Source organism: Marmota monax, unplaced genomic scaffold, assembly GCF_021218885.2.
Source record: "Marmota monax isolate L192 unplaced genomic scaffold, Marmota_monax_Labrador192_F-V1.1 WCK01_AAM20220418_F8-fsc00024, whole genome shotgun sequence".
Taxonomy (NCBI): Eukaryota; Metazoa; Chordata; class Mammalia; order Rodentia; family Sciuridae; genus Marmota; species Marmota monax.
The window spans coordinates 4,499,031-4,640,753 of NW_026695224.1; the positions used below are offsets into that span (position 1 = coordinate 4,499,031).

The window sequence follows — 141,723 nt, forward strand, 5'->3', positions numbered from 1 at the left end:
CAAAGATTAAATGGTAAACTGTTAAAGAAGAAAGTCTCAGTTCTGCTGTGATGGATATTGAAATGTTAATGATCAGATGGATTTATTCTTATCCATCTATTCTTAGTCTCCTGGCTAATGAAACTGTTTCAATAGGTAGAGAGCAACATCTACAGACAGTATTTTGTGAGTATTCTATAAAAGGCTCTGTTAAACTTAATAGAGTAGGAAAGTTATGTTTAATAGTTACTCTTTATAGTAATTTTCATCAGTGGTATAGTTCATCTAGTGAATTGTTTAATGTACTATTAAATTGGGATCAAAGATTTGTGTATGCAGTTCCTTGGAAGTTTTCATCTTGCCTCTTCTAAACCATGAGACTAGCTGCCTGCTATTTTGTCAAAACATTTACGGGTGGATTAAATGGTAAAGAGCACATTTAATATGCTCCTTGATCCTTCGCATAGTTCAGAAAAAAGCCAGATTTCACTGTGGAATTTTTTCGCCTGGCTTGAGAACTTGACATACTCCAACGCTTTTTTTCTTGACCCTCTCTTCTCATGGACTGTCTTGACCCCTCACATTAAGCAACTTGGTTTTTTGTTTAGTGTGGATCAAAAATAATTGAGCTAAATATATGTGCAAATTGTTGACAAAATTATTAGCCAGAAAAAATTGCTTTAGAAGCCTGCCGAGCTATAGTATTCAGGATTAAATATTTAAGGACAGTCTTGTTAACAAATAGTAGTTAACACTGTTTTACTGTATCTTGGGGGTGAGGGGATTGCTATTGTGCTTGGTCTTGACATTTTCTACTTAGTGTTTAACCTAACCCATGGTCTGCTAGCCTGAGAGATAACACTTAGAAAGAGGTGGAAGCAGACAGATGGAGATAGTGCATCCGCTTTAGTTATTTTAAGTTGGAGGCGTCTCCTGGGTTTCCTGAGCAGACATGTTGACCATATCAGTAAGAACAGACGATAACGTGGACATCAGATATTCACTCAGCTGGGTGTCTTGGTGGAAGTTTGTATTGGTATCTGCACATCATGTTTATTTTTACATTTTAACTTGAACCTTTGGAGTTTGGGGACCTTAACTGCCTTTCCCTGCCTAGACTTCTGTGAAGTTTGATAATGGGACGGGCTCTGCTAAGGACACAGTCTGGAGGATTTTTTTTTTTTTCCTTAGCGACTTTGTTTTATCTTAAAGATGGTATGGAAACAAAACACAAATAGTACCACTGAGAGGTGATGGAGTAAACCAAGCTGGTCTTGACCTGAGCGTTGGGACCAGCGGGTGAGGTCCAGGAGGACTTGAGGAAGCAGTCTCTAAAGCCAGTACTGGTGAAGGGTAACTTGCCTCCCAGGGTTTAGTCACCCATCTCTTTGAAGGAGAGCGGGATGACGGCTTGTCAGCCACATTCTTTGAGTTTCAGTTCATCTTCACCTTTCAATTTGGGATCCGTCCTATTCATAGTTGTTCCATAGGTCATTTCATTGGTACCTTTTATGTGTAATTATAGTTTATCATAATATTGTTTATCCCTAAACTTAATTTTGAGATTCTGATTTTTATATATTGAAATTTGCAGAGGATAATTTTTCTTTTAAAGCCCTGCTGTTATACAGATGTTCATACCTTACGGACTAGCAAACAGCACTGTCTTAAACCTAGGCATTAAGGTGAAAAGTGAGGTAGCTGCTGTAGTTTCTGGACATAAAGTGAGAAGGGCTATTGGCATAAACATTTTTTTTTAGTGGTACATACAATAGATAAGTGTATATAGAAAGTTTGGTGAAGTCAGTGTTTTTAATAACCTTTTATTTATTTCCTTCCTTGATTAGCATTGCCTTCTGTGTTAAGAAATTCGGATTCCTGTGAGGTGCTGGAGGTTTGAATCATCTCGAAACCTTACCAGTCTTGTCCAGTTACCGCTGCAGAGGCACTAAGGAGTTTACCAGAGAGAGAGATTTGATACAAATGATTTATGAAATCTCGACATTTCCTGAGGTCATATCACTGGGCACCAGTTCTGAAAACTATGAATGAATTGCACACCTGGAAGCTTTTTTGTATAAGCTAACTACAGTGTCTTCAAAGATGTCAATTGTTTGCCTTGAAATTTTTATAAATTGCATTTCTATGCACATCTGACCCCCACCCCCATGCTTACTATTGGGTTTATTATTCATAATCTGCAATTTAATAAAGGCTTTGTGCTTTCATTTATCTTCAGAACCTCTCGTATGAGCCTTTATATAAAACCCAAATGGCTTTTTTCTTTCTTTCTTTTTTTTTTGTAATTCAGCCCTTTCAGAAGTAGAGGTTTTCTAGTGTATATAGTATTTCTGTGGGTCCCCTAATGATTTCAAGCCTGGTTTTCATCCTCATGAAGTGAAGAGCTACTTCAGAATGCTGTTCTCCTGCTGCCTTGTCCTAGACTGAAACCACTTTGGTCTCCTCACAGCCATAGATGCTGACCCCACAGAATTTGGTTATTTGCAAATGCCAACCCATATATATATGTTCAGTTGTCGATGGACCTTTATTTATTTATATGCGATGCTGAGGATCGAACCCAGTGCCTCACACACGCTAGCAAGTGCTCAGCCACTGAGCCACAACCCAGCCCAGCAGCCCACTTTATCCTTGCTTTCATGCAAGGCTTTGTGCCTGCTGCGCCGGGAAACTGATCACTTTAACCTTGGGTTGTTGGAGCAACAAGCTGCACAGATTGCATAGCATAATAAAGACGGTTCTTTGCAACCAGAGAAGCGGGGTTAAGAGTGGGCCACTGAACGCATGTTTTCAGAATACCAAAGGGAGAAGAATCAGTAGTCCTCTGCCTGGGACTGGTTGGTGGTGCCCTGCTGGGACCCCTCAGAGTGGTGGAATACTGAATGGTTAGCCTCCAGGTTGTCCATTTAGGAGGAAGTAGCTCAGTAGCACACAGAGAACTGCCCACTCCAGGTCCTGTTTTCCTCTCTCTCGAACATCAAACTGGAAGTGCTCCCAGAATCCCTGAAATCATGCGCTCCCTCCTTTTCAGTAGCATCCCAGAAGTTCCTTGCATAGTAGGTGACAGGGACAGTTTTGTCCATCTGGTTAGATCTAGTGAATGTATGTTCCACTGAGAAGAAATGTAAATAATAGATAAATGTCTAAAAAGAATTCAGTTGCCTTAAACTTCCCAATTCTACTTAAGGCCCCAGAGTCAGGCATTTTTATATTTTGCGATGTATCCTAATTTTTTTGTGTGCATATATAAGTTTTTGGGGTGGGGTGCATTTTCTCTTCTGTCATGAAGTAGTAATTTGAAAATCCCAGGCCATAGATGTTAGTACACCACCCATCTGTTTCCTTTCTGTTACGATGACTTTTGTTTGCAGGTTGCTTTGGGAAATTTATATGTCAGATCCCCAAGATGAATAAACTAATGGCCAGTAGTTGTCGGTATACCTTAGATTGGGATTTTATAAAACATTGCCATAGGATGGAATTTCCTTCTGAATCAAGTTTACTAAGAAAAAAATTCCCCCTAGTTTTACATTCTTTTAGGTGAATATCATGAGTTGCTTTGAGAAGTGTTTCCTCTTTTAATTTTATTTGCTAGAAGTTCAGTGTTGCAATGTGCTCATCTGAGACAGTGCCCTGTTTTTCTATATTTCCACTTTTTGGAAAACTTTGCCCTTGGCAAAACTGATGAAAAAATATCCATTACTTTGACCGTTTTCCATCACCCACCCATTAAAAACTCAATCTTTTTTTATTTTAAAACCCTCCGGTAATTGCAGCAGCAACCTTTAAAACTCCTAAAACTTAAGTTCTCTGTCTTTAAGTGGAAGGGACCGCATGGTGAGTAGAGAGAGCTGGGGCTATGGGGGAGGGTCAGTTGCTTAGGGTAGAGAAGGCAGAAAAGGGCCTCCGGTTTTGTTGGGGAAATCTGATGGAAAAAGTTGTTAAGAGGATGAAAGCTAGCTGTGGGGAATCCAGACAGCCATCTCTCCAAGCCTTAGCACAGCAGTATTTTTTAAAGATGTTTTCCTTGGAATAACTTTGTTAGGTTCTCGTGTGATTATAGAATTTCTGCTGTAATTGGCATTTAGAAGTCTATTATGAAATGTTCTAGAGTTACCACTTTAGCTTAGGAATGCAACTTCTTTGACATTTTTTTTTTCTTTTTTGCAATACTAGGAATGGAACTCAGGGGTTCCGTATCACTGAGCTACATCCCCAGCCCTTTTTATTTTTTATTTTGAGACAGGGTCTTGCTACATTGCTGGGGCTGACCTTGCACTTGTGATCCTCCTGCCTCAGTCTCCCAAGTAACAGGGATGACAGGCACAGCCACTGTGCCAGGCTTCTTTGACTTGTAAGTTGGGAACATTTCACCTTTTTACATAAAACACTTAATATTTCTTTCTTGTCTAGGAAAACCATTTAAAAGTCTAAATAAACTAGCAATCTGAAATAATCCATTTGGGATGAAGCAAAAGTGGGCAGGGGGGGTTGGAAATTTGATTCAAAATATTTTTATTGTAAGTTGACTAATTGTACGTGTGTGGCTTTTTGTTTGTTTGTTTTGCGGTACCGGGGATTGAAGTCTGGGGCCTGCACATGTGAGGCAAGCATTCTACCCCTGAGCTACATCCTCAGCTCCTTTTAGTTTTCATTTTATGTATTATTTATTATAGTGGGGACTGAACCCAGGGCTTGCACTCGAGTGCTCTGCTACTGAGCTGCCTCCCCAGGCCACTGCTGCCTGTTTTGAAAATGTGGAATTAAAATTTTGCTCAATAGGATCCATCCAAAGCATACATACATGAATAGAGAGAAAGCTATTCATGTTTAAAGTCAACATTGAAACAAAGGGAGAGGCTTATTGAAAGTATAAATTGGACTGTTTACATGTCAGGTTTTTAAAGAGTTATTGCTCAATTTAGGTTGCAAACCATTTTGCATTTATATCACTCGGTGGGTAGCTTCATGCATATGGCTTTGCATGAGCATGCTCAAAGCAGTCTCAAGGTGCATAATACCATGAGTCTTTATTTTTCAAAACTTAATTCAAGCCTGTCAGGGTGGCTCACACCTGTAATCCCAAAGATTCAGAAGGCAGAGGCAGGAGAATCACAAGTTTGAAGACAGCCTTAGTAACTTAGCAAGACCCTGTCTCCAAAGATAAAAAAAAAAAAAAGGATGGGAATACAATTCAGTGGTAAATCCCCCCTCGGGTTCAATGCCCAATACCACCAGAATGGTGGCAAACACCTGTAATCCCAGCTACTTGGGATACTGAGGCTCAACAATTTAGCAAGACCCCGTCTCAGAAAGGTCTGGAAATGTGGTTTAGAGTGCCCTTGGGTTCAATCCTCAGTACTACAAAAAGAAGAAAAAAAAATTTTTTTTCCCCAAGAAAAATGTGCTGTCACAGACCAAGTTTACATACTCAAGCTATCTGCCCCGGAGGTGGGCAGAGATGAAAGGAGACACTGGACCAAGCCTGCCAGAGCCGGTGTGTTGGAGACACAAGCAGGCAGAGGTGCGCCTGGAGTTGGGCTGGGCCCAAGCAGGGTGAGTTTTCAGTTTTGTCCTAATTTAAAGCCAAATGGTTCTAAAAGCTTCCCCCCAACCCCCAGGCCCTTTCCGCACACTCTCCTCTTGAGACAGCCACTTTCATCTTTTGGTGGGATTTTTGTTTGGACGGTGTGTGTGTGTGTGTGTGTGTGTGTGTGTGTGTGTGTGGAGGGGGGAGTGTTTACCTCCACGTTTCTAAATAACATAACTTTATTGCACCTTTTGATTTTTAGTTCTGGAAATTACATGTTGACTTACCACCACCTCTGAACTCCTCCTTATCCCAGCCTCCCACCAGTTATTCTGAATTTTGTTTAGTACAAAATCCAGTGTTGACATTGTCATGCTGTGTGAATATCATTTTTGTCAAACTGTATGATAAAATTATTTTCTTTATTTTTGGCAGTGGTGAGTGAACCTGAGGCTTGATGCTTACAAAGCACATGATTTACCACTGTGCCACACCCCCAGCCTGATTTTTTTTTTTTTCTGAACAGGTTTTTTTGTTTTTCTTGGAGTTTGTGTTTGTTTTTGTTTTTCATGCAGTTTACTAATTCATCCCAAACTCTGCCAGTGTTTTAAGCCCTGCAAGTTCTCATCTGCATCAGATATTTGAGCACATTCATCTTGCCAGAGGTGTCTGTCCTATAGCTTCTGACCAGCTGTGCTTGGTGTGCCAGCATCATCCTGACCCCTCTCCACCTTCGCCAGGGGGGCTCCTTCATCCATCCATGTTGTGGCTCTTCTTCTCTGTGCCCTGTGTTTCCCTCTTTCTTGATAAACTCTCTCCTTTCACTGGTGCATGTCCCCTAGTAGCTTCTTGGAGAAGCCCAGGCTCTAAACATCTGAAAATGTGTTCTTCATTTAGGCTCAAGGATAGTTTAGCTGGATGTAGAATTCTGGGCTGGAAAACATTTTTCCTTCAGAATTTGAAAGTATGGCTTCATCCCTCCCAGGGCTGTTGGCAGAAGTCTAAAGCTGTCTGTGACCTTTCTTCCCTCTCTTAAAACTTTTATGATCTTCTCTTTGTTCCCAGTGTTCTGAAATGTTGTGGAAATCAGGTTTTCATTTATTATACTGGGTACTTGATGATATGGCTGCATTTGATCCTGTGACACATTCTTCAGTAACTGAGACATCTTGAACTCCTATTTACTTCCCTCCCTTCTGTTTTCTAAGGAACTCCACAGTTATTCAGACATTGGGTCTCTTGGACAGAATCTCTAGTTTTCTTATCTTCCCTATTTTTCACCTCTGACTTTCTGTTCAACTTTCCAACCCTCCTGTGAATTTTGCAGTTCTGCTAGTTTGTTCTTCCTTTCCAAGTTTTTTCCCACCCCCAGATGTCCCTCGTTTAAAAAAAAAAAAAATCCAGTGGCTTGTGCCTGTAATCCTAGCAACGTGGGAGGCTGAGGCAGGAGGATCACAAATCTGAGGCCAACCTCAGCAACTCAGTGAGACCCTGTCTCAAAAAATAAAAAGGGTTGGGGATGTAGTTCAGTGGTGAGACACCTCTAGATTCAACTCCAGGAACCAAAAGCCAAAAATATGGTTTCAGTATATTTTTGGAGTCTCTGAGGATGTGAATGATACCATTTTGTTATCAAAAGTCTTTTGCCTGTCTGCTGTCAGCTCTTTCATTGTTTTGAACTCTTTGGGGTTAGAGGCTTTCCTTGGATTTCTGGTTGCCTTTATTAAGAACCAGGGCAAGCTTCGTGAGGCAATGTGGCCCTTCATAGGGGTGAGCAGGTTGTGGGGATCCCCAGAGAATCTGTCCAGCCTCTGGGGTTTGGCTGCCAATATCCTGGGAGAAGGACTGCATTGGAGATGGGGTCTCAGCTTTCCATATAGAATTAGCTTTTCGGTGTCCCTGTTCTCAGTTGGGTAGCCCTGCCTGAAGCTAGGCTTGGTTTTCCTCCATTCAGAGATTCTTTATTTTACCTTTTCCCAGAGAAAACCTCTCCAGCCTTCTGCCAGGCGTGGGAGACACTGGTGCCCCTGTGGTTTAGATGTCCCACCTGTGACCATCGTTCCAGCTCCTCCCTACCCCTACTCCCCCCGCCTCCTGCCAGCCTCCTAATTCTGAGAATTTGGAGCTTGCCCAGGACAACTGGGTTGGATTCTTGTCCCAGCCACCAGCGTGGGCAGGACTGTTTGCTGAGGCACTGAGTCAGTAACCCCAAACCACCTGCCTCCCCCTTCCAAAGCTCTCTGATTTCTCCATTCTTTGGGCCTTGAAAAAAAAAAAATCCTCTTATTGCCATCTGACTGGTTTGGGGAGGCAGCAAGAATAGATCAGGGCTCAGTCTGCCATCTTCCTGGCCAGTTTTCCAACTAAGTATGGATTGGCTGGAGAGAGGAGTGGGACCGAGCATCTCCCAACCTTTAGAATCAGCGTCTCGGGGAGTGGCACAAAGGAGGGATGGGCGGAAATGGCTACTTCTTCTCTGGACTGTTTGCTTTTCTACGGTGAAGTACAGAATCCCCTTTCTGGTTAACAACGTGAGCCGTATTGCCTGCGCTCAGGTCCCCATGAGCCTCGATAATCACCAGGCGAGCACTTCTGGCGGGGGAGGGAAAGAGGAGACCCCTTCCTCCTCAGAGGTGGGCAGCAAGGGCCACTTGGCTGGGAAGGCCATCCCCAGGCCCCCCGAGTGACAAGAGACAAAGTGGAAGGATCTGGCAGGACACCAGGCTGTGTGCTCGCGTGCTGTCCACCTGGTTGTGATTTCCGTTGCCTGGTAAAGGGTAGGATTGAGTTGACTGAAGTGGTTTTCAGCTCCCACTGTGATTGGTGTGGTGGGCGAGTGGGCTTAAGACCCTCTCCCTGCACTGTGAGGCCAGGCCCCCAAACTGCTGCAAACCCCAGACACTGACCTGAGCATTCAAAGATCTTCAACTTTTTTTTTTTCCTTCTTTTTAAAGCATGGGTATGAGGTGGTTTCAGACAGTTTTTCCTCAAATGGTGGCCGACTCATTCAACAGAAACCATCCCTTGTTTGTCCTTCCGGTCTGAAGTGCCATCCTTAACTGAACTCACCTGGGTTTTGAAATAATGCCTGTTCCCTGGGAGCAGACTCTGGCAGTAGGATCCCAGCCCTGCTGGGAGACTGAGCTTCAGAGCCTGGCTCCCCCATTTCTGACCCGAGGCCCCGAAGTGGCAGAAGGCTTGCTCTCCCATCCCACATTTACTGAATCAGAAGTGGGGCCAGGCAGTGGGTTTCCATTAAACGTCTGGGAGACTGCTGGTGGCCAGTTTGAGCTGAGGAGCCCCAGCAGAGGCAGGAGGGGGATGTCTTACAGCTGACCGGGGGCTACCTCACTTTCTCCAGGTCTTTTTAACTAACTGTCTGCTGTCAGAGGAGTTGGTCATGGGTTTGTGGGAAGATGACTCAGAGGGCAGGGACGGAAGTCACAGCATTGCTCCTGGACGAGGACCAGGAGCACCTTGGGCACTTGCTGTTCTGGAGGACTTGGGCCAAACAGGTGGGTTCCCTGCTGCGTGGGTGCTGTTGGAGAGGGCTGCGGGTGCAGGATGGGCTGGTCAGAAGCTGCCCTGATGAGGGTCACCATCTGCCTACTGCCAGGGTCCCCTCCTGGGAGGCCTAGCTGCTCAGGAGAGTTCTTGGGAATGCTTTGGTGACCTGGCCAGGGCTGTCGGTGGTGGGGGTTGACAGTGGAGCGGCTTGAGCCCAGACAGCCAAATGTCTTACCTTGCCTGGCGCTCAGAGGAGGCCAGAGGAGGTGCCGTGGGGGAGCTGGGAGGATCTGCTAAGGACAGGGGTGTAAGCCTCAGGGAGGACATCTGGAGTGGAGGTTAGATAGATCTTCACTTTCCTGCACTCCACCATCTGATTCCTCAGCGTGGTTTCAAAGTGAGTGTCGCTGGGCTGGGTTCCAGGCCCGCTGGGGGTGACTGACTGTGATAACTTAGGGTGTTTGGCCTGTAGGGAGAGCTAGGGTGCCTGGTCCCAGTGTCCCACCAGAGAGTTCCAAGTAGTCCAGGCTTCCTTCAACCTGTGTGTCACAAGATCGCCTGGTACTAGCTGCCTGAGCAGCTAGGCCTCCATTTCCAAGGAATGCCCTGGGAATCCACCCGAAGTGAGGACCTCACTCAGGTATCGGGAGCTCTGGACAAGTTGGGCGGGAGGGACCTGGGGAGTCTCCAGTTAAACACACCCCTTAGGTTGATTACTCCTTCCTTTCATCTCCAGCCCTCCCAGCCTGACTCAGAGGTGCTCTCCCAGCCTGGGTGCCTCGGAGGAAACCCAACAGATTTTTTTTTCTCTTCTGCCAACTCTGGGCCCCACCCTGGTTATAGGGCTGGGTTATAGGGGTCACTATGCGGTTGCACACTGCTTTCTTAGGCAGCCTTTGTCCTGGTATCTGCGAGGGCCAGGTCTATAAAGCCGGTACTCACCAGGGCGGCGAGTGGGCGGCTCCCACCCCTGGACCCTCCCGGGAGGCCAGGGCCTGAGTCAGAGTTGGGGCCAAAGCTTCCTCACCTTGGCCGGAGCGCACCCCTGGAGCGCCTTCCAGAACGCGGCCTTAGTGGAGGGCGGGCCAGGTCTGGAGCGAGGGCTGAGAAGCGTTTGCTCCTGGGGTCCGGGCGGGGCACGGGGCGGGGGCGCCGGGAGCTCGCGAGCCAGAGCGGGAGTTACTCGGAGAAACAGTTCCGGGGCCGCAGTCCTGCCGGCCAGCTCGGGTGGGCGGCGGCGCGGAGCGGGATGGCGGTGCGCCCTCCACCTTTCCGGGGACGCGGAGCGGGGCGCGGCGGGAGGGGGCCGGCCACCCCGGGCTGCGTCGCCTGGGCAGGGCGGCCAGCGGGGGGCGCCTGCGGCCTCTCCGCCCCCGCCCGGAGCGCCGGGCCCGCCCGCGGCCACTCGGGCGGCCACTCGGGCGGAGGCGGCGGCGCGGAGCGGCGGCTGCAGGTGAGCGCGGGCGCGGGGCGAGGTGGCCGCGGGCGGGGGCTCCGGCCAGGCCCGGTGGGAGCGGGCGGGACCCGGGGACGCCCGAGTCGCGGTGGGAGGAGGCCCGCGGGCGCGGGCGCTGGCGCGGGCGGGCCCCTCCCGGGTGTCCTTCCCCAGCCTTGGGGTGCGGGACTGAGCGGGATGCCCGGCCACGGAGGCTTGGAGCCCTCAGGTGGGTCAGGGCTTCTCTGTCACCCCCTCCCTCTCAGACACTGCCCGGGAGGCTTCCCAGACGGTCCCCAGCGGCAGGGACTGGGGACGCTCCACCTTAGGATGACAAGACAGAGACCTGAGGGACAGCCGGGACTGCGCTCAGACCCTTCCCTCAGGATGGCACCGGCACCGAGGGGCCTGGAGACAGGGGCTAGGATGCAAGAGCTGCTGTCGGATGTGGGCGGGTGGCCCCCGGGGGACGAGCTTGTCCACCTTGCACCTTGGCTTAGCTGGGGGTGGGGGTCAGACCCAGTTCTATGAGAAGGTCCCGCAGGAGTGGCAGGCGGAGCTTGGGAAGAGCCACGGGCAGCGTCACCTTGGTGAATCGGGTCCCCATGTGTAGCCTCTAGCCCTAAAAGGTGTGCGGCCACCCCCAGGCAGTAGTAGATCCATGCGCCTGGACATTTGAGAGTGGGCACCCCTGGGCCTGTCATGGAGGAGTGGGCGCCCCTGGGCCTGTCATGGAGGGGCTGAGCTGTGGGACCTGCTGGGCCTCCCATGGAGGCTCTATTGCTTGTAAATTTTGCACATCCTTTGATCATAAGTTAGGAAGGGGGTGGGGGTGAGAGCACTTGCCCAGCAGGGTGAGATCCTGGGTTCAGTCCCCAGTACTGGAGAGAGAAAAAATGTCGGGACTGGAAGCCCTGTTTATGGGGGAAACCGGTCTCATAGCAAGTTAGTCCTTCACGCAGTTTGAGTCGAATACCCACAAGTGAGCCCAACTCACAGACCTGAAGGCTGAGTCCCAGATGGGCCTGTTAAGTTACCCACCAAGGGAGATGTGCATTGCTTCTGCCCGTCCACCTCTCCCATCTTCCTGTTCCTACCTATGACCTGGTGGCAGTTCGGACCTTTGCTTCCCATCCCCACCTCTTGGATCCTCTTCCTCTGCAGCTGAGCAGACAGAACTGCTGATGCTTATGTCAGGCCCTGGCTGAATGCAGCTGGGGGTCTTAAGTGGGCTGCCTGAGCCAGGTGGGGCCTGCCCTCTGAAGGCCACTGGCCTATGAGTAAGATAGAGTGCAGCCTGCAGGCCAATCTGTCTACTGTGAACCAGAGGAGAACAGGGAGGGGTCTGTTCAGGGGTATCTTTGGGGGGGTTGTTGACAGATCATCTTCTTACTTATTCATGCTTTTTGTATTTTCACCACATCAACAATAAGGAAGAAAAGCAATTATTCCTCTTGTGTTTGTTTTAGTAAGTTCTCAAAAGCACTGCTGTAGTGGCTACTTGGACTTGGGTTTGCAGGTGAGGTCTGGGGGCTGACGCGAGCTTCTGGTGGAGTCCCAAGGTTGTGAGGTGTTTCCTTACAAATCAGCTGTGAAACCTAACAGAAGGGCCTGGGACTCGGCAGCCCCCGTTGGTCAGTTGCAGAGCTTCTCATTGCAGGGTCGCCTCTTCTCCTCCGCTGTGTAGCTGGAGAGCCTCTTGATGGACACGGCCTGGAGACTGGCTAGATGGGGAGTGAGCGATGGCAGGTCCTCTCCTGGGGGGCACCAGGCCAGGGGCAGTGGCACTGAGGTCATTGACAGCTCCAGATTTGGGAACCAGTGTTGCCCAGCCTGGAATTGTGGGGTGGAGCTCTGGTCCCCAGGGGACTGGATGATTTCACCTCCCTGTGGCCTGGGCTTGGGTCAGGGACCTGCCGATCTTGCTGAGGAGGCTGAGTTTGCAGGATCCACCTGCAGGCCCCTCTCCTCTACCCAGGTGCTGCAGACTGTGTGTGACCCCCGTCCTCTCGCCCCTCCCTCCAGCGCAACCCTTTCTAGTGCCATGACGGACCTCAGTGGGCCCTGTCAGCCTGGGTGGTCTGTGGTGAGGGGCAGGACCTGGGGACTCTTAGGGCTTGAGGGCTTCAAGCCCCGTCTCCAGGGCGTTTACCACCTCTGCCTTTTGGACATTTGGACCCGGACTGTGACTTTAAGAGAGAAACAGGGCGGCTCTGCCCTACCCTCTCTGTCCCCCAGTTTGCTAGAGGCAGGTGGCTCCCTCCGCACCTGAGCACACTATTTGGAAATGGTTAAATGGGGCCCACGGGGTCGAGGCCAGGTGCAGGGAGCCAGCAGCGGGAGGCCCTGTCATTGTGTGGGGAGGGCCCTCTTTCAGCAGTGACCACCTGTTGCATGAGGTGGCTTCCACGTGAGCAGAAGGGGCCCCTGTTTTCAGTTATGAACACAAAGGCTGCTATCTGCCAGCTCCGGGGGCCTGGGGACGAGGAGGGAGTCCCCAGGCTCCACACTTCCTAGCTGTATGACATCGGGCAAGCGCTTCCACCTCTTTGCAAAATGGGAATGAGGAGGACGTCTATCTTTAAGGCCTAGGATCAGTTCCAGATGAAAGGAGGCCAAAAGTCATGGCAGTGAGATGCAGAATGTGAACTGCAGCTGGAGAAGACCCTGGAAAGCTCTTGTCGACACTGACGTTGGTGACCACAAAGTACTAACGTTGGTGTCTCATCACTGTTCATGTGGATCCACGTTCTTAGGAAATATGTGCAAACATATTTAGGGGTAAATGGACACAGCCTAAGTCATCTATGCTCAAATGTTAAAAAGAAGCCCGTAAGTAGCCATAAAATAAAGAAAATGAGGCAAAATAACATAAAGAGACAAATCTGGGTAGAATTCAGGAGCATTCTTTGTACTTAACTTTTCTGAAGTTTTTAAAATATTTCAAATTCAGGGCTGGGGTGGTGGCTCAGTGGTAGGGTGCTGGCCTAGCATATGTGAGGCACTGGGTTGAATTCTCACCACCGCATAAAAACAAATGAATAAAGATCCATCAACAGCTAAACTGGGGCTGGGATCTAGCTCAGTTGGTAGAGTGCTGGCCTCCCTGGATTCAATTCCCAACACCACAAAAAGAAAAAACAAAACAAAAAAAACCCTACTATTGTGTATAATATTTCAAGTTCAAAGTTGTGATCCCAGCAACTCTAGAGGCTGAGGCAGGAGGATCATAAGTTCCAACCTCAGAACAGGACTTAACAACAATTCATGTCACTTAGAATGGTGCTCAGCCCTCTGTGAATGTCAACGTGTTATTGCTGCTTTGTTACCATTAGCCTTGGCAGTTTAACTTGTCTCATTGTCACAATAAACCAGAGGCAGGTTTTGGTTTTCCCCCTTACAGATCACACTACTGAAATCCAGAGAGATTAAGTGGCTTGCTCAGGGCCACACAGCACTAATAGAAGTTCAGGCACTAACAGAAGGGCTGCAGAAGTACAGTGTATTTTGGATAAATGGCCAACATTTGAAAACCACAAGATTTTGCATAGAAAACCCAGATTTCTAGTTTCCTTTGCCAAACTCAGAAGGCCAGCACCTCCAGCCATGTGGCTGTGTGGCAGTTGCTGGCTCATGCTCAGCGACCTCTCCTCCTCACACAGGACCTGGTCAGTGTCCCCTATTGGCGTCCAGGGGTTCTGGGTTTGCCGTCATGGGGAAGGGACCCCAGGTTCTTCTCTCCCCCGCCTGCTCCTCCATCCAGCCGTGCTCCGTGGCCACGTGAGCACGCAGGGTATGGGTGCAGGGCTGGGGTGCCGTGGGGATTGGGGTGCTGTGGGGGCTGGGCAGGGGAGCTTGAGGCTACAGTCTGCCATGTCCCCTTGTGTTCCTGGTCCTCGCATCCTGCCCGCAGCCCTGTGTGCCTGGCTCTGAAGAAGGGGTACAGGGTGGATCCCCGTGAGGAGGGTACAGGAGGGGCTCCCAGAGGGGTCCCGTGGTGGCTTTTGCCATGGTCTGCTGTGTGAGCCTCTGGTTCCCTGAGCCCCGGGGTCTTTCCTTAAGGACTGGGCATCCTTGGGCCTCCCTGGAGGGTGGCAGGGTCCTCTCTGCATGTGAGGCTGGGATGGTGGCTTTCTTCAGTACTGGGCTCTGACACAGCGACTCCCACCAGCCTGGGTGAGGGTGAGCAAAGGCTGGACGTGGGCACCCCTGTGTGTGGGGTGGGCAGTGGCTGGGTGGCATTGTCTGGGTGCCCTTGCAGATGTGCCCTGCGGTCCCCATTTCACAGAGGCATGTCAGTGCAGGTGGCAGGAGGAGTGCAGTTTGGTGACAGGGGACACTGGGGTTCAGAGGCCACGTGACCCTCACAGCTCTCCCAGTCAGGCAGCCTGGTGCTGGGGCGGAAGCCAAGCTCTGCCCTGGCCATGGCTCTGAGCGCCCCTGTTGGGAGGAGGAGAAACGGTTCATTTCTTATTTCTAAATGACTTTAGTATGAATTACAGAAAGAATTCACATTTGGTTCTTGAAAAATCAGAAAATACAGCAGGTGGGGGGAAACCTTAGAATCTTTGCTGTTTAAATAACCCATTACATATTGACATATGTCCCTGCAGATGACTTTTTTTTCCTCAAACATATGATAAGAAAAAAAAATGTTGAGCCTCACAACCCACCTTATTGTCCTCTGAGGAGGGTTTTGTGTGTCCCAGGCTTTGTGGGGGTTGGGCTGGAGAAACCAAGGTTCTCAAGACAGACTTCAGGGTCAGCTCAGCACTCCACCCAGGAGGAGCCCCAGATGATTTCCTCTGTCCCCTATTGCTGGACATATAGGTTGTTTCCAGGATTCCTGATGCACGCGGCAGCCGGTAACTACTACGGTCTCCATCCACTGGGGATTCTTAGGGTGAATAAAAGCAGGTCCGTTTCCCAACTGTGGCGCCCACAGACTGGATGCAGGTTTGCGGTAGGCTGTGTCTGGCGGCCTGTCTGTCCCAGGCGCTGAGCTGGGAGCTTCCAGCTCCTGGGTAAGCTCTTCTGTGGTCAGAGGGTGAGCTGGGGAGGGGCTCCCAGGAGACAGCGCCACCAGGAGAGGTGTTAAGATGCCGCCCAGGCAGCTGCTCGCCGCCTCTAAGCCCCTGTGGGTGAGGTGGGAGGTCCTGGGGAGAGGAAGGTGGCTGGCAGGTGACCCGGAGGCTTCTAGGAGGCAGTGGGGAGGGCCTGTGTCTGTGTGTCTGTCTCTGACTCTACTCTGTCTCTCCCCGACTGTCTTCCTCCCTCCAGCCGGGGGCAGGGCTGACGGGGTTCTGTGCTGCTGGCTTGGAGTCCCCCAGTGAGTCACTTCCCTCTCAGGACCACACATTCCTCATCTGTAGAAAGGGGCCAAAAATGACCTCTTCCCTGTATGCCACTCGGATGAGACAACAGATGGGAGAGCTCTTGTGCTGGCAGGGTTTCCACATTTCCTGATGGAAAAATTAGACCTACAGAGAGGGAGGGGGAGAGTATGCTGACCCCACAGACTCCCCCGGCCTCAGGGTCTCCAACTCCTGACTCTGGCCAGCCAAGAGGCATCTCTGTGTCCCCCTCCAGATAGTGTATCACTGCATCTGTGAAAATTGGCCCTACGTTATGAAAAGATAAGGACGCTTAAAAAAATACAAAACTTGTGACCATCAAAAAACTGTTAGAACTGATAAACGAATACAGTAAAGTTGCATGATACACAATCAGCACACAAAATTCAATAGAGTTACAATACACTAAAAATAAAATATCCCAAAGAGAAAAATGTAAAGACCCTATTTATAGTAGCGTCAAAACCAATAAAAGTCCGGGGGACGGAGGCTGAGGCAGGAGGATCACGAGTTCAAAGCCAGCCTCAGCAATTTAGCAAGGCCCCAAGCAACTCAGTGAGACCCTGTCTCTAAATAAAATATATTTTTTAAAAAAGGCGGGGTGGGGGTGCTGGGGTTGTGGCTCAGTGGCAGAGCACTTGCCCAGCATGTGTGTGGCACTGGGTTCGATTCTCAGCACCACATATAAATAAATAAAAAAGGTCCATTGACAACTAAAAAAATATTTAAAAAAAAAAAAGGGCTGGGGATGTAATCCCAAAGACTCAGGAACCCAAGGAAGGCAGATTACAAGTTCAAGATCAACGCGGACAATTTATCAAGACCCTGTTTCAAAATAAAAAGGGCTGGAAATGTAACTCAGTGGTGGAGCCCTGGGGTTCACTCCCCAGCATGGGGAAACAGGTGGGGAGGAAGCCAACAGATTCATGACAAACGCTGAGTGTCGCTATTCATCAGGGAAATGCACATTAAAAGCACCATGGGATGTCACCTCACAACTGTCAGGATGCTGTTAACAAAAAATGAAAGACACGTGCCGGCGAGGATGTGGAGAGAAGGAGACCCTCGTGGGCTGCTGCAAGGTGCCGGTGGGAATATGATTCGGCCTGGCCATTGCCAAACAGCACGGAGGGGCATAGAGCGACTATGTGATCCAGCTGTATCCCCTCTGGAGACCTCCCCAAATGATTTGAAATCAGTATGTTGAGACATGGGCGCTTCCGCACTCACTAGCCAAGCCGTAGAATCAACCCAGTGTCCATCTAATAAAAGGTGATGTGGATTCATGGTGGAATACTATTTAGCCTTTAAAAAGAGGGAGATTCTGTGATTCACACCAACATAGATGAACCTGAAGGGCATTTTGCTAAGTGACATGAGGTGAGCTCAGAAGGAAAAATGTAGCATGATCTCCCATACATGTCCTCTGAAACGATCAAGCCCAGAAGCAGAGGTATGACCAGAGGCAGGCAGAAGCCAGAAAGGTGTTTGTGACAAGATGCAGTTTCAGTTAGACAAGGAGGAATTAGGTTCAAGAGTACCATGGCAGCTGGGTGCAGGGACTCACGCCAGTAATCCCAGCAGCTCCAGAGGCTGAGGCAGGAGGATCATGAGTTCAAAGCCAGCCTCAGCAATGGCGAGGCCCTAGGCAACTCGGTGAGACCCTGTCTCTAAATAAAATACAAAATAAGGCTGGGGACGGGGCTCAGTGGTTGAGCATCCCTGGGTTCAATTCCTGGTACCATTAAAAAAAAATAAAAAGCATCACAGCACAGCCCACAGTGTATATTTCCAAATTTTAAATGTTCTCACCACAAAAATATGGTAAACATCTGAAGTGAGGGATATGTTAATTAGCTTGACTTAATCATTCCACATTGTATAGAGAGAACTTTGTATTCCATAAACACAGTCAATTTGCAATAAAAATGTAACATTGTGTCCAAAAATTAGCAATAGTTTATAAGATCATAATGAGTCAGGGTTCCAATTGTTTCATAAATCTCAAAAAATGTACTTTTTTCGTTTTTTTTTTTTTTTTAATAAAATCAGGATCCAAATCCTAATGCACCTAATGAGGTGGTTCTCCATTCTGTCATCCGTGGAGGTTTGGTGGAAGCAGGTGTCTTTACTGCAGCAGCTTCCTGTCTGCATGGTCCTGCCTCCTGCATCCTGTAACTGGGTTGTAGCCATAGGCTCTGTCTAACTTGGAGATGGCATCACACACTTCTGGAAGATGGGCTTGTCTTGTGGAAGCCCCTTGTGTAGTCCGCCACTGATATTTGATGGCTTTAACATAATTTTTTTTTTGGGGGGGAACTCCAGGTTTTGCCTGGCCTTGGAGGGATGCCAAGTTTGGTGTTGGCTGGGGGACTCCTGATCTCGGTGCATTCTTTCCCCTTATTCCTGCTCTTTCTTCCTTGTAGTTGCTTTTCCTCCTGTTATCTTTTAACTGGTTGGTGTAGTTTTATTAGAGAAAATTTAAAAACAGACAAGCAAAGAGTGATGTGAGCCGGGCGCCGTGGCGCACACCTGTAATCCCAGTGACTCAGGAGGCTGAGGCCGGAGGATGGAGAGTTCAGAGCCAGCCTCAGCAAGGAGGCTCTAGGGAACTCAGTGAGACCCCATCTCTAATCTCTAAATAAAATACAAAATAGAGCCGGGGATGTGGCTCAGTGGTCAAGGGCTCCTGAGTTCAATCCTTGGTACCAAAAAAAAAAAAAAAAAAAAAAAGATGGAATTTAAACAAAAAACCCTTCTAAATTCTATCATTTAGTAATAATTCCCAAGATTTGGAATTTTTTTTTTGTGGGGTGCGGGGCCCATGCCCTGGCCCTGAGCTGCACCCCTAGCCCTATGTGCCGGGCCTGAGCCGCTTTCTTTCCTTGGCAGCATCCGTCCCCCCTTTCCCAGGACCTTCTGGGAGGACGCCATCTTCCTCCCTGCTCTTCTGGGGTCACACCGGGCTGGGTGCAGGGAAGGACAGGCGTCTGCCCAGCTGCAAAGTTTTCAAAGGACATGGGCCTCCTGGTTGGCAGGCTCTCGCTCTCACATCTGTTCTTTTCAGATTCTCTGTTACTCAACCCGCCGTGACCCCGGCTGCCCTGGCCCTCTCCACAGTCCTGTCCCCCACGCCTGGCAGACCCTGGGGCCCTGGGCTGTGGGGCCACCCTCGCTCCCCCAGGCCGCACCACCCACAGGGTGTGGGCTGCATCTTCCTTCTCCTGCTGGGCTGGAGCCAGGCCGTGGCCATTCGGAGTCCTACCTGGAGGGAGGGCTTCCAGGGAGCTCATTCTGATAGCAAAGGTGCGGGGCTCCCCAAGGACGGGGTCCCTGCTCATCCCCGAGCCCTCAGTGGGACAGAGGACAGAGGTCCCAGAGGACATGGGCGGATGCCCTGGAATGCCACCCAACCCCCGGTGCAAAATCGATCTGAAAGGACACCGAGTGACGGGACCACAAGGCTGGGCCTGACCCAGCGAGGTGTCCCAGTGTGGCGGGGCTGGGGACGCGAGCCAGGACTGGGCCTGCTCTGTCCTCTCGCCTGGGGGGTGAGCCTCGGGAGCCCTTGCTCCTGGCCGCAGAGCGGGCTCCGTGTTCTCACTGGAGAACCTGGGTACACAGTTCAGTCTGGCAGGAAGGTCCCCAGGGCTTCCTGAGCCCCGGGTGCTGGGGAGCTTCCTCGCCCTCTGCGAGCGGGTCAGGTGGGGGAGCCGGGCTACGTGAGAGAGCCCGATGAGACCAGCTTCTTTGAGCAGGAAGAGCCAAAACCCTCCTCTGGCCCAAGGGGGGGGGGTGAAAGGGGCCCTCGTGGCTGCTGTAATGAAGGTCTTGGGGAGCTGGTATAAGTGACCTGGGGCTCCCCGTCTCTCTGCTTCATTTTAAGGTGCCCATTGTCCACTGCTGCGTGACATTCTGCAGTTATCCACAACCTCTGTGGGTCAGCAACAAGGCTCGGCTGGGTGGCCGTGGCTTGGGTCCCTGCTGAGGTTGGCATCTGAAGGCTTGGCATGGGGCTTCCCGGGGGCTCAGTCTTGGGGGGGCGGAGGCCTTGGCTCCTCCAGCACCACTCTTGCCACAGGCCTGCTGAGCGGCCTCCTGCCGTGGCGCCTGGCTTCCTCTAGAGGGGACCATCTAAGACTAGGGTGCAAGCCGTGATGCCTTTCAGGACCTCAGAAGCCACCCGTGTGACGGGTCACAGGTAGTGTGGGGACTAAGACAGGAGGCTGACCACCAAGAGGGGCCCCGGGCTCCCGGCTTCCATCCTAACAGCCCCGTGAAAGGGCAGTGGCTTGGGCCTCAGTGGCCCTCCCTGAGTCCCACACCCGTCCCTCGGGTACCCTGGTCAGGAGCCCACCCTGGAGGGCTGAGAGCTACTTCCTGTAGGAATAGGAGCTGCTGACAGGAGTCAAAATGGCCGCCACAGAAAGGGTGACCATGAATGTCCTCCACAGGGGGGCCAAGGGGAGCTCTGTGGGACTGTGACCCGGTGATGGTGACGATAGGACCCTGGGGGACACTTTCTGGAAGAGTTGGCATTTCTGCCAGACCCTTTCAGGAGGTAGAAAGGCCTGAGAAAAGGCCCAAGGAGAGTCCGGCAGCTGGACAGTGGGTCACGGGACACAGGGTGGCAAGGCAAGTTGGGCTGGGTCTGGGGGCCTGAGCGGCCAGGACCTGACTCAGGAGGCATGGGCAAGCCGTGGAGATAGGCAGGAAGTAGAGCCCGAGTCTACAGAAGAGGTTTTGGCGGTCCTCCCTGGCCTGCTGGTGTTAACTGAGCACTTACTCTGTCCCCCCATGTGCTTCTCACTTGGCCCTTGAGCCCCCATGGAGCTGGACTGTGAGGTTGTGACTTCACAGATGGGCTCCCGGGGTCCTGTGCCTCAGCTGAGGTCATCCACGGAGGCTCCGACTGCAGGGTGCTCTTCATCGCCCCTGGGCCGGGGGCTGGGGTGGTGGCCAGTGGCCAGCCTGATTGCTCAGACCCCTGCTGGGGTGGGGGGAGCCTGCTCCCTGCCTGATGGCAGGAGAGAGGTGACTGGTGGGGACCCTTGTTTCCCTCCCACGCCCCTGCCCCCTGCAAGGCGCTGGGGGGCGATGGGCTTCCTCCCGCGGGGGAGGGGCTGGACATCTGGGTTTGTCGAAGGCGCCAAGCTGTTTGCTCAACGCTCAGCCTCATTTGGCCCTTGAGACTGGCAACTCTGTCCGCCTTGTTTTTGCTGCAGTTTTATTCCTCCTGCCCACTATTTCGCGGCCTGGTCTTGGCCCCCCCAGACCTTCCCCTGGCGGCTGAGGCCTCTCTCCTGTGTGTCAGACCCCATCACTTGCCTTTAGAGCTGCCCCTCTGCCCTCTCTGTGCCATGCTGTTGGTGAGACCCTCCCCCAGGCTGGGAACTTGCACAACAGGGTCTGTGCCCAAGTCACTTCTGTGTCCCTAGCACCAGGAACAGGGCAGGGGGCGAGGAGAGGGCTGGGCTATGCCGCAGGCCCTGGCCCCTTGAGCACACAGAACCTGACGCTTCCTGATGCTCTAAGGGCCGGAGGCCCCCCTTCTTGGGGGAGCTGGAGGAGAGGGGGCTGCTCTGTAGACTTGGGGTCACCACCTGTCAGGGCTTGGTGATCTTGTTGGAGGCAGTTAGTCCCCAAGGAAGCCTTTCCTTTCTCCCGGGAGGGTCAGCGATGAGAGTCTGAGAGCTCAGGCTGCGGAGTGGATGGGGTGAGACTGAGTCCCGACTGGGCTTCTGTCTGTGCACTTTGTCAGGTGGCCTCTCTGAGCCTCGGTTTCCTCTTCTGTGCAGGAGCGATGGTAGCAGGTCCCTCCTCGTGGGGTTGATGAGGGATCATGTGGGCCCATGTGTGTGAAGTCTTGGCGTGCCGCTGCTGACCACAGGGGCCCTGGCCTCTGCACACTGGGAGACCTCATGGTGGACACAAGGTGTGGTCTGTCAGGTGCAATCGGGGTCACTTGCTCCCCACCTGGCCATTCCCTGGAGAACCCCCAGCCCCCTGGGCTTTGCCTGCCTTGGAGGGGGACAGCTCACCCCTGCTGACCCCCAGCCTCCCTGCTCACTGCTGTCCCTGGTCAGCTTCCACACACCCTGCCCCCCCCCCAAGCCTCTGGGCCCAGCTCACCCTGGCTTTGGCTCTGCACCTGGCTCTGGCCAGACTCGAGTCAGGCCCGTGTTCCCGCAGCCTACAGCGAGCGCCACAGCCTCCAAAATAAACAAAGGGATCAGAGATTAGTCAATCCTGTTAAAAAGTGTGATTTACACACAGTCAAGAGTGCACACTGAGCGGCCGGAGCGGTGACTTTTCCTTCTCACACACCCACGTTCCCAGCACCAGCTTGAGACTGAGAACATCGTCAGCCCCAAGAAGGTCCCCTGTGTCCCTTCCCAGTCAGCATCCTCCTGGGGTGAGCCTGTCCCGCTCTGTCACATCGATGAGGTCGACTTTTCTGAAGTCTCATGTTAGTGGAAACAGGTAGGAATGAGCGGGTCCTCTGGCTCTGCCCATGGTGTTGGGGGTGACAACCTGCTCCTATCTGTGGCTGAGTGATTTTCCACTGTATACATCTGTGAAACGTGTTTCTCCGTTACCCGTCGCAGGGCATTTGGATTGTTTCCAGTTTACTATTATGATGGAGCTGAACCTTGGGAGGCAGGTCTTTTGTGGGCACATGTACCCACTTCTTTTGGGTAAATGTCTGAGCTGGATTGCTGAGTCACTAGGGAAGCCTATGGTTAGCCGAGTCCACACTGCAGGAGGATTTTCCAGTGTGGAGGCACCGTTCTACATTCTTACCAGGGTATGTGGGATTGGAGTTGCTCCACATTCTTGTCAACACTTGGTATTTTCCTTTTAATTTTAGTTATTCTAGTGGTGTAATGCATCCTTAGGTAGGGTCCCCCTGCCCTGGTCCTGGGAATCAAACCCAGGGACACTCTACCACTGAGCTACATCATTCCCAGCTCTTTTTATTTCATTTTTAAAGATTTTGAGACAGGATCTTGCTAAGTTGCTGAGGCTGGCCTTCAGTTTGCAATCCTCCTGCTTCAGCCTCCCAAATCATTGGGATTACAGGTGTGTGCTACCATGCCTGGCATGGTGCCTCCTCCTCTTCCTTTTCCTCCTCCTCTTCCTTCTTCTTTTTTAAATATTTTTTTTTAGTTATAGATGGTCACGATAACTTTATTTTATTTGCTTATTTTTTTATGTGTTGCCAAGGATCAAACCCAGGGCCTCCCACATGCTAGGCAAGCGCTCTTCTTCTTTTTTTTAAATATTTTTTTAGTAGTAGATGGACACAATATCTTTTATTTATTCACTTTCATGTGGTGTGGGGATCGAACCCGGTGCCTCATGCCACTCAGCCATGACCCCAGTCCCCCAACCTTCTTCTTGATTTGTGGGTGATCTTTATATATTTTGGAGAGGAATCTTTGGTCAGACATCGACTGTGAATCCCTTCTCCGGGTCCATGGCTGATCTTTCTCCTCTAGTGATGTCCATTCCTTTTCTGTTTTGGAATGCCCAGCCCTGGGAGATGGGTGTTAAAAGGAAGGAGAAGCCATGGCCAGGCTCCCTGTGAGGTCCTGCACCCCCTCCTTTGGCTTCTGGAATAGCCCAGAGCCCTGTGCGAATCCGATCCTTGTCTTTCCCCCAAGGTGACAGACCCTTAGGTCACCTGCTAGTTCCCAACACAGGGTCTGGCACTGAAAGAGCCTTGCTGTGTGCAGTCCCACTCTGTGTCCGACTAGGGCTGGGCGCCGGGGACAGAGGTGCTGGTGGTATAGCCACCTTCTGGGGGACAGAGCAACAGAGAGGCTGTGGTGGAGCAGGCAGGGGCGGGAGGCCCAGGAGTGTCTGACACCAGAGGTGGGATGTGGGGAGACCCAGGCGCATCTCAGCAGGGGTCCCTGAGGAGCAGCCGGAGCCCCCCAGCCCCCCTCTGTCTTGGAGGTCCCTGGTCCCTGCTCCCTGGTCCTTCCTGGTGTCTCACCACTGGGGGCCCCCCCATGACCCAGCGGGGAAGCGGAAGCCCAGCAGGATGGAAGGGGAGCTGGGCTGATCCCTGGCCTCATGGTGCCCGTCTGCGGGGCTCCCCAGGCTCCAGTGTTGGGAATGGAAACTCCAAGGCTGAGCTTGGCCTTCCCCACCCCCCGCCCGCCCTGGCCGCTGCAGCCAGGCCGATGTGAAGTGGGGGGGCAGCAGGCTGTCCTGGAAGACCGTGACCTCTCAGGCCATCTCCCGAGCACCCCACTGTGGCTGGGGAAACTGAGCCCAGGACACGGAGGGCGTGAGAGGCACGGCCAGGCGCAGGCCCCAGCCCAGCTGTCTGCCTCGGGCCGAGGAGGGTGGGCTTCCTGCCTAGAGCAGGCGTCCTGGGGCCCCAACAGAGGTCTTGGTTCTTTTTGTCCCTGTGGTGTCGGGGATCAACCCGGCCTCGCTCACCAGGCGGGCGCCTACCCGGGCTGCAGCTCCAGCCTCTTGGTTTTTGTTTTATTATTTTTTTTTTCAAAATTGTTCCAGCTTCGAGCTTCAAATTTCCGTGAAGTCACTGGAGCCTGGCCTGGGCTGGCAGCTGCCCCGCTCCCGTCGAGGGCCCGGCTGGCCAGGCGGGGAGAGGGGCCCACACAGCCCGCAGCGCAGGGCGCACAGCAGCCTTCCTGGGGCGCCGCCAGAGCAGGAAGTGGCGGGTCGATGTGACTCACTCCCTTTAGGTAGCGGTGGAGGGCCTCCACATGGTGACCCGGGAGCCCTCTGAGGACGTCCCTGCAGGCACAGAGCCTGGCCTGACCACTGAGGGGCACCCGGAGAACCAGGTAAAGCCGGGCGCGGGTGTGGGGACAGCGTGCCATCTGCCCTGCCGTCTGGCCAGGGGGACGGGCGGGACAGGCCCTGTGCCCTGGCGGGTGGCAGGAGCTGAGCGCAGCAGGCCTGGCTTGGATGGCTGGCGCTGGAGGGGGCTTCCCGGGGCTGGCCGGTGGCTCCTTCTCAACAGAGGACCGGAGACGACAGCCATCAGGCTCTGATCGTGGTGCTGCGCCTTGGGCCCCGGCCTCCTGGGTGCTGGGAACCTCGGTGCTCAGATGTTTGCTTTCAGGATGGAGATTTCACGTTCTCGAGCACATTTCACTGTTTTCAAAGAAAGTAAAACCTGGCCAAGGATCCGACTCAATAAAACAAAACAAAAAACCCTCGGAGAGTGGAGGCGGGGGTGTAGCTTGCTAGCCCTCGGGGACCGGGTTCCATCTCCAACTCTGCAAATAAGAGAAGGAAACAGCTTTTAAACCCTGAGCGTGGCACACACCCAAGACAGAGGCGGCTGCAGCTGCCTCGGGAAAGGGAACAGCCCTCCTTCTGTCCCTCCCAGCCCAGGGCCCTGGAACTAAGGTAGACCATCAGGACCAAAAGGGGTCCGTCTTCCAGACCTTTCCATGCACTCATCAGAGCACACGTGTATGGACACACGGGGAGCAGGTCCCTCCTCTTCTGTCGTCTCACTGGGCTTCAGGGTCAGCACAGCTTGGCTAGGGTCTGCTCCCTGGCCAACCCTTGGGGCAGTAAAGAGCCTGAGGTGCGGAGGGTCCCTGCTCCAGGGCCTGGACTGGAGGCCATAGTGGGCTGGCTGCTTGGAGGGGCTGTCACCCAGCTCTCAGGCAGAGGTGGCCAGGCGGACGGTGCCGGGGCGGGGGTCTTTGCTGTGTGTGGGCGGCACACTGAAAGCTTCAGGGTTCGCATTCGTGCTTGTTAGGGGAAAAGGTCTGTGAGGAGGACCCGGGTCTGCGACATGGTGAATGTGCTCTGGTCTTGGACCAAGCTAAAGGGGCACTGAATGGCAAGCCCGCGGGCTGAAGAGGAGGCCAGGGCGCCTGAGCCTCTCGCTCTGCTGGGGGTGTGTCCTCCCGTCTCCGAGAACCTGGGTATTCTGGAATTTTGTGTGGGACAGGGGTGGGTGTGGACAAGTGCGAAGGGGCAGGAGTGATGGACCAAAGGAAGACCAAGGTCCACTGTGGTGTCGCGTGAGGGGCGGGCACCACCCTTTGCCATCCGTAGCTGTTAGTCTGGCCCATTCCCCGCCTCTTGCCCCTGTGGTGGGTACCAGTCACCCTGCCCCAGGTTACGGAGGTGGACGCAGAGACCCGGGGTACCGTCCTCTCTCGGATCACCCCATGAGCTGGTCTCTGAAAGCCTCCCCGTATTCGGGGTCTGGAGTGGGGTCTGGATACCACCCCTCATGTTTGGCGAAGCTGGGACAGGGGCTCTGGTTGGTGCTGAGGAGTTAGTGGAGGGGAGGTCCTCCCCGGCCAGGTGAGAAGTCAGCTTCCTCTAAGAGAGTGCCCTGTGGCTGGCCCAACGTCACTTCAGGGCAACTGGGATCACACAGGGCCTCTCAGGTGGCTGGGCCAAGTGAGGGCCCTCATGCCCCCGCTGGGCACTGCCTTCCTGGACATGAGGTCAGGTCCCACACATCAGGGAGGGGGATGATCCGGACACTGGGGTTGTCTGCCCTGCTGTTCCACCACTGCTCAGGGTCACCCCGAGTGGCTGGTGGCCTGACCCTTGTGCTGCCTTCCTCCCCCACATTCCCGGAGGAAGAGGAGGTGGGGCCCATTCACACTGAGGTGGTGGCCACCTACCCTCTCCTCTTGCCCAGGCAGAGGGCTGTCCTTAACCTGGCTTGAGAAAGTTCCAGGGCCTCCAAGGGAGCAGGCAGAGGGGCAGTGGTCTGCCAGGCCCTCCTTCCCGTGGCTTGGGAGGGAAGCCCTCCCCACGCTTCAACAGAGCCGTGGAGCCAAGAGCTGGGGTCAGTTTGGACCAGTGGGTGGGGCGGTGCACGACCACCAGCGGGAGAGCCAGGGTCTTGTGGAGGTCACCAGTCCAGCCCCCACCTCCCGAGACAGCCAGGTGGCACCCTGGTCTGATTCAAGTGCCACTCTGCCCACGGCCAGCAGCGTGTGACGGAGGTTGTCTCGCATCTGTGACATGGGGCTGCTGGTGGTCCCCAAGGCCTCAGAGGGCCAAGGGATTCAATGGGGTTTATGTACTGCCCTGGCAAGAAAGAACTGGCACCTAGTGGAAGAGCTGTCATTGTCATGGCGCTGTCCTCTGCCTTGGCTGGACACTGGGAGACTCTGGGGGACCTAGGAGGTGGGGATGGGGGGGCAGGACCTCCCCGAGAGCCTGCATTTCTTGGGTCAATCGCTGTGTCTCTCTGTTCCTCAGTTGATCTGTAAAATGGGGCTGATGCAGCGTCCAGGTGGGTTCATGGAGAGTCAGATGCATGAAAAACACTTCCCCGTCCCCGAGAGGGTCCGCAGCCCCCGGAGCCTGGGTGTGGGGAGTTCCGCCAGCCTCCTCCGTCCAGTGGCCCTGGTTCCACTAAGGAGGGTGGCACAGCACCCTGGCTAGCCATAGGCATCTGGCCCGACCTGCCACTGCCTACGGCTGTCACCTCCTTGACCTGGCCCACCTCCCTCTCAGCTCTGTCCCTGTCCCTTCTCATCCACTCTGGGCCAGTCCCTCCTCAACTTGCTCCTCAGACCACCTGGCTGTCCCCTGGCCTCATACCCTGGAATGTGTCCCCTTTCGGGGGGGCTTGAGCCCGGGGAGAAGGGAGGCCCATTGGCACTTGAGTCAGCTCAAGTGACACCCCCACGCCCGCAGCCGCCCCTGGCCGTTACTGGTGCCGGGGTGCTGGGGGGACCCTCCTCTCCGCTCCTTCCCTGTCCCTCTGTCCCCTCTGCCATGCTGACGGTCAGAAGGGACTCCCCCCTGAGGGAAAGGGGCCCGGTGACGTCCTCAGCTCTGAGCCATGCTTCCCCTGAGGCCCACCTCCGCCCCTGGGCGATGGCACCCTGGTGGTGAGGACAGGGAAGGAGTGGCCACAGTCTTTGGACGGAGTTTGGGGAGCGTGAGGTCCCTGGTAGGACTCCTGTGGGTGGTGTCACTGCTTGGCTCCGAGGGCCCAGAGCCCCCGTGGTCACGGGGACCCACAGTGCCCTGCTTGGGATCTTTTTGTTTTTCGGGGTCCAGGCCCCTCTGGCCCCCCCTCTGGTTCTGTCCTGCCCCAGGTCTGGCCAGCCCGCCCTGCGGTGGGCTCTGGGGCTCAGCCTCGGCCTCAGTGGTGCTGACTGGCTGCCGAGGAGAGCAGACAGGACAGGGAGGACCAGGCGCACCTCAGGCGCCAGCCCAGGGTGAGTCTGCCGGCTGGAGCCGAGTTGGGGGCGCTGGGCCCTCGGCCCCCTGCCCCTTCCCCCGGGTCTCGCTCAGGAGGAGGTGAACTCGGGGCTGGTCACCTGGGCTCCTCCTGCCCGGCTCCATCCCCGGAGCCATCGCCCCTCCTTCGGGCCTCAGTGTCCACCTCTGCAGTGGGCAGGCTGGTCCTGCATCCTGGGAATCTCCTGACCGTGTGGGCGGGGGCTGGCCACCGGGCTGGGACCGAGCTCTGCCTGCTGTGGGCCCAGCCCTGCCGCCTCCCACACCTGTCTCCCACGGCCCTCGGCTGGGGGAGGAGCCCTTTGAAGCCACTGGAGGCTGCTTTAATAGGGGCCTGGGCAGTGGGAAGTGGCCTCCTTTGAAACACCCAGACTCCCTGGAGCCACCACTCTGTCCCTGAGGAGGGGGTGCGGTGGTGCCAGGCAGGGCCTGGGCCAGGGCCAGCACTTCAGCAGGCCCAGTCCCTGAGGGAAGAGAAGAGTTACTTTGGGGGCTGCCTGGAAGTGGAAGGGAGACCCCTGGGACTTGAAGTGTGTTGCTGGTGCCTGTTTCCCAGGCTGCCAATCCCTTGTGTCTGGAGCCGGCTGACATAATGCCGTGTGTTGGCACTCACTGCGTACCCTCCTCTGTGAAGCCCCTGAGAGCTAGGTACCATTACCGGTGCATTCCTCTGGTGAGAAAACTCAGGACCAGAGAGGTTAATGAACATGTCCAAAGCCACACAGCTCCTCCCAGGTGGATCCTGTGTTTCCAACCACCAGACTCTGCGGGCCCCGGCTTCACCCCGGCTTCACCCCTGCCCACCTGGGCATTTGCCTTTCCTCACTCAGCTCATCTGTGGTGTGCCTCCCGCCCCAGCGTGGACGGCACAGGGACCATGTCTGTCTGTCTGATTGTGGCTTCAGCTGCTCCCCTGTGCCCCGTGAGCCCTTGGTGGGCGGGGCCTGGAGGCCCTAGGCCGACTCCCTGTGGCAGGTGGGCCCCTTCCCCGGGCGGTGTTTCTGGATTTATGAGGAGGTTCACAGCCAGGAGGTGATTTCACCGTCAGAACAGGGCGTGGCGGGAGGGCAGGTTCCTCTCCATCACTCAGGCGAGAGCTTGGGTCCTCAGAGGTTAGTGACCTGCCAGAGCTCAGGCAGACAGGACGGGCCCCGGGTTGGAGCCTGGCCCCGAGCCGTGTGTGGCTGCGGGGTCTGATGGTCCACCTGGTGCCGTGGGAGGCTCGGAGCTGGGCGTGGGCAGTCGGGGGAGGGGCCGGCCGCCTTCCTGGAGGAGGTGGCCGTGGGGCCTGGCTGTGACAGGCAGCAGGAGTCCTCCCAGCCGTGGAGGTGGGAGGCGGCAGGAGGAGACCGAAGGGTGGGGCTTATTTGGGGAAGCGAAATCAGTCAAATCGCACACCCACCCAGGAGGCCTGGGAAGCTCTGGAGGAGTTTTTGGGCCAGGGGGTGAGCCGGCACTGGGTGGTGGTTCCTGGGGCTCTGGACAGGTGTGGGGAGCCCTGGGGCCGCCTCAGGGAGGCCTGGGTTCGGGGTACACAGGCTGCTGTGGCCTGAGGCTCCGTCAGCCCTGCCTGCCCGGCCTGGAGGCCACCCTGGAGGTAAGAGCTGAGGGCAGGATGAGCGTCAGGAGCAGGGATCTGTGGTGGGGCCTCCCAAGCCCCCGTGTGGCTGCAGTTCCGGAAGCCGGGGCTGTGGTTTGGTGGGGGAGGCCGGGTGGGGCTCCTTCCCCTGCACAAGGCTCTTCCGGCCTTCAGCCTGGCCTCCCAGGGCAGCCCCTGTCCCTCACATGGCCCTGTCCTGAGGGAGGTCTCAGGAAGCCCCAGCAAGTGGGCTGGGAGCTTGGGCAGGTGGTGGCTTCAGGTCTGCTGTTGGGACGGGGAGCCCGGCCAGGCAGTGACGTCTCAGTGGGCTGGGGTGGGCTGCGTGCTGGGTGGCGGGTGCCTCTGCCACCGACGGGCTGGCTTCTCTGCTGTCTGAGAGGGAAGGGCCTTAGGGGGCGAAGGAGCCAGCCTGGACAGGGTGAGGAGCTGCCCAGGTCACACAGCTTGGGGAGGCAGAGCGGGGACAGGACCTCGGGTCTCCTGGTGTTCAGCCCAGGGCTCTGTCCCCTGCACCAACCTGCATGGGGCCCACGGGGAAACTGAGGCAGGGGGCCATCTCCCTGCGTGGCACGGCAAGTCAGGAAATGTTGACAGGAGCGCTTAACTGGTTGGCATTTAGAGTCCTTTTCCGTCTGGCTGTCCCCAGGGGCAGGTCACTTCCCACCTGAAGACTGCCTGAGGGGCCTGAGGGGGAGGTCTGGGAGGGAGGCCTGGGAGGGAGGCCGAGCCCACTTGCGCTGGAGAGCTCTGGAATGCTTCCCAGGCCCTCTTCCCCAGTGCCCCCTCGCCCTCACCCAGGGAGGCCACGGTCAGGACTGGTCCCCGGCCCACAAGTAGGGGCATGGGCCTGTCCCCCTCCCCACCACGCAGCCTTCTAGCACAACCCAGGGTCAGGTGGAGGTGGGATAATGGGGCCCCAGCCTGAGGGAGCTTCCCAGCCTGTCAGAAAGGGAGAGGATAGTGGCCAAGTCACCATGGGAACTCCAAGTGAGCATGTCCCTAAAGGAAGTCCACTAGATATTCATTGCAAGAAATGAGTCCCGTGAACAGGGCGTCGCTGTGATTGATTCAGGGGGTTTCCTGCAGGACTTGTCAGAGCCTTCGATTTGCTAATATGTGCAGGGGATTCCCCCACCCCCCAGTGCTGGGGGGTCAACCCAAGGGCACTGTGCCAAGGGCCGTATCCTCCACCCTTGATTACTTTTTTATTTTGAGACAGGGTCTCCCTCAGTTGCTGAGCAAGGCTGGCCTCAAACTTGTGACCCTCCTGCCTCGGCGTCCCGAGCTGCTGGGATCACAGGTGCGCACCACTGTGCTGGCTGCCCTTTAAATTTAAAAAAAAAACCTTTAAATGGGAGAGAGGAAGGAGTGCGCCCAGCACTTCCTTGATTGGGGACTGCGTGGAGGTGTGTGCTCAGTGGCGTCACTTTCCCTGCTGTGGGGCAGAGGGTGGCACAGGACGCCCCGGTGGAGAGTAAGAGGCCCTGAGCCTGCACTTGGAGCAGGGCAGGCCTGGGTTCCTGTCCCAGCAGGAGCGCTGTGTAACTGGCAGGGTTTGGACCAGCGGGTTAGGATCCGGGGAGGTGGGGGGAGAGCCCTGGGAGGGGAGGCCCCGCCCCCCGCCCCCCCCCACCACTCGGGAAGGTGAAGAGGGTCCAGGCTGGGGGTTCTGCTGTCCAGTTTCTCCCCCTGCAGGGCACGCCGCGAGGGCCCCGTGTTGTGGCTCCTGTCTTGCTGGTGGCCTGGAGCTTGGGGAAGGCTCTGTGTCCCCTGGGATGCCACCGGGGAGCCCCCCCGGCTGGGGCCAGCATCCTCTCCTCCCCCGCCCTGGGTGGGCTTCAGGGCTGCTCCCTGGCCCAGCTAGTGTCACCAACCGGTGGGGCCACTCATGGCACCAAAAGCCATCCCGAGATGGTGACCCCGGCTCTCTCCAACCAGAGGCCCCCCGGGGCAGAGGGGGGAGCTGGGCCTGTCCCACCCTGCACTGCCACAGGCTCAGAGCAGGCTGCGGGTGACGGGGAAGGGCTGCTTCTGGGCCACTCACTTCCACGGCCCTTTCTGGCACCTCGACAATAGGGGCCGCCCAGATTGGGCATTCTGTGACAGACGCAGGCTCAGCACCCTCCCTACAGGACCCACGGAAGCCTCTCAGGGCCCTGGGTGCTCAGACTGGTATTCTCTCCCCTGTATTTCAAAAGTGGAAACTGAGGCACAGGGTCCCGCAGCTTAGAAAGGATAGACCTGGGATTCTTTTTAAAAAAATATGTATTAAGATTTTTTTTTTTTTTTTACACTTGCACAAGCAACACAACAATAGGAATGGAAACTGAAAATGGGAAGTGCGATCTGGCCTCTCTGCCAAAGCAAGTTTTGGTTTTCTCTGTTCCTTCCTCGGCTCCTTCCTCTGTTCTGCTCCGTGCTTTGACTAGGAGAGGTTTCCACAGGATCTCAAGCTGCATAGTATTCCACTGTAGGAATGTAGGGTATCATGATTCATGTCGCCAGTTCCTGACAGGTAGACACCTTGTTTCAACCATTCACTATTATGAAGAATGCCATCATGAGTCACCTTGCACGTATGTCATTGCACACAGGTGAGAGTGTCTGTAGGATGAATTACCTGAAGTAGATTTGCTATGTCAAAAGGTATGTGTATACAGTGGTGCCTTTGTTAGGAATCCCCAACCTGCCTTCCCAGGGGTTGTGCTGACTCAGTCGTGCCCAGGAGGGGATGTAAGTACCTGTTTCAAACACACATTTACGGCCGGGCACAGTGGTGCATGCCTGTAATCCCAGCGGCTTGGGAGGTGATGGCAGGAATATTACAAGTTCAAAGCCAGTCTCAGGAATGTCGAGGCCCTAAGCAATTCAGTGAGACTCTGTCTCCAAATAAAATACAAAATAGGGCTGGGGGTGTGGCTCAGTGGTTGAATGTCCTTGAGTTCAATCCCCGGTAGCAAAAAAAGAAAAACCAAAAACAAAGACCTCATTTAAGAAATGCAGTGATCTTTGCCAGTTGACAGTTTTTCATGGTAGTTTTGTGTTTATTATTATGGGATAAAGTCATCTCTTTTCCAAATGTTTAAAAGCCATTTTAATCGCCTTTTCTGTGAGCTTCCTGATCATATGTTCTCCTACTGGGTTATGGTCTTTATTTAATTGCAGGAGCTCTTTACATATGAGGGAGATTAGCTTCTTGTGTATGAGTCACAAATTTGCTTCCCTTATCTGTCACCTGTCTTGATTATGCTTTTGTTAGTTTTTTTTTTTTTTAACCATGTAGTAAATTGTTTACTTAAACAACTGGATTTATCCGTCTTTTCTCTAGAGATTTTGGGTTTTGTTTCAGGTTAGAAACAGCTTACAGACAACAGCATTATAGGAGTCTTCTCGGGGTCTCTTTGGAATTCCTCCTGTTTAGGTTATTCCGCTGTCTGTCTGTCTGTCTCCTGGACTGTCACTTTCCAACAGGCTGCTTCAGTAGGAGTTGAGACTCAAATGTGCGTCCTTCCTGCCCTCCAGGTCCCTGGTGCCTGTCTTTCCCCACATCCCACCCCTCTTCATGCCTCCTGGCTGCGTCCTGGGCAGGCCGGGCACCGAGAGCTCCTGAGAGGCCCTCTGGACTTCCCCTTCTGTTCTTCCTTATCAAGGGAAGGGGGGTCAGAAATCTGCTCACTGTGGCTGAGAAAGTGTTTCCAGTCTACAGAAGTGAACCCTCAATGGTGGAGTTGGGCTGAGGATGGGGTAAATGCAGCTGCTCCTCGCAGCAGGGGAGCCTGCTCGATGGGCCGGTCGCTGGAGGAGCACTGTTGCCCGGGCACCAGCCACCCACAGTGTGCAGAGTCCTGGCTGATGGGGTGGCGGCAGAGGCCAGGTCTCTGCCTTCTGGAGCTGGTGCCTGCACAGCTAGATGGCTGCCTGCGGGTCCCAGGCCTGGTGCCCAGCACATAGTAGGTGCTCATGCACATCTGCTGAAGGAAGATGAAGAGGGGAGAATGGATGGCCGACCGCTTCCTGAGCAGGCTTTGTTCACGGGAACTGGCAGAGATGGCCGAGCTGGACTCATCATGTTTGCATCTTAAAGGAGAGAGGACTTCAGGTCCTGCTTAACCCAGGGAATGACGCAGAGGGAGCATTTCAGCTGTAAAGAACAGCTCCCCGCCCCTCTGCCTGTAGAATTAGTCCTTCTCGTTCGGTCCACTCCCGTCCAGAACCTCGTTCTCCACGGAGCCAGTTGGCCTCCCCCAGCCCAGTCTGACCCAAGTGCCCCTTAGCAGGAAGGTAAATGGAGGCCAGGTCGGGCCAGGGGCTTGCTCAGGACCACAGAGCAGGTTGGTGACGGTCCTCAGGTCCAGAGCCCGGGGGCTGAGGCGGAGTCCGCTGGGGGTCCTGCAGGGTCTGGAGGACAGCAGTGCTGGCCCGGGTCACTCACAGCTTTGTCCCTGTAGCCTCGGCCCGACACGTGCAGACCACTGGGTCATCAGTACCGAGGGGAGCAGGGCCCAGGTCAGTGGCGGCAGAGCCCGGCCGGGATCTGGGCTCCTCCCTCGGGTGCTGGCCTCCCTGGGAGAGGTCGGCGGCAGGTGCCCCCATTCCTCTGCCCCGCGCCCGCCCTCCCCGCGCCCAGCTCCTTCCCCACCCTCCGCCTCCTGGCCCTCCCTCTGCTGGCTCACCCCCAGCAAGGGACAGGGGTGTGCAGCCCCTGCTGGGGGCAGCTGCGGGTGTGTGGAGGAAGGGCAGGGGGAGCAGAGGTGGCAGAGGCCTGAGGCCAGGGCTCTGGGGACAGGGGGTGAGGACAGGGAGCGTGCGATCCCTCCGTCCCTGTCGAGGTCGCCCCTTGCTAGGCCTGGTGCTGGGCAAAGCAGCTTCCCGGAGTTCAAGGTCTCTGAGGCGGGTGACTCCTCAGCAAGACCAGAAATCTGCCCTTAGTCCCCAAGGGGGCTAAGGGCCCAGCCAGCCTGGAGGCCAGACTGCTGTGGTTTGGTCACTGGTGTGATTGCTGGGCGGGGTGTGGGCCCCAGGGCCTGAGCAGAGCCTCCCGCTGCAGGCCCGCCTGCCCTCACGCCTCCGGGCCCCCACTTCCCTTTCCTGAGGCCACCAGGGCCCCAGGCCCTGGGCAGCCCGGGGCCTACCGAGCGTGGCCAGAGGAAGCAGCCGGGGTTCCTGCCGGCACGTTGGGGTGAGGAAGTGAGGGCCCGTCTGCATCTGGGACAGCTGGGGGTGACAGGAGCACAACACCCACAGCGGTGGGCTGAGGGAGCTGCCAGATCAGCCAGGTCCTCTGCAGAAGGGGCTCGTGAGCACCTGGGGACCCAGCCTAGGGGGTCCCAGCCTCCTGTTTCCAGTCCTTCTTCCAACTGGGGAAACTGGCCTTCAGTCAGCATTTGACGGAGACCGTGTCCCCCGCTGCAGGTAAGGGAGGAGCGAGGGGTACTGGGGCTCCCTGGAGGAGGAGGCCTTCCGGGATCTCAGTGCTGACCTCGCTCCTGCAAGGCAGAAGGGATGGTCTGATGTCTGCTTAGCTCCCCCCCAACACCCCTTGGCCATACTTCTATCCTGGGCCTTCTTGGGGCAAGAGCAAGGAAGGGTTTGGCATCTTCAGATGTTAGGGCTTTGTGGATATCAGCCCCAGAGGGGGGCAGGCAGGACAAGGGGTGACCTTGGGTGGCCGGTGTTCAAGTCCTACCTCTTTTACCGTCTGTGTGAACATGGGCAGCAACTGAACCTGTCTGTGACTCAGTTCCCTGTCTGTGAAATGGGAGCAGGCGTCATGCCTACGGGGCAGTGTGCAGGTTGAAGGGTAGAAAGAGATGTCAGTATCTAACAGGAAGACGCTGTTCAGGACCTGGGCTGCAGGGAGCTGAGGGCCACCACTGGCAATTCTCCTTTATGCCTAAGGCTCCCTCTGGGCTCCCTAGGTTCTCCCCGGGGAAAGCCTCTCTGGAGGCCCCTGGAGAGGACCGGAGAGCTCCTGCCTGCCCCAGCCTCCCGCAGCCCTGGGTCTCCTGCTTGTCTGCTGCCTCAGGTCTTCTGTAGCCTGGCTGAGCCGAGACTGCGGAGCCTGGGGCATGGTGACAAGGCCTGAGCTGGGGCTGTGGGGGTGGCCCAGCTCCCTTGCAGAGCAGGACTAAGCCAGAGTGGGCTGCATCTGCAGGTCACTCTCACTGTGTGCTAAGTGGGTCCCTTGGTTCTGGACACACGGAAGGGCCACAAGTGCTTCTGGGACAGAATAGACCGGGTCAGGGAGCCGGATGTGAGGCCTGGGGCTGAGTTGCAAGTGACAGAAACTCACACTGGCTCAAGCTGAAAGGGACCTCGATTGCCCAGTGTTTGAGGGGCCCTCGGGGGCTTGAGCTTCAGGCCCTGGGGGGTCAGGCTGCTGGATCCCCAGTTCTCCGTTGGGTGTCATTTCCAAGGGGACTTTCTCCTTGTAGGGGCTTGGAGACCTGCTAGCAGCTTCATCCCTGGGGTAGCAAATGTCCCAAAGAGGATTCTCACTGGAATGGCCTTGGTGACTGGGGCTTGGGCGGGCCTGTGCTGATGGGCCACACCTCATCAGGTGATGCTGGAAGCAGGGGTCCAGGGGCTGCCTGGCCAGAGCAAGAATCGCCGTGGCAGCATCCCCTCCTCCATCAGGTGGGGCCACTCTGCCAATAGGGTGGTCAGGAGGTGTGATGGCAGTACGGGTCTCTGGGACCACAGTCCCTCCAAGTGAAGGGGCCCCAGCTCAGCAGGTGGCTTTGAAGTTTAGACAGGACTGTGGGGTGGGGGTGGGGAGCAGCAGGGAGTCAGGGCTGGGCTCGGCCTAAGGTTGGGCCAGAAGAAGTACCCGGAGGGGGAGCTGCCTGTCAGGAGTGCACAGGCCGAGGCTGCAGGGCCGCTGGTGGCAGATGGGACAAGGGGCCTCCCGTTGCTGGTAAGTCAGCGACTGGTAGGAGAGCTGCTGATGGCACAGGGGGGCTGGAGCCCCTCCCTGGCGGGGGCCTCTGGGTCTGGCATTGGGGGCAGTGCGCAGAGGAGCTGGCTGTGGAGACGCCCCCGGGGGTGGCCCCGGGTCTTCTCTCCAGCACGGCCTCCTGCCGCGCTCCTCCAGCCCCCAGCCCTGCGCGCACTGCCCGGCTTGTGGGGGAGCTGGATGAGGTCCCTGGATGGGCTGATCCTGTGCCCGGGGCTGCCCATTGTCCACCCCTTTCCCTCCCACCGTTGCCCAGGAAGTGGCCTAGTTAGAGGCCGAGAGGAGGGCTGGCTGGCCTGGGTTCCCACGGCCCTGGGACCTTGCTCCTGTCTCTGTGCCCGGCTCCGTGGGCCTCGAAGGGCAGGTCAGTGTCTGGACACTAGGTGACCCAGGGTGAGGGGATGAGCATGTGGGTGGGGATGTGAGCGTGTGCACTCTCACGCCTGCGTGCACGCACCCTCGGCCCGTGGCTCGGTCTGGGAACTGTCTGGAGGATGGGGCAGCCGGAGAGGGTCCCAGCCCCCTGGCGTTTGGCTCTCTCAGCCTGTGATCCCAGTACGGTGGTGTTTGGGGCCGGGCCAGCAGGGCAGGCAGTGTTGCTGTTCATGTTTCGTGGCCTCTGGTTTGGTCCCCTGGAATGTTTGTGGGGAAGCTTGGGCTGAGGATCTGTGATGGGGAGCTGGTAGACCTGGGTCTGACTCAGCCCTCCCCCAACCAGCGCCCACTGTGTGATCCTGAGCAAGCCACTGTGCCTCTCTGGGCTCAGTTCAGCATCTGTAAAATGGCTGGCCTCTGCAGGTTGCGAAGTATGAGCGTGTGGGCAGAGGCCTGGAGTGACAGGGCTGCTGCCGTGGTTACTGCAAAGAGCTATTTGGATCGGGCAGGGGCCACATCTCGTTTTGCGAGCCCCACAGCATGTATGGCCGGGGTGTCTGGTAAAAGTTCAGGAGACGCCTCCCGTGGAATAAAGACTGATTACATTTAGAGGTGCATTTGGGGGGTTGATGTTTTCCCTTTGGACCCTGGGAGTCCTGGAGAGAGTCAACCAGCCACATACATCAAGACAGAGGTGTCATTAAAGCCTTTTGGGAATGAATGGATGGTGGACGGTGCTGGGTCCACTCTGCTTCCTTTGACTGGGGCTTGCAAACCATTTAAATTTATCAGTGGGTTCTTTTAAGAAAAGCAGACTCCAGACTTCCTGTGAAAGCTTAATGTCTCTCAGATGCAGGGGGATTCCCTGGTTGAAGCAAGTGTGGGGCTCTGAGCCCGGGCCCCTCAGCCTCCCAGTCCCCTCTGGGCCCTAGGCAGTCCCCAAATCCCAGGGCTGCCAGGATCATGATTGGGATCCCCTAGACCTAGAGACCCAGACTCACTAAAAAGCCCCAGGATCCCAGGGGACAGGACAGAGCCTGGACACAGCCACCGGCCCGTGCTCCTGATTTATGTCAGAGGTAGCTCTGCCGAAATTCAGCGACCAAGGATTTGCACCTGACCCCGGGTGCAGAATTCATCGAGGTGGGTCACAGTCCGACATGGGGACAGTTGCAGACCTCGAGAGCAGCAGCGTGCTGCCTTGCCTGCCGGGTCCCCTCCGTGGTAGGAGGGCTGTGTCCGCGCCACCCGCTGCAGTGGCTGCCAGCCACGTGTGGCTTGGCTGTGGGACCTTTGAAAAGTGGCTTGTGCAATCTGATTTTTAGTTTTATTTTTAATTACTTTAAATTCACTTTCAAATAGCCACACGAGGCCAGCGGCTACTGCACCGGACAGTGCTGTCCTAGAGAGGCCCAGCCTGAGCCCCAGGCTCCCCTGATGCCAGCCCGCCTCAAACCCCGGGTCTGCTTTGTCTCCGCAGAGCTGAGGACGCGGGGTGTGCCTTCAGCCCGTCCTGGACACCAGGGAGGAGGCTGGAGCATTGCAGGTCTGTGTCACCCATGGCGCTGCAGGCTCAGGGGACCGCTGGCCAGCCTGGATCGCCAGCTGGGGAGAGGCCCTTGGCCTAGACCTGTGAGGAGGCCGCTGCAGATGCCCCCAGGCTGCGGGGGCTCCCGAGTGGGCGGCAGGACCACGGCTCCAGAGGAGGACGATGCCGGCCAAGGGGCGCTACTTCCTCAACGAGGGCGCCGAGGGCCCCGACCAGGCTGCGCTCTACGAGAAGCACCGCCTCACCAGCCAGCACGGGCCGCTACTGCTCATGCTCCTCGCCGTGGCCGGGGCCGCCTGCGTGGCGCTGGTGGCCATCACTTTCAGCCACGGGGTGAGTCCAGGGGTGGCCCGGTCTCTGGGCTTCAGATCTGAGCTGGGACGCGGCTCAAGAGGCCTGGGGCCAGTTGTCATCTTCTCGAAGCCTCGGTCCTGCTGTGTGAAGTGCTGACCGTGGCGGTCAGGCTGCTGGGAGACGGGCTAAGCTGGATTGCACCTGGAAGTCTGAGTTGGTTTTAGACGCCACATTAACAGGGCCAAAAAACTACCCTCGCTTTTCTCCACCATGAAACTGGGTTCTGCGGGGACCTGATCGGGGACGGCCTCTGAACCACGTCCCCAGCCACAGCAGGCGGCTCCTGTCATCCCCCGGCCGGGCTCTGGTCTCACTGTTCTCTGCCTCCTCCTTTTTGTTCTTTGGTACTTGGGACAGAACCCAGGAGCAGTCTGCCTCTGGGCTACCTCCCCAGCCCTTCTGTTTTTCATTCTGAGATTGGGTCTTGCTATGTTGTCCAGGCTGGCCTTGAACTGGTGATCGCCCTGCCTCAGCCTCCTGAGTAGCTGGGAACTAACTCAGAGTGCGCCTGGCTCAGGATCCTCCGCAGCGCAGCTCCCCGGGCAGACAGCTCCGACGTCCTCTCTGAGCCGGGTGCTGGCCTTGCTGCAGCCACGAGCTGTGTGCGGCTGGTGAGCCCCTGCAACGTGGCTCGGGTGACTCAGGAGCTGCAGCTTTCATTTTCTTTTTAATGAATAGAGATTTAATTAGAAATTTCTAGAAGAAAGCATCAGAGACTACAGGGTGTCCATCTGTGCAAGGTGGCTGGAACCCTTCAGGCCTTCTGTTAGCCTGGCCCTCTGTGTCTCTGACTGCAGGGCACTTGTTTCCTGTCACTCCCCAGACAGCTAGCATTTTTTTTTTTTAAAGAGAGAGAGAGAGAGAATTTTAATATTTATTTTTTAGTTTTCGGCGGACACAACATCTTTGTATGTGGTGCTGAGGATCGAACCCTGGCCACACGCATGCCAGGCGAGCGTGCTACCGCTTGAGCCACATCCCCAGCCCCCAGACAGCTAGTTTTTGAGGGCTGACTGCATGGCAGTAGGCCTCTGCCCTCATGGACCTTAGGATCTGTGCGGGGACCTCTTGGCACAGTGCCAGCTATGCAACTTTCTTCCCAGGCCCCTCCTGTTACCCTCTGCCTTTGCTCCAGCACCTTCTCTATGCAGGAGCCTGCTTTCCTCACCCAGAAACCACTATGCACTAAGTCAGGCTCCATTTCCCTTCTTCCAGGCACTTTCCAAGTGTGTTAGTTAGGTTTCCATGGCTATGACAAAATACCTGAGAAAAACAACTTAGAGGAGGAAAGATTTATTTTGCTCATGGTTTCAGTCCAAGACTGGCTGGCTCCATTGCCTTGGCCTGGGGTGAAGCAGAGCATCATGGTAGAAGGGTGTGGTGGAGGGAGCTATCACCTCCTAGTGGCTGGGAAGCAGAGAGAAGGACCAAGAAGGGGGCTGGAGACAGGATGCACTCTTCCAGGGCACGCCCCCATGATCTTCCAACCAGACCCCAATTCCTACAGTCTCTGCCGCCTCCCAACAATGCGGTCCCTTTATTACTGCGTCATTGGGTCAACCTGTTAATGAGGTCAGAGCCTCCTGATCCAGTCACTTCCCGGAGCCCCACCTCTGAACCCTGCTCATTGGGAACTAGTCCTTCAACACATGAGGCTTTGGGGGACAATCTAAATCCAAACCATGACACCAAGGCTTTGCCGGGGGAGGAGCCCTGCCCTGGGCTCCTGTGGTCACACCTGTCTTCCTCAGGTATGCACAGGGTGCCGTGGAACTGGAGGATGTAGAGGCTGCCTCGTGGGGAGGTTGGGTGGAGAGTCCTCACGGGGCCTGGGAAAGGAGGACGCTTAGGACCCTGAGGTAACTGGGGAAAGGAAGTCCTAGTGGAGGTGACAACTCAAATACAGGCCTGAGGGGTAGGAAGAACCAGGTGTCGGGGCACCGCCATCCCCCACATGGACGACCTCAGAAGTGAGGCTGGGTGGGCTTCCTGGAGGAGGTGGCCCTCCGCTGGAGAGAGCCAAAGCATTTACACGCCTCTTGCTCTGTTCAGGACCCCTCCAGACACCAGGCTGTCCTGGGCACGGCCTCCTTGACCTTCGCTGTGTTTGTGGCTCTGTATGTGCTGGTGTATATTGAGTGCCTCGTCCGGAGGTGGCTCAGGGCCCTGGCGCTGCTCGCCTGGGCCTGCCTGGTGACGCTGGGCTACGTGCTCGTTTTGGACTCTTGGAGGAAGGCAGCCTGTGCGTGGGAGCAGGTAACAGGGCAGGGACCGTGCCTCTGGGGGTTGGATGCTCCCTGCCACCTGTGCGCCCCGCAGCCCTCACCGGGCAGCGGGTCCCTTCTGGAGAATGCGTCTGCGTGGACACATTGGCCATGGCCTTTCCGTTCCACGGGCTGTGACTCGGAGACCTGGGGTGGGCCCAGCTCCCTGCAGAGGGAGGGGGCTGAGGTGTGAGGCGTGTTCACCTGATGTCCGGCTCTGGCATTTCAGGTGGCCCCTGTGTGGTCAGAGACAACCGCCCTCCAGCTCTAGAGGCAGGGGGCACCCTGGCTCTCATGCCAGGAAGGGTCAGGCCTGGGCCAGCAGGATGGCCAGACCTGACTATCTCCACTCAGATGGCCGCAGCACTCCCGGGCTGCTCACCCATCCGTGTGCCACCCCAGCTCAAAGAGCCCTTTCTCTGCTGGCTCGAGTCCCAGACTTGGGTCTGGGCCTGGCCTGGGTGGCCTCTGTTGCCCAGGGGTGGCACACTGTGACCAGTACAGCCGGGGCCCGGGACCCTCCTGTGGCTGGGTGGGCTGAGGCCCAGGGAGACCATAAAGACTGAAGGCTCCTGGCTGGGGGCTCCACTCCCAGCAGGGGTCAGGGCAGGGGCTGGAGGGAGGGCCAGCGTCTTCACTGCCCTTCCTGGGGGAGGGTCCGTGGCAGGGGGAGCCAGGCTGGGGGTCCCCAGGTCACAGGGGTGAGGAGCCTCCCTCCTGGGGAGACTGGCAGGGCAGGCCAGACCTTGCTCCGCTGTCTGTGGCTGAGTCACCACACGAGTCACCACACGAGAGCCGCGGGGCCATCCAGAGGACCCAGGGATGAGGCTGCAGGGCCCCCGCTGTCAGCTGCCCCAGGCCGTGCCCAGGCCTAGCCTCCCGCTGCCTGTCCCCAGGTGCCCTTCTTCCTGTTCGTGGTCTTCGTGGTGTACACGCTGCTGCCCTTCAGCACGCGGGGGGCCGTCGCCGTGGGGGTGGTGTCCACCGTCTCTCACCTGCTGGTGTGTGCTGCTCTGATGGGGGCCTTCACGACCCCCAGCGTCTGGATGGGGCTGCAGGTGAGGGGCAGGGGGGTGGGGAGGGGAGGGGAGGGTCTGGTGGGGGGAGGGTGGCTTTCGCCTCAGGGCAGTCCGGGGGGGGGGGATGAGCTGCACCCCAAGGCCTTGGGGCCATGCTGACGGATGGACGGCTGCCGAGAACTTCCCTGGACAGGGCTCTGTCCCGCTGGCCTTACTCTGCTAGCCTGGAGTGTCCCTGTGGCCTCAGGCCGACCTGCTGGGTTAGGCGCTGCCTGAGTGACATCTTGCTCCCGAGGTTTCCCGGCCTGACGGGGCTGGGGAGTATCCTGGGGGCTCTCTGGGTCTGTGTGTTGAGCGAGAGACACCTGTATCATAGTCGGTGGGGACTTGGAGACGTGTTCTCCTTCCTGGCCTGGGCGTCCGCACGGGGTAGAGGCCAGAGCCCCCGGAGAGCCAGCAGGCGCTTTGCTCCTGTCCCTTGGATGCTGCCCTCGGGCCCCGGGCTCCGTGAGCCGGCTGCCTCCGCCTCTCGGGCGCCCAGGCCCGGCCCCTGGTCCCGTGATCCCAGCTACTCCTTAGGAAAGTCCCGGCCTCCCTGTCCTGGCCTGCCCCCGGGGAAAGTGCTCATCTGACCGCATTGGGGGTCAGGGATGTGAAAGGGGGCGTCGTCACCTGCCCAGGGGCCTGGGCAGGGTGAGGGTGGACAAGCCAGCCAATACCGAGCCCTGCCCTGGGTCTCCCAGCTGCTGGCCAATGCCATCATCTTCCTGTGTGGGAACTTTGCGGGCGCCTTCCACAAGCACCAGATGCAGGACGCGTCCCGGGACCTCTTCACCTACACCGTCAAGTGCATCCAGATCCGCCGGAAGCTACGCATTGAAAAGCGCCAGCAAGTGAGGACCCCCTTCCTCTGTAGCTGACCCCTGACTTCTCCTGGCTGCCCCCCAACCCCAGAACACTCTAGTTCTCCTGCTTTCTCTGTTGGGCTGCGGACACTTGGGCAGCTGTGCGCCTGGGGTGCACACCAGACCCACCCAGTGTCACACAGGGAGCTGCTGGGGACGTGGGAGGGCAGGTGCCTGGCTGGGTTGGTGCTGGACGTCAGTCTGCCAAGAATGAGGGAGGGGCCAGGTGGGCCAAGCCTGGCGCCTGATGCCACCCCCCTGTGCCTAGGAGAATCTGCTGCTGTCGGTGCTGCCCGCCCACATCTCCATGGGCATGAAGCTGGCCATCATCGAGCGGCTCAAGGAGCACGGGGACCGCCGCTACATGCCCGACAACAACTTCCACAGCCTCTATGTCAAGCGGCACCAGAACGTCAGGTGGGCAGTGGGCCAGGGCTGCATTCCGAGTGGGGGCTTCCTGCCAGGACACTTGGAGCCCAGCCCACCAGGGAATGGGGGGGGGCTCTCCCTGGTCTCACTCTTCCCTTGTCTCCCCAGGAGTAGGATCAGGTCAGGGTTCTTGAACAGGAGGCTGGGCTGATGTTGGGGGAGACCGAGTGTCTTCCTGAAACCATAAAGCCCGAGTGAGCAAATGTGGCTTTGGGAGGGAAGGGTCCTTTCAGGTGGCTCTCCACAGGACACAGCCCCAAAGGAGGTGAAGCCCCCAGGGCTCAGTGAACAGGAGCCCCCCAGTCCCAGTGCCTGTGCTTGGCTGATTCTCAGGGGCCACAGAATCTTCCTGGGAGTTGGGAGTCAGTGCGGCCCCTGCCCAGGGCTCAGCGCTGGGTGCCAGCACCCCACCCCACTGCCATCCATCTGGGCTGAGGATCGGTCAGGAGATCACAGATTTTGGCACAGGGAGATGAGGGGGAAAGCACAGCTGTCCCGCCTGAGCCTCAGCCTCAGTTTGCTGACCTGTGGGATGGGAACCCGCGAGGGCTGGGTGAGGATGAGGTCTTGTGAAGAGCCGGGCGTGCAGGTGGCTGGGGGAGCGGGAGCTGCATCCAACCAAGGGGTGTGTCAGGGGGTGTGTTCCTGCTCAGGGCTGTGATCCAGATTCAGGGAGGGGGCGTGCCCTTGGCATTGCAGGGGTCCTGCAGCTGTGGCTTCTACTCCGTTTTGCTGTAATCCAGAGCCTCTGGAGTCTTCGGGGTCTGTGGCTGGGAGGGTCTCTCCTGTCCCTGGGAGAATGAGGAGTGGCAGAGGCCCACGGTGGGCTCTTGGAGACCCCGATGGCACCCTGTTTGCTGCCTGCCTCGCAGGGCTGAGCCCTCACGCCCTGCCTGTCCCCCAGCATCCTGTACGCGGACATCGTGGGCTTCACGCGGCTGGCCAGCGACTGCTCCCCCAAGGAGCTGGTGGTGGTGCTGAACGAGCTCTTCGGCAAGTTTGACCAGATCGCCAAGGTGAGCCTGCCCGGCTGCCCCACTGCCTGGGCAGGGAGCCGTGCACTCAGAGCTGTGCTGGGCTCAGGGGCAGGGGGACCTGCTGAAGTCGAGCATCCCGCCACCCTCTGGTGGAGGTGGGGTCCAGTGGTGGCCGCAGCAGTCAGAATCCTGTGGCCCCTGAGTGTGAGGCCGTGGGGAGGCCAGCAGTGCGTCCCTGGGGATGGATGGGGCTCAGGAGCTCAGGTGGGACTCCGGGCGGCTGCCTGGAGGAGACGGCTTCATTCTTCTGCACATAATGTCTGGCCTCCCCTGGGTCTGCTCTGACAAGATCCCTGGTGAATCGCCTGCGCGTGAAAGTTCACAAACCTGAAAAGAGACCTGAGAAAGAAAGGGAGCAGCGTCCCAGGCAGGGGGCAGCTGGAGCAGAAGCCTGGAGGGAGCGAATGTGGCCGTGTGCATGGAGCAGGGGACAGTCACCAGGACGCAAGGAGCATGACCAGCGCCTGGGGAGAACCTGGCCCAGCCTAAGGTGGTCAGGGCCAGTTTCCTGGAAGGGGTGGCTGCTGAGTAGAGATGGAAGGGGACGTGTAAGGGGGTGGCTGTCTGTCCTGGCTGCACATTGGAACCACCTGGAAAATCAAACCTCCAGTGCCCACACCCTTCAGGGCCTTTAAGAGCCTCTTGGGCCACTGTAGAGGGTCAATGTCCAGAACTGGATGAGAAGCAAGTCTGGCCCCACAGTCTTTTGTAGCCAGATGCTCAGTCCCGGGAGGGACTGCCTGCCCAGGAGTGGGCTCCCCAGTGCAGGGGGCAAGCTCTCCACTGCTGACGGTAACCAGCCGCTGGGGGCCTGCGCTGGCCAGGGGAGCTCTGGTGGCTGTCGCATTATAGACTGAGGACTCTGAGGTCTGTGTGACCTGGGGCCTTCCTACAGGAGCTGTCCAGCTCCGAACCAGCAGGTGGGGCACCCTGGGTGGCACCATACGTGAGGTTGCACCCCAGGGGCCAGGGTCTGGGGCACAGCTGGCCTTCCTCTGACAAGAAGTCCAAGGGCCTGCCTGTCCCCTTTGACACAGCCTTCCCTTTCCTAGCGGGGCCCAAGCTGCCCTCATTCATATGGAACGGGAGGCCCTGGCAGGTGCAGGCCTCCCAGCCTCTCCTCCTGTGAGTGATCAGAGTCTAGAACTTTTCCCTCCTCCCAAGAGCCGGGGCCTTGGGACCCTGCCCCCCCCCCAGCTTCCTAGTGACAGCCACATGCAGGAGCAGCTGGGGACCTGTGGCGTCTCCTGAATCCTGACAGCGGGGGCTGGGTCCAGGACAGTGCCTGGCCCTGAGCCTGTGCTCTCCAGACACCTGCCCTCTAGCAAAGCCACTGGCTTGTGCTTCTCTGGCCACCCAGTCAGGACCCCGCAGGAAGTGTGGGCACACACTCCAGTTGGGTCACTGGAGGAGGCTTGGTAAAGGGCTGCTCTCAGGGCTGGACAGGGGCTGGGAAAGGCTGAGGAACGTCTGGGCCATACCTGGGCGTTAGGGTCAGTGACACTGGACAGTCACTTCCAGGTCTGATGGATGAGGGAGGGAGGCTGGGCCCAGCACAGGGGCCAGACCTGGCGACGGTGTGTTGCAGCAACAGGCTGGTGCTGGCCAGCCTGCGGGAGGGACTTGGGGTGTCCGTACTCCAGCCCCTCGGCTCCTCCCTACCTGGAGCACCCAAGCACGAGGGGCAGAGGGCAGGGTACAGGTGAGATTGCAGGTGAAGGCTCGAGTCTCTCTGAGGCTTCTTCTCAGATCCCCCCATACCCCACCCACAAGGCTGGGGTACCTGGGGCTGCTCTTGCTGAGGGCCTAGGGGATCTGCTGGCTGAAGCATGACCTCAGGTGGGCCCAAGGCAGTTCTCCATGAGCATTTTCCTATGAGGACTCAGCCTCACTGTCTTCTGGCCTCCCTCCCAGCCTGCCTTTCCTCTCTGCTCTGTCCCCACTCCCCAGAGCCTGGCAGCAGGGCCATCGCTTGGTTTAACCCACTGACCCTTGACTTGAGGTCCCTGCTACCTCTTCTCCTTCCTGACTCCCTCCGCTTTAGCCTTGCTGGCTGCCTGGTTGTGTCTCAGATAACTTCCTGGCCTCAGGGCCTTTGCATGTGCTGGAATGCTCTTCTTCCCGGCCTGGCTCACTCTATCCCTCCGGGTCTTTCTCATGTTCTCTTCTCAAGAGGTCTCTAGCTTCCTGGGCACTTCCTCTCCTTCCCGGGCCTCCCTTTCCCGAGGCTCTTCTCACCCTTGAGCACCCTACAGATGTACCTGTCTGTGTCCAGGGCTCCCAGATGCCACGGCTACAGGCATCTACTCTGTCTCCTTCACTGTGTGTCCTATCATCTGACCCAGGGCTAAGTATACAGTAGATGCTCAAACATTACATGGACAAATGAAACAAAGGCCGCCCCTCCCTAGAGGCCCTTACTAACATTTGCTTTCACTCCCCGGGCTTCCTCCTGGTGAGCTCCCATGTCTCCAATCCTTTGGCTGCTTTGGAGGTAACCCCTGGTGGCTGGTACCCTGCCAGCAGCCCTGGGCAGAAAGGCCTCTGGCTCCCCTGGAAGGGAAGAGGGGGCCGCGCACAGCTCCCACCAACCAGGCCTCTCCTCCCCCCGCAGGCCAACGAGTGCATGCGGATCAAGATCCTGGGCGACTGCTACTACTGCGTGTCGGGCTTGCCCGTGTCCCTGCCCACCCACGCCCGGAACTGCGTGAAGATGGGGCTGGACATATGTGAGGCCATTAAGTAGGTGCAGGCCAGGTGCTGATTCCGCCTCCCAGGGCAGGACCACTGCTGTTTTACAGATGGGGAAACCGAGGCCCGGTGGGGGGTGGCTTCCTGGGCAGGCCATAGCAGAGCGTTCAGACCTGGTCCTCTCGCCTCTCTCCTCTTGGCCCCCTGGTGGCTCTGAGTCTCAGATCTCAGAAGCTCAGAGCCTGGTGATATGAGAAGGAGGCAGCTGGGCCCAAGGACTGAGTCTTAGCAACAGCATGAAGGTCTAGGGAGACAGTGGAGGACCTTCCAGAGTTAGAGTTAGGACCCCAAGGCTCCATCTGCCTCCTGCCCCCTGGAGTTGGGGGACCCACCTCAGGCTGCAGGGAGACTCCAGCCCCCCCAGGCTCCTGCCTGCACCATGCAGCTCCCCATGAGGCTCTCTGGGAAGCACTTGCTCAGTGGTCAAGCAGTGGAGGCCAGGTGGAGGCCAGGTGGAGGCCAGGTGGGCTTGGTGAACTGCCCAGTGTTGGTGGGGCCAGCTGCCTGTGACTCCCAGGTGTCAAACCCACACCAGTGGACTCTCCTTCCTGAAATCCCACCCAGAATGACTGTTGCTACAAGGACAGTCGCTGGACAGAATCAGCCTGTTGCATCTGTACCTGGGGCTGTACCCCCACTGTGTACCCCCACCGTGTGCCCTTGGGCAGGTCCTGCCCGTACCATGTGCGGGTCCCCCATTGCTCCCTGTGCTTATGACCTTGGTGGGCTGGGCCCACCCCTAGTCCTGTTGGTGGACACATGGTACCAGCTGTTCCCTGTCCCTCACCCACTCGTTAAAGGGCTGCAGAGGCCCTGCTCCTGTTTGGGGGTGTCACATGAGCTCAATGCTCCTTGTACCAAGTGGTTCCAGGGCTGCTTTTCCCAGATGCTGGGGGAAGGGCAGTCCCCTAAGGGCTGACCCCCACGTCCTTTGTCTGTGCTGGGTAGTGGGTGGTGCCTGGGCCCCCTCTGTCCACCCTGGCAGTCTTTTCAGACTCAGAAGGGCTGCCAGGCAGGGGACACCCGGGGTGGAATGGATGAACACCCAGGCCCATCAGAATGAGCCACGGTGACCAGAACATTGGAGTTTCCACTCCTACCCTGCCCTCAGGGATGGCCATATCTGCTTGTGCCCTCCCAGGGACGGGTGACAGCTGTGTCAGGCTGTCCTGTTCCTCCAGCCCTCCCTGTTCTAGGACCTCCAGCCTCTGAGGGCTCAGGATGCTCAGGATGCACCCTGCAACCCCTGCTAAGGTGGGGTAACTGGGCGGCTCTGCCCCAGGCAGGTACGGGAGGCCACGGGTGTGGACATCAGCATGCGTGTGGGCATACATTCTGGGAACGTGCTGTGCGGGGTCATCGGGCTGCGTAAGTGGCAGTACGATGTGTGGTCCCATGACGTGTCCCTGGCCAACAGGATGGAGGCGGCTGGAGTCCCTGGGTGAGGCTCATTTTGGGGGCAGGGACAGAGGCCAGGGGCTGATTCTGGGCTGGGGGGGGGTCAGGGTGGGGTCAGGTGTGGGGTAAGGGGGGAGTCAACGTCCTTGCAGTGGGGCAGCTGGTCTGGGGCCCGGTCCTGCCTGCTGTGCATCTCAGGTGGGGGCCAGCCCTCTCTGGGTCATCTGACTTGGGTCTCCCCCAGCCGGGTGCACATCACAGAGGCCACGTTGAATCACCTGGACAAGGCGTATGAGGTGGAGGACGGACAGGGGCAGCAGCGAGACCCTTACCTGAAAGAGATGAACATCCGCACCTACCTTGTCATCGACCCCCGGGTACGAGGGCCCTGGGCCTCAGGATGAGGAGCTGGGGGAGGCTGGGATGGATGGTCCACGCTGGGGAGATGCCCACAGAGGGAGAGTTCTTTTCAAGGCTGTGGCCAGGTGGGAAAGGGACCAGCCTGGGCTGGGGGTGAGCTCCCTGTCACTGGGCCTCAGTGCTCTTTGCTGTGAAATGGGAATAATGCCAAGGCCTCCCTCCCTAGGGGAGGGGCTAAGCCAAGGGAGGCCTTCCCCGCTGTCACGGCACATCCTGAACCTTTATGCATAGTACTGCCCGTAGCTCATTTTCCTGAGGTTACATACTCCCCAGTTTCCAAAAGACATCTTTTCAAAAGCGTGCTTTGGCCAAGACTCGGGAAAGCAGGTAGACAGACACCCTGAGGGTCCTGGGCTCTCAGCTGTGCCTGGCCCTGGCTGGCTAGTGCTGGCCACCCTTCTCCTGGGGCCCAGCTTGCCCCAGGCTGCTCTCCATGGTGGGGCAGGTGGGGTCAGCAGATGGGCCTCCTTGGCCTGTTGGCTGCCTGCCCCCAACACAGGTCCTGCTTTTCTGCTGGAGGGAATGCCAGCCATGGTGGGCTCTTGCTCTCTGGTCTTGGCTTTGCCTGGGGACAGCCCAGGGGGCACCCAGCATCTACTGCCTGACTTGGCTCCTCCCGGGGTCCCCGCTGGCACATCCCATTCACGTGGAGTTAGCCTCTCAGATCCCTCCTGGTCCTCCTCACTCCTCCTCTGCCCCGGAGGCTCCTGCTCAGTTGTCCTTCCCCGTGTGTGTCCTCCTCTTGAGTGCCTATGGGCAGGTCCCCTCTCCAGCCCTGCAGCCCTGCACCCAGACAGTGCTCAGCACAGAGCAGGGGCTTACATGGCTTCAGAATGAACAAAGCAGCGCCCCCACCCCTAGGGCAGCTGCGGCCAAAGCTCCAACCCCCCCCCCCCCGCAGGGCTGCCACATTGAGCAAGTAAAACCGTGGGACCCCTGCTCAGACCCGACTTCAGGTGAACAGTGATGGCGTTCAGTGTGTCTTGTGCAGTGCGTCTGCGTGATCGGCCACCCCACCTTCTTCCCATCTTTGTTTAATTCTATTCATTCATATAGTTGAAAATTTAAAAGGCATCCCTGGAACCCCAAGGACTTCAGAGGCTGAGGCAGGAGGATCACAGATTTGAGGCCTGGACAACTAGTAAAACCCTGTCTCAGAATAAATGAAAAGGCCTGGGGTGTGGCTCAGTGGTAGAGCATTTTCCCAGCAGGCATGAGGCCCTGGGTCAGTTCCCAGCACCCGCACCGTGCTCCATCCCTTGTCCGGATGCAGCTCCCCTGGGTGGACAGAGGTTGTTTGCCAGATCTGGCATCTGAGGCCTCGGGGGTGGGCCGCCCACAGGTGCCCTCTGTGGGGCTGTACAATTCCCACACGGTTCTGAACAGACACATTTTGACTTGGGTCTTTAGTATACACTTACTTTTTAAATTGTTACGCTAAGTCAGTGACCTTGAACTTGAACTTGAGTGTCTGGGTGCTGTGTAGGCAGAGTTGCCAACAGTGGAGGGGGTGACAGAAATGTCCCCACTCTAGACCAGTGTGTTCCTGCTTACTGTAGGGCTTGGTGCCTCCTCAGACCCTGGAACCCTCTCTGAGGTCCACCTCGCGCCTGTTCCTTGGGGGGGCGGGCAGACAGCTGGCCGAAGGGCTTGAGTGTTTCATCCCCAAAGGAGTTTCCAGGAAAGTTGCCACTTGTGGCTTAGCGAGTGTTTGCGGCTGTAGGTGCTCCTTCCTGTGGGTATTGGCAGGGGCCCAGGGGACAGGGCTCCTAGAGGGTGAGACAATGTTAGGAATGTTGGGGTGGGGTGAGGGGACTCTCAGAAGGCCTTAAGGTGGTCGGTTGGCTCCAGTGACCTCAATTTCCTCTTTTCCAGCCCCACCTGGCCACCTGATTGGAGGAGGTCCCAGTGGGTTGTTTTTATAGGGGGAGGGGCTGGCCCAGTGGCACCAGAGGAGGAGGCAGGACTGGACCCTCATTCAGGGCCTGGCTCAGCACTGGGTCCCTGGCATGGTGCCAGCCCTTGCAGGCACGTGGCAGGTGATGGCCCCATGCTGTGGCCGGGGCCGTGCCAGGGGAACTCCCTTGGAAGGCTGCCCTGAGGAGGCTGGCACCTCGGTTGGCCAAGTCTCCGGGTGCTGGCCCGCCCGGCTCTTGCTCCTGCTGCTCCCCTCAGGAAGGAAGGAACACGCGCTGAGCACACAGGGTGGGCACGGCAGGAGGCCTGCTGCCTGCTGCTCCTCCCGGGTCCTCCCTGGAAGGGGCTCTGGGAGTTCAGGCCCAAGAGTGGCACGTGGCCTTAGGAAGAGGACCTTAGCCCTTTCTTTCCCGTGGAGGGGAGCAGGGGCTGGGCACGGGGTGTGTGAACGCCAGCCTTTTCCTGGCCTGGGACAGGAGCGGAGCCGGGGTCCCCACAGCCTGGCCTGACTCCTCATGTGGGAGGGCAAAGGGACAGATGAGTCCCACTAAGGCCCCCAGAGGGCAAGTGAAGGTCATTTCCCCTTTTTGACAGATCAGCCAGTGCTCCAAGCAGGCTCACACTCTGGAGAGCTGGAGGGTGGGCTGGGGGAGCAGGCGGGACAGGCCTCCTCTGTGTCTGCCTGCAGAGCCAGCAGCTGCCCCCTCCCAGCCCACACCTGCCCAAGCCCCGGGGGGACGCGGCCTTGAAGATGCGGGCTTCCGTGCGCATGACCCGCTACCTGGAGTCCTGGGGGGCTGCGCGGCCCTTTGCACACCTCAGCCACCGCGAGAGTGTGAGCAGCAGTGAGACCCCTGTCCCCAATGGGCGGAGACCTAAGGTAGGTCCCTCCTATCCAGAGAGCTGGGTTCAGGGGCCCCATAAGGGCCTGGGGGAGCAGAGGCAGAAGGGGCCCCTCTCTCCAAGCCTCACTTCTCCAGCCGTAAAATGGCTGTGGTCTCTGCCCTGCCTCCTCCCCCGGGTCTGCTGGGGAGGTGCTGGTGTTCAGAGCCTACTCCGGGGGCCGGCAACGTGCCTGTCCTTCCGGTTGCCCAGTCTGAATTCACAATGCCTGCCACTTGGACATCGCCCCCACCTCCACCCCTGTGACCCCTGTCCCTAGCTGGCGGTGCTAAACCCAGCCCGTGATGGACCGCAGGCCCAGGTGCTGGGAATAACTGTCCCCGCTTCTCCCTTCCCTTTCAGGCCATTCCTCTGCGGCGCCACCGGATACCTGACAGGTACGTGTGCTGCCCCCACCTTGCCGCAGTCACCTCCTCCCAGCCCTAAACAGGAAGGCAGCTCCTCAAGGCCCAGCCCAGGACCTCTGTGGAGGCCAAGTCAAAGTATTCTAGCACTTCCGGTCCCTGGCTCTTCTGAAGAGCCACGATTGAGCGCCTGTTGTGCGCCCACCCTGTGGTGGGTCAGCGGGAGGTCCTGGGAGGGAAGGACGGACCCAGTGCTGGCCTGTGAGAAGCAGAGGTGGCCCTGGGGGCTCTCTCCTCTGCTTCTTGCTGGGAGATGCTGGACTTTCACTTGCCCTCTGGGGGCCTTAGTGGGACTCATCTGTCCCTTTGCCCTCCCACACGAAGCTGGGGACCCCTGTTGGACACCTGCTGATCCCGTGGCGACTCAGCTCATCCACACTCCTGCCTCTGGGCCAGTGGGTGTGGCTCCCAGGATGATGCAGTTGGGGGGTCTGATTCCAGGAGCGCATCCCCCAAGCGGCGGGCAGAAGATGACTCCTATGACGATGAGATGCTCTCAGCCATCGAGGGGCTCAGCTCCACGAGGTGAAGCCCAAGACCTGTGCCTCCCCTTCCCCCTCTCCCATTGAATGGCGTCCCCCTGTGGGTAGGCCCACCTCATGCCCTGTGGAAGGTGGCCTAGCCCCAGCTCTGGGCCCCATAGCTCCTTCCCTTTCCTGGTATGGCCTCCACTCATCCAGGCCTCCATTTCACGCTGCCACCCCCAGGCCCTGCTGCTCAAAATCTGACGACTTCTACACCTTTGGGTCCATCTTCCTGGAGAAGAGCTTTGAGCGTGAGGTGAGGGCACTCCAGAGGAACAGGGTTGTCCAGCCTGGGGTGGGAGCCCGAGCCATAGGGCAGCCAACAAGGTCATGGGAGTGTCCACAGCTGGCTGCTGGGGGTGGGTGGGGGCCCAGGACAGCCCCAGCTTGGGGGCCGCCTCTCTTTCCTATCAGCCTCACTCCTTGACCTGGGACCACCCCACTAGGGATTTGCCTCAGGGTCTGGAAAACTTGCTCCATCCGAGGCCAGAACTTAGCTGCCGTGGGCCAGGGAGGCCTCAGGGATGGCACGGTTCTCCCCATGAGAGAAACCACCCCGGATTCAGCCTCGGGGGTGGGACCTGCAGGGTCTGCGTTTTGTCCAGTGGTGCTGTGCTCGTGGGGTGCTCTGGGTTCTGGCAGGCCCTGGGCACACATGTCATTATGTAATTAAACTCTTGCCCACATGGGGGCCGCTCCCCATTTCATAGACAGTCTCAGAGGTTCCAGAGCCTGTCCTTAGCCTTGGGTGTGGCTGTAGGAGGGGTTCCCATCCCCGGGGACCTGGATTGAAAGGGAGGGGCCTACTCTTCCCTGGGGCTCCCCAGGGAGGTTACCAGGAAAAGGGCCCTGATGGTGGAGGAGGGCCTCGGCTGGCTGGGGACCCTGCCCTCTGAGCCTCGCCTTCCTTACCAGCGCCTGGCGGGGGCTGTGACTGTGCAGTGGTACCTGTGTAGAGGGCTAGCACTGGGGTCTGCCACCTGCCAGCTCAGGGACCCAGGCCCAGCTTGCCCCTTTGGTGTAGGGTAACTTACTGACCAGGTTTCTGTCCGCGGGGACATGAGTTCTAAGTCAGAGGCCTGGGTGGGAGGGGGAGGGAGGCAGGGCTCCCCTCTCCACATACAAAGAAACCGAAATGCCAATGGGCGAAAGTCATCAAATGTCACGTCCCTTGGAGCTGGAGGAGGGGTGTGAGATAGTTCTTAAGGTGTCAGCCTGGACTGGGAGGCACTGGGCCCCACAGGCCGCCGCCCCTCACAGTCCTGTCACTCTCAGTACCGCCTGGCCCCCATCCCCCGGGCCCGCCATGACTTCGCCTGTGCTGGCCTCGTCTTTGTCTGCATCTTGCTCGTCCACGTCCTAGTGATGCCCAGGTCAGTCTGAGTGGGGGCAGATGGCCAAGCCCGCTGGGGTCCTGCTGGAGGGGTGGTGATCTGGGCAGGACCCAGCAGGGACACCCTCCAGGAGCCTCAGGTGTCCCTCAGGATGGGGCTGGAAGCACCTGCTGTTCAGAACCCACAGACCCTGGAGTCCCCGCAGCTGAGCCCAGGGTGAAGAGCTCTGAGCCCAGGACCTGGCCCTGGGCCTGCGTCTGGCATTGCTTTCTAGTCCCCTGTCATCTGTGAAACCTGCAGGCATTTTTGGGTTTGGAGTCCCTGAGGGGCGGATTTGGAAAACATAGGTAACGTCACCTCCCTCTCAGAGGTGGGAGATGGGGCCTAGAGGGTTCATGACATCCAGCCAGGAGCAGGAGTCCTGAGACCTCTGGCTGCTAGCTCTGGGACCTGCTGGTGAGGGACAAGAATGAGGGGACAAGCCACTAGTGGTTTCTAGAAGGGCAGTTAGGCCAAAGGATGGACTGAAATTGAGGTTTGGGATGCATAAAGACAAAATGGGGAATGCTTTTCTACAATTTTTGTGGGCCAGGGTCCACAGTGCCACTCGTTTCTTGCATACTTGGCCCAAAAGGCACGTGACATTGACCTGGATGTCGTGACTTGGCCAGGCCTTGAGTTTTATTAGCGGGGCAGTCGGACACAGGTTTCAAAGCTCCCCTTGCTGTGTGTGCAGTGGCAGTTGGGGAGGAGCAGGTGACTGTGGGCTGGAGGAGTGGAGCCATGGGACAGGCCCTGGGCACATGACCCCCTGGCACAGGTTTTTTCCTCCCATCTAGGATGGCAGCTCTGGGTGTGTCCTTCGGGCTGGTGGCCTGCCTGCTGGGACTGGTGCTGAGCCTGTGCTTTGCCTCTGAGTTCCTGGTGAGTGGCCGAGGCCTCTGTGCTGCGGTCTGTGATCACTGGGTCCCCGTGGCCCTTCCTTCCCTCCTTGCCTGGGACCCTCCCAAAAGCCCACCCTGGTGAGCTCTGTTGGTCTGGCCCCTTGCTGTGTACAGGGGCTGGGGGGCTGCTTCTGCCTCAAGGACAACCTCCCCCGCCTGCTAGTGGCTCTCCATGGCTCCCCTCGGGTGGCCTGTCCCTCCTGTCCCGGCTGCTAGCTCTGGATGACTTGACCTCTTGTGTCCACAGAGGTGCTGCCCAGCCCGGGGGACGCTCCAGGCCATCTCTGAGCGGGTGGAGACCCAGCCCCTGCTGAGGCTGTCCCTGGCTGTGCTGACCATTGGCAGCCTGCTCACCGTCGCCATCGTCAACTTGGTCAGCTTGGGGTGTGGGAGGGAGGCCCTGGCAGGGACCTGGGGTATGCTTCCTGGGTGGAGGAGCCGTCTTTGACCCTGGGACCTGTAGATTCTAGAATCCTCTAGCGGGTTGCCTTAATGGCTGCATCTGTTTAGCTCCTCAGGAGCTCAGTGGGGGCCCTGTGAGGTCCTGGGCTCAGAGCTCTTCACCCTGGTCCAACAAGGACTCGGGACACCCAGGGCACTTTTGTGGCTGGCTACACAAGGACATGGTGCTTGAGCCACAACAGTGTCTGATGTTCCTTCCTCCTCCTGTCCGAGGACAGCCTGCCTCACTGTCTCTGGAACTTGGTGTCCTGGGCTCTTGCAGGCTGCTGCGGGGATCATGGCCAGCTCCCTCCTCTAGAGCCCAGGCCCCTCTGCCCCATGCCTGACCCTCTAGAGCATGGTGGGGGAGTGTGCTCCGTGTGTCTCCCTCAGGGTCCCTGCAGAAGGGAGCTCCTGGGAAGTGCTGACCCTCCTCTCTGCCTCTGATGCACCAATGATTTTTTCCGATGCCCTTCTCTCCCCAGCCCTCTCTGCACTGTGACGGGGGGATTGCTGTGGAGGGCGGGGGAGCCGCTCACAGGACTTAGAGCTGTCTGTCGCACAGCTTCAGGCTGCCTGGGGTGCCCGTGGTGCCTGTGGTTGTCTTGGGCCGGCTTCTCTTGGCCCTGGCAGGTCCCAAGATCCATCCTTTGGATGTCCCCTAATGAGGACCTGTCTCCTCTGTAGCCACTGATGCCTTTCCCAGCTCCGGGGCTGCCTGGTGGCAATGAGACGAGCCTGTGGGCCACAAGCAGCAGCAGAAACAGAACCGTGTGTGAGCTCCTGCCGGTGAGTGTCGTTCTGGCTCCAAGTGGAGCCCAGACCCCAGGCCAGCCCTTTGGGCACTGTGTCCTCCCTGGGATGCTCCTGGCACGGGATGCAGTCTGGCATTAAGAGCGCTGGTTCTGAGTCCACGTGACCATGGGGTATGGGGAGGAGTGGGTCCAGTGTCTCCCCAGAGAGGCGGAGGAGATGGCTCAAGCAGGTGGTGCTGGGCTAGGCCTGGGGACAGGGAGGGTCTGGGTCCTGGCTGCTTGCTCTTAGCTGTGAGGGCTGGGCAGGGAGGGAGGGGTGAGCGACAGCTGTGCTGGTGGGTGTATCCCAGGTCCCTTCCCCTGCCCAGGCCATTTTATCAGAGGTCGATGGATGAGGTCCACAGGGCCCAGGTAGGTCACTACCACACCAAGGTCTGTGTGGCAGGGCTAAGACAACCTGAGTGAGACCGTGGGACTGAGGTGTGGGGAGCGGCCATGAGTTTTGAGCAGGTCTCCAAAAGGCAGACAGATTCTTGATGGGAGAAATGAGGGGACAACGTGAGAACTGGGTGCCTCGGTAGGGTTTCAGGGCATTTGTACCCTGGGTGGGGAGAGTTGGGAGACACAGCCGGAGGGGTAGGTTTGGTCCAGGTTGTGTGGGGCAGGAATGCCAGGGAGAAGAGCGTGGTCTTTCTTCTGGGGCCAGTGGGGAGCCACAGCGTGATCTTGAGCAGGAGTGTCCTATGGATGGAGATGCCCTTGGGGCAGGTGAGCTCCAGCAGGACTTGACAGGGAAGCTGACCAGGTGTGCACACCCCTGCCTCCACCCTGGTCTGGAGTTTTACTTACCAGTTTTTTTTCCTTAAAACAAGCTCACTTGCCACAAGTGGCAAAACCACAGAGCAGTGCCCTGCCACAGACTCTCCGATGTGCGGCCGCTTTTTGTTGAGAGGTGGTCAGGATGAGTCATGCTGCAGACACCTGGCTCTGTGAGCCCACAGGTGGAAGGGACCGGGCAGCTGGGGTGTGTGTTGCTATCCTATTTCCCTTTGGTGACTGCTCTGGAGGTGAGCTTCCTGGTAATGGGACTGGTGGGGTGACTTCTGCCACCCTGAGTAATGCCTCCCATCTCCCCAGTATTACACCTGCAGCTGCATCCTGGGTTTTATCTCCTGCTCTGTCTTCTTGCGCATGAACCTGGAGCTGAAGGTCGTGCTATTGACAGTGGCGCTGGTGGCCTACCTGGTGCTCTTCAATCTCTCCCTCTGTTGGAAGGATGACTGCTGTGGCCACGGTCTGGGCAACCTCACCAAGACCAACAGCACCTTCAGGTAGGGCCAGATGCAGCCTGCTATAAGGCGTGGGGTACCGCTGCCTGTGTCCCCGTGGCCCGTTGTGGCACACTGGGTTGTCTTGGTGCGTGGTCAAGCTGGGGCATGTCTGCATTCATGGTCTCATTTGGGCTGGACATTTTTGAGAGATGGCAGGGTTTCTGTTTTATTGAAGGGACAGTCATGGCACAGGCCACAGGTCTCCTGTACTCAGAACTGAGAATGTGACTCACTGGGGGATTCTCTGGGGGAAGTGCTAGTCCAGCAGAAGCCACCAGGGCCATCTATTCTGGGCCAGCTTAGGGGTGAGGGGAGACTTGAGCCAGGTCGCCCGTCTTTGAGGCATGTCCTGGATTACCTGTTCAGCAAGAGCAGATGCTTTTGGTCCCTTCTTGGACAGGTGCTGATGGGGAAGCACGGGGAAAGCTGGGGTGGGGGCTCCCTTGCACTAAGAGGCCGGGAGCTTGGAGACCCAGGGAGAGATCTGTCTGCCCTGGCCCTGCTGGGTCCTTATGCCCATCTGCAGGTTCCTGCCCTGACTGCCCCCTCCCTCCCACAGGGAACTCTTGGCTGCCTTCATATCCCCACCACAGCTGCCTCTGGTCCTTCAGGGACGAGCTCCAATGTCCCCTGGGGCCCCCACCCCTTCCCCCATTCCGCTCACCTCTGCCCGCCCCACACTTGGCATGTGCAGGGCCACGCACACTCATACTTGGGGCCGGGGCCGATGCTGACTCCTACCCTCCTGCATCCAACAGTACCACTGGCTGTTCTCCGAGTGACCTGAAGACCATGATCAACTTCTACCTAGTCCTGTTCTATGTCACCTTCGTCATGCTCTCCAGACAGGTGCACATGGGCCCTAGCTCGGCCCCTAGCCTCCTGTAATGGGAAGGCAGACAGGGCCTTTGGGGGAGGGGCCTCGAGCATGAAGACAGCAGAATCCTGTTGTAGAAGCTCTGGTCCCCAGTCCTGGCCTCCCCAGGTCACAGTGGGATGGGCTGAGCTGGGTTCAGGCTGGGCAGCACTGTGGGCTGGGTAAGGTCAGAGCTGTGCCCACCAGCTCCTTAGGTGGGTGTTGTCCTATGGATGGACACTGTTTTCCATTTGCAGATTGACTATTATTGTCGCCTGGACTGTTTGTGGAAGAAAAAGTTCAAGAAGGAACATGAAGAATTTGAAACTATGGAGAATGTGAACCGCCTTCTCCTGGAGAATGTGCTGCCAGCCCATGTGGCTGCCCACTTCATCGGCGACAAGCTGAATGAGGTGCAGTGGGAGGAAGGGGCTCAGCACGTGGTTAGGAGACAGAAGGTGCAGACACGGAGCCTGGGCGCAGGTGCAGAGCTGCTGAGCGCTGGTTTGCATTCCTGGGTCTTGGCCTCCGCCCCGGTGCCCAGGAGTCAGGGGCTAGACGCCTTACTTCCCTGGGTCTTGGTGTGAAAAGTGGGCTGACTGTCCTGGATTGCTGTGAAGTCCATTATGTGTTCCAGTGTTAGTGATCTGCATGTTCCATACTGACGAAAACATCTGTACTCCCTCCAGCTCTGTGTGCAGAATTTTCTAGATAAGGAAACTGAGGTCCCATGACTTGCTCAGTATAAACCCATCTCGTAATCTAGGGGCCTCAGCCCCAGCTGTACACAAACACCCAGGGTGCTCACAAGAGCATCACATCAGCTTGATCCTCCTGCTCCTCGACCAACCAGTTCAGAATCTCCCCGGGGTTTTAACAATCCTGGCATACTACCTGCGCGACCAGGGCTGGGAACCATGCTCCGTGTCCCTTTCTGGAAGCTCAGGGGCAGTTTAGTATTGTCTGCATCCCTGTCCCCTTCAGATGCTATGTAGCCATCAGGGCCTGTTTCTTCCCTACCCTGTGCCAGGACTGGTACCATCAGTCCTACGACTGTGTGTGTGTCATGTTTGCGTCTGTGCCGGATTTCAAAGTGTTCTACACAGAGTGCGATGTCAACAAAGAAGGGCTGGAGTGTCTGCGCCTGTTGAATGAGATCATCGCTGACTTTGATGAGGTACGCGTTCGGCCTAGTCCTGGGGCTCTGGGCCTTCCTGCCTGCACGAAGAGCAGGGTTGAGGCTCAGGCATCTGAACTCAATTTAAACATGTTGGGTCACAGGCACCAGGCGTAGCTCTGTTGGCAATGTGTGTACCTAGCATGCATGAGGCCCTGGGTTCCATCCCAGCACCAAACAACACAACATGAGGCAGCTTCCCTGGGGAGGGGAAACAAAGGAACACATTTGCCGGGTGCGATGGCACATGCCTGTAATCCCAATGACCAGGAGGCTGAGGCCTCCGGAGGAGGATCACAAGTTGGAGGCCAGCCTGGGCAACTCAGTGATGCCCTGTCTCAAAATAAAAAGGGCTGAGGATGTAGCTCTGTGGTAAGATGCCACTAGATTCAGAACTCAGTACTGCGAACACATTTGTCTTTCTTGTTTTACTTGGCAAATGCTTTGCCAAGATATTAACCTCTGCGACAGGCAGCTTGCTAAGATTAGATTCAGGTTCTTACTGAACAGGCTGATTCCCAGTTGTGCCCAATGCTATCGGCTGTTTCAGAGGTCTGTTTGGGTTCAACACTGCTGGAGACAACTAATCCACCTTCCTAAAGCAGCTGTGTGTTCGATGCTTTAAAGGGTTGAAGAGAGCTGACGGGAATGGAAGGGGTGAGGGAGGCAAGGGGAGGCCATGTATAAGACTACACTTAGGTCAGAGCCTCAGAGACATGGCCACTTAAGTGGGGAGGGAGCAGGGTCACATGTTCTTTCTTAGCACCTGGGTGCCTGGGGCTGCAGTGTGCCTCCCCTTTGTCTGCAGCTGCTGTTAAAGCCCAAGTTCAGTGGCGTGGAGAAGATCAAGACCATTGGCAGCACCTACATGGCAGCTGCGGGGCTCAGCGTCCCCTCAGGGCATGAAAACCAGGTACTCAAGCCCCAGGAGGGAATGCCATCTTACTACTTAAAGGAGATGCCTTCCTAACACTCCTGTCCTGTGAGGGATGGGCAAAGGAACTTCCATGGCTCAGCATGGAGATCTTGACTGTGGGACAACCCTCTGCCCATAGTGGCCACTGTTGGAATTCACACTGATGCCGGGTACACCAATGCCCACAAGCCTGATGGTCGAGGGATCTGTGGAAGGAATGGTGGGGAAGGACTTTGCATGTCTGTGCCCTGCAGGACCTGGAGCGACAGCATACCCACATAGGTGTCATGGTAGAATTCAGCACTGCCCTGATGAGCAAGCTGGATGGCATCAACAGGCACTCCTTCAATTCCTTCCGCCTCCGAGTTGGTGAGCGTCCGGGTGGGCTGGCAGGCTGGCCGGCCAGGATTGGGAGGAAGATGGTGCAGCTCCTGCTTAAGCAAGCCTTCTCTCAGTCTGCATGGCCAAGCTGCACTGGCCATCATTATTAAGTTCCTGAAATCCCTCTGATCTGATGAGCCTGGCAGCTGCATTATTATCCTGACCTTTGAATATTGCATGTATAGTTACCTCTGGAAGTTTTCACAGCTGTAAAGAGGTGGCCTTAAAATACACTAAGAACAAAGCAAAGTTATTAAAGCTAACTGGTGACTGCTAGCTCAAGATTGGCCTATTTACTTGTTGTTAAAAGGGAGACTGGCAGGTACTAGAAAAGTGTTAGCAACAAACCCAGACTTCCTGTCTTGGAGAATCTGAACAAGAACAGGCCAGGACTTGCCTTTCTTACATTCCAAGGGCTGTATCACATTGCAGACTGTTTTGTTAACCCTTTCTGTGGTTGGGGACAACTCTGTGGCTTCCCCTAAGGGCAGAGGCCTGAGGCTTTACCTCTGTGATCAGCCAACTGTAAACATTACTGGCAGGCATAAACCACGGGCCTGTGATTGCTGGAGTAATTGGGGCACGAAAACCACAATATGACATCTGGGGAAACACGGTCAACGTTGCCAGCCGCATGGAGAGCACTGGAGAGCTTGGGAAAATCCAGGTAAGAACCCACTGGGGAGCAGTGACAGAGGGGGAAGACCCTCCCCAGAGCTGAGGTGTCCTGAGCCTAAAGCTTAAGTCTACCACCACTTAACTGTGACTCTTAGCCATCACGTTCTTGAGAGAAAGCAGACATTCATGCTGCTTGGTGGTCAACTTCTATTTGTCCCCATCACCATCTCCCTATTTCTGAGGACCGGGCTTTCTTTTCCTTTTCAGGTTACTGAAGAGACATGCACCATCCTCCAGGGACTAGGTTACTCTTGTGAGTGCCGGGGACTGATCAATGTCAAAGGCAAAGGCGAGCTGCGGACTTACTTTGTGTGTACAGACACTGCCAAGTTCCAAGGGCTGGGGCTGAACTGAGGGCTTCTGGTGCAGCCAGAACACACTGGGAAGCCGATTTCCTGCCCTGAGCCAGCCAAGGAGAGACTTGGCCCCATGCCAGTGGCAAAGGCATTTAAACAGGTTGTAGCCGTTGCCACCTCCTGGCCGATGGCTTTGTGTGGCTTCTCTGGGCTTGCACTAAAGGGTCACTTAGACATACACCAGATCCTGCCTGAGTGACTGCTGGGTTGTGACCTGGGGCAGCAGGTGGGGCCTCTGTGCCGTCAGTCTGTAACAGTGTCTAGGTAGCTGGAAGAGGATCACTGGGAGATTGTGCTTGTGACTTTGAGAACTTTGTTCCCAGGGTGCTATGGAGGTGCTCAGAGGATGACTAAGGCAGATATCCACTTTGGTGACCTGTAAGCATGTGCAAGGAAACTCACTTTTCCTAGGTACTTAGCCAAGCCGCCTGGCATGGGCTGGAGCCACCCTTCTCCCTAGCAGGGCTGGCTCTGGGCTTGTTTTTCACATAAGCATTCTGGTAACTGGAGTTGACATGTGTGAAATCGTTATGCTGACACGAAACCAATGGTAGAGAAAACCTGTAAATGACACTTGCTACTTCGTCATCTTTGGCATGCGTTTGCTTTAAATGGATACATTATTGGAGTTTCATCCTTACTAATGACTTCTCAGACCCTAGACAAAACTCTCCTCCTTTCAGTGAATTTTTTAGTCAATGACTCATGTATGCAAGACTACTGTCCAGTGTCAGTGTGTGGATAAGCTTGGCTGTAGGGACAGAATTCCAAGGAAAGCAGCTCACAGAAAGCAACAGTGGCACAGGCGTGTCTCTGAACCAGGCAACCTTGCTGCAAGCCTTCTGATCAGGTTCAGTAAGCTGAAAGCCTAGAACGGGAGTACAGTCATGTGCTCCTCCCTGACCACTCATGCATTTTTACCTCTGCCCTGCAGTCTTCACCCGTATCTTGCTTTTCTTAGTATAGTGAGAACCTGGACAACCTGCAGCACGTGTCTCCCTTTCTTTAGTCTGCATAGCTAACTATGAAGAGCTTTAAAACCAGAGGATCTACTTTAAATGAGATGTGTCGAGGTTCCTATTCCTGGAAGCCAGCCCCTCAAAAATGCTGAGATGTTCTTGCTCTAAACCAAATGAGTCTTGACGCCAGCTTTGTGAAATGGCGTCTTATGGTGCTTCGACTCCACAGGGAGCCAAAGAAGTCTACCTGTTTCAAGGTGAGAAATAACCAAACTGCCTGCTCCTGCTCGGAAATGACTTCACTGCTACCTTACAGCCAGAGCCTCCCTAGGATCCAACACCACTGAGATCCATAACTAAAAGTCATCCACAACCCCCCGCCCCCGAAGTTATTCATAAAATCTTACTGGAGCCTTCAAAAGATTATACAGGGTTGCAGCAGTGACGAACCAGCTAGGTTTACCTGTGACTGGAGATCCTGGAGGCTGCTGCCACCCTTATTGCAGAGCAGCGTATAGCCAAGTGGTGTTGGAGGGGATCAAAATGTAACCTGTCTGCTGTGTTGTCTTGTGGGGCTTTATCTGCCTGAGGAAGGCGGGGGGGCTGATCTAATTTGTAAAAGGTGCTGGGGTGGGCTTGTGGCAGTCTGATGTATTATATACAATCAGAATCAGTATGCATTTGTTATAAGAATTTGCTTTCTGAAAGAATTTTCTGACAAAAATGATGGTAAGGGAAAAAAGCCTTCTTTGACCCTGACATTTCAAGTAAGGGCTGATTTCAGGTGAATACTATACTGAAGTCTGTGTTCTCAAAACCTAGCAGCGTCTAGAGCTCCCCTGAAGAATCCAGAAGGTTTATATTGCTGATGAAAGGTAGACATGTCAGTACATTGGCCTCAAATTTCTACTTTAAATATTCAAGTTACTTTTTTCCTTCAGTAACAGAATCCCCAGACAGGAGTTTTCAATTAAAGTGTTGTGCTCAGATAAGAATACTTTAATGTTCAGGTTGTGACCATAAAAATCACTTGCAGGTTTTTTTTTTTTTTTTTTTTTTAATCTGATAGGAATAAATATCTTTTCTATAGGTGGAGCACTTGCTTAAAAATTTCTACTAAGGCAGCGTCACTGCTACCAAAAATTAACACTGACGTCTTCTGATTTACTTACCAAGGAAATTTCCCAACAAAACAGATGATCATTACCCACTGTATACTTTGTGTATATAATAGGTCATTGTACAGAAATTTGCTCACAGTGCATGCAAATAACAAGGATTTGTTCTGTATATTGAATATTTGTAGATCTATAATATTTGCTTTAAATCTTTTATTTTTGTAAACTGCCAGTGACAGGCTGCTTTTCATACATTAAATTAGCAATGTGGAAAACCTGAACGTCTCAAGGTGTTCTGATTTAAAATATCCTTTTGATCTTTAGGAACTTACTTAAGCCAAGCAGATCTAAGTGAAGGATGGTCCAAAATTATATTTTAGAAATAAAACACCTGATTAAAAAAAAAAAAATTTCAAATAGGTTTTTTTTTTTTTTTTTTAAGAATTTTTAATATTTATTTTTTCGTTTTCGGCGGACACAACATCTTTATTTGTACGTGGTGCTGAGGATCGAACCCGGGCCGCACGCAGGCCAGGCGAGCGCGGTACCGCTTGAGCCACATCCCCAGCCCTCAAATAGGTTTTTTTTTTAACTTTAACACAAACTAGGTCACGTTTTAACTTCCTCAAGAGAATCAATTTTCCTTTACAAAATGGATTTTCTGAGTTTTTACAGAACTCTGTATTGAACTTTATGCTATGTTTTTTCATTTCATTTTTACAGTGCTGGGGATCAAACCAAGGGCCTTGAGCATGCCAGGCAAATGCTCTCCCATTGAACTCCACCCCAGCCCTAATTGCCTTTTAGTTTAGACAGGTTACATTCAGAAAAATCACCATTCATCTCAGCCTAGTGGCTGGTGATAGAGGGGTGTGTTTCATGGTCTCTGCTTGGTATGTGACCTTTGTATTTTTGATAAAAATGATTATTAGTTTAGGGGACACTGCTGAGGCACAGGTGATCTTTGAGAAATAGGAAATAAACTTCCTTTTAAGTTTGGTAATTCTCTGATCTATTCTGGGATGATTTAGTATCTTATCTGGTTTATCCTTTAGCAGTTCCCAATTACTGAAAAATGAAAAACAAGAAAATCAGTGTTATAAATCTCATCTGCTTATTCTAAGGGGTGTGGGGCACCTAATTACCACACAAGTACATCATTCCCATCAGGTATGCAGGGAGCACAGCACATCCTAAAATTATTTTAAGGATTTGTTTTCATGGTATAATGATGGAAAATCTTCACTGGATGGGGCTATTGAAAAAAGTACTAGCATTATTCTGAAAGAACGCTGCCTAGGTATGCAATAGCCCAAAGCCATATTGCTTCTTCTGAAGGCCACTTTAATCGAGATGGAATCTGATAGGTTAGGAACTATTGGTTTTGATTTCTTTAGTGAGAAATTAATTATGGAAAATGTGAAATATGAGGGATTTTGATTATTTTGAGGACTTTCTTTTTAAGGGATGACCATGAAAAAGGCTGTTTCAAGGTTTCCTATCACATCCTCAGATATACTCTGGGAAAAGGCCAAGAGGTAACTTAGCTGATATGCACAGTATTCTTCTCAGGTTCAGCTTTATTACCTAATAGAAGTTCAATCTCTGGAACATTAAAATTAACTGTTCCAAAGTTTAATTAAAAACACAATTTACAAATAGTTAATATCTTCTCAAATGCATTTTCAAGTTCAGAATGAAAAAAATATATACATAATATATAATCAAATACCAGTGGCTTCAGGTCCACACTCAGAAACATCAGTCTTAGGTTCTTCAAAATCTGAAAGACAATACCACATCACTAAGTTTTTTTCCTTTTAATTAGAAATGGGAAGTGAAGACGAAGCTAGCATTGAGTAGACTATTGATAGCCCTCTGTACCATACTCAAGGATAGAGAATAGGTGGCATTATTAGGTCATCATTGTAAAGTAAAAGTAGATTTATACCTTAAAATCAGACAGACAAGGTCCTAGTTGAACTTAGTATAGGGCACTTGCCTAGCATGTGTGAGGCCCTGGGTTCTATCTTTTTTTTTTTTTTTTTTTTTTTTAAGATTTCAAGGTCTTTTAATCTACAGATCAATTTTTTTTTTTTTTTTTTTAGAGGAGGAAAAATTTATTTTGTTGTTTTTTTTTTTTTAATTTTTTTTTATTGTTGGTTGTTCAAAACATTACATAGTTCTTCATATATCATCTTTCACACTTTGCTTCAAGTGGGTTATGAACTCCCATTTTTAGCCCATATACAGATTGCAGAATCACATCAATTACACATCTATTGATTTACATGTTGCCATACTAGTGACTGTCATGTTCTGCTACCTTTCCTATCCTCTACTATCCCCCCTCCCCTCCCCTCCCCACCCCTCTTCTCTCTCTACCCCCTCTATTGACCTTCATTTCTCCCCCTTGTATTATTTTTCCCTTTCCCCTCATTTCCTCTTGTATGTTCTTTTGTATAACCCTGAGGGTCTCCTTCCATTTCCATGCAATTTCCCTTTTCTCTCCCTTTCCCTCCCACCTCTCATCTCTGTTTAATGTTAATCTTCTTCTCATGCTCTTCGTCCCTACTCTGTTCTTAGTTACTCTCCTTATATCAAAGGAGACATTTGGCATTTGCTTTTTAGGGATTGGCTAGCTTCACTTAGCATAATCTGCTCTAGTGCCATCCATTTCCCTGCAAATTCTATGATTTTGTCATTTTTTAATGCAGAGTAATATTCCATTGTGTATAAATGCCACATTTTTTTAATTCTATCTTTAACGACAAAAACCCTCGACATATTAAAAAAATCCCAGACAAACCTTTCCAATGCTATCTCAAGGGAATGGACTGAGACGTTCCTTTTACTTGCACCTCCCACACTCACAGGGAAACAGGGTACGTACCTTCTGTTAAATCTACGAAGTTGTTCTCTATGATGGGGGAAGGAATGGAAATCCCCATTGCTTTTCGAACTCCATACATGCTTACAATGTCACCTGGAGTTACTTGCTGGGCAAGTTCTTTAAGATTATTGGTCACCTGTTCAGCTAGAAATAAAAATAAAAACAGTTTCAGGCATTGAAAAGCAGTTTTTTCAGATAATTAAAAAATAAATAAAAAAATACAACAGAACATGAATGCATTAATGCAAAAAACACACTTTCCATGGTATTCATTCCAGAGTCACTTTATAGTGATGTCATTACTTGGAAGTTTTTTCCTTTAAGCAACCCCCAACTCTCCTCTTACTGGAGGTGCTACATACCGAGGTGCATTTCTCTGTATGATGGACCCAAAAGACAAATCATATTGGGAGGGGGTCTGGTGCTCAGCCGCTCATTCTGAGCTTCCTGAAGCTCCCTGAGCAATCTCGTGGTATCATCGAGTTTCCTCTGGAACACTTCAGCCTCTGTGAGGTAAGAAGAACACAACACACTCAGGAAAACCTAGGCATACTTGTGTTTGATCTTATGTGATAAAATGAGTCCAGTGCTTCAAGGCTTAGCTATTTATTGGTTAGACTTCTCCCCTCAAATAAGTAATGTCCCTCCAATGAACCCAGTACCACAGCCATGTTTTACTCTTTGTTTAACTTGGCTGCGCAAGATCTTGCTGTGTCGAGTGGCTTGGTTAATTTGTACCAATGTAGCATTGGTCTCGACTGACTGTGGTGCACAGTATTTCCAGCAACCTATGGTCTGCGACCCTCACCTTCAGAGTCAAAGACTTCAATTGGAGCGCCAAAGTTTGTTACTGCTTTGAGTGCTGTGAGCCTGTCGTGAGTGCCAGAGTCCAATCGCCCTGCTGGCTCTACTTCTGTAATCTGCTTCAAAAGAAAAAAGGAAGTTATTTGAACTTGCTAAGCCATGAGAGTGCTAAGTAAAAATTAGTAAGATGGCTACGTTTATAGGCAGTTATTTTACTTCGTTATGTCGGAGTTATCATTTTGATGACTTTCTAAAAATGTCTCCCCAGCATACCATTTTAAAATGCTATTCCCAAATTTTGGCAAAATAAGAGTTCATAAATCCACACTTTTCTGTAATGTAATGAGGTCTCATACGGTTTGCAGCATTTGCTTCATATGGCAACCATTCCACAGATAAAGTAATGAGAAATTACCTAAATTATGAAGTACTTTTATCTGATGTCTCTGAGACTCAAAGTCCAATGTTTCGGCCCACCCAGTCCATACACTTGCATCTCTATAGTACATCTTTAATATAAGATGCTTCCTGGGTCTTGTCCAGGACCCAAAACTAGGCTATTGGGATTGCATGGAAAAAACAAAATATTATGCAGGGTGGAGTTTTATTTTTGGATCCTAAGACTCAGAGTTTCCATAACCTCAACACTGCTTTTGAGGAGTACATCAATCCAGATAATAAGTAACCAAAAGCTGGTGATTCCATTTATGTTTGGTATTGTAGTTCAAATGCAATTAAAAAACCTGACTTCTCTACCTTCAGAAAGTGTACAGTGGAGAAAAACTCTAACTACAACCTGGCACTGGTATTATGGTTTGCCATTTCAGCTGGATAATCTTTTTTATTTCTTAACCAACTTCCTTTCCCAGTCTTCAAAGATTTTTCACTCTTGTTCCCTAAGCACACGATCTTTCTTGGCTCCTTCCCTGAAAACAACATGGCTGTATAAATAACAGCTTTATCTCTATTACTCTCTCAGAGAACTGTACAATTTTTTTTTTTTTTTTTTTGGTGGTGCTGGGGATTGAACCCAAGGTCTTAGGCATGTGAAGCAAGCACTCTACCAACTGAGCTATATCCCCAGCCCCTGCACAATCTTAAATCTCCATTTAACCCAATTTTCTCCCACTTACTTAATTCACCAAAGTCTACCTTTGGTCTCTACCATTGTACTGAGATTGCTCTGATCAAGATTACAAATACACTTGTGGGCCTCCTGTTCTTGGGTTTCCATGGCATTTGATATTGCAAACTCTCTCCCTGCTTAGCATTCTTCCATGGTTTTCCTTCCTGACTCAACTACTTGTCTTCTCTAAGGTTCTGTCCTTCAACCTTTTTCCATATTCTCCCTGTAGTCTCTAATGACTGAAATAAATTCCACCTTTACACCAACAACTTCCAGATCCAAACAACAGCCCAGATTTTCAAGTGCCAGGACCATACCTCTGGCAATGTCCTCACCACACTTGTCACATCTGAAACCAAATATGACTTCTTTCCCTGTCAAAGTTGTGCTCCTTTTCCTTCACGTCCTATGAGTTAATAATACTATCACCAATATCAGGAACTAGGTAATTTTAATTTTCATCCCACTGCATTTCCCAAATCTTATTCTTTATTTTTTAAAAATATTTTTTAGTTGTCAATGGACCTGTATTTATTTGTATGTGGTGCTCAGAATCGAACCCAGTGCCTCACACGTGCTAGGCAAGTGCTCTACCACTGCCACAACCCCGCCCCCCCCAATCCTTATTCTGTTCCTTTATATTGGTATGCTAGTCTAAGTCACCATGTGCCATAAGATTTCAGCGTCTCAGCACTATAGAGAAGACTTCATCATGGGTCCTCACCTACACAGCTTACCACCTGTCCTCCCCAGGGACTGCTGGTTATATTTTCTGAGCTTGCTGTGCACATGCCCTCCTCTCTCAGATTCATCTGTCACATTCACTGTCAGATACCTGCTCCAGATATCTGACCCCACTGCTGGGAGACGCCTTTGCATCCTGCTAGCCCTGTTCAGAGCTACCTGACCAGTGAGCTCCTCCACCCTGGGTGTCCACACCCCATGCACTCACTCCATGTAAACTGGTTTTGATTCCATTGTTTACATGCCCGAATACCTTACAAGTACTGCTAGGCTCCACAGGCCAAGATAAGCTTTTCTACCATAGGTAATACTGAATATTTTTACTTTAAAATACATCATTTAGGTCTTTCAGCTTATTCTTCATTTAAACATTTCTTGAAAAGAATAAAATATAATCACCTCCATTTCTTTTGCTGTGTCAAGTGTCCTAGCCTGGACTTCATCTTCAGGCAATGACTGTAAGAATAAAGAAAAACAACATTTTAAGAAAAAAAAGTATGGACTGACAAATAGAGAAAAGAGAAAACAAAGTTTTGTGGCAAGAGAAAAGAAATTAGAGTGTCTATTATTAGAATATAACTTTTTAAATAAAAACTAATTAAATGTAATTAGCATTTTGAGAGTACTCTGTGAGTTGTTGTACTTTTATTGGTGATGCTGAGCTCCATGCCTGAACAAAAACCTATCCATATATTTAAGAAGGTGTTTGGTAAATAGCATATAACTAAATAAATGGAATCTGTTTTTAACAATAGGTTCAGTCTCTTACAAGAAGGGAACTCTAGGGACTACTGGGTAGCAATCAAGCAATATTCTCAGACAGTAGAGAATTATTGTAAAATATGCAAATGTTAACAGAGAATATAGTTAATTCCTATAATCCTACTTGTTAAGAGATTATGCACACGTAAACCATGGAAATATGCATCATGGACATCAATTAAAATTTTATCTTTCTTTGAAAGGTTGTATTGTGATATAACTAATTTCCAATTTCTAAAAATCATAAACAATGTATCCTCATATAAATCTCTTATTTTCTAGGATAAATTATGAAAAGAGGAACAGCTGGATCAAAGGGCAGAAAAATTACATTTTGAAATATATTGCCAAAATCATCAAAGGAAAGTTCAAGGATCACAAGTGCCAGGCCCTAAGCAATTTAGCGAGACCCTGACTTAAAATAAAAAGGACTAGGGAGGTAGTGTGTGTAAAACATCCTGGATTCAATCCCCAGAACTTAAAAAAAAAAAGAGAGAGAGCAATGATTTCCAAGACGTGTAGGGTCCTCTAAATATAATGACAAGAACATTCTGAAAATACACTCTCCTATACATCAGTAGGGACATATTCTGGTTCCAATTTTTGAGCTAAGATTGAATTACTCCATATTATGAACTGAGACAGATTATAAGTGTTAATATAAAACAGTAATAAGGCAGTTTTTACTTTCTAACCCAAGGTTCCTACCACTAGGCTATTAACTGTATAGTAAGGAAAAGGGCATTTCCTATTGTTTTAGTGAACCTAGTTTCAAGCCAGTGAGAAGACTTTCCCCTTTTTTTTTAGGGTACACAGTACCCACTGACTTCTGAGTTGTAAACCCCAGTTTTGAATCCCACATTCCCAAGATCAGGAGATATTAGCATGTTCTGCCCTTCCCAGGTCCTGGTAGCTGGTGACTCCTTTCCGCTCATTGTCTTCCACCATGGCCTCCACCCAGGCTGGGTTGTCTGGGAGGGCCATGGAGTTCAGCTGTCACACTAGCTAATCCTTGGTTTCATAACACTGAGTGACTAATGTTTCTGAGCCAGTAATAAATCACCCTGTTTGTTTAGCAGCGTTCTTACCGTCTCCAACTCCTGTAGGGTCCTGGAATGCCCTCCTTTTGTTAAAACATCCAGTAAACTATCTGCCATAACATATGGATAATCTTGGCATGTGGCCAAAAACTCATGGATGCTGAAAAAGAGACAGTTGAGAAAGTCACTTCCACATAAATCATCTCCATTGTTAATCCTTCTGTCATAACCAACTGTTTCCATTAGATGTCCTTGGTTTATACATCATGATATAAAACTTTCTCTCTAGAAGCAAGACTATACTTACATATTTACCAGTAATAAATTCATTGTCACCAGAGAACTAAACAATATCAAGATCACAGTGAAAATGAAATTATTCTGAAGGCTCTCCAAGGAAAAATAAGACCTCAGAGATAGCTCAGTCCTTGGGGCTTCATGTACTTCCCTTTCACACCCTGTCCCCTTACAGATATCGTTCACCTCAGAATTTTCATGTGTACTAAACTGTCCAAGTCACACCTGGGTTTGAATGTCTCACCAGCATCTCACGCTCATGCACTGAAAGCCGAAATGCTGAATCCCAAGCAGTGCTCTAAGGCCTTCCCCTTCTCAGCATGTTTCTTCAGTGAATGGCAACTACATCTTTTAAACTAAGTCTGAAAATGCTGGACTCATGCTGTCTTCTCTCTCTCATACCCCACTTCAACCAGCTGAGAAATCCTACTAATTACTGATCCTTTCTTAACACCTCAATGGCTACTCCCCTGGCCCATTTCTCATCTGGTTTATGACAGCAGTCTCCCAACTTCTGCCTAGTGGGTGGAAGCCAGAGGAACCCTTTTAGAATTATAAGCTCACAATCTACCAGTGGACTCTCATCTTATTTAAAACTCCAAGTCCTTGTGACAATCTATTCTCACCTATTACCTCTCTGACCACTTTCCCCTTCACCCTAGCATTCTATCTTCCTTTTTCTTTCTCCAAAGCAATGTTACCATCTGACAGGAGGGCACAGGACTCTGACACTATTCTTTCCCCATGGAATTCTAGAATAGTGGGCATGCTACTGCCTATTTGTGGAATGTACAGATGAATAATCAAAAAAAATCTGTTTAAGCTGCTGAAGTCTAAGTATATAGATGGCTTGATCTGAAACAGCCAATCTCTATCTTAGGGACCTACCTATAAAAACAGCAAAACCATACATTTCTGTACAAGTAAACAGACTTTCCCTTTGTCAGAAAACTAGGGAACTGGTTAATCTTTAGTGTCAAGTTCTTTTACATAATAACAGTTTACAAGGTACCAGGGCTGAGTAGGAAATATCCAAGCTCAATGCCTCACACTAAGCCACAGTCCTGGTAAATCAGCACCGTATCTCATTATGTTAATGGGATGTAAAGCGTTCAGTATCCTAAATAGGATCACAGAAGTTACTGTCCCACAGAAAAATGCAACAAGGGATGGATGAATATAACTGCAATGGTCTGTCTGGTAGACCACTGGTAGGTGCACAGTAGGCAAACAAGCTTGTATTGGGTTGCCTTAGGAATCAAGTCATTGTGTCCTATGTCTCAGAGCTTGGGGAAAACGTGCCATGGGTTTCCAAACTGATCAACTGTGGAACATAACTCATTGACACACAAAATGTCACAGTAGAGCAACATGAAACACATCAACATTCTGAGGTAACAAGCTCCTAAACTTTTGTTATTAATCAAGGTACACAGCATCTGATTTCTATAAGAAACACATAAGAAGGACATATGTTCTCTTTAAAATATTTTGTTTCCATCAAAGGAAGGCAATTATGGGTCTATTATTGTCAACTTAAAAAATTACTGAGCACATTTTCTACCTTTTGGATAACTCTGTAAGTCTATCCACAAGTCACATATTGTATATTAATATTTTAGAGAAATGTTGTGTTCTGAACACTGATTAACTAGTGACTCACCTGAAATCACTTGGAAGGTCAGAGTCTTCTCCATAGGTTGAGTAGATTAAATCAGAATCATCCTTGCTGATATTTGCAAATGTGGAGTCATAATGTGGGGCATAAGAACTGTAGGGTCCATAATTCAAGTATAACACTGTTGAAAAAATTAAACACATTATTATAATACTATTTTTTAGTTTATATGACAATCTAATTTCTTACTTTAATAAAAGTTTATTCTCTTCTAACTTTTACTACTTCACTGACTGGTATACAAATCTAAGATACAGATGGTAAAATGGTTGTTTTATATTATTATATTATTTAGAGATAATAAGAAAAAAGGTTCACAGCACAGACATGATTTTTTTTCTGAATATTTTTGATCTGTATTTGGTTGAATCCATGGGTATGGCATCCACAGACACAGAGGGATGACCCTACCTGTGAAGTTGCAATTCAAGTGAATTATTTTCCACAAAGGGAGAGGAAAAATAGAAAGAACAAAACTCATTTTGAATACTAATACCTAGTTTTCTAGTTTCTTTTGAAGTTAATGAAATATCTAATTCATATTGCAAAAATACCACCAAGAGAGCTGGTGAATAAAGCAATGAATGGTAATTACGTTTCCTTTCTCTAACTCCCTGAAGCAAGAGTAGAGAAAAAACTTGGTAACTATGTAGAAGCCTCACCTGGGGTTACTTTGTTCCTTTTATCCTCTTTGAACCCCTGCAAGGTATTCACTCCAGACTGAAGTCTTCCAGTTGTCATTCCCAGTCTTACAGGGCAGTAGCCTGGTTCTGAGACATAAAACCAAGTACAATGAAGGAGGCATACATGGGAAAGATCCATAGGGTATTCTGCTGAGTGCTTTCATGTACTTCATCTTGTCTACACGACTATGAAGGAGCTGGGTAGCTCTTACTATATTCACTTTTAAGACAAGTAAATTTCAATTCAGAAAGGCAGGATTGTGGACCTGGGACCAAAAATCTGGACCTTTTCATCATACTCCATTGCTTCCTAGAATTCTTTACAATTTTTTTATACTTCATCTTTAAAGATAAGATTTTGCTGGGGAGGGGGAGGGTACTGGGGACTGAACCCAGGTGCACTTTACCACCCAGCTAAATCGCCCCTTTGTGTATATGCGTGTGAATACATATTACATATATATGTATGTGTGTGTGTGTGTGTTTATATATATATATATATATATATTTTTTTTTTTTTTTTAATTTTGAGATAGGTTCTCACTAAGTTCTGGCCTCAAACTTTCAATCTTCCTGCTTCAGTCTCCCAAGTCGCTAATTATAGGCATGCAGATTTAACAGATTTAAAAGCTGGGTCTTTTAATGTTAAGAAGATGGAGGGAAAAGAGTAGGAAGGTTAGAAAAGACTAAGTAAAGAAAAATACCTGGATTAAAAATAAGAGCTCATAATGCATTAAGGATAAATTAATGTCTATAACAGGTATACTTTTACTGTAATGACACATAGCCTTTAAAAAATGTGATCTTGGTAAACCAGGAATGAATTCCTGTACTGGAACTGGGAATATATGATATAAGCAGAGATCATGAGGAGGGCACCTAGCAGGATGATTTCAGGAGAAAAGTGGTCCCCAATAATTTCCAATAGAAAGAGTGATTTCTTTCCTAAAGCTGGTTTGAGGTTATTGCCACAAGTGATCAGTGGGATGAAAGCACCTGTAAAAAACTTCAAACACTGAAATCAGAAGACCCTATCTTCTTGGTGAATCATCTGCAATATGTCTTCCTAATATGTACTGGCACCTCCACCGGGAGGGTAAAGCTAAGATAATGAGCAGGGCTGTCTTCCACCTTAAACCAGCCAAGTGGCCTCTTGAGAGACTGGCTGGCTGTATGTGTGACTCAAGTTAGCTTTGGCCATATCTGATTATGCCCATTGGAGCAGGAAACCAGACTGAGAGCAAAGACCAGACAAAGAAACGGGTACATCTCAGGGAGTCACTTAAATCCAGGTTAGCTGCATTTTCCCTTACCAGATTTTCACCACAGCTACACTACAACATGTTTTCAATGCTGTGGCATCTTTTGTGGCCAAAAACCATAAAACTCTACTATGAAAAGTTCACATGAAAGGAAAACATGAGTCTTGTTAAGAAAAATGCATTCTGGCTCCCTTTCTTCTAGTGATGTTTAGGTAGCATTACTATTAACAGACTTGCCCACTTAGTCTTCAGCTGCATTAAACTCTTCCCTGCTTCAGGTTTTTTTCACCTGTGGTTCTGATAGTCCGTTACCTGTTCCTTTGTCCCTTACTTGCTTAAATATCATCTCCTAAGTAAGTCCTCCGGGACCCCCAAACACTTGGGAGGAACTTTCTCTTATATACAATCATGGCTGATCTATTCCTCTCCAGTACTTTGTTTATGACAGACAAGTGTGTAGTATTTACTACAGACATCTCCTTATATAATTAGTTTGCATACCCTCCTTCCCCCACCCACAGAATCTAAGGGGAAGGGACCCATCTCTTCTGTTTTGCTCCCCACTACACTCCCAGCTCCACCTATAGTTCCTAAGACAGTGCTTTGCCACAGTAAAGACTATTAGAGACTATTTCCTAAAGTGTAGGAATTGTGTCATTATCAATTTCTGTATTCCCAATTATCTTTCTTATAACATTATAAAAATGGGTATTTGTTATACAAATTAACACTAAGTGAAGGCAAGCCATTATCATGAAATGCATGATGTCTAATTCTTTGAAGATAACGATATGGTTGAATTTAGGTTTGCAACTTTAAGATGTTAACCCAGATTACTTTTGCCAAATAGCATAAAGTTCATGTGCAGTCTTGCTGTGATCCTACCTCCTACAATGGGATCCACAGGATGGATAAGTCCCAATGTTGTTGTTCCATCTGGTTTTCTTCTTTCAAATTCGCACTGCAATGACCCAAAATATTCAAATGGAATAAAGTTTTATCTATTTCCCACATAAAAGAAGCACACTAGAAAGTCATGCTTTAATCAAAGTAACATTATAGGTGTCTATTAAACTCAAATATTGACTTTCACACCTGTCTTCCATGTATATAGGTGTTGACAGGCTTGACAGTTGGAAGGTAAGGACATCTCAGAATTTTAAAGGACTGTGTAGATTATAGAAGGCCACCTCCTGGTTCTCCCCAACTCTCAACAAAGGAGAATACTGCAGACTGGAGAAGGGGAGTGACTTGCTCACTCAGGTCTGAGTCCACTTAGTGCTTGACAATGTGTTCAACAGTATGATTTTAAAGGGCCAGGATATAAATGTTTTCCTGTAAGTTTAAAGTATGTGGTTCACTTTCTAATTTTGGAGCACATTAAATTCACTGGAAAATACAAACAATAAAACAACATCCTAGCAAAAGAGGACACAGTAATCATAAATTTTACAAACATATTCTTTTTCTTCTGAGTGTTCCAGTGATGAAGAGCTCTATGGCAGCATGAATTAAAAACACAGAAGAAATTTAAAAGCTAACAGTTTTAGAGGCTCCAAGTTGGTGGGGGAAGAAGAGTCCCTTACCTGACTGTTGGCTGGCCGCCGGGTCAGCTTCCCACCAGACTCCTGGACGGCCCGGTCAATCTGCTCCTGTTCCCTTTCTGAGTTGCTGCTTCTCCACTTATCTTCAAGCACATCTTTGTCTTTCCTAAAACACACATTAAGTTAAAAAGTATAAGTAAGACAAAACATCAAAATGAATTCCAAATATGAATATAGTAAGTGGAGACATCTGCACCACTGTCACTATTTAAGCTTTGCTCTCTAATGACCTGATAAGTTCCTTAATGATGCACAAACAGGAAGACAGACCTAATACAGTGATTACTTCCCTCCACAATTTTTGTCTAGTGTTACTTGTCTGAAATGTTTTTCTGGGTACATTAACAAAAATGAATTCTACTTCAGATATTACCTTGAAAGGGAGGGAATATACAGTTGTTTAAATTCAATTTTTAAAAATTTAAATAGAAAACAAGACATTTGAAATGGGTAAACCTTAGAAACAACAAAGAAACTTGTCACATATTTACTTTCTTTTTATTCTGATAGGAGAAATCCCAAAGTGCTAATGTGGGCCCTCCCTGAAGTTCACAGTGCGGTGCTGGGCAGTCAGGGCTGTAAGCAGGTGGATATGCCTGCTGTTCAGCCATGCTGGACAGTGCCAGGAGGACCAGAGGCTTTACTGCTCCCACTAGCTGACGTTTAGTGGAAAACATGCACACATCTCAGTGACAGACCATCTGTCTAGGAAGGCACTCTAAATGTGCTTATGCTGAACTCCTTTCTCATTAGGAATGAGGTTATAAATACACATTTTTTTTCCCCTGAAATAAATAGTTCTATTTAAATAAATTCCCTGACAATATGAGTTCCTAAAGATTTTTATTGGCTTTAAAAATAATTTAGTAAATGTATATTCAGAACTGTTTACTGAACTGTCTGGACAACTCCATACAGTGCTCTCTATGAGAAGGAGGAAACATCAGATGATCCAAATGGACATTCATACAAAGCAACGGCCACCGATAGACTGGGACTTATCTTCCCAAGTTAGGCTCGAATCAGTATTCCCTCCCCCCTTTCACTAGCTTGAAAATGACTGTTTAACCTTAATATTCCAAAATTCTTTACTTTTTATTGTCCTTATTGGGGCTTTTAAAGGCTTGTGTTTCAGCATCTCCAGAGTCTTCCCGCTCTCGTAACCAGCAGCCGCTGTCTTCCCCACTCTGAGAGGCCTCTGTTCTATCTTTCTGCTTTCGAGTTTTCTGCAAGTCTGCCATGAAGTCTATGCTCTGCTTCAGGCTCTGGATTCTTTCCTAAAAATATTCAAAAATACTTATTGTATGGCTGTCACTGACTTTAAAAATAATGCATTGTTTTTCCCCAAGAGTTTGCACTCATCCTGTCATTAAATAGGGAAGAAAAATAATTAAATGTAATTACACCATAAGAGTATTCTATTTAGGAACCAGGACAATGATGTCTATTCCTTTAATTCAGATCATTTAATTTCCAATGTAAGAGAAAGCTTTACAACTTTACTGTACCATTAGAAAGTTAACAGAAGAGTGTGAATTTAAGACTAAATGTTCTTTGTATTAATGAAATTAAAAAGTAAATTTTAGCTTAATAGTATATTAAAAAGAGCAAAGTAAAAAAAGTATATTTAAAGTTTATATTTAATAGACTGGCCTGTCTTTTGAAACTTAAGAATGATTAAGTATTTAAAACATGGAGCATGTGAAGGAGTTTTATAATCTGGTATCCTATAGGGATCACTGATGACTTTGCCATTTTGCTTTGTGTGAAAATGACATGCCTCTGGGAGAACAAATGGTTGCTAGCATAATTCCTTTCTTAGAGTGCATAATGTTCTTACCTATCAACAAACCTTGTTTCTACTCTGTGAAACATGCTTAATTTTCCACTGCAATGATGTGCTGTGAAATTTTCATTGTGGTTAAGGGGTTGAGGTTTCTGGGTAAACTTTAAAGAGGCAAACTTGTTCCTATTGACTGTTCTGCCTTTTAACTCTGAGAGTTGTCACTGGATAAACTGCAACAGTAGGGAAAACTTTCACAGAATAATAAAAACTGGAAAGAACTAGAGGTCAAACAAGAAATGTAGCACCGAAGCTCTAAATGACTCACCAAAGGTTACAGAACCAGTGAACTAGCATCACACCTCTTGTCACTCATGGGGGCCTCTTCTCATCATGCTATACTCTACCAGTAACGCAGATGGTGAAGTTCCCCCCAAGAACATGCATCCTGCCATTTTTACTGGACTTTTAAAATAATCTTAAAACTATTGAAAAAAAAACATATTTTACATAGACAGGTAACAATATGAGTAGAGAAAATAAAACCTTGTTAACTGATCATCTAGAAGGAACAATACTATTCTAAGCTATGATAAATTTTTAGCAAATTAGAATTATACTAAATATCTGGAAAAAATATTTGTTTTAGTTAATAAGTTATAATCAGTTCCTCATAATATCTCATTAAATATTTTAAAAAATGTTTTTAATAGCTATAAAGTATTTAGTCCTATGTAACTATAATGATTTAATAAACCCTATAACTGGACATTAAGATATCCAAATTTCCACATAAATATTATAAATAAATCTCTATAGGAATTTTTTTCTCTCTTTGGGATAAGTTCCTAAAAGCAGAGGTCAAAGGGAATGAGTATTTTTAAGACTTTTGATACTTACTGCCTTCCAGAAAAGTTTTATCAGTTTATACTAGTTATAAAGTTTCTTGGAATCCTTGCCAAATTGAATAGTATCATTTAAAAAACCCTGAAAGAACTCAAAAATCCCCTACCCAATTTTACTACATGTCTAATTTTACTACACACTTAAAAAAAATACCTAGTACCTAAAATAGGTTGGCGCCAGGTATGGTGGCACACACCTATAATCCAAGCAACTCAGGAAGCTAAGGCAGGATCATGAGTTCACAGCCATCCTTAGCAACTTAGCAAGGCCCTATGCAATTGAGCTGTTGAGAGCCACAGCCAAAGGGGCCCCAGCAAACTTCCAGCTGCCAGCAAACTTCCAGCTGCTGGCTGATGATTGGCTCACAGCGGCCCCAGCAACATCTAGCCGATTGGCTCCTCGGCCCCAGCAACATCTAGCTGATTGGCTCCTCGGCCCCAGCAACATCTAGCTGATTGGCTCCTCTGCGGTGATGCTCATTGGACTGTTTCCCTGCCCTTTCAGACCACGGAGCTGCTCATTGGGGGACTTTTTTGGCTCCGCCCACGTGACCCAGCCAATCGGCCTCAAGAGCAGGAGGATTGTGGGAGGTGGAGAGAAGCTTGTGGGGGAGAGAGAGGCTTGGGGAAAGCCGGTGGTGGCAGTTGAGGCTCTGAGGGTTTTTTCCTGAGAGACTATTTTGTTTGTCGTGTGTGGTTCTAAAAATAAAGTTAGTTTCTTTTGACAAGTGGCTCCTGATTGTGCCCAGCCAGACTGCGGCATTTGGTGGCTCGCACGGGGAGCGACTGAGGGTAAGTGAACTGCTCGCCCCTGAGGGCAGGGCGAGAGGATGGGTAGCCATTTTAAGATTCTTCTTTTGTTATTTTGTTTCACTTTTGTTTTAAGTTGCCTGTCCCTGGAGATGAGTGAGACGGAAGAAAAACCGCTCACATCTGAGGAAAAACTATTTACGTCTGAGGAACAGATAGGGAGAAAGGACGGATGCACATGTCAGGAGGATAGAAAGGCTATAATGACTTTTTGTTGTTCCCTTTTTATTTCATTCTGTCTCGGTTTTGTTTGGCGTCATCTTGTTGGGTTGTATTATAGTAGAAATATGGGATCAGAAATTAGTAAAAAACAAACTGAAAGAGTGTTAAGTAAATTGTTAGAGGAAGGAGGCATCCCAGTAAAATCAAGAGCAGTCAGGGCATACGTTGATACAATACAAAAATGTAGCCCATGGCTTTTTAAGGAGGAGTTGTTAAATATATCACAATGGAACCATCATGGTGAAGATTTAAAAAGAATAGAAAAGAAAAGCCCAGGGACTCTGCCAGTTGGCACATTGCCATTGTGGACGTTCATATCTTGTTTGCTTAGTCCAAAGCCTTCAGTTCAGACAATGGTAGAGGAAGGAGAAGACATAATGATTCAAGTAAAAGAGAAGGTCTCTCAAGTTAGTCAGACAGAGGAAAAGATTCAAGTAAAAGAGAAGGCCTCTCAAGCTAGTCAGACAGAGAAAGAAAGTGTAAAACAGAAAAAGCCATCAGGGGGAAAGTTACAACAGGAGACTGCTACTAACACCTTTCTATCACCAGAGGGTGTAAGTGTCCAACCAACAGCACCACCTCTACAGGAGACTGCTACTAACACCTTTCTATCACCAGAGGGCGTAAGTGTCCAACCAACAGCGCCACCTCCATATGCTGGGAGGCCCCCAACCCCCGCAGTTGATAGTTGGGATCCTGAGACAAGGTCTCAAATATTAACATGCCCTGTATTTGAGGCAGGAGGGCAGCGATTTTACCAAGTTTTAAAATTCAAAACAGTGAAGCAGCTAAAAGAGGCTGTAACAACCTATGGTCCTCAAGCACCCTTCACTGTAAGCTTGGTCGAATCCATTAACAACTTGAACATGACGCCAGCAGATTGGGCTAATATGTGTAAAGCTGTGCTAAATGGAGGACAATACCTGTTATGGAAGGTTGCCAATGAGGAATTTTGCAAGGAGACGGCTAGGCGAAATGCAGCAGCTGGTTATCCTCAGAGAAATCTAGATATGTTGTTAGGAAAGGGACCTTATGAGGATCAGCGGCAACAAATTGCATATGATCCTGGCGTATACGCACAAATTGCTGCAGATGCAATTAAGGCATGGAAGACTTTACAAGGACATGGAGGTTTACAAGGTCAATTATCTAAGGTAATACAAGGAGCTAATGAACCTTATGCTGAATTTGTAGATAGGCTTATTCAAACAGCTACCAGAGTTTTTGGGAATACAGAACAAGCAATGCCATTACTAAAACACCTGGCTTATGAGCAAGCGAATCGTTGGTGCAGAGATATCATTAGACCATGGAAACATGAAGATTTAAACACATATATTAAATTATGTAGAGACATTAATGAACAAGAGCAAGTCGTGGCAGCTGCAGTAAAACAGGCTTTAGATGCCAGAGACATTAATGAACAAGGGCAAATTGTGGCAGCTGCAGTAAAACAGGCTTTAGATGCCAGGCCAAGAACATGCTACAATTGTGAACAAACAGGACATTTTAAAAGGAATTGCCCCATTGGAGGAGGGTTTAACAAAACTAGGTATCAAAGGAGTAGAATACCAGGTATTTGCCCACGATGCCGTAGAGGGAGACATTGGGCTAATGAATGCCGTTCTCAAACCACCATAGAGGGTACTCCATTATCAAAAAACGAACAAGGACCAGGTGTTTATCCACGATATCGTGGAGAAAAGCATCGGGCTCCATTGCCAAAAAATGGACAGGGGGGCCCAATGCTCCGGGGCCCAAAACCACAAATATACGGAGCACTGGAGGAACCCAGCAACCCCATCAGGGTAGTGCCCAGGACACATTGTCCATCAGATCCCTCATCAGACAAACCAGAGGGAGCGCAGGGTTGGACATCTGCGCCTCCGCCAGAGCAGTACTAACTCCAGAGATGGGAGTTCAAATCATTCCCACAGGGGTGAAAGGACCTCTTCCCAAAGGAACAGTAGGCTTATTATTGGGACGCAGCTCTTCTACTCTAAAAGGACTTATGATAAGTCCTGGGGTAATTGATCCCGATTATGAAGGTGAAATAAAAATTATAGCCAGTTCTCCAAAGGGTATATCAGTAATTTCACCAGGAGATAGAATAGCACAGTTACTAATAATACCCAGCCTACATGATAAATTTTCCAGTCGTACTGTAGAAAGAGGTTCCAAGGGATTAGGCTCCACAGGTGTAAATTGGGCTATGCTTTCTTTAAATTTAGATTCTCGCCCCATGCTAAAACTAAATATTCAAGGACATGAATTTAATGGGCTACTGGATACAGGTGCAGACCTTAGCATCATCTCTCGTCAAGAATGGCCAAAACATTGGCCATTACAACAAGCCACTCAAACGCTTCGAGGCCTAGGAGTGGCAACTAATCCCCATAGAAGTGCAATGGTATTAGATTGGAAGGATCCTGAAGGATGTGAAGGAACTATACAGCCATATGTATTGGATCATCTTCCTATAAATTTATGGGGACGAGATGTCCTAGATCAATTAGGTTTGACATTAACAAATAATATCAACCAAAATGCACCCACTATTATGACTAGACAAGGTTTTAGGAAAGGAAAAAGATTAGAAAAACAAGAACAAGGTATAGCAGCACCAATACAAATAGATCAAGGAACAGACAGACATGGGTTGGATTTTCAGAAAGGGCCACTGAGACAATAAAAATTACTTGGAAATCAGAAAGACCAGTATGGGTTCCTCAGTGGCCCCTGACTAAAGAAAAGATACAAGCAGCCCATGACCTGGTCAAACAACAATTAGCAGAAGGACATATACAACCTTCTGTATCTCCCCATAATACTCCCATTTTTGTCATCAAAAAGAAATCTGGTAAATGGAGATTATTGCAAGATTTAAGAGCCATTAATAATGAGATGGTTATTATGGGACCTGCTCAATCAGGGATTCCTCAGTTGTCTGCTTTGCCAAAAACCTGGTATGTTTTAGTTATAGATATTAAAGATTGTTTTTTTTCAATTCCAATTCATCCTGAGGATAGTCCACGTTTTGCATTTACTATCCCTGCACTGAATCATGAAGGTCCTGATCAGAGATATGAATGGAAAGTACTCCCTCAAGGGATGGCTAACAGCCCAACTATGTGTCAAATTTATGTTAACAAAGTAATCCAGCCACTTAGAAATCAAAATCCTGAACTACAAATATTTCACTATATGGATGATGTATTATTAGCACACAAAGATAAAAACACATTGCTAGAATGTTATGCCACACTTACAAACTTATTAAAAAATTATAATCTAGAGATAGCAATAGATAAAGTACAATTAAATTTTCCAATTAATTATTTAGGAGTTCTATTATCCTCAACCATGGTCCGTCCACCAAAAATTCAAATACGAGTAGATCAACTCAAATCACTTAATGACTTTCAAAAGTTATTAGGAGACATAAATTGGATAAGGCCTTATTTAGGTATACCAACAGGAGAGTTGGGACCTTTATTTGATAGCCTAAAAGGTCCATCAGATCCAAATTCACCCCGAATGTTAACGCCTGAAGCAAGAAAGGCATTAAAAATCATTGAAACATATATGGAAAATATGCATTTGGATAGAATTGATATAAGTTTGCCTTTATTATTTATTGTACTACCAACAAAAAATATTCCTACAAGAGTATTTTGGCAAGAAGGTCCATTATTATGGATACATTTATCTTATTCTCCTAACACTATTCTTACTAGGTATCCTGAGGCTGTAGGACAATTAATACTCAAAGGAATAAAAGCAGCAAAGGGAGTGTTTGGAATTTCTCCCAATAAAATTATTACTCCATATACTATGAATCAAATTGATGAGTTAGCTAATGAGTTAAATACTTGGGCAATTATCATGTGCAAATCTATTTGTTCATTTGATAACCACTTACCATCTAATCCTTTATTGTCTTTTTGGTCATTGCATCCTGTAATTTTTCCAAAAATGACAAGAAAAACACCTATCATGAATGCTCCAAATATATTCACTGATGGGTCAAATAATGGTACAGCAGCAGTAGTTACCCCTGATCAAACTTTTACATTTTTAGTACCCAAACAATCAGCTCAAAAGGTAGAGCTTAATGCAGTTTTACAAGCTTTTGTGATGTTTAAAGATTCTGTATTTAATTTATTTTCTGACAGTCAGTATGTAGTTAATGCTATAGTATCTCTTGAAGATGCTGGTAGGATTTCCCCTTCTTCTACTGTTTTCTCTTTGCTTTCCACTATACAAAGTCTAATCTGGGACAGAAAAGATCCATTCTTTATAGGACATATCAGGGCACATACAGGATTGCCTGGAGCCCTTAGTTTGGGCAATGATTTAGCAGATAAAACTACACATGACATACATATTTTCTCTACACTAGAAGAAGCTATAAATTTTCATAAAAAGTTCCATGTCAATGCTAATACTTTACAAAAGCGTTTTAAAATAACTAAGGAACAAGCTAGACAAATAATAAAACAATGTCAAAATTGTGTGACCTTTTTACCACAAGTTAATCTTGGAGTCAATCCTAGAGGATTGATACCTAACCATATTTGGCAGATGGACGTCACACACTTGCCAGAATTTGGAAAATTAAAATATTTGCATGTTACAGTTGATACTTCTTCTGGATTTTTGATGGGCTCCCTTCATGCCGGAGAAAAAACTAAAGATGTTATAGCTCATTGCTTACAAAATTTTGCCACTGTGGGTGTTCCAAAACAGTTAAAAACAGATAATGCCCCTGGTTATACTTCTACCTCTTTTAAACAATTTTGCTCAACATTTGGCATTACTCATATAACAGGAATCCCATACAATCCACAGGGACAAGGCATAGTTGAAAGAGCTCATCAAACTATTAAAATGTACTTATTAAAGCAAAAAGAAGGAATTGGGAAGGGGTATATATTCCCCAAAGATAAACTTAAAATAACCCTTTTTACTCTAAACTTTTTAAATTTGGATTCATCAGGACTTAGTGCTGCGGAAAGGCATATGTGTCCAAAAAATGTACATAAGCCCAAGGTACTTTGGAAGGATATTCTAACAGGACAATGGAAAGGTCCTGACCCAGTAATTGTCTGGAGTCGGGGGTCTGTTTGTGTGTTTCCACAGGGAGAACAGCAGCTGATTTGGATTCCAGAGAGATTAACCAAGGTCCTGACCCAGTGATTGTCTGGAGTCGGGGGTCTGTTTATGTGTTTCCACAGGGAGAACAGCAGCCGATTTGGATTCCAGAAAGATTAACTAAAGCGATTTCTACAGACCAAAAAGAAGATGATTTGGCTCAAATCCATAACAACTGATATCCAAAACTCCAGTTTGGCTATTCTTACATCTGCAACAGAACCAGGATGCTTTTTTCAATATCTATTTTATTATTGCCCTTTGCCATATCATGAAGTTCTATTTTGTTTTTTGAGCTCATACAGACCTAGGTTAATGTTTTGCTGATCAGTTCTATTTTTTGACTATAGAGTTTTTAAACATTGCAATGGAGATTTCACCTGTAAAAAGTTATAAGGCCTTTACTATAATGTTATGTGTTGTATGTATTATATTATGTGTGCACACTTGTGTTTTGTGTTATATGTTTGAATGTACGTATGTCCATATATCATATATGATGAGCGCTCATGATAAAATGGATCCAAATATTTTGAGCAAGATCCTGTCTCAAAATAAGGGCTAGGGATATGCTCAATGGTAAAGCACCTCTGCATTAAATCCCCAGTACCAAAAGAGCAAAAAATGGATTGGTACATAGTAGCTACTAATAAATCATTAAACAACTAAGCTCAGATCACAAAGTTCTAAATAACCTTTTTATTTCCACTTTATATTTTATGAAGCAAAAACTACAATAAGAATACTTCTGAACTTTAAAAAACACAACATACACAAAATAAATTCAATTAGAGAAAATTTTCTAAATTTACAAACAAGTCATAGGGAAAAGTACAATAATTTTACTTTGCAAGCATGTCTTTTTCTCCAAATTAAGCATACTGGTTTTTTTGTTTTTGTTTTTTAAACACAGAAGAGTTTATTTGTCAGAGCTGACAAATAAAGGCTATCTCATGGAGAAAGGCCAAGCATATTGTTTTGATCCCCAATTTTACAATATTAAATGAAGGAGTCTTTGTCATGAATATAGCTTTTATTGAGTGCTTCTCCCAGACATAATTCTATGAGGTAAGTGATATTACTTCCTTATAGGAAAAAGGCCTAAGGCATACCACTTGTAAATGGTGAGGCTGGGACTTGAACTTTGACCTGTCTGATTCCAAAGTCATTATGTTAAGAATAGTACTGTTTGTACTATCATTTAGAACTCTACTCAAGTTATTTATTCAGGAAATCAAAAGAATTATTCATCTGTACATTCTTTATAAAAATAACACAACTACTAATAGTCACTATCTGGGTGTAACTGAAAAAAAAAAAAAAAGACAATGACTCTAGTACAATCTTTTCAATGGACATTCAAAAAACGTTATCTCTGAGAAGACCATTCACAGAAGGATGTGATGGGCTCTCTTGGGCATACTTTTATTAGTACAGTTAACTCTGACAGTTAAGTCTAAATTTAAACATTTTAAAATCACTGCTGTAAGGATCCCTCCCATTTAGGGTGGAGAGAAGAGTCAACAGGAAACTATAACACAGGATGGGTAGGGCTCCTGCCCAGGAAGACATCTGAAAAAAAGGGAAGACAACTAAAGGGGGAGAGGTGGGGTGGAGAAGAAATGGGGGAGAGAAAGAAAGAGGAGGAGAAGGAGGTGGGAGGGAGAAAGGGGAGAAGTTTACTTTCTGTGCTTCCTACCATCTCAACCCTAGAGAAGTTCAAGAGATATCAGAATCTTTTTCATGTTATATTAACTGCATTAAAGAAAAAAAATGGTAAATCAGAGTTGTTAACAAAAAAATTAGACTTTCCTACCAAAATTCAATGTACATATTTTAGAAGGAATAACTGGCTGAATGCACTTTTTTACTTTGAATACAATGACAACAAGCAAGCACTGTCAGGTTTTGAAACTTGGAATGTGACTAAGATTCTGAGCATCTTCCTGTAAAAAGTGGAACAAATATTTTATAGTGTTCTTTTCTGTGCAAATTTTGTCAAAGATGTATCACTGGCTCACATCACAGTTTCCCAAGTCTTTAGGAAAGGGAGGGAACTGATGTTTAAATATTAGGAGTACAAATATAATCATCAATCCAAATGTTTTTCTTTCCTTAGTTTAAGTGGATCCAAGAATCTCTCAGAGAGAAGCACACAGACACTCAGACATCAGCACACCAAGGCATATTTTTAAAATATAAAACTGTAATACCAGCGAGCACCATAAAAATCAAAAAACCATATGCAAAACACATGGTTCATTTTTGCCATTCCTTAATTCTCGAGGGCCTGCACTCAAGCTTTTAATTCAGATTCCTTTCTCCTGTATTGTACCTTGCCCACTCACTTCTTTGCAATATCCTTCCTGTAGCTGGCTGTTATCTTTCAGTCTTCCCCTATTCTAGTTCTCACCTGGAATAAGAACTTTTATGCTAAGCATCATCTTGGAAATCACAATTAAAACTTTCTTTATGTATGGTGCCAGGGTGGACCAGCAGACCCTCAATTTCCTTGAAGTAGTTTCTAAATAGTAGGTTCATCCTACTCAGAGCTGTGAGAAAACATCAAAGATGAGACTTATCTTGCAAGTTTTTCTCTTCTCCCAGCAGATGCAAAGTGATCAATTGGCTTATTTGCCAAGGGCTTTCACGTAACTTTTTGTTATTATCTGAAGTATCGTATATTTAAGCTCTCTTATGTAGCTTGACAGTGATGGGTCTATGGTTTTGCAAACCTTCCTCCCACCATTCTATGCACTAATTCGTGTCCTTCAAGGTATGCAGAAGCACAGACAATTCAAGTTGTGTGGCTGTGAGACAATTCCAAATTGCTTCTCATTTGTTTATTTTGTTTCTTTCCACTAGAAGGGAATTAGAAACAGGACTGAACGCAACATTAGATTCCATCACTATAAAGGGAAACAGCTTTCCTCTGGAAAGGTCTCACACTTTATCCAATCTTATCCTGGAATCCAGTTTGATGTTTCTCCCACAGCAAATAAATCTGTCTGATGAGTAATAATTCAGGAACCTCTTAATTATAAGTGAATGACAATATTTATGTATATCAACTCCAAATGAGAACCTTACTACTTTAAATTTCTTTATTGAAATTTTGTTTCAATTTTTCCTACTTTAACATGATCTGTCAACAAGACAAATCTGTATCCTCATAAAACAAAGGGATATAGATTAATAATTATTTATGACAAAAAGTTTCCTTTACCTGGCTAAGAATTTTCATTCCTGAGTGCAAAAGCTTCTTTGCAGCTTTATAGTAAATGGTCTCTGGCTTGTTATAAATCATGGCATTAGTACACATTAGTTTGAAGTTATCCTACAGAGAGAATATTAAGCGAGAAAACACATTAGAACAAAACAATTTCTGGCCTGAAATTACCCAGACCCTGCAAGAATTTTAAAAACAACATTCTTTTCTGTCAGTGTTTCTTAAAAATACACTCATAGCAAGTTATTAAGTTTTAAGACTCTCTAACAAAGCAAATACTGCTAAATTTGTTTCCAAATCTTAAGCATTTTATAGTACCTCTGTATAAATTTTAGATACAGATGAAAAGTTTAAATAGGTTTTCAGTATAATCTAATGTACACAAAAAGAATGTGAAGAAAACACTTCTATCTCATATTTAATAATATCAGCTGAATAGTTTCACGTAGTTAAAAATATTACTATTAATTTTAAAACATATATTTTAAGTTTCCATTTGGGTATTAAGTATTTTATTTCAAATTTTGACTGAAAACTGGGAAGGGTCTAAATTACCACAATATTTCCTGTCAAATTCAAGTCATCTGACCAGAAATGTCAAACATACTATTTTTCTTTTAAGTGTTTGGATGCCATCATAAATATAATAATTGCAAAATATTCTAAAATGCCAATATGAAATAAACTATACAACCTCAAGGAGTTTAAACATGTTGACTAGAGTAGCCAAATTATCAAAACTGTATTTTTGGCTTAAATTGCAAAGTGTGTGTGTATACGCACAAATACACATACTTATGCTGAAGCACTTGATTCCACTATTCTTTTCATGTTTAAGAAATTTATTTATCTATAAGGAGATTGATCATGCCAAGGCCCTACTAAGTCAAAATGTTAAGAACCCAACAAAGAATTGCTCCTATAAACTCCTCCAAATTTAAAACAAAACATTCAAATCTCACTATTTAATAGCTAATGATGATAGCTTAGATATCACACTTAAATGGAATGAGACTAGGTAGACTGAATTGTATTTAAAGTAAATGAAAAAAATAAAAAATAAAATAAAGTAAATGATAAGACTGGTTCAAGGGTCAAAATAAATTTGCTATTACATTTAAAATAGATGAAGAATATATGGCCAAGTCTCTAATAACTCAGGATTTTGCTGGATCCTGGACTTCTAAGAATTTGATGAAAGATACAGAGGTAGGTACTCCTCAAGTGTTACATATGTATGTATCTGTATATACACACACATGTACACAAGAAAGAATTTTCATGTAATTTTAGCAGGCTCCTGGTTCTTCCAAACACTTAGCCACGGCTACTCAGAGGACCCCAGAAAAAACTGTGGCTATAGGTTTTCTAAAAAGCTTCCATTCCATCAAGAATTATTAAATATATATAACATATATAATAATTTTGGGTCAGGCAAATGAGCAGACACCAGACGACTATGACCTTGGCTCAAACTGGCAAGAAAATAAATAAGCCTATGAAACGACAAGAAAGTACTGGATCATACTAATGATAACAGGTCTGATCTGTTAAGGTGACTTTATTGATTGATTTGTTTTGTGTTTCTGGAGCAGACCCAGGAACTCACTGAGCTACAATACCCAGCCCAAGGCAACTTTTAGATTCCTTTTTCAGTACCAGGGACTGAACACAGGGGTTCAACCACTGAACTATACCCCAAGCCCTTTAATTTTTGTTTTGTTTTGTTTTTTGAGATAGAGTCTTGTTAATTTGGTGAGGCTGGTTTTGAATTTATGATCCTCCTGCCTCAGCCCTGGAGTTGTTGGGATTACAGGTGTGTGCCTCAGCCTCTGCATTACGACATTCTGTTTGTTCAAAAAGACGAATCTTCCTACACACTTTTCTTAATGTGGAAAACTTCAATCTTAAAAATGCCTTATTTCAATTATAAAAACCCGGAATCTGCTTAAAAACACTCAGGGGACAAACTTCTACTCCTTCCTGTTATATAGGGAAAAGATCAGAGGAAAACTGTTAACAAATACAAAAAAAAATCCCAGACTGTGAAATTCTTTTCTATTAAGCAACAATAACATCTGAAATATGCTGAAATATACATTTTTAACCTAATTTTCACCAGATGAAACACTGAGAAAAGTTTCCATTTCTCCAAATAAGAGATAATGGATTTCAGGCTTTTCAGAATTAAGCAGAACCTTACCTACACATAAGAATTAAATGTTGTTGTTTTCCATAATTTCAGTTGATCAACATGTAAATGAAAAAGAAAAAAGGAAACCAAGTGAGGACAATGTTTACCATTTTCCTCCTGTAAATGATTTGGATCTAACCTTTACAGCAAGTGAGCAACACCATGTTTATGGGGAAAATAAAGGTAAAATAGTTATTATCTAAACCATTGAAGTTTGTTGTGGTTCTGTGCAGATTTTAAACACATATGGTTTCTTTTTTTCTGTATAATTAAAACAAAAAGTGTAACTCTGAAGTAAACAAGTACCAAAATGACTTAAATATGAAAAAAACTTCAACTACAACATTGGACATATACATTAATTTTTGGTTGTATTTCAGTTCTTTTACGTATTTTATTTTCCTTTTAAAGCTGAAAAAAAAATGTGCTCAGCAAATACAGCAGAATTGAACACAGGGAGCAATTCACTTTCATCAACCTAGAAAATGTAATTAAACTTAGTATTTTTACATAAGCCAATTTATTCTTTTATTAGAAGACATGCACATCTTCTATGTTTAGAAATAGAAAAACTCAACTTTTGTTAAAATATTAATTTACTTATATTGATTTCAAGTTAAAAATCTAACATCTTTTCATTATAAATGTTGGGGAAATATACCGCACAACACATTAAAGTCTTCACTAACATAAAAATAATAAATAAAAGATAACAGAAGGCTTATTTTCATCTGATTTTCTATCACCAAGGTCATTAATTCTTCTAAAGTAGAAAAATGCAAGATTTTGAATATTAAAATAAACTTTGTTTTCTGCAAAATAAAAGGTCAATCAAAATTCTTAATATCAGATATGCAAATTTCTAATGATCTCAATTTAATAAAGATGCACATTATTTTGTATGATAGCTTGGTCTATTTCAACAATTAAAACACACATAATTACAATTACCTTTAGTTCTTCTATGGACTGGTAGTCATTGTTCTTGATCTTTTCTTTCATGGTACTAAAATCCATGGGGTGTTTAATGATCATGGAATAACCAGGAGCAATAAAATCAGTCACAGGAAATGAAAAGAAAGCACTTGGGTCTTTTCTGTGAAGATATGTAAAAGGCAATGCTATTTTTTACTTCTACTACAAACAAATCTATTGGTCAATGAGAAATCAGGAGAAAACTTTTTTAGATGTAAGCTGGGCATGGTGGCGCACACCTGTAATTCCAACTCAGGAGGCTGAGGCAGAAGGTTTGCAAGCTCAAGGCCAGCATAAGCAACTTAGCAAGACCCTGTCTCAAAATAATAAAAAAAAAGGGCTGGGATGAAGCTCAGTGGTAGAGCACCACTGGGTCAATCCCCAATACTGCAAAAAAAGAAAGAATTTACAGTATACACTAGTTGTACCCTTAAGACAGAATCTTTCTCTTTAAATACATAGCCTAAATCAAAGCACCTTCTACATAGAGAAAAAATGAAGCACAATAAATTTCATACTAGACTAACTGACCAATGTCTCAGGCTTTGGGAGGTTAGTGCTGCATATCTATGGGAAAAAGGCAGAAGTAATAATTATGAATGTACATCTGCAATTCTTCATGTTAGTTTTTAAACTAATACGCTTGCACCAGGAAGGCCCACATGTACATATTTTGTAATCAATGGATATGACTTCTATTCTTCGTAAAAAACTGACATTGTTTTAAGATACTCTTAATACCCTCAAATTTTTAAAAACCAGTGTTTTCTTTTTTTTTTTTTTTTTTTTTTGGTACTGGGTATTGAACTTGGGGCCTTGCACATGTTTGGTAAGTGCTTTATTAGTGAACTACATCTGTAGCCCCTAAAACCAGTTTTCTATCACAGGTTTGTTTGTTTTTGGTACCGGGGATTGAACTCAGGGGCACTCAACCACTGAGCCACATCTCCAGCCCTATTTTACATTTTATTTAGAGACAGGGTCTCAATGAGTTGCTTCACCTGGCTTTTGCTGAGGCTGGCTTTGAACTTGCGATTCTCTTGCCTTAGCTTTTTGAGCCCTGGGATTATGGGCATGCACCACCACACCTAGCTATCACAGGTTCTTAACTTTGGCTGTACATTAGAATCAGAGCAGCTCGAAATAAATTCCAACAGGGGTGGGATGGTGAAGACTTATCCTCAATCTATTAAATCAGAATCTCTTAAGGAAGGTCCAAGCATTGGTATGTTCAAGGCGGAATTCTGGTATTGATATTTGCGTATTAGGAATTGGTATTTCTAGTGTTACCAGGGTTGACAATCAGTATCTTTATGATTAAGCCATTAGGTTGACTTTTTTTAATCCCTTTGGACTTTCGCAGATCAGTTTTTCTTTTTTCTTTTCACTCCAAATAATAACAGCAAAAATGGCTTAAAAAGTCATAACAGCAAGAATTTTAAAAACATGTTTATCCTGTTGCCAGGTCTGCATGATGTATTTTATATCTGATCTTCACAAAAACCACCAAGGTAATGGTACCTTCACTGATAGATGAGGATACTGAGCCTCAGAATAGTAAAATCATTGGTTCTAATCTAAAAAAGGACAGAGTTAGAATCTGAAATCAGGTCTATGTATATCTGCCTCTATTTTCCAAAGGATGCTTACACTTAAAAAATGCCAGACTAAAAAAATGATAACAAAAGGCTGGGCTGGGGATGTGGCTTAAGCAGTAGCGTGCTCGCCTGGCATGCGTTCGGCCCGGGTTTGATCCTCAGCACCACATACAATCAAGATGTTGTGTCCGCCGAGAACTAAAAAATAAATATTAAAAAATTCTCTCTTTAAAAAAAAATGATAACAAAAGGCAAAAAATATGAAGTCTGGAACTTACACATCAAAATCTGAGCTTTCCATAGTAATTACTATTTATAAACCAGTCTTCATCTATGGATAAACTCTTACAACTAACTACCTTTCAGAGCAAATGATCTATACTCCCTAAAATTAGACATTTTAATATACAGCCCCACATAGTTTTGACTAAAAATAGCATTACCAATTTCTTTCTTTCTTTTTTTTTTTTTAAACCAGGCTTAGCTCTGAGTCTCAAGAATGAAGTCATCCAGTCACTAAGGCTTAATAAAAGAATGTGGCTCTGGGTTCTAATTCTCAAAATGTTCTGAGCAATGGTAACATGTTTAGACAGACTCTTAAGTAGATTTATTTAGGGTAACATTATTAATCTATGTTCTGGCCTTATGTTACAACAAATAAAACTAAAAGGCAAACAAATATTTTGTAGCCACAACTTCTAATTGGGATAAAATGAATACCCAATACTTACCGGTTCAGTCTTTTGGGATAATAAATGAATGATTTTTTTCAAGACTGTTAACAATAAAAATGAGGAAAGACCAGTAACTTCTGATCTTAATTATAAAGCTAAATAGGTACTGAGAATATAGACCACACTAGAGGCTTTATCTTCTAAAAGTATTTATGGTATATTCTGCATTGACTTATAAGGACAACACAGTGAGATGAAAGGGCAATACAGTAATAAGAAAGTAAACTATTAGAATGCAAGGCCTGTAACTATGAATCTTCTGTCAATAATGTAAATAACTTTGAGATAAAAATTCAAATTCTGAGTAAAGAAGAATATTAAAATAAATGTTCTAATAGTGAGTTCTTATTTGCCTTTCAAGAAACATTTGCCAGATGTGGTGGCATACACCTATAATCACAGCTATTGGGAGACTCATGAGTTGGAGACCAGCCTGGGCAACTCAAGACACTTGTCTCCAAAAAAAAAAAAAAAAAAAAAAAGGCTAGAGATATAGCTCAGTAATAGCTAGCTCAGTGATACAGCACTTGCCTCAAATATATGAGGGCCTGGGTTCAATCTCTAGTATCAAAACCCCAAAACAGGCAAACAAAAATATAAAATGAAAAATTTTAACATTGGTTTAATTTACCTGCAGAAAAAATTTAAAAAAAATATTTCTCTTTTAGTTGTGGTTGGACACAATACCTTTATTTTAATTATTTTTATGTGGTGCCAAGGATCGAACCCAGGGCCTTGCATGTACTAGACAAGTGCTCTACTGCTGAGCCACAAGCCCAGCCCTACCTGCTGAAGTTTTTAGAAGGAATTTCTGTATTTAAGAAAGAGGCATCCTATTTATGGTATTTTATTTTTTCTCTTGCACTTAACAGCTGCTTAACACTCATGGCATAGGTGCTCTACAAATATACAAAAGGTACTTCCATCTATTAGCAAAGTGGAAATATCTGAATTATTCCTGGATTTAAAGTTTTTAAAAAATTTTTACTTTGAGCCAAGCACAGTGGCACATGCCTGCAATCCCAACAACTTGGGAAGCTAAGGCAGGAGGATTTAAAGTTCAAGGCCAGCCTCAGCAACTTAGAGAGAGCCTGTCTCAAAATAAAAAATTAAAAGAGTTGGGGATGTAGCTCAGCGGTAAAAGCCCCCTGGGTTCAATCTCCAGTACCCTCAATTTTTTATTTTGAAATAGGGTATTACTATGTTGCCAGCAATCCTCTTGCCTCGGCCTCCCAAGTAGCTGAGACTACAGGCAAGCACTACCACCTCTGGCTTGAAAGTTTTTTAACATCAAAAATTACTTTGGAAAAAGAGAAATTTGTCATTAATGGTATTATGTAACCCTTACAAGCTGCCAGTTAAAACAACCAAATAAGAACATCTAAAAGTTCTTATGTAGTATTTCTATTGCCAGGCAAAATATTTACCAACCACTTTAAAAGCAGGTACATTTGGATTCAGGTCACAAAATGTGGCTTTAGAAAATAAAAAAAAATATGAAAAAGTGATTTGGAACCTCTCTGTTTACTATTTTGATTTCTACTGTATAAAAATGTTGGAAAAACATTTACCTTTGTAATTGTCTCATCAGTTGATTCAAAGCTTCTTGAAGGGGTGTCTGTTCTACTTCTGAAGCAAAGAAGACAGGAAAGGGTATTTTAAAAAGGAAAATTCTAGAGAGTACTATTTCATTTCTATGACTTTATCTACATTCATAAATAATATCTTATACAGAAATTCCATTTATCTTAATATGCTGAAGATTTAGAATATCAACGCAAAAACCAAAGCTAATTTAAAGCTCTTATGCAGCAAGAGAAAAATAAGAAAACTTTAGAGAAAATTTCATCAACGAAGCCCACTTTCCCTAGTTGTAACAATATCAGGCTTTTTATTCAGAACAAATAATTCAGAGTTATTCCTACCTTCTTGTTTGGCTAAAGAGCTTGTGAGAGGCTTCTCAGGGGGCAAGTCTAATCTTACAGGGGTATGACCCTGGAGGTCTTTCTCTGCTTCGTTCTCCACACGGTCTCGATCTCGCTTCTTTTTATCCTCCTAAATGGGACAAAGGTGGATAATTTAGAAATATATCAGAATCAGTACCTTCAAATATATAAGTTGTTTTAATTTCAGTGAGGAAAAAAAGGAAAATACTCTTGTTAATGAAATAATGTATTTTACTGCCATCTACTGGAAAAGGAGAGAATAACATTCAAATAAAAGGATAAAAAAATGCTTCTCTAGGCCAGAAATAACCAATTAGAAAAATAACAGTATTCAAAAAGCAATACAACATACTGAATAAAAAGTATACTAAAAGATGCCCACAACCTTTTGGGACATACCATAAAACATTATTGAGAGTCATAGTAGAAGAGCTGAATAAAGGAGATATACCATGTTCATGAATTCTCTCCAGAGTAATTCATAAATAAATTCAAGATAATACCAATGTAAAACAGAAATTTTCATGGAATTTAACAAGATGAATATATAGTTTACCTTAAAGAGTAGGAGAACAGTTAAATTAGTTTTGGAAAAGGTCACAATAATGTGTCTTGAAAAAAAGACAATGTGGGTTGGACATAAGCATAGGCAAATAGACCAACAGAACAGATTAGAGAGCCAGAAACAGACCCATGCAGATAGGAAAATGTTGGTATATCAGAGAGATGACATTATAAGCCAATAAGGTAGTGGTAGGATAATTGGTCATCTACATGGAAAGAGAAAATAAAATTAGATTATTTATGCAATACTCCAAAGTAAATTCCAGATAAAGATATGTATAACACAAAGCTTTAAAACTTCAGATAAAAGAGTCTTTAAGACCTAAAAGTAGGAAAAGATTTTCTCATATAAGATACAAAAAATAATAAATCTTTAAGGAAAAACTTGATAAATCTGACATTAAAGTTTGGTGCTGCATTAAAACCCATAAACCAAGCCAAAAATCTAGCCATAGACTGAGATAAAGTACTTGAAACACAAATACTCATAAAAGTACGAACTTTTTATTAAAGCATTTCTTTTAAAAATCCATGTAAAAAAGGCAAAAGAAAATGAATAAAGGGTATCGGGTAATACACAGAAGTAAGTTGAAATGTCAAGAAACATAAAAACTAACCCAAGCTCCCCCAAACTAAATTAATAATAAACTGAAAAACTAGAAGGCATTTTAAGTCTCTCTGATTGGCAAAAAATAAAATACATGAAAACGACAAGTTTTAATAAAAATGTAAAGAAATGGGGACTTTCATACCTTGCAAATGGGTAAGTAAACAGGGATAATCATTCAGAAAGCAATTAGCACTATCTAGCAAAGATTGCAAAAGCTTTTACCCTATTCTCAGCTATTCCTTTCCAAAGCATATACTCCAGAGAAATTTCTTTTCATAACACATTAAATATAAGTACAAGAATATTACTGAGTAGTTTAAATAATAAAATAAGTGGCAACTACCCAATGACACTAAAAGGAAAACAGATTAGTAAATTATGGCATATTTAAATAGCCAGTAAATAATAAACTAAAATACTATATCATCATGGGGTATATTCTGAAAATTTCTGGAGAAAAAAAAAAAGTTACGGAATCATGTTATAAGATCAGTTATTTAAAGTTTAAAAATGTCTAAGCATATATTCTGATGGTTTTTTTTTTTTCTTTTTCTTTTCTGGTGGTACTGGGGATTGAACCCTGGGGCACTCTATCACTGAGTTACATCTCCAGTACTTTTTATTTATGAGAAAGGGTCTTGCCAAGTTGCCAAGAGTAGCTTTGAACTTGCGATTCTACCTCAGTCTCTTGAGTCACTAGGATTACAGGCATGTATCACTGCATCTGCTCCTATAAGCATTTATTCTTTAAAGATGTATGCAGAGCTAGTAAAATTATTCTTAAAAAGGCATGTGATGCACACTAAATTCAAGACAGTGGTTTTCTCTAGAAAGAGAGAGAAATGGGATTCTGGAAGGCAACACAGGAGAATTTCTTCACCAATGTCTGTACTCTCATTTCTTTAAAAAAAAAAAAAAAAAGCAAAATAAAAAAATAACAGAAGGCAAAATGCTGAACTCTATCAGTAATTTTTTTTTTTAAATTTATTTATTTTTAGTTCTCGGCGGACACAACATCTTTGTTGGTATGTGGTGCTGAGTATCGAACCCGGGCCGCACGCATGCCAGGCGAGCGCGCTACCACTTGAGCCACATCCCCAGCCCTCTATCAGTAATTTTGAAGGCAAATGCTAAAGCTGAATGGTTGGTATGCAGGTGTCAGTTTTGGTTATTCTCTCTACATTGCATTTTTGTTTTGGAGATGGGATCTTACTATGTTGTCCAGGCTAGTCTCAAACTGCTGTGCTTCAGAGATCCTCCTACCTCAGCTTCCCGAGTAGCTAAGACTACAGGCATGCACTATCACACACAGCTATTGTACTTTCCATTTTTTAAAACTAAATTTTTTTAAAATACTTTTTTAGTTGTACATGGACACAACAGCTTCACTTTATTTTTATGTAGTGCTGGGGATTGAACCCAGTCAGTGCCTTCACATGCAAGATGAGCACTCTTCCACTGAGCTACAACCTCAGCCCTAAAACTAAATTTTGAAGTAAAATTGTCCCAAATACCCATTTTGTGCTCAAGAGTTCTGAATAGGATCTTATTAACTCAAAAAACAAAAACAAATAAATACCCAAAACACCCCACCAAAGAAAATAAAACCCAACAAACTCAATTCATCACCACCATCTAAAGGTCTTGATAAAAAAACAGAAGGCTAGGCCTTGTTCCCAGAATTACTGGTCCAACAGGTATAGGGAAGAGCCTGAGGGCATGTGGGTATTGCTAGTGCTGAGAATTACTAACAGAGTTTTGCACTCCATTTTCAGGCTCCAAAGCATCTACTATAGAATATGCAATCAGTTTATATTATACAATACTTCCTATTGTGTATTCTGTACCTAAAAAGAGATATTTTATGTCCCTAGACATGGTTTCAAACTGAATTCATCATGCATTTGATCCTGCTATTAATATAGGTTGGCTGGCATCTGGTTCTTACAGCCTTACCACATATTCTGTAGCAGTGATTTTTGTTTTGTAAAGTATGTTACTTTTGCCTAGAAAAACTAGCATAAATCTTTTGTATGTTGGCAGGTTTAGAACATATAGTCTGTAGAAAAAGACCCCCAGAGACACAAGTTCTTTCCTATTAAATGTGAAATGTGAAGAAAGGACAACTTAAAAGCACTCTCTCAGGGATACAGAACTAGGATCAGGTGCCAGTGCAGAGTCAGCAAACTTTTTTGTAAACATCCAGTTAACATTTAGGCTTTACAGTTCATAAGGTCTTACAACCACTAAACTCTGTTGTTATAGCAATGTAAGCAGCCATTGACTGCTTTTATAAATAAATGGGTGTGGCTCTTTCAATAAAAATGTATTTAAAAAACCAGACAGTGTTGCCAGTTTGTTGACCCCAGGTCTAAGAAGTCCAGCTTCATTCTTAAAATACCCTATGACCTTAAGCAAAGTCATTTACTCTTATTTTTTGTAACTGTAGATGAATGGCATCCCTTTTTTTGTTTATTTTTATGTGGTGCTAAAGCTTGAATCCAGTGCCTCACACATTCAAGGCAAGTGCTCTGCCACTAAGCTACAGCCCCAGCCCAATGTCACTTACTCTTACCAGATCTCTTTACCCCCCAAGATGGAAATTTCATTGTTGATTATTACTAACCCCCATGGCGTTGTAGTGGGGATTGAACCCAGGGGCACTTTAACACTGAGCTACATTCCCATGCCTTTTTATTTTGAGGCAGAATCTCACTACTAAGTTGCTGAGGCTGGCCTTGATCTTGCAATCTTCCTGCCTCAGTCTCCCAAATTGCTTGGATCACAGGCATGTACCACAGCACTCAGTTAAAATGGATATTGTAGCATGCTAGTACTGGTTGGGATCTGGGAGAACTAGCTTCTAATTTACCAACATTTAACTCTGAACAACTTACCCTACTGTTTTAGTCTGTTTCTCATCTATACAAGAGGCTTTCATCTCCACAGGTCTTCTCTACCCCAAATTCTGATCCCATCCTTCTAATTTTCTTTTTTATGATTAAAAATATACTATAGAATCCTATTGTGACTGTTCTGTTGAAGTAACACATTCATGTAAAACCACAAGTTTATGTATGCTTTTATCAGTTATGTAGCTGTTTTATGAGACTCCAGTACTGGTTAGCAGCTAGTGTATCTTGTTATCTAAATACAGAAAACTAAACAAAAATACTGATGCCATTGTAGTATAGCTTTTAAAATGGGTTCAAATTCTGGTTTTGTCACAAATAATGGCAAAGCGATGAGATTACGAATAAACCATATCATTTTTTGGAGTCTAATTTTCTCATCTTTAATACAGATGTAATAATTCAGGACTGTTTGAAGAATTAAATAAGATAGTGTATGTGAAATTTTAGTGTGTTATCTAGCATATAATGAGCAATTATTCATTCATGAGGCTCTATTGTACAGATATAGTGTGATAGGTAAAATGCACATGGTTTTGCTCCAAAGCAGCTCATAATGTAAGAGCAGATTCAGACATTACACAACTCATTAAAAAAAAAAAAAAAAAAGATTTCAAGGACAGAATAATTATTGGGTGATCTAATTTGGATTGAAGAAATGGGAAAGGGCTTTGGTATACAAGTTAACATCCAAATTAGAGCTAATGGATAAAGAATCCAAGCAGATTGAGAATGGAGGGGGTGAGTAGGAAAAGTATTGCAGGCAGAGGAAATATCCTTAGTACATGAAGGTCTGAGGTAGGAGAAAGGAACAATAGTCATATCCATAATTACAAACACAATGTTCTTATTTCAGACTAGATTCTAATTTGTCCATGACTCAGTGGAAAGTTATCTTATTAATCTGTAATACTTATAAAGCAAATTTCTGCTCATAGTATTAGTATCACAACACTTGTTGCACTATATTAGAGAAAACATTTGTCTTTTACTGGAGTTTCCTCCAGTAAACTAGAGGCCCCTGTCTTAGTCAACTTTGCATCCTAAGCTCAACAAAGCCTAGTACATAATATTTACTAAGTATGTATTTGTAGTACTAGTTAATTTCAGAAGACAGTATAAAATAGGAACATGATATATACACCTAGCTGAAGTCCTCAGTAATAAGTATTGTCCTATAAACTGTCTACTTTTGGAAGCAACAACAAAAGTAGCATCCACTTCATGTATTGTGTGCTTGAAAAAGAGAGCTACTTTATGTCCCCTGTATACATACTCACACTTGCCCATCTTTACACTACTTCATGAAGTAGCCCACAGCACTTATGACTGTATCCATGTATTTTAAAACACAGAAGTGAATAATGTGGCCGGGCATGGTGGTGCACTCCTGTAATCCCAGCGGCTAGGGAGGCTGAGATAGGAAGATGGCGAGTTCAAAACCAGCCTCAGGGCTGGGGATGTGGCTCAAGCAGTAATGTACTCGCCTGGCATGCGCAGGGCGCTGGGTTCGATCCTCAGCACCACATAAAAAAAAATAAAAAATAAAGATGTTGTGTCCACCGAAAACTGAAAAATAAATATAAAAAAAACCCTCTTAAAAAACAAACAAACAAACAAACAAACAAACAAAACAGCCTCAGCAGTGGTGAAGCACTAAGCAACTCAGTGAGACCCTGTCTCTAAATACAAAATAGGGCTGGGGATGTGGCTCAGTGGTTGAGTGACCCTGAGTTTAATCCCTGGTAGCCCCCTCCCCCCAAAAAAAGTGTAGAATATGAATATCTAATGTGTAAATTTTTTTTAGTTATAGTTGGACACAATATCTTTATTTTATTTATTTATTTTTATGTGGTACTGAGGATCAAACTCAGCGCCTTGCACATGGTAGGCAAGTGCTCTACCACTGAGCCCCAGCCCCTAATGTGTAAATTTAATGTGCAAAACAATTTCAGAATTCCCCTTTAAAAGCTGATTTTAGAATCCAATAAAAATTTAGTTCCACTACTTTGTAGCTATGCCTCATTTTTGGCCTTAGGTTGAAAGCAGCATTCACTACACAGGTGAGCTGTTGCCTCTATGATGATATCCCCTAGCTTTCCAAGGCCGAATGAGAAACACATCTCCTTGGACTTCTGGAACATTTTATTCAAACCTCTATTAGGATTAACAGGCTATAAAGTTTATTTAACCTTTGTAGTTGATTCCCCAGCCCAACTCTGAACTCCTGTAGAATTCATTCACCCATTCTCCCTTCCTTTTCTATCATCTATCTTCTTCATGTGAGCCTAGTACAGTCTGGCTAGAAGACAGGCATCTGAACCAATGAATAAGCACACTTCTGTCACAGGAGCAACACTACTCATCTGCCCTTAGTCTGAGTTCTTCCCTCTTGGAAGATCTTCTGTGATTAAAAGGACAATCTCAGGAGAGATGCACATTAGAACAGCATTGAGAAAGAGCGAGGATTTTCTGTCAATCTGGGAAAGCCATAATGGCTGAGATCCTGGGTGTGGCAGATGTGACACCAAATGAGTCAATGAATTGTGTTTTGACGGAATTCCCATCCTGTTTAGTACCATCAGTCATCTGCTGTTCTTTTCCTCACTAGGGATAAGCTACTTTATATTCTGTGCCTCAGTTAACTAAGCAATTCAATGAACTACTACTAATAGTACCTACCTCATGGAGCTGCTTTTAAGAGTTAAAATAATAAAACTACATTAAGAACTTAGAATACTAACTGGCATACAGCAAACACTCAGATGTTAGTTTTTATGAGTATATAACCCCTTTGGAACCTAGTATAGTGCTTTAATAAAACAGTACTTATTGGAATTTATTGTGTAGTAGTTTTAAATTTTCATTATAAATTTTACTCTCAGCCTTATAAATAAGAATATATCTGTCAATGCTTTCAATTTTTAAACAATTTAAAAATGACTATCCTTTTTTATTAATTTCCCTAGAATGAGACTAATTTATTATCTTTAAAACATCTACACCTGCAAAGCCATTAAGACATCATTTGGGTCAGGACTATGCTTTTTAGAAGAGTAGGTGCGTTTCATAAAGGAATGCAGACCTCTCACCCGAGCTATTTCAATAAAATGTTTTCAAAGTACATCTCCTTCCGCAGACTCTACTCTTTTCAACAGTATTACATACTGTTAACACATTAGTAAGTCTCAATTTTTATCACAATCACTCTTCCACTAGGAAGTTTCTGACTCCCCACTTCCTACATAATCAACTTCAAATTCCTTACTCTGTCATCTTTACTGTCTTTCAGATCATATTCTATACTCTCCTTCATGTATTCTATGTTTAAAAAGAGAGCTACTTTATGTCCCCTGTACCTATCCTCACACTTGCCCATCTTTACATTATATGGACTTCATGAAGCAGCCCATAAAGTACAATACTTATGACTTTATCCCATCTGTGAAAATACAAAAGTGAATAATGTGAAACGAACATTTCTACGATTGGGCCATTTTCCTCAGACCATACAGATGACATCATGTTAACTGAATATGCAGAGGAATACAGTAAATTCTGATTTCTAAAGTACGATTTAAATGCTACTTCCTAAGTCCTCTTGATGATCCCTGTGACTTCTGGAGCTTCAGAACTAGAACTCTGTTTCTGTTAGGGCAGACTTTATTCTTCCACGTATGTGGGGAGAGGTTGTTGTTCAACTCTATTAAAAAGACCTCTTTTTTTTTGAAAGTGGTACTGAGGATTGAACCCAGCACCTCACACATGCTAGGTGAGTACTCTACCACTAAGCTCTATCCACAGTCCTTTTTATTTTATTTTGAGAGAGGGTTTGCTAAGTTGCCTAGGCTGGCCTCAAACCTGTGATACTCCTGCCTCAACTAAAGATCTAAGAGGCAGTTCTTGTTCTGTTACTAACAGCATGACTCTGGGCAAGTTATTTAACCATGCTGAGCTTCATTTTTCTTATTTGTTAAAAAAAAAAGAAGAAGAAAATAACATGATCTAACAATTCTACTTCTGGGTATACATTCAAAAGAACTGAAAATGGAGTCTCCAAGAGATTTTTGTACAATTCATGTTCATAGCACCATTATTCATATACTAGCCAAAAGGTGGAAGCAAACTGAATGTCCACCAACTGATGAACAGATAAACAAATTGTAGTATATCCTCACAATGGATTATCATTCAGCCTTAAAAAGGAAGGAAGTTCTAACACATGCTTCAACACAGATGAATGTTGAGGACATTATGCTAAGTGAAATAAGCCAATCACAATAAGATAAATATGATTCTATTATGTGAGGTATCTAAAATAATCAAACTCATAATAACAGAAAGTAGAATGGTGGTTTCCGGGACTGAACAAAGGGAAAAAAATTGAAAGTTGTTTAATAAATTTGAAAAAGTTCTAGACATCAGCTGCACAACATAAATATACTTAACATTGTACTGTACATTTAAAAATGGTCAAGATGGTAAAATTCTATGTGAATAATACAATTAAAAATAAAGAAATTATGATATCAGATCTCTCAAAATTATGGTAAGACAATATATATAAAGCACTCAGTATAGAACCTAGCAATGTAATATGTGCTAAATAAGTAGCAATTGTTATTTGTAAATTGTACGTGTAATTTTTAATAGTCACAATGGAGCTACAGATGTGTGTACACATGTATGTGTGTGTATATATCAATGGATTTAAAATTTTTTTTTTTTTAGTTGTAGTTAGACACGATGCCTTTATTTATTTATTTACTTATTTTTATGTGGTGCTGAGGATTCAACCCGGCACCTCGCATGTGCTAGGCAAGCGCTTTATGCTGAGCCACAATCTCAGACCTTAGGGATATTTCACTTAAAATAATTTTATAAACTCTTCTACTGGAAATTGAACCCATGAACTTGCATGCACTAGACAAACATTCTGTCAGTGAGCTACAGTTCCAGCCCTTATTTGAGACAGAATCTTGAAAAAATGTTGTCCAGGTTGGCCTTGAATTTACAACCCTCCTGCTTCAGCCTCCTAAGTAGCCGGGATTAGAAGAATGTGCTATCATACCCAACAATTGTCATTTTATCAACATACTAGCCTACACAAAATTTTACACATTGAACCTTAGTTTTACTTAACTATTCTCTTGTGCATATATTACTCAATCAAATGATATGAACACCTTTTATTCACAAGTGATTATTTTACTTTTTTTTGGGGGGGTATACCAGGGATGGAACTCAGGGGTACTCAACCACTAAGCCACGTCCCCAGCCCTATTTTGTATTTTATTTAGAGACAGGGTCTCACTGAGTTCATTAGGGCCTTGCTATACTGCTGAGGCTGGCTTTGAATTCACTATCTTCCTGTCTTCACCTCCTGAGCCTCTGGGATTATAGGTGTGTGCCATTCCACCCACTTATTTTTACCTTTTATGAGAATATGTGACTTGAAATGTTAAATATGAATTTCTACAAATGTTAATTTTTAGTAATGTTGTAAGACTTAATCCTGGGCAGGGGATGTAGTGTAATTGGTAGAACATGTGCTTAGCATGCTCAATAATGCCCTGGACTTGATTCCTCGTACCACAAAAAAACCACCGCCAAGAATTAAATTATACAATTTTTTGGCAATTGCTCAGCATCCAAACACATAAGGAAAAAATAATTCAACCCACTTCTATAGGAATGGTATCTAGATTATGAACTGATTAAACCAAGGCATGCTGTACTCTTAATGCTCTGGTCAGAATTAAATTCTGCAGCTCTACAGAAAGAAATACTAGTGATCGTATCTGTTGAGGCAGTTTAAACTTTAATGTTGTCAACAGAGCCTTCCTAATGAAAAGAAAATCACCACTTAACTAAGACAACTTTGAAAAGTTAGAGGGTTTTGTGTTGTACATTTGTGTGTTTCTGTGTGTCCCCTAAACTATCTTATTTTTCTAAGTACCAGATTTCTGATTTTTCTTCCTGAGGTTTGGGGGATTGAACCCAGGGCCTCACACAGGCCAAGCAAGTGCTTACCACTGAGCTACATACCCAGCCGTTTCTATTTTTTAATTTTGAGACAGGGTCTTGCTAAGTTGCTGAGGCTGGCTTCATTTGTGATCTTTCTTTTAGCCTACTGAGTAGCTGGGATTACAGGTATGAACAGCTACACCCAGATTCCTAATTTTTGGCAGGGTACCGTGCCCTCACTCATTCTTTTCAATTGAAAGACAAGATCTCCTGGATTCCCTATCAACTAGAGTGGCCACGTGATTAACTTCTGCCTAATGAAACAGAAGCAGAAGTCATGTATGCCTTTTAGAAAAACATTTTAAAAAGAAAAGGTGTAATTTATTCTTTTTATGTGCTCTTCTTCCATTCTACTGCATGCAACTAACAGTCACCAACTACTCAGAACCACACTTCATGGGCTGCTTTGATGATGGGTGTCACACAGCTGAGTTTTCAAGAAGAAACCAATGACTCCTAAAGCTCCCTGAAGATCCAGAACACAGCTCAGAGAGCCAACCTCTTCTGGAGACTTCGTCCCTAGGTAACACCAGCAAACAAAACAAAAAAGAACCCCAAACACACCACTCTCCCCATGACCAGTCTGGTCTAGAAAAAAGGGATGACCCAAAAAGCTTCTACAGAAACTATAATACCCCAGAATCTGAAAATGTCCTGTGGTTCCTAGTCTTGAGTCCTGGAAAAGTGGAAATTTGGGCAAATGTGCTTCACTCCTCGTCCACCTACTTATACTACATTATTACAGCCAGATGAAACTGTGGATGCAAATACATCTTAGTTTGCAATGGCATCAAAATATAAGGTGGCTAACGATAATCACACAGTTAAGAAAGGGCAGCCTGGGGGCTGGGGATGTGGCTCAAGCGGTAGCGTGCTCGCCTGGCATGCGCGGTGCGCTGGGTTCGATCCTCAGCACCACATACAAATAAAATAAAGATGTTGTGTCCACCGAAAATGAAAAAATAAATATTAAAAAAAAAAAAAAAGACAGCCTGGTTAGAACACAGAGGGGGAGATTCCAGGATCCTATCCTGAAAATATCCTTATAAAAGTGTACAAAAGTTTGTTAAATGAGGCTCAATGCAGCACTTCTTACAACAAATAGTAGTATTAAATAAAATAACATCTAGCACATCCATAAACTAAATATTATGTAGTTAATAAAAATGAGAAAGTTGATAAAACAAGTTAATAGTGTTATGGCAGTAGCTGCCAGAACTAGAACCAAAAATAGATAAAATGGTCACTTCAACTTCTATTTAATCAAGATGACAGCAAGAACAGGGAACAAAAGAGGCAACAGTAGATGAAAGGTGTCAACTCACTTGAGAGATGGAAGGCAAATGGAGGAGTGCAGAACAGAGAGAGCAAGAAACTATCTATGTGCAAAGTGCTGGATGCCTATGACAATAGCCAAGATCCTAGGACCCTGGAAAAACTCTGAACTTGGAGACATGGAGAATCAGAGTCTCCAGACCTTGAGATGAGTCAAAAGTTGGGAGAGATGCTTGAGTGAAAGCAGAGAATTTAATAGTAAGAGTAGTAAGAGCTTCAGCACTCTTTCCCCTGGTTGCTTTCAGAAATTCTAGCAGTCAGGTAAAATCGTACTCCCAGGAAGAGGGAACTTTTCTCTGGAGAAAGTGAGAAACTCAAAGAAAGTATCTGTAAGATATAAACATCTGAGGGCTGGGGTTATGGCTCAGCGGTAGAGCGCTCATTTAGCACATGCGAGGTGCTGGGTTCGATCCTCAGCACCACATAAAAATAAATAAAATAAAGGCATTGTGTCCAACTACAACTTAAAAAAAAAAAAAAAAAAAAAGATGTAAACATCTGAGGGATTTCCCCATCAAAATATCAGATCCCTATTTGGTCGCTCTATAGGGAAATCCAGCAACTGATAAACTGTGTCTAGGCACAAAGTATTTATCAGCTTGCTCTTCTATGCTATAGGTTTAAATATAAATAGATAATTACAGGACAGTTTTACCATAATAGAGACATAGCCTGAAGAACTTGGGTGATAAAGACAATATGATGGGACCAAAAGAAAACTAAAGGGGAAAAAAATACTTTAGTATCTTCAGAGAAAAGAGATATACTGCACATAAAATAAAAAAGAAGATGCTATTTAAAAAGGACAACAGTTTCTTAGAAATTCAAAACATAAGATTTGAAATAAAATACAATAAAAGAAGATAAACTTCAGAGGCTTTCCTTGAAGAACATAGAAATCCAAGAGAGGGATACATAAAAAAATTAAGAGGACTGATTCAGGAGTTCAATATCTAAATGACAAGGGTTCCAGAAAGAGAGGAGAGAGAAAATGAAAGGAAGGAAATTGTGATCCTTCCAGGAAACATCTCTGATGGCATAAATAGCCACTGTGAAAGTTAAAACACTGAAGACAAAAGGAGGAGTATCCCAAAAGTCCCAAAGAAGCAAATACAGGTCATACACAAAGGACTAAGAATCAAAATGGCACCAGACTTTTTTTTTTTTCAGAGGTGATTGTGGTGCTGCTGCTGCTAGAACTTGAACCCAGGGCCCTGTACATGCTAGGCAAGAGCACTGTCACTAAGCTAACCCCCAGCCCTATCAACACTCTTTTGAACAGCAAAACTGGGAAGCCAGAAGAAAATAGAGCAAAACCTCTAAAATTCTGAGAGAAAGTAATTTTCAATCTAAAACTCCATACCAATTTAAACATTCAACCCATATGAAGAATCTACAGGGAAAGAGTAAAGATTTTCAAACATGTAAGAACTCATAAAAAATGTAACTATGCATGCTTTCTTAGAAAGTTTCTAAACCAACACTCTACCAGAGCAGAAAAAGGGAAAAATGAAGAAAGAGGAAGACATAGGTTCTAGGAGACAGGCAAAAGGAGCCCCAGTGAGTAACTAAACCAGTTTTCATCTGAAAAACATGACACAGATGGGTTTTTCAAAGATATTAGTTTGGGAAGCATTAATAAGTGATAAACCAATGAAGCAATTAACTAGTCAGTCAAGATCAGCTCTGTATTTGTACACTGTACTTATCTCTAGAGAATAATAATTTAAAGTAATTACAAATATTTATTTAACCAATACTTGTGATTCACCAATATGGTAAGAATGGAGGTAGGTGATTGGGGGTGTGGAGCAGTACAAGAATGCAAATTTAAATTCTTCTGTAACATCAGTAAGATATAATAGAGAGGATTGCTTGTTGTTAAAAGCCTTGAATACTCTTAACTTTTTAAAACTACATTCATGAATAATTTAATTATTAATAAAAATTAATTTAAAAAACAGCTGGTTGCTTCTGGAAATGGAGATGATATAAGGCACTAGGGTGAAGAAAGGATATTTAAAATTTTGTCACTTCTGTATTATGAAGTATGAAGATTATATGTACATATGATTTTTATAATTTAGAAAAGATAATGGAAACTTTAGATAAACTGTATGTTGACACAGTATAGCTAAAGTCAATAAAAACTGGATCAGCAATTAATAGATTTAAGAAATTCCAAAGAGAAAATCTCTAAGACTGGGTGACTTACCAGTGTTTAACCACACGCAATAAGACACTTTTGTTGTACAAAATCAACCTATGCAAAGATTTACCTTCAAGATAGAGTAACTGACTTTACTAAGCCACTCAGTGGCAGGTTAAACTTGGGAAGTACCCGAATTCTGGGATAATTCCAGATACATACTTGTTTATCCTTGGAAAGACAGTTAATTAGATTCCATTCACTTTGGAAAGGACTACTTTCGACAAACCTAGAACACAGAGGCTTTCTTGAGTGTGACTTTTTACTCTTCTTAGATGTTTAAAAGTGTTCTTGGAAGCAGTTGCTCCAAAGCCACTTAAACATCTGAAGCGTGAACACTGTTGAAACTCACTGATTCAATTTTCTACTCTGCCCCGCTCCACCTCAAAACACGCCAGATTTTACAGGCGCTTCAGTGTCGCACTGGACACAGAGATGACGCTGGGTGGGCACTGGACAACTGAGCCAGCCGAGCCTTCAGCAAAGCTGAAACAATGCAACCAGTTTACCTTAACTCTTCTCCGTTTTCTCCCCTTTTCTTCCCCGGGAACCTGCTTTTCTCCTTTCTTCCTCTTTTTCCGCTTTCTGTCCTTATGTTTGTCATGGTCGTTTTTGTCTTCGAAGAGGCTGGAGTCGTGCCCCGAGCTGCCGGTGGAGAGCTCGGTGACTTCGTTCCCTCCCACTTTTAGGACCAGCTTCAAAGGCTTCTCTACATACTCTGAAACAAAAGGAGTGCGCCTCGGTTAGAGGGGGCACTGGCCGTCCAGCGGGGCGCCAAGGCGCAGCCAGGCCGCGGAGCTCGCACGCGTGGGCACCCGAAGCACCTGTTGAATGACAGACCCTGGCCACCCGGGGCTCCGCCTCCCGCCGGAACGCCCCCGGGCCTCTCGGGCCGACCTCCCAGCTGCCCGCCTGACGCCCGCCGCGGCAGGGGGCCCGGTTCGAATGCCGCCCGCCTGGGGTCCGCCGGGGGTCTGCGCGGCTTCGGTCGGGCCGCGCCCCCTCCACGGGTCGGGGCCTGCGGTGGGACGGGCGGTCCCCTCGGCCCGCCTCGAGCCTAAGCGATTTCGAGAGGACGACCACCGCGCAGGGTCGCCGCGCCCACGGCAGCCCACTCCTCACCCTCGTAGAGGTGTTTATCCGACTTGTGCTTCTTGTGCTTCTTGCCCATGTCCGACCGGGCCCCGGAGCCCGCCCCCCGCGCCAGGCCCAGGCCGTGCGACGCCGCTTCCGGTCCGGGCCAGGCGAGCGGAGGGCGGGAGCGGGGCCCGCGAGACCCCGCGCCGCGAGGCAGGGGGACGGCGCGCGCCCGGCGGCGCGAGGCCCCTCACGAGAAGACAGCGCGCGAGACGGGTCGGAGCCGGACAGCGACAGCGGAGCGGCGAGCGGCCGGCGCACGGGCGGGAGAGAGGGCCCGCCACGAGCTCAGGGTAAGGGCGGCTGTGCATGGCGACCCCTGGCGGCTGGAGGTGGCCCTGCAGCTTGCAGACCGGAGGCGGGTCCGGGGCGGGTCCGGGGCGGGGCCTCCTGAATCTCCCTTTTCTCCGTTGCCCTCTCTCTTTTCCTCTTTGCAGTCTCTCTTTGCTGGCTCTCCTCCTTTTTTCTCTTTTTTCCTCCTTTCCGCCTTTCTCTTTCCCTCCTTTCTTCCTTTTCTTTTTCACCCTTCCTCCTTCCCTCATTCCTCGCATCTTCCCACTTTCCCTGCTTCTGTTCCGCCCTCTAGCAGTACCCGCTGAACCCCGCCGTACTGAGGCCAGGCCCAGCGAGCCCCGCCCACTGGCGACTGGAAGTTCTTATTTATAAAACAAAGACTTACCTGACGGCCTTAGGTGAAGGCCTCCAGGGTCTGAATTAAAGACCACCACCACCAGGTGTGGAGCTGTATTGTTTCGTAAGATCTGTTTGTGAAAATAAGTGTTGACATCTGCATTCAAAGGCTGTGGATGGACACTCCGGACAGTGTTGCTCTCACGGGGCCAGCGCTGGAGGTGGAGGGAATTATTTTAGTTTTATACTTCTCTCTGTTAGAAATATTTCTAATGTATATGTCAATTTTTTCAAAAAAGGAAAAGAAAAGATAACATGAAAAGCAAAGACAAGATGAAAAGATAGAATTTAGAAGTTAAATTAGCTGGAATTAAATTAAGCTGAAGGAAAAATAATAATGAAAATGTACCTGCTGGACTCACACCAAGCCAGGGTGCAGACTATAAATTGTATACAGATGTTCACTTCTCAATCCGGTTTTAAGTTCTTTTCACTCTTTCTTTTTTCCTTTCTCTCTCTTTTTTTTTTCATTCACTCTTGTCTTTAGATGCTGAGTCCTCCTGGAGGGCTGGGATACTCAGGTTACTTGATTGACATTTACTCATGGTACATGCAGGGGTGTTGGCTATAGGGAAATAAAATAATGTCAATATTTGTCTATATGACAACCTTGTAAGATGGATAAGGTAAGTAATAGTCTTTTCTCATTTTACTAATGAGGAAATGGGTGCCCAGAGAAGTAAGTTGCCAGTTAGTGGCAGATTAGGATTCAAATCCAGGTTTTTACAAGTCCTTTTCATTTGTGAACTTGGTAAGCTGTCTTGACTGGCTTGCACTTTTAGCCTTAGGGTTACCCTGCATATTAGCTCATAATCACTGCCTTGTCTCAAGAAAGGATCTAGTGTCAGTCATTTATGCCTTAGTAAGTGTTATCGTTTGGATCTGGAATGTGCCCCAAAGCTCCTGTGTTGGAGGCTTGGTCCCCAATGCATGAATATCCCAAAGTGTGGCTGTTAGGAAACAATTTGATCATGAGGGTGCTAACCTCATTAGTGGATTAATCCCTTTGATGGTTTAATAATTTGAATGAACCATGGGAGGTGGTGGAAACTGTAGGCAGGTGGAGCCTGGTTGGAAGAAGTAGGTCACTGGGGACATGCACTTGGGGACCATATCTTGTCCTTAGCCCTTTCCTTGTATGCTCTTGTTCTGTTTCTTGGCTACCTCGAGCCATCATGCCCTTCCGCCATGGTGTTTTGCCTCACTTCAGTCCCAAAGCAATGGAACAGCCTCCTATGGACTGAAACTTTTAAAACCATGAGTCAAAATGATCTTTTCTCTTTTAAGTTGCTTATGTCAGTTATTTTTTAACAGCAACGAAAAGCTAACACACTAGAATTTGTATTCCTGGATCACCTCTCCCAGAAAGATTTGTAGCTTTATCTTGATTTCCAGGTTTATATTTTAGAACCCTATTGTTGGCAAGTGGTAGAAACCCAATTTGAATTACTTCAAGAAAGTAAAAAAGAGATTTATTGGTCTACATGCCCAGCAGGGGCCAGAATGAAGCTTACCTGAGGGAAGATGGGAAGCAATTATTTGGTGCTATTGGTCCTCTCTTTCTTCATCTTATCTCTGTGTATGTTGGCGTGATGGTTTGGATCTTAAAGAAAGAAACTTGGAGCTGGTTCTCTTTTCTCTGACCTCCCCCTGATGGAGGAAAAGGATCTGCTTATCTCATCTACACTATACAACTAGTAGCTTCCCTTTAGAGCAATCTTCCTGTGTGGCAGAATGTTCACAAAAGTGGAAGGTAAGAGCACAAAGCAGAAAAACACCTCCCAGAAAAAGTTTCTGCAAGGCAGTTACCCCAGCTCTTCCACTGGAATTCCCAGCCCCAGTCCTCTACCTGGCTCACAGAAGGCACTAGAAAACGCTAGTCGAATTGCACCATGCTCTACCAGGCGGACTCTAAGACGACCCCAGACTCCTGCCCCCTGGCATTCATGTCCTTCCATTGAGCGAGGACTTGCTTCTAACCAACAGGATTCAGCAGAGTCGATGGGCAGCCCCTTCTGTGATGAGGTTGATCACATTGGCGTCTGTCCTGCTAGCCAGCTCTCTGCATTGCCTTCTCATTTGCATGTTAAGGTGAAAAGAGCTGCCGTGCTTGGAGAGGCTGATGTGGCAAAGGCTTGAGGATCCAGCCTGTGTCCCCCAAGGCTCCTGGCCCAACAGCCCTTGGGGAGTTGAATCCTCCCAACAACCACCCGAGCTTCAAAGTGAATCCTCCCGTGGTGGAGCCTTCAGAGGGGCTCAGCCCAGGCCAACTTCCTGATTGCATCCTTGTGAGGGACCTGGAAGCTGTGCCCAGACCCCTGACCCTCAGAAACGTGGAGGTTAGGAGTGTCCATTTACTTAGAACATTAAGTTTTGGAGTAACTTTGGTACAAAGTGGTGACAGCTTGGACAAGAGCCTTCCCTCAGAAAGAACTGTCTGTCCCTGCTGTGGATCTCAGCAAGAAGGACTAAAGTGACATCTCGAGAGCTACTGTTAATGAAGCAGTTGCCTAGGGAGGGCACTTGGCTGAGGTGTTGCCCGTTACCCGCTTCTCTCCTTACCCTGGCCTGTTATCCCCATTTCACCGATGAGGAAATCAAAGCCCGAGAAGCCAAGTGGTTGATCTAAGATCACATGGCTTGCTTACCTGGACTTTGAATCCATGCCTGCCTACCTCCAAATCCCACCTTCTAACCCCCTCACCACACTGCTCTTTAAAAACAGGACCAGATTGGATCAGCTCCATCTTCCCTTCCTGTGAGTTTGGTACAGGGTTAAACTACAACCAAGTCCAGAAGAGGTTGCGTATGTGTCTATACGGATGAGCATGCATTGAAAAAGATCAGAAGATAATCTGAACCATGACAGTCATTGTTAATTGATGTTTATGGATTGTCGTGGGTCCTGTGGAGCTACAAGGAGCGCTGGACCGAGAGAAGATGGCTGCTTAACCTGATGGAACAATTCTTTAATCAGGGAGTTTCAGATTTTGTGAGACCTGGGGAGGGGAAAGATTCTGACTTGGTCCCAAAGAGGAGGTCTCAGCAGCAGCAAGATGCTGACAGATTAAAGCTGTGGAGCACGCCTACAATCCCAGCAGCTCGGGAGGCTGAGTCAGGAGGATCGGGAGTTCAAAGCCAGCCTCAGCAAACAGTGAGGCACTAAGCAACTCAGTGAGACCCTGTCTCTAAATAAAATACAAAATAGGGCTGGGGGTGTGGCTCAGTGGTTGAGTGCCCCTGAGTTCAATCCCTGGTACCCCCCCCACCCCGATCCGCCACCAAAAAAAAAAAAAAAAATGGTGGCAGAGGGAGACAGACAGAGCCTTCTTGCTCCAACATACTTCCTGGCTGAAGAACAAGAGCATGATCCTGGGGAGGGGACAGGCCAGCTCTGTACTTGGGTTCCTCCTCCCGGCATCTGCATCCTCTCTCGCTTCCCTCGCAGCCTGGTTTGCTGCTGGGCCCTGTTGTGGAGGCAGAAGGGTTGCCTTCTGTTCTCAGGATGGACTGACTGGCAGATAGGTCCCCAGGACACAGTCCCCAAAGCTTAGGGATGAATAACTAACGCAATGCTGTCAAGTCCTTGCTCTCCACCTGCCACCAGGTCAGTCCTGTGGTCAGTGTCCTCTCTGCGACTCCAGGAGGAGGATAAATATGTCCATCTTGCAGAAGGTGGAGCTGGGGACAGTGGCTCTGAGGTCATTTCCAGAGCCTCCGAGCTGGAACTGACTACAAGTCTTCTCTGCAGGGTTGAGAAGACCCTGCCGATGTGGTGACAAGTCACCATCTAACAGATGGCAGTCAGGACTGAGACCCCGGCCAGGGAATGCCTCCCTCTCTGGAAGTGGACAAACCTTGCTCAGGTCCTGGCTTCAGACTCAACAGCTCAGTGACCTTGGCTCGTCCTAAAAGGGCTTATTCCCCCACTCTGAACCTCCGTCTCCTCCTCAGCACAGGGGAGTTTAATCAGGTCTGCTTTGGCAATGAGGAGGTTGTAAGGATGAAAGAAGATAATGAGGTCAGAACACGGAGTGTAATACCTGGTGTATAGTAAGTGCTGAATAACTGCCACTGCTCATGTTAATTTTTAATTTGTCATTATTTAAGAATGTAATTCAGGTGATGTCATTTCCCTGTGCAATGCTCATGGCTCCCCATCTCACCCAGAGTCAAAGCCACATTTACACCTTGGCTTTCAGGTCTGGCCCCACTATCTTTCCAACCCCCATGGCTGCAACTCAGCCACACTGGCTTCTCACTGGCTTCTGGCCACTTTCTGCCCCAGGACCTTGGTCTCTGCTTTTCCGTATACCTAGAACACTTTCCTTTTAGCTTCTGCCTCCCTATCTTCCTGATCTCCACTGTGACACTTCAGAGATGCTTCTCTAAAGCCACAGCAGCCCTTTCCTGCTTCTGGGCTCACACTCCTTGGGTTCTCTTTGTGACACTCACATCCTCTGATGTCATGTTACCTGTCTGTGCACCTGTTTCTTGTCTTCCTCCTACGCAGGACTCTCAGCACCCTGAGAACAGGGATGGGGTCTGTCTCTTTCCTAGCTCTGTCACCTGCACTTACCACAGAGTTAGCTCAGCACAGACCTCAAAAAATATCTGTTGAATGCACAAACGAATACCTTCCCTGTGTTGCCACAGTGCCCCTCCCTCCTTTCTCCCTGGGTTCTTTCTGGGACAGAGGTGACCGTCTTAGTGGTCTCAGGGAGAGGCTATGGAGGAGAGAGGCACCGTGGAAGGCTGGCCACTGGGGGGTGTGGCATTCCCAGGAAATCTCTGCCTGGCTGAGCTCGGAGTTGGCCCCTCTCCAGCCTCGCCTTTCGGCTGAAGAGTGGTGTCCAGGGGCCGAGGCCGGGGCGGGCTCCGGGCCCTCAGGAGATCAGCTACTCTGATGTGTGCTGCGTTTCCCCTGCAGTGGGCCTCGGCCTTGGTGCTCCTGTGGAGGGGTCACTCTGGGACACAGCTGATGTCCTAGCCACCTGATCCTGGGGTGGAGAGTGACCTCCCATGGTTGGGGCAGGCGTGGGGTGTGTGAGCCCAGCTCAGTGGCCTGGTTTCTGGAGACCCCTTGGTGGCCCTTCACTTCATAGATATCCCTCTAGAGCCAAGTGATAGAAGGGACTTCTGGAGCCAGCTCCCCATCCAGATGGACCCAGAGTCCTGAACGTCACGGGCTTCTGAGCCTCTCACCTCTGCTGGCCTTGTTCCTCAAGCCCCCCTCGGGCAGCAGCAGAGTGGGGCGGGGAACTTCCAAGCGGGGTGCCCTGGTTTACTTCTGTCTTCCTGTCTGAACCCCAGTTTTGTCCTCTGAGGAGGGGGGGGAACAGCAGCTGGCAGGGGGTGAGCAAAAGTGGGGAATGTGGGGGCTCATGGTCGGGAAAGGCCTCCCCGAGGGTCAAGGAGCAGGACAGGCCGGGCAAGGACCCGGTGTCCTGGAGACTCGGGGCAGGGGAGCTCCGGCGAGGGGAGGCAGGTGGCAGCTGCCCCAGTTTGGCAGCAGGGGCCAGTCTGGGCCTTCATGGTGCCAGCTTGTCAGGGCCGCCGGGAGAGGCCCTGAGGGGCAGGGGCCAAGGCCCGTTCAGTGGGCAGCTCTTTGGGGATCAGTGGCCTGAGGTGATTCGCTGTGACAGGTTGTTGACAGTGCAGCTTCCAGGGTTGCTCACGGTCACTGGCAGAGCAACCCCGTCACCTGCTTTTGAGTGAGCAGAAGAAAGGCAGCAGATGGCAGCCGTCCATGTGGGGCCCCGCCGGGGCTGTCTGCACTGCGGGGTCCTGAGCCGCTGGCTGGCCGCAGGGGGGCACGCCACGGGGCTCCTTGCTGTCAGCCCCGGAATCCACAGGGACCCAGACCCTGGCCAGGACAGGGATGAGCTTGGAGCTTTTAAATCAGAAGGAGGCAACGTGAGCTTCTCCCTCCCTCCCCGCCTCCACCCGGTATCTGTTGTGTGCCTACTATGTGCCAGGGGACCCTAGATGCTAGGAAGGTGATGGGAGAAAGAGATCTGATCTGTCCTCCCAGAGTCCACAGCCTCGTGAGGGAGATTCATGGCCAATTTGAGAAATAAATTGGAAAATATCTGGAATGACATATACCAAATGTCACAGAAAGTGGTGCGGTTATAAGCAATTTAAAGTTTCTTTCTGGACCCATCTGTACTGTCAAGCCTATCCGGAGTGAGCCCCTATTGACCGCATGGGTAGTTACTGAATTCTGTTGGGCTGTTCTGTAGGAAGGCCCCAGGGCACTGTTGGGATTCAGCTCTGACCCCCTGGATCTGGTGAGGAGTCTCAGGTCGGGTGCCCTAACTGGAGGCCTCGTAGAGATAGGGGTCAGCTGGGGTGGCAATCAGGGACAGCGAGATTTCAGGAGAGGAGCAGGCAAGGCCAGGGTGGAAGTGAAGTCAGGGGCTCAGTTTCAGCCTGATCCTGTGGCGGTGGCAGGCTGAGTGGGGCCGTGGGACACAAATTGCACCGAGGAGTGGTCCCTCTGTGGGGGGGAGGGCTGACTTTTCATAGTCTGCACCTGCTAGTGAGGTCTGCTCTGGGGTCCTCAGCTGTGGAGGGGACTTGGTTTGTCCCAGGGCCATTCTCCAAAGCAGCTGTTGGCTGGGGCCACTTAGCAGCCAATAGTCGCAGCTGAATACCTCTCTGGGGGGTGTCCCTCTGGGAAGGTGGGCTTCTTGGAACATCAACTATACCCACCAGACAGACAGAGGGATCCACAGGAGCCAAGCTGGGTGCATTCAGGGCAGAGAGACAGCCACCCAGGCTTGGAGCAAGAAGGGGAGGAAGATATCACGGAGAAGTGAGGCGGGCTGGGCAGGGCCTGGGGAGGCACAGCCCAGCATGGCTGGATTTGCATTTTATATGGAACCTGTCAGCTTCTGCAAGGAGGAAGAAAGGGAGGGGGTTTAGGAGACAAGTCAGAGACTGGCTGGAAAGTGTCACGGTCTCCAAGTGGGAGAGGGTGGTGGCTCGGACCAGCCTGGGGGCATGGCTGGTGCAATGGATACTCTGAGAGTTTAGGAAGAAGACTTGGGGGGTTAGGGGTGCCTGCAAATGACCTGAGAGGTGGTGCCAAGGAGGAAATTGAATGATGGGTCTGGGGCTCGGAGGAGGGGGGAGGCCTGAAAATAGGCTTTGGGACCTCTGGAGTGAATGAGGAGGGCAGAGTGAGGAGATGGAGCCGGGACCTGGGGCAAGCAGAGGATGCAGAGAGCAGGGCCAGCCGTGGAGGCTCTGTTCAGGGCTGGGGAAAGGTGGTTTCGGGGCACAGAGTCACGCATGCTGGCGCACTGAGGGGTGATGAACAGGTGAAGCAGAGTTGGGATCACCCAGGCCTCGAATGCCAGGAGACAGGTGGGGTGTGGACGCCACTCGGTAAAGTAGGGGAAAACTGGATCCAGAGATGGAGGTGGCTGGGCATCTTGTCTTCTAGGAGCCCTGGGCTGGGACACTGGCTCAGGCCCAGACTCACCTTTTGCTCCTTGGCGTTTGAATTCCCTCTGTAGCAAGTGGCTGTGTGCTTGGCCAACTCCTACCAGACTGTGGCCCTGGGCCGATCCAGGACACCAAAAGGACTTTGACAGTCGCATAAACTCAGGTACCCGTTAGTTTTACTCACATAGCCCTGGCTCTGCCAAAACCCACTGTGAAAACTGGGCACGTCCCTTCCCTCTCTGGGCCTCACCATCTCCAGGGCTGCAGAAAGAGGGCTCGGCGGTTGCTTTTAAACTCTGTTGCCGTGGAGAAGTGCTTCTCCTCTGTCAGTGTCTGAAAACAAAGTTTTATTTTAAAGATTTGTGTGCATCTTAGATTTTTCTTGATTCTGTTAAAACTTAGTTTTAAACTTATTTTCTGCCTAAGCAATTTGTGTTCCTCATAGATATATTTGAAAATACAGATGGGCCTGGAAAGACATTTTAAACTGCTCATAAGCCCATCCCTTTCTGTGACATTTTGGTATATGTCATTACAGACATTTTCCAATTTGTTCCTCAAATTAGAGTTTGGAAGTGATTCTCATTTCCTTGACTCAAGGATATACTCAGGATGCTCCTCTGTCGTGTATCCTAGAACCTGGCTACTCAAAGTGGGGTCTGTGGACCAGGTGTATCTGCAGCACGTGGGAATTTGTTAGCAATGCAGGACTTCAGGCCCTAACTCAGAACGGTGGAATTGGAATCCACATTTTTAACAAGATCCCCGGGTGATTCATATATATGTATTAAAGTTTGAGAAGCACCATTTTAGAACATTAGATCATGCCTTCACTTGATATTCTTGGACAAGAAAAATGGAATCTCTCTATAAAGTTAGAACAGGACACCAAAAGATCTTTGACAGTCACACAAACTCAGGCTCCCATTATTTTTACTCACAAACCCAAAGAAAAAAGGAGAAGAGCTAAGAAACTTAAAAAAAACTTTTAAAAAATACTTTTAACTATTAAAAATAATAATTAGGGGTTGGGGTTGTGGCTCAGTGGTGGAGCGCTCGCCTAGCACGTGCAAGGCCCTGGGTTCGATCCTCAGCACCACATATAGGTAAATAAATAGATAAAATAAAGGTATTGTGTCCAAGTAGAACTAAAAAATAAAAATTAAAAAAATAATGATTAAAGTATGTTGACACCCATACTTTAATCATTATTTTAATAGTTAAAAGTATTTTAAATAAGATTTTTTATGTGTAATAAGAATTATAATGCAAAAAAAGTACATGTATTGAATTGGCCTGAACATATTTTATGTACAAAGATATAAAGAATTGTGCTCTGTATGTGTAATAAGAGTTGTAATGCATTTCGCTTCATGTATTTAAAAAAATAAAATCAATATAAAAAGCTTCCTTCAGCCATGAGTTATAGTGCTGTCTGCCATGAGTTCAGAGTTAATGAGTCAACAATACAAGGTGTCTTTACAAAGAAACACACATAAAATAGGTTATATATTGATCAGTTCACAAATGTGTTCTAAGAAGAGGATCACAGGAACTTAACCCAGTATATTTCCTAGGAGCAATGGTTTGGTATTGGCTAATTCAGTTTTTGAGGTGACTTTATATAATTGCTGAGAATAACCAGGTTCAACTATATATTTTTTAAAAAAATAATGATTAAAAGAGCCCCACACATGCAAAAGTATTATATTATCAAATTCTATACCTTGAAAACAACACATTAAAATTTGAGTCTTCATTGATTATAAAAGTAAAAATTAAAACTTTTAACTTCAAATATAAAATGCACTTGAATAAAAAGATACCATTTTTATTTCTTATACATGGGAACTCTGCTTAAGATTTCATTTGAGACAAGGAGTTGCTAAAAATCTTTGAAAACCACTCAATGATAAGATCTCCAAGGACCCTTCCATGGCTCTGTGATTCAATTAGATAAAACACTATTGTGATCAAATGTTTTTATTTTTGAAATACCCACATTTCAGCGGACTATAAAGCCACACTGTAGATTAGAGGAGATGTGTGTGGCTGGATACAGTCACCTGGAACATGATACAGGTGAGAGTACTGAACTGGAAATCCAGATGCCTGGTTCTTTCCCTTGTATTGCTTAGCCTCTGTGTGACAGTCAGAAATTCATCCCTAATAAAGTAAGCTTCAGGCAGGGCTATATCCAGGAGCTCAAATGATGTCACAAGATTCAGGCATGCTTTGTCTCTTGGCTCTTTGTCTCTACTGTCTTCACTGATCCACTTGCCAATTAAGCTCTAATGGTGTCCAGGCTGTCATCCTTGTGGATTACAATCCAGAATGAATGTTACTTTGTCTAGTGGGGCATCAAAAGTCATGGCTTTATCTCATTGGACTGATTTAGATCATGTGCCTACCTGGAACCAATCATCATCGGGGGCAAGGGTGGGGGTGGAAAGGGTGTAAATGGTGGTGGTGGGATTCAGGGACAATTCAAACCTAGATCACAAGTCTTCTACCCCTTGGAGCTTGGGTGTGAGGCTATTGGCAACTAAACCACCTGGTATAAGTTGGGATCCCTAAGAGAAATTAGGGTGCTGTTCCCACAAGGTTGGAGAATGGAAGCTGAACAGGTAATACAACCAAGCAGAAAACAAAACCAAAGCAATTTCTAAGCCCAGTCTATCAATGTGCCAGAGGGGACTCTATATGGGAGAGTCCAAGGAGAAAGGATGTACACAACAAGGAACTTTATCTACTCAGAGATGAGTGGAGCCCAGAGGCACCTCACCAACAGGCACAAACTAGGGCTGACAGGCAGATTCCTTGCCGGATAGAGACATGCTATATTTAATAAACATAATGTGCTTCACGAAATGCTAACACCCCTTGTGAGACTGGTCACCAACAAAGAGCTGGCAGGAAAGCTCTTTGCTATGAATTAGATTCTGATTGGCTGGGTTGACACTTGCCCTGGTCACCAAAGAGGCAAATGTGCTCATTTGCTAGGGAGCTGCAACCAGGGAGGGATTTTCTACCTGCTCTTCAGTGCGATCTTGCCTTTCGGAGGCCTGTGAGGATCAGACGTGAGGCTGCTGACCTTGTCAGCCCTGAGCCAATTATGCCAATTTTTGCAGCATTGATGAGTTATCTGCATTCGGAACTACTCTTGGTTTGTCATTACTGGTGTTTAACTGTATGCATAAGCATTCTGGAAGACACAGACGAATGGGCATTTCTTTTTTTTTAAATATTTATTTTTTAGTTGTAACTGGACACATATCTTTATTTTATTTATTTATTTTTATGTGGTGCTGAGGATCGAACCCAGGGCCTCGCACTTGCTAGGTGAGCACTCTGTTGTTGAACCACAATCCCACAATGCCCCCTGGGCATTTCTTTACATGGGGCAGAAGAAGGAAAAAGAAGTCCTTCCTTTATTCAGAAGGGAAATGCTCAGAGTGGGATGCAAAGCCTTCTCCTTCCTGTCCAACTTCCACCTGGGGTAAATTTCCTTCCTCAAAGTCTTCCCAGATGTTCCCATTAGGAAGAAACAGCCCCCACATCTGTGCACCCTTGGTGGTGACTTAGCAAGAGCCACGCCATTGACAAACAGAAGCTTCCACTCTGCCCCATCGTCAATCTGCTCTGCCCACCACAGCCAGAGTGACCATTTATTTTAAATTTTTGAGATGGGATTTTGGTAAGTTGCTCAGGCTGGCCTTGAACTGCAATCCTCCTGCCTCAACCTCCTAAGTAACTGGGATTACAGGCATGCACCACCGTCTCCAGCCAGAGTGACCTTTGAAAACATACATTGGATTAAAATACTTGGTTGCCTTGGTCACCACCCTTTGGTGGCTTCCCATGCCACTCAGATTAAACCCAGTCTTTCTTCCTTGGCCCACAAGGATCCCTGTGACCTGGCCCTATGCCCTCCCTTCTGACATCATCTTCTGCCACTGTCCCCTATAGTCATTTCCTTTTAGACATCTTTGCCTAGTCTAGTCTTCCAGTGTCACAAGGTGCAGGGCTTTCAGACTTGCTCTTCCCTGCTTCTAGAATGCTGTTCCCACCCTCTTCATAAAACTGGCTCCTTCTCATCTTTTGCCACCTGAGAAAATTTCCCTTTAAGGATTTATAAGATCTTGCATAAACCAGTCCTCTTTTAGTTTCTCTCATGGAACCCTCTGTTCTTTTCCTGTTTCCTTTAAGGACATCCCGCTTGCAATCCCATACTTAATTGCTTATTATCTGTTTCCCCCTTTGATGGAGAACTGGGCTGTGTCTGTCTTTCTGTTCCCCTTTTCTGTAGCCCCTACAGCTATTACTGGTTTTTTTTTTTTTCTCATCTAGCACCAAGTTTCCTCTTTCTCTGAGAACAGCATCCTGACTCCCACCCTGAGAGCCTCCTCTCCCCAGAAGCAGGGAGAGCATCATGTGATTGGTCCAGGTGTGGGCAAGTGATGGGCATCCAGCCAATGAGAACATCCCAGCCTCTGGCTTAGCGATTGGTGCAGAAGTGGGCATGTGACCGAGGCTTGTCTCTGGTGGGAACTTTGCATGAATCACCTTCTCCTGAGGGTGCTAAGCTAGTGGTATGTCAGCCTGGGGGCTCTTGGGCCCTCCGAGGAGATGCTGCCTGAGAATAGGCAGTATGAGAAAGCAGAGCCAAGAGCCAGTGCCCTGGTGACAGTGCCCTTTGTTCCTCGATCCATCTGAGCCTGAAGTTCATCAAGCTTTTACACTTTTCAATCCAGTGAGTGAGTCCATGAATTCCTCCTTTGAGTTTCATCTTCTTTGAACTGGATTTCTGTCACTTGCATTTGAAAGAACATAGACAGACGTGTGTATGCGCGCCTGCACGTGGGTGTCCTGCGCAGGCCTTCCGTTCACCCGTTTATCCGATGCTCACTGAGTACATCCTCCGTTCAGGGAACTGGGCACCACTGCTTTCCAGAGCATATAGAGGGCACCAGGACCTTCAGTGGCTGACCTCAGAAGTGCTAGGAACAGGGCAAGAAAACCACCTCCTTGCTCAGATGACTTTAGGAGCAGTGACATACATGGTTCTTCGCAGGGTCAGCTACCTAATTTGCAGGGTCCAGTGAAAAACGAAAATGCCAGGTCCTTGGTTCAGACTCATTAAGCAGGTAAAGTTGGCAACGGCCAAGCACTGAACCAAGCGTGAGGTCTGTCCCTGCACGTGGGGCTCACTCATCCACCAGCCCTGGTTCTCAGCGTGGGACACGGAGGCATGTCCATGAGGAGGTTATCAATGTACACCATCATCCAGCATCTCTAATCAAGTGCTCTGAGGGGCAAGGGCCTGGCTCCTTATAAACAGAGTCTCTGGCAGGGGCCCAGGTTTGAGAAGTGCTCCCCTACAGCCAGAGCCTGGAGGGGAGCTGGGAGGGCGTGAGTGGCTGTACCATCCATCTGTGGCCATGAAGACGGGTTTGCCTGGAAAGGAAGAGTGCTCCCGGAACCGAACTGTCTCAAGCCTGCGCCTGTGGTGGGTGGGGCAGAGGGAGGGGGTGCTGGGTAAGGCAAGCAGAGCTGTGAGGAGTATGGGTTTGGTTAGAAGGATTAGGAGAAAAAGAAGTTTGCCAGAGAAACGTGTCAATGTCCTGGTTCTGAAAACAGATCTGGGGTTGAGTACCACTCTGGTCATTCAGTAGTTTAGTGACCTTGGGCAAGTCCCTTGACCTCTCTGAGTGCTATTGTATGCAATGCAATATAAATAGCAGTGACGTCACCTCTAGTATGTTTATGGTGAGCACTGAATGGTATAATGTTCATGAAAAATTCTTTATACTCTATAAAATATAAGCATAATCCATCCATTCTAAGGTGCAGGCTTTTTTTTTTTTACATTTGATAGCTTTGAAATTAGGATAAATCTTATAATCCACGATGTGACATAATTTAATTGGCAGTTTTTAGTTTTTCTGGGCGACTCAAAAAAAATAATTGTGTTGCAACCTGTGGTGTCTCATTAACAGACTGGATGAAACGAGAGTTGAAAGAGGGGTCATTATCATTTCTGTCCTCCCTGCCACCCTTGCTCTCAGAAAACAGAAATGACACCACCTTTTCATCTGTGCCCCCTCAGAGCCTGGCATAACTCCTGGCCCAGGTCAGTGCTCGGTGAATGCTTTAAACTTTGATAAGGACAAGTGACAGCAAGAAGGTTTGGCTGGAAGGGCTTTTCACAAGCCAAACCCAACCTCCTCACCTTCCAATTAACTTGGCAGCCTGACATTTGTGTGTTGTTTTTCTGCTGCCCAAGGTCCATCACCTTATTTCTGAGAGCTGCTGCCATTTATATCATCCAGTTTGATAAGGTGCTGAGGGAACACACCCTGACACCTTCTCCTTCCCCCCATCGTCCTACCTTTCACCTCCTGCTCTATGAATAATTCAATTAGCATATCACCGCCCTCTGCCCTCTGTGATCCATCAAGGGATGAAGACCTTACCCATGCCCCTGCACGCAGCCCCTTGGCATTTGCCTTTCTGGTGCACACTGGCAGAACTTCCAAATGCCAGTCTTTGGGTCTCTGCCTGAGGGTGCTCTCAGGCTCCTGGAGCCAGCTCTGTCTTTGTGTGTGGCAGGTCAGAGTGTCAGGGAGTTAGTGCCACCAAGGAGGAGCCACTGTAGCTAGGAAGGCAAATGGAGGCAAAATTTAAGAAGCTCTAGTCTCAGTTCTGGAGCAGCCCTGGGCCACAGCGAGGGGAGCTGGTGGGTTAATACTCCAATTCCCTCTGAGGCGCATGCTCTTCCCTGCATCTCCCAGTTCCCTGGTGGGGTCCGGCTCTGGGTGCCCGCAGAGGTAAGTGGCTGGATAAATTCCCTCACAGACCCCATTGCTTCCCTGGCTGACTTCCCCTTTATCCTGCCTGGGACCATTTCCCAGGGAAACCACTTGTACTCCAACTCAGGGCACACTTCTGGGGAACCCAAACCATGACACCGAATCCCTCCTGTTGCCTGTGTGGTTTATGGGACAATGTAGCTCTAGGTACTGGCAGCTGAGTCCCCAGAGGTGTGCGGCAGAACCTCCAGGAATGGAGCCCCACTCAGGGAGAGCAGAACCGAAGGATGGCAGGGTCTGTGAATTTGGTGACATTTTGCTCTAAAGATCATTCACTTCAGTTCAGATACTTAACAGAACCCTCCACTGGATCTCTCTGGGATCCTACGTGTATTTTCCTCCTGCAGCCGCTGCGTCTTCTCCACTCTCCACCCTCTCCTAAAATTCTAGTGTCCCTCATTCTCTCAGTTCCCGAGTCTCGCTCCACAGAATCAGTCTCCTCTGGGATTCACCATTCTGGAAGTTGTTCAGATGTAGGTGGGGGCTTGTTAGGAAAGTAAAGAGGGATGAGTGTGCGTGGGGTGGAGGGGGATACGCGTATGTGCCTTAGTGCTTTGGGGCAGAAGTCATCTCATAGGTACAGCCACGTTTTCTGGAAAGTCACAATACAGGACTGCTGGCAGCTGCCAGCACAGGACAGGAGCCCTCTCCTCTTCTTTCTGTCTCTCAGGAGACTGTCTTCTTCTTACTCCTCTCTTTCCTCTCCTCTCTGACCCCCTCCCTGGCTTCTTCTTGCCCCAACACAATCATCTCTTGACCCCAGTTCACAGTCTCCACAAAGAATCTGATAGGCTCTGCTCAGCTGCCAATAGATGAGCTTCCCTTGGGCCATGCCTTGCCTCTTGTCCAATCAGCTGTGGTCTTGGGGATGGGGGCGTGGCTTTGGCTGGGGTGGGGTGGGGCAATGAAGTAGCCTGGGTATCTACCTGTTGCGAATGCCTGCTCCAAAAGCTTCTGGTAGCTTCAGGATGGGAAGGATGAAGGTGATGATAATAAGAGGCAATAGCGACTGAGCACTTACTGTATCAGGGGTGGGACTCGTATCACCTCTTTTATAATGAAATGTATTGAAGTTTAACAATGCACAGCTCAATACAGGTTTACTTCTATTCTCATAGCGAGGCTGCTCACAGGTGCGATTATCAGCTCCAATATACAGATAGGAAAACTGAGGCTGAGTAAAGTAATCCACCCATCCAACAAATAGGTCTGGGATGTGAACTTAGGTAGTGCGACTCTAGAAGTGCATGCACTACTGCACGCTGCCCCCTGTCACCAAGTCACCTTTGGGACAGGCATGACCAAGTATAGTCCCTGGCGATGACAGGGAGACAAGCCAGGTGACATTAATTTTCAAGTGCATGGGGTGCCAGGTGGAAGAATTTCTGCCCAACTGCCCCTCTTGGCCGTCCTTTTCTCGTCCTGTCCCTGCCCCCACCTCCTGGCCGCTTGGTGCCTTCCTCTGCCTTTCCCGGGCAACACAGCCGCAGCTGGAGGCAGCCCCTGGGAACCACCAAGTGGCTTTATGATGTGCAGATGGTGTTTCCGCCAAGCCCCTCGCTTTTTATGTCGGTGGCCTCTGGGAGCTGCGCCAGCCCAGATGTCCCTGATCGTGAGAAAACCTCCCCTGGCAAGGCTGGCATGCCATGCCAGGGACGGGGCTTCAGGCCAGCTCTGGCTCCATTCTCTGGTGAGAGGACTTGGCTGGAGGCTTGCGAGGCGGATGATTCTGTGTCATTTGTGTCCAGCCCTGTGGATTAGGATGGTGATCTTCAGAGCCAGGAATATCATTTCTGAGTTTACAAACAGACACTGCACCACCAGCTTCTCAAAGGGACCCTAGATTGATCTTATTTCCTGCCTCCTAGGTGCTGCTTCATCTGACTCTCAAGCTTCTGCCATCAGAGGGGGTGTCTCCTCGTGACAGGAACAGTCTCATCCCCACCAGTGATAGCTTTGGGCCAGGGTTAGGAGCTGTGTGTCTCCTCCATCAGGGGAAATGGGACTCCTTTGACTGCTATCAGTCTGGGAAAATAGGACTTGCCAGGAAAATAGGACTCCTCCATTAGACTGGGGGTTTTCCAGGTTGATAACTGTGTGTCTATCTCTTCCATTAGGCTAAGAACCCTCCAGGGATGAATTGAGCATTTCCTCCTTTAGACCAGGAACTCCCCAAGAGTCACTGTCCTCCCAGGGCTCAAACAAGACACTGCCCTTAGAGGAGGGCTTGTGCAGGAGAGGGTCCCGTCGATGGTTGACAGTGGGTGGGCAACTTTCAACCTGGCCTTCCCTGTGACCAAACCACCTGGGAAGGGTAGAGATAGTGCCAGCCCAAAGAGGTGATGGAGTTGCATGGGCGGAGAGGACCAACTGTGAGATGGATGCGCCAGACAGAGAGTCTGCACCGTGACCTGCTGTGCAGCCCTGCAGCTGGCTCAGGGCTCGGTTCTCTGTAGGAGTTCTGTGATCCGGGCTGAGCGAATGAACAGAGACGGGTCCTGTCCTCGAGAAGCTCACATCTACTACAGAAGAAATGAACTCACATCTCTTGGGGCTTCTCGGTGTTGGATATGATTTTAGGCTCTGTTGCATATGTTACCCTATTTAATTGACAATTTAAATTTGAAAAACAACCCTCCAGGATAAACTTTCTCTTCTTTACAGATGAGGAAACTAAGGATCAACGAGGCAAAGGGACCTGTCCAAGTTCTCAAAGCTGATGAATAAGGGAGGTGACATCTGATCTGAGATCCTTTCACTTCCAGACAGGTGCCCTCTTCCTGGGGGAAAAAATGTTGTCATTTAATTTCTGAGATCCCTGAGACAGATGAGGATGAAGTGACATGTGAACGGAGGGAGAAAGCTGAGAAATGTTCCTCAGATTGCAGGACACTGGAGATCGGTTTTGAAGGATGAGTAGGAGTTTGCCATAGAGTGAAGGTTTTGGAAGCACAGTTAGAAAAGAAGAGGAAAACTGGCTATTGGGTAGGTTCCCTTCAGGGCTGGATGGACAGACTGCTCTGCCCCTCTGGGGAGCTGAACTTAATCTTACATGGGCACGTCAATGTGAAGATGCCAGGAAATCCTGCTGCCAGGGCCTGCTGTGCCCCTGGGAGGAAGGAACACAGTGAGAGCCAGCTGTGAGGAGCCCTTTCCCCTGTGGGTCCTCTAATGGGGCAGGAGTGGAGGAAGAGCTCAGATCCTGGTCCTGCATTTGGCCAGAGGAAGTAAGTAGACCACAAAAGATGGAGGTGGTGGGTTGTCTCCAAGGCCTGTGGGCAGAGGTCTCCTCTCCCTGGGTTAGGAAACAGGTGGTGGCTTGACATATCCCCCGTTATCTGGGCTTGGTGTCTGAGGACAGGCAGGTCTCACATTTTCCTAGTGTCAACATAATAGGTCTTTAATAGATTCTTGATCGTTGATCGATGGTCAAACTTTGTAAATTCATTATTTTGCTAAAACTGGATAGAATGCAGTTTGGTTCTTATGGAGCTCATCGGGGTCTAGTTAGAACGGCAGGTTCCGAAGAGGTCAGAGGAAGGATCAGAGACCCTCAAGGCCTGCGGCTTTTAAGTCGTGTGGATGTTTTGATCAGCAGAACCTTAAAATAAGCCTGGGGATCATATTCTGAAGCCCAGTGTGTGGAGCAGATAAAAGCAGAGCAGCTGTTTGGAGCCAGAGGGAGAAAGTGAGACCACCTGCTCTGCTCCCTCGGACTCCGTTGAGTCCTTCAGGAGTGTCCAGGGCACCTCAGTTCTCTGCAGTACCTGAACGTCTGGTGCACTCCAACCACAGAATTTTACCACCAGAGCAACAGAGGCACCGGGAGAGGAGCACTTCATCTGGGGTCACATCAGTATGGGTGTGTAGAGTGGTGTCCCCCAAACTCCTGGACGGAAGTTGAGTGCGGAGGGGCTGTTCAGCTGTAGCGCTAGCCGTTACTCCCTCCAGATTTCCCACCCAGGCCAGCAGAGCACCCATGATCCAAGGCCTTGGGCTCCAGGCACTGCCTCCCAGCAGGGAAAGAGAACTCTGCCTACAAGGGCCGGCCCAGGTCCTTTTGGAAAGGAGGGCAAGCTAAGACCCAGAGAGGGTCTCATTCCTGATGACCTGAGCATCAGGCAGCGTGTTAATGCAGAATCGGGTCAGAGTGCTTTGTTTCTGTGTCTTTAGGATCTTTGCTGGTCCCAGGATGGGTCTGCCCAGAGAGACCCTCTCATGGGCCCTAGTAGTCGGCCATCTGCCCAGGTGGGAGCAATGAAATCGGATTCTGATACTAAAAGCGGCCCGGATGTCACTAACACACTGTTGGTCGCAATCAGGGCAGTGGCCTTCCATCTCTGGCCACTCCCCTTCTGCTCAGGACAGCTCTGTAACAGCTTCCTAGCCTGACCAGTCGGGCCAGCCAGCCAGGCGCCCTCCTCAGGCAGGACAGCAGCAGGTGGAGCTGGGGTGAGCAGGCCTTCCTGCAACCACGGTCCAGGCCCTCTGAATCCGGTGGTGGAGTTTCACGGTCCCCCTCCAGTGGCGTTTGGTCTGTTCCTCAGCCCCTGCCAGGCGAGGCCCGGCCCCTCTCCAAGCCTCCTCCTGGAAGGCTGCATCCACTCCAGTCAGGCCTGCCCGAGATTACCTAGGTGTTCTGGTGACTTCTGAGGGCCTCGCATGAAAGATAACGCCCAAATCAACAAATCTGCCATTGTGGCTTTGAAGAGACTGTTTCAATCACTTTATTTTGTCTTTATGTCAGGTTTGCCAGATGGCTTGGGTCTTTCTGAGGTCCTGTACCGAGGGGGCGCAGAGAGAACTGGTGCAGCTTCAAAGCTCCTTTTTAATCTTTAGCAACATCACAGCGGCTGGGAAACTGCCTCGGCTCCCTCAAGTCTCTCCCACAAAAGAGGCGCGGCCGAGGCTCTAATGAAAGCCAGATAAAGGGATGGCTGGAATCAGAAACAGAGAGAAAAGAGCAGTCGTTAGTCTTTCTTGTAGCTGTTTCAAAAGAAATTCTAAGACAAATTATGGCTTTGGGTGTTTTTCTAAAAGGGCTGAAGCAGGGAGAGGCGCTGGGGGAGGATGCTTTGACCCCTCAGCACCCTTCCCCTTGCATGAAAGCAGAGGAGACTGAAAAAAGGCCGAAATACAACAATAAACTTTCCGCGTGCGCGCGGCGGGGATGAAAGCTGCTGCGGCATAATTATGGGCGCGGGTGCCGGGGCGGGCGGGCGGCTTTACCTTGCCGCCAGCGCTATTAATGATGAAGCCCCCTCTTTCTCTTCTCCAGAAGGGGTGCCTTTGGTCCTCGGGAATGGGGTGGGGCACTGGGCGATGCGGCTGACACCGTGGCAGGCTGGGGCTGTGCCGAGTGGTGCTCTGTCACATAAAGGTCCAAGTGCGCCCACGGGCTGCCCTGCCCTGTCACCCATGAGAAGGAGGCCCCTGTGCCCGAGGGTCATCCTCCCACCCACTGCCTTGAAGGTTTCAAGGACTGTGTCTTGACGCCCAGGGAAGGGTTGTTCAACCTGTCATCCCAGGCGCACGCACGCACGAACGCACACACACACACACACACACTCTCTCTCTCACAGGGTGGGGAGTGCTACTCATCCGTCCTCCCTCTGGGACTCATGCTGTCTTAAAGCCTCGCTGCCAGCCAAAATGTCAGTGCTGCTGAAATCTTGGGATGGGCCAGGCCATTGTCTCCTCCTGTCCCACCTCTAATCCCACCCCAGGTGGTGTCAGTTCACGTGGATGGTTGGTAGCCTCTAGGCAAGGCCTTGAGGGAATGAGACAGCTGAAGTTTGATGGGCAGACAGGCAGGTAGATAGGCAGAAACTGGACAGTATGGTGGCAGGGGTGTGGGGGCCCTGGGGAGGGGCAGGTGGACTAGGTAGGGGTCCTGAGTAGTATCCCCTAGGAGGGCAGCACTGGCTTGAAGTTGGTGAGGAGCAACGGAATCCTGGGAGCCAGGGGTGCCAGCCCCAGCAGGGCCCATGCTATAGACAGGCAGACAGAGGTCCCAGGAGGGGAAGGGAGGGTCACACGACTGGTTAGAGACAACAGAAGACAACCCCGTTCCCCCGAGGAATGGAGTATGGAGGGGTCTTATACGATATGGAATCGGGGACAGTCCAGAATCTGCGAGGAGAGAGGGGGACGTCTGGTTCCCCTCCTCACCTCCCCTGCCATTTGTGTGGCCTTCACCTGCTGCCTGGCTTCTGGGCCGTTTCAGGGCAGGTGACCTGGTCCACATAAGAGGCCGTACCAGGCGGAGAGGCAGAGTTCTGCTTCCTGTTTGCGCAGGGTACATGGATGGCACAGCTCTTCCTGTGGAGAGCGCTGGACAGCAGGGGGGCCCAGCTCCGGGACCTGGCTCCTGGGGTTTGAATCTGGTTCCTCCACTTCTTAGCCAGGGAACCTTGGACAAACGATGTACCCTTTTTGGACCTCACTTTTCTCATCTGTAAAATGGGATGAATTGTACTGACCTCCAAGAGTTGTCATGAGGAATCAGTGAGGTAGCACATGTAAAGTGCTTAGTGTCTGGCCCACGGGGCTCAGCAGAAGTGGGCTGTCACAGGAGTGGTCGTTGTCATCCCACCTGTCACTGCCATCACTGTCAGCAGCGACCAGGTTGGTAATGCCCTGGGTGAATCAGTCATGCTTGGGGTTTCGAGGGCAGAGGGCCAAAGGAGTATCTTTCTCTCGCTTTTCCTGTCTTCTGACCATAGACCCCTTTTTCTTAGCGTCCCTGTGACCTAGGCCTGGGCTATTAGGAACCTTCCTCCTCAGGTCCAGTGGCTAGCTCAGGGAAGGTCCTGTGGCCCCAGCCCAGCTGGACTCCTATCCAGAATTTTGGTGCAAGATTTGTTGGGGGAGATAGTCTTCCAGTTTGTAAAGATGGTGAAAGTTGGAGTCAGTAGAAGGCACCGTCTCCAGTGCGCCCAGGAGACTATTGACAGTGGAGGAAATGAGGCCATCATAAAGCAAAACAAAAATGAGATGAGAGACAGATGGATAGAGAGAATATGAACATCCATCCATGTCTGCAATTCTTGCTCTATGTGTGTGACTGAGCCAATGACTTTTGCATTGAAAGAAGTTTTGGTTGAGTTTCTTGCAACTGAAAGAGTCCCGATCAACACAGAGGCTGGAGTGATGTGCTGCTGCTCACATTTTGGTCTTATGTGAACTAAACCATGACAGGAGTGCTGGGGACCAGGTGATGGTGCTGGGACCATCAGAGGTGGGACCAGTTGGATGAGAGAACTGGAGGTGGTGTGGATGCTGCAGACATGATTCTTCTAGGGTTGGCTTGATTTCAGGGACTGGAAGAAATGAAAATGGGGGTTGGTGAGCATTCCAGGTGAAGGGCACAGAAGAGAGCAAACAGAAGGTGCACTGGAAGGATGGCAGCTAGTCTTGTTTGGCTGAAATGCCAGGCACTCAGTGAGTGGAGGAAAGACGGTAATGAGGGTGAGTTATGATAGGGTCAGAGCGTGAAAGCTTTGGGATTTGTGTCTTGGACATTGGATCTCATGGGCTAGACAATAGGGAGCCATCAGAGTACTTTTTTTTTTTTTAAGTTGAAAATATTCAGGGCTGTTTAGAGTTGGTTAAGATGATGGAGATACTGAAAGCTGAAGTCAGCATGAGCTAGACTTCGAGGGTGGCCAAGAGTGAAGATGGACATCATGGTGGTTGCTGTTTCCGTGCTCAGCATCTGCTCTCACTTCTTCTGGTAGGAACCTCCCAATTTTCCTTAGGGATGTGATCTGGGTGGGACCCACCTACCTAGGACGTCTACCTAGGGCATGTCATGTGACCCTGGCCTAAGCTAACTGCCTGTCCATCCTTTCAGTCTGGGCGAATCAGCCCTGTTATTTTTTTTTAAACATTTATTTTTTAGTAGTAGATGGACACAATACCTTTATTCTACTTTTATGCGGTGCTGAGGATTGAACCCAGTGCCTCATGCACACTAGGCAAATGCTCTACCTCTCTGAGCCAGGACCCAGCCCCAGACCTGTTATTTTTGTCAGGTGAGTCAGGGAGAAGGACTTCTGTTTTCCAGGGGACTCATGACTGCCAGGAAGTGAATCTAGAGCTTACAGACACCCACAAGGCAGAATGGAGTCCCACAGGTAAAAACTGAATGACAGATGAGAAGGGAGACCACGTCCTGAGGCCATCATTGGAACCCCCAGGTCAGACCTATCCCTGGACGTCCCGGGCACCTGGGGTGATGAGTTGGAGCTGAGCTTTCCATAACTTGCCAACAAGGGTCCTGAGACTCACGAAGTCACAGGGACAAGCTCAAGGGACTAAGCAGCTCTGTGCATACTCCTGTGTGCTCAGGGAAAAGCGAGGGGCAAAAGGGAAAGAAGGGGTTGGTCTTGAGTAGCTGAGATGGTGACGATTCAGCTGGCAGGGGCTGGGCCTGGAGCAGAGGCAGCCATTTTTATGGGCAGGTGCAGACTCCCCCAGAATCCCTCATACTCCCATGAAACAAAGGTGGCCAACTATTTCTCCATTGTCAGGTGAAAGAAGCAAATTCCAACAGGTCATGCGCATCTTGAGGACATTTCTGGGCTAGAGTCACTTCCCTCCATGGAGCCTAGACACAGACCCAGGCTGGACAACTGGCTTTGGGGCCCACAGTTTACTGACCACCCGTCATGCATTTCAGCAACATCCGGCAACATTTTTCTTCCTGTTTTTTCTCAGGGTTCTCTGGGAAATTACTTGAACTTGAAGCTTCATGCCTAAAAGGCAATTAAAAAAGGTGACATAGAAAGGTATTGATCAGGTTAAAGACCAGGGTTCACACTCCTGGCCCTGCTACCCTGGTGATCTCAGACAAAGACTTAGTTGTTCAAAAAATGGGAGAGAAATCACCGGGAGGAGTTGTTTCCAAAGCCTTCTAGGCAGAAGGACTAGCTGGTGGCTAGATTGAGAGGCCTAGGAGGTGGTTAGTGAATCTGGGTTTTCCTTCTGGCTCAAACAGATGTTCTTGAACAAATAACCCAATTGATAAATGGGTGAAGGGACTTTACAGAAGAAATATGAATGGACAACAAATATATGAAAGAAATGTTCAACTTCTCTGGCAATTAGAGAAATGCAAATTCAAGCTACATTGAGATTCTATCTCACTCCAGTCAGAATGGCAATCATCAGGAATACAAGTAACAATAAATGTTAAATGTTGGTGAGGACGTGGGGAAAAAGGTGCATTCATCCATTGCTGGTGGGACTGCAAATTGGTGCAACCACTCTGCAAAGTAGTGTGGAGAGTCCTCAGAAAACTTGGAATGGAAACACCATTTGACCCATTTATTATCCCACTCCTTGGTATATACCCAAAGGACTTAAAATCAGCATACTACAGCAATATGGTCACATCAATGTTTATAGCAGCTCCATTCACAATAGCTAAGCTATGGGACAAATGTAGGCGCCCTTCAAAACATGAACAGATAAAAAATGTGGGCTGGGGATGTGGCTCAAGCGGTAGCGCGCTCTCCTGGCATGCGTGTGGCCCGGGTTCAATCCTCAGCACCACATACAAACAAAGATGTTGTGTCTGCTGAAAACTAAAAAATAAATATTAAAAAATTCTCTCTCTCTCTCTCTCTCTCTTTAAAAAAATGTGATATATATATATATATATATATATATATATATATATGACTTAGCCATAAAGAAGAATGAAATTATGGCATTTGCAGGTAAATGGATAGAGCTGGAGACTATCATGCTAAGTAAAATAAGCCAATCCCCCCAAAACAAAGGCCAAATGTTCTTTCTGACATGCAGATGCTAACATACATCGGGAGTGGGGAGAATAGAATTCATTGGATTAGACAAAGGGGACTGAAGGGAAGGGAGGGGATGGGAATAGGAAAGACAGTAGAATGAATCAGACATAACTCTCCTGGGTTCATATATGAATACACAACCAGTGAGACTCCTCATCATGCACAACCACAAGAATGTGAAGTTTTGCTCCATGCATGTATGATATGTCAAAATACACTCTACTGTCATGTATATATTTAAAAAAAAAACAAATAAAGAAGAAAAATCCCAAGTAGATGACTTCAAGGCAAGTCCTTCAGCCTCTCTGTGCCTCGTTTTGCTCATCTGTGAAGTGCAGCCAGTGACATCTATCTTGTCAGGCTGATATGAAGATGACTGGGATAAATTTTCTATAAAGTTTCTGACACATAGTTGGTTATCTAAAGGTGGTTACTTTTCCACTATTATTATTTTTAATGGTTTAATCTTATTCTTCAAGGCACCAAAGCATGGAGGAGCATGGGGGTGTTTTAGTCAGTCTTCTTTCCATCCCCACATCAAAGAAACCCAAATCAAACTGGCTTTAGAAGAAACAAAAGAAAGTTGGCTCACATACGTACGTCTAGGGAATATTAATGGATTTCAGGGATGGCTAGATCTAGCCACTCAAATTGTATTATCAGAATGGTGTCTATCTCTCTATCTTTGGCTCAGCTTTCCATGGCACAGGTTCCATTGCAGGGATGTGAAAGAGCCAATTGTAAAACATTCAGGAATTTGGGGCACCAGTTGTTCAATTATTGGCTAGTATATTTATATCATGAAAATTGGCAAATGCTGCAAAACAGGGCTCTCTTTTTCTGTTTTCTTGTGGGAGGAGAGCTTGTTTGCCAGCACGTGGCTGTTCCACCTAGGCTACTCCAGGGGGGAGGGAACTCTTCTTTCCCAGGAATTCCAGGGGATGTCTCAGGGTGGTGTCTCTGGTCTAGCTTGGATCATGTGGCCCTTGTAAAATAGGACCTGAGGCTGGAGTGCTGGGGTGTAGAGCTACTGGTTGGCGTATGTCTCCTCTAGAGCTATGAGGTGGGGGTCAGCTCTGCCAGAGCCACAGGAGCCACCTGGCCTGAGGGTAAGAGAGAATGGTCCCTTCACAGCCAGCACCTGGTGGCGCACAACAGGAAGTGCTTAGTGCTCTCACATCGCCAGGTTGGCTGGACGCTCTGTTCCAGGGCTTTGCGGGCCGTTAGCTGGGACAGCTCGGTTCCTTTCTCTCTTGTTCTCCTCCTGGGACCAGCTAACCAGCCTGAAATGTCCACTTTATGGTGACAGCAAAGTCACAAGACAGCAAGCAAAAACAGTGAAGCCCTCTCAAGGCCTGAGGTCAGACTGGACACGCCATTACTGCTGCCTCAATGCTTGGCCAAAGCGAGTCACGAGACTGAGCCCAGATTCGAGGAGGGGATAAACTTTGCTTCAAACTCTTTACAGTCAGATGGTGAAGAGAACGGGTTTGGAGAAGGGAGAAAAAAATTGGCAGCACTACAATTGACTCCCTTCCCTAAGAAAAATCAGGGTACTGTCAATGCAGAGGGGAATGGACGTTGGGTGGGTGTAATAGATGTCCCTCGAGGGTCTCAGGGAGGGTGACACACTCAGACCTGGGTGTGGCCTGGAAGTCTGTGTGAGAGGGAGGGGGTTAGAGGAGAGGCCAGCAGAAGCATAAGGTGAGGACCCACCTGGGCTCCAGGACACCACCGTCTAGTGGTGGAGCTAGTGACTGCTGTGGGTCTCCAGACTCGGGGGAACTGTCTTAATTTTCACTTCCCCGGGAGCTTATTGTGGGCAAGGATGTGAGTTCCAGTTAATTTATTTGGGAGGTAATGCCAGGGAATACTATAAGGGAGGGGGAAATGAGCAGTAGAATAAACCGTCTCTGTAAAATCTCCCCTCATGTGCAGGGCTAGCCCACAGTGCCAGTGCGTGGTGAAAATATCCTCCCCGTGGCTGATCTCAAGCTGGTAATGTGGTGAGTGGAACGTGGAGGCGGGAAGGTGTGTGTGGTCGGTGTGTTACTCCATTTTCTGTCACTAGAACAGATGCTGGGGACTTCATAAACTTTTGGAAGCTGAACATCTGATGATCAGGTGGTGAGGGCCTCGTGGTGGACGGCATCACATGGCGGAACCACGTTCAAGAGTGACATGGTAAGAGGGGAAGCAGAGAAGCTCAGGGGCCAGGCTTGCTGTTTCAATTGGCATCTTGCTGTCATTAGAACTCCAGGGACAAGGGCTGATGCCTGTAGCGGGCAGAGTCCCTGGTACTTCCCATCAGGCCCCAACTGTTAAAGCTCCTGCCACCTCTACTCAGCCACACTGGGGGCCAACCTTCCAGCACAGTGGACAGCCCATTTCAAACCCGCACGGGGAACTGGTTCCCGTGAGCTGGTCCTAGACGGCTGCGGGAAGGGAGCAGGGCAGGAAGGAGGGAGTCAGCCAGAGAGGGTCGGCCGTCAAGCCAGCCGCCCCGGGAGCACTGAGGAAGGCCTCGAGCGCAGGTCTGTAGGGCCTGGCTATGGTCTGATGCCCGACTCCCCCTAGATCAGGGGTTGAGGTTCTTTCCAGTCACTTCTAGCCAGATCTCCGGTTGCCTGAGAGACAGGGTGGACGTTGCAAGTTGGGCCGGTGTGTGTGGAAGAGGCCAGTTGGTCACCGGGGCTTCTTGAGGGTTGCCCGCAGAGAGCAGGCCTTCCTTCCCAGTCCCTCATGGCTGTCCCAACAGGTTGGCCTTCCGGGTCCCCTCGTCAGTTCCAGGTCCCGTTCCTTCCCTCACACTTTTTCTCCTTTGAGAAAAACATTATCTGCCTCCCTCAGAGAAGGAATGCAGGAGCCAGGCACATGCCTGTAATCCTAGTGGCTAGGGAGGCTGAGGCAGGAGGATCTCGAGTTCAAAGCCAGCCTCAGCAAAAGAGAGGCACCAAGCCACTCAGTGAGACCGTGTCTCTAAATAAAATACAAAATAGGACTGGGGATGGGGCTCAGTGGTCAAGTATCTCTGAGTTCAATCCCTGGTACCCCCCAACCCCCCCAAAAAAAAGGAGTGTGGGGGAAGGAAGCCTCTTTAACATTTTGAGACCATTTTGATATGTTTTGAATTTGGAAGTGTTTCCCTGGAATAATTTCAGGTTGGTCAACTGTCTGGTCTTCTATCCAGCCTGTATAAGGGTGGGAATGAAGGTCATGTTATGTTTACTTTATTTCTTGTCTTTTCTCGGGCCCTCTGGTGTGTCTGTGTTGGAGCTGGGCTTTTGCAGAGATTCATTTCCATGGGGTCTGAAGAAAATGCTCTGTAGAAATAAATCACCCAAATCCATCCATTAATTGAAGAAGCGCTAACTTGGGTGCTTTGTTGTATGGGATGGTGCTCTTCCAGGATGTCTTTGCTGCCTTGTGGACCCCTCTAGCCTATTACTGCAAAGAACTACAACTCTCTGAGGTCATTCTGAGGATTCAGGAGGGTGATCAACCTGCACAGGGCAGGATCGAAGCGTCAGGGAGCTGGGACAGCACTTTAGGATGATCCTGGAGGAGGTGGTGGGCAAACCCCTCATCTTTGTGACCCTTGGGTGGGGTGCCCTTTAGGCATGTCCCAAGGTCCTGTTAGTGACCTGTACTGGTGGCCTTCTCCCCTCATGCCACACCAACTCCCCTCCCACACTGTCTGGATCACTACTCTAATAAGCTGTTGCCTTGGAATCTGTTCTGGGGAACCCACTCGGGTTTGAATGGGTTCCTTCAAATTCATGTGTTAGAAATTGACTTCTCAAATCTTCTATTCGTGGTGTTTGGAGGTGAGGCCTCTGGGAAGTAATTAGGATTAGATGAGGTCATGAGGGTGGGACCCAATTTATTTTATTGAAAACTGTTTCTATTGGTGCGTCATAATTACACATAATAATGGGAACTGTTGTTACATATTTGTACCATTAGCGATTTGTAAGAAGATGGAGAGAGACCTGAGCAGTTTTACCATGTGATACCCTACACAGTAGGAGGCCCTCATCCAATGCTGGCACCACACTCTTGGACTTTCTAGCCTCCCAATTCAAGAGCCAAATAAACCTCTATCCCCTATAAATGACCCAGTCTCCGATGTTTTATTATAGCAACAGAAAATGGACTAAGAAAGGGGTCAGCCCGGGACATAGTGTGTCAAGATTTGGCTTCTGAGCTAGATGACTCTGAAAGGGGAAAGTCACATCTGGTGGTGCTTTTCATGTCCCCCCAGGGTGTGGCACAGCATGAGGGGCGCATCAGCTTCAACAACTGGCTGAAGAACCAAAGGACATGAGAATAAAATACCAGGAAGCTAAAGAAGCGCTCGCCCAGCACGTGCGAGGCCCTGGGTTCGATCCTCAGCACCACATAGAAACAAATGAATAAAAAAAGGTATTGACAACTAAATTAAAAAAAACAATTAAAAAACAATTTAAAAAAATTAAAAAATAAAAGAATAAAGGGAGACTGTGATGGTCAGGTCTGCAAGCTCTGCGTCCTTTCAAATCTGCGTATCTGGCCCTTCCTTTCCTAAGCTCCTGACCTGGGCATCCAACTAGTGTGCCCCCCTGCTCCCAAGTTCGAAATATAACTTAGCATCTGCCCCCCCCTCCCCCCCCCCCGATTCCACACCCAACCTGCAACCACCTCCTGTCCTGGATGGCTGGTCCAGGCAGGGTCTGGCTTTATACTGTGCATCTTTCTTGAAGCTCCTCACTGTCTCCAGCTCCCCTCACTCCTCTCTAGCCCCTGCTACTATCATCTCTCACCTCCAGCTTTGCCTCCCTGTGGTGGGTCCTGTGGGCCCTAGTGAACTTCCTGAAGCCACCTTGACCACATGGCTCCCTGCGGCAAGGCCCCGGCTGTGGCTCCCCGTTGCTACACAGATGAAATCCAAACTCCTCGTGGTGCCTTAGCAAGGTCCTGCAGGAACTGGTGCCTGCCAAACCCCCAGCCTCCAGGTGGGCACTCCGGAATCCCAGTCTAGGTTGCAAGACCCCTCAGGACCACCATGCATCCCCTGAGCTTGCATGCTTGTGCCCAAATGACAAGATCAGTGATTTAGCACGTGTCCCTCCTGTGAATGATCAACTCCCTAGGTGCAGGGCAGAGTCTGAGACTCGTGGCTGTATCCCAGCCGTGTGGCACTGTGCCCAAGCAACACGGTGACTGGTGAGTCAGTCGGTGCAGGGGTGACTTTTCTGTAGCTCACCCCAGAAGAGTGAGTCTGGAGAACTTGGCTCCTAACTCTCTCCCCGACGAGGCGGAACTTTGGGTGCTGGTAGGCCTTTGTGTTCCCCAGGACACCTCACTTGGTTCCTTCACAGGAAGCGAGAGGAGGGAGAAGGGGCCAGGAGGAGGGAGGGAAGGAGAAGGAAGGAGGGCCTGCTCCATGGCCCAGAAGAAACGAGCATCTCCAAGTTTCCCACATCTCTCATCTAAGTAGGTCACATGGAAGAACTTGGAGTCCCTGTCAAAGTTTCAGGCAAAAACAATAACTTGGTTTTGACCTTGCTCTCTTCA

The 141,723-nt window shown here is 48.7% G+C and overlaps 2 protein-coding genes across 10 annotated transcripts; one reads left to right on the forward strand and one right to left on the reverse strand.

Annotated features, from left to right (window-relative positions):
* Positions 1 to 10,445: 10,445 nt before the first annotated feature.
* On the forward strand, positions 10,446 to 64,379 carry Adcy7 (adenylate cyclase 7). Of its 8 annotated transcripts, none has more exons than XM_058576013.1 (26): positions 10,446 to 10,490; positions 38,459 to 38,860; positions 40,934 to 41,137; positions 42,042 to 42,203; positions 42,908 to 43,057; positions 43,338 to 43,486; positions 44,403 to 44,514; positions 47,150 to 47,277; positions 48,569 to 48,727; positions 48,929 to 49,061; positions 51,710 to 51,901; positions 52,267 to 52,301; positions 52,770 to 52,853; positions 53,036 to 53,108; positions 54,128 to 54,225; positions 55,026 to 55,110; positions 55,378 to 55,503; positions 56,259 to 56,360; positions 57,464 to 57,657; positions 58,416 to 58,506; positions 58,771 to 58,926; positions 59,544 to 59,690; positions 60,499 to 60,603; positions 60,861 to 60,975; positions 61,530 to 61,654; positions 61,873 to 64,379. In XM_058576013.1, exons 2-26 carry the CDS (start codon positions 38,690 to 38,692, stop codon positions 62,017 to 62,019), a joined length of 3,243 nt encoding a protein of 1,080 aa, XP_058431996.1. In that variant the 5' UTR covers positions 10,446 to 10,490; positions 38,459 to 38,689; the 3' UTR covers positions 62,020 to 64,379. The 8 variants fall into 8 exon arrangements, 7 of the variants coding, with proteins under 7 accessions (XP_058431996.1, XP_046290283.1, XP_046290282.1 ...); XM_046434327.2 differs by lacking the exon at positions 10,446 to 10,490 and adding an exon at positions 24,465 to 24,651; XR_009225924.1 differs by lacking the exon at positions 10,446 to 10,490 and adding an exon at positions 29,423 to 29,645 and having other exon boundaries at positions 60,746 to 60,975; positions 61,873 to 62,009.
* Positions 64,380 to 65,660: 1,281 nt separating this feature from the next.
* Brd7 (bromodomain containing 7) lies at positions 65,661 to 111,489 on the reverse strand. Of its 2 annotated transcripts, none has more exons than XM_046434332.2 (17): positions 111,321 to 111,489; positions 110,708 to 110,916; positions 96,521 to 96,650; positions 96,167 to 96,224; positions 92,240 to 92,384; positions 89,092 to 89,202; positions 78,084 to 78,268; positions 76,974 to 77,097; positions 76,273 to 76,348; positions 74,105 to 74,212; positions 73,428 to 73,563; positions 71,516 to 71,627; positions 70,065 to 70,121; positions 67,800 to 67,914; positions 67,354 to 67,497; positions 66,992 to 67,135; positions 65,661 to 65,881 (listed from the first exon to the last, which is right to left on the reverse strand). In XM_046434332.2, exons 1-17 carry the CDS (start codon positions 111,367 to 111,369, stop codon positions 65,823 to 65,825), a joined length of 1,962 nt encoding a protein of 653 aa, XP_046290288.1. In that variant the 5' UTR covers positions 111,370 to 111,489; the 3' UTR covers positions 65,661 to 65,822. The 2 variants fall into 2 exon arrangements, with proteins under 2 accessions (XP_046290288.1, XP_046290289.1); XM_046434333.2 differs by having other exon boundaries at positions 67,800 to 67,911; positions 111,321 to 111,485.
* Positions 111,490 to 141,723: the final 30,234 nt, after the last annotated feature.

Excerpts from the sequence above, each read along its gene's own strand:
- Adcy7 (XM_058576013.1), top strand. The coding sequence starts at position 38,690 with ATGCCGGCCAAGGGGCGCTACTTCCTCAACGAGGGCGCCGAGGGCCCC. Across the intron at positions 51,902-52,266 it reads CCAATGGGCGGAGACCTAAG|GCCATTCCTCTGCGGCGCCA; the intron begins GTAGGTCCCTCC and ends CTTCCCTTTCAG. Across the intron at positions 56,361-57,463 it reads CCGTGTGTGAGCTCCTGCCG|TATTACACCTGCAGCTGCAT; the intron begins GTGAGTGTCGTT and ends CCATCTCCCCAG.
- Brd7 (XM_046434332.2), bottom strand. The coding sequence starts at position 111,369 with ATGGGCAAGAAGCACAAGAAGCACAAGTCGGATAAACACCTCTACGAG. Across the intron at positions 70,122-71,515 it reads CCCTACAGGAGTTGGAGACG|TCATTGCCTGAAGATGAAGT; the intron begins GTAAGAACGCTG and ends TTATTCTTACAG. Across the intron at positions 65,882-66,991 it reads CTTCGTAGATTTAACAGAAG|ATTTTGAAGAACCTAAGACT; the intron begins GTACGTACCCTG and ends ATTGTCTTTCAG.